We start from the raw sequence: 144,179 nt of genomic DNA, 5'->3' as shown, positions 1-144,179 counted from the left end.
GCCCAGTTCTATTTAATTCTTTCCTTTTTCTTTTTCAGGAAAACTTTAGAAATGTGTAGAAAAATGTAGAAAAATGCTAAAATTGTGAAACTAATTTTCCTAGGTTTGTTATTTTCCATAGTATTTAATAAAAATAAGTTTGTGATTTTTAGTGGAAGTAAGAAATTTTAGGGTATTTAAAGTAGTTAAAAGTCTTGGTTATAGATTTTTAGAAAATAATTGATAAGTCCTAAAATGCCCAAAATTTTTATATGAGTGTTATATAATATTTAGAAGCCTTGGGTAGAGTTTGAATTGATTTGGACCTTGTTTGATCACCAAACCCCAAAACACCCCCTGTCCTATGAACTCCTTTACTGACTCCGGAAACCCTAAGTTCCCGGAACTCCGTGAAGGCAAGTTGTATTCAAGACATAAATAATAAGTTTATGTTATCTTTGCATCCTCATGAGCATCCCATGGCATCCATTCTTATACTTATGTATGGTTATGATTAGAACGTGAAGAAGAGGTAGAAGTCCCCGAAGACAGGACACCACCACCTTCGGAATCCCAGGCCGGGAATAGTTTCTACTTCGATATCTGTGGATCCGAACCCGAATCACCCGTAAACGAAGGCAAGCCCCGGTGCATTTGCCACCTTCCTTGCTATTTTAAAATCTTTCTCACTTGATTGCTGCATTAGGTGATAGGAGTTGCTTAATAAAACCATTCCTGCATTACCTTCCTTGAATTGGATTACCTTCTTTAATCACCTGTTTTACAAAAGCTTTTTGATGCTTAGCTTTGCTTTAGAAAAACAAAAGGTTTTGTTTTTACAAAATATGATGTGGCAAAAGTGGGTGGGATGTTTTTCAAAAATAAAACTTGATGATGGATCTATCAAAGGCCTTGATGGATTCAACATCGGAAAAGATGTACCTCTGCCAGGTACCAAGCTTTGGGTTTGAAATGATTAAGCTGAGACCGGGCGGGTGACTTGCACGAGAAGAGAGTCTCGGTGTAGTGTCCCGTCTGAGTCGATTAAGGACCTTGTCGATGTAGGCTTGATGATCGAGGACCCTTTAACTGGTCACATGCCTCGTCATGGGTAAGCCTTGCCTCGGGCAGACTAAGGCCGGAATAAGATAACACGAAATGGGCGTGGAGCGGTGGCGAGAGTAGCGTGTACCCTCCGTGGCAAGAGGCTGGACGGTGGTGTAGCTGTGCTCTCGGTTTGCGTGAACCTGATCCGGTCTTAAGAACCCCGGTGGCGGGTTGACATATGCAAGGGTTAAGTGCTACATATGTCGTGTGATTGGAGATCCTCAGCTGAGTATAATCGATTCGGATCGCCGTACCTTCGCGGTTATGAAGACTTGGTCACTGCCCTACACGTAGCATTCCACTAAAGACAATGGGCTTTTGTTAAGAAATTGGCTAGTGCAGGACCAGTGATTGAACTAGGGTAGAAAGAACTCTAGTGCAGGTAATTTTACTTAACTTGACAAATAAAATTGGATTTTTAAGGATCCACTTTAGTAAGCATTTCTGCAAAACAGAGTCTTTGATTACTGAAAAGCCTTACCTTGACTCCCATATAACCAGCATACCCTTGAGAGTCTTTTCTTTAGTCGGGTAAGACTTGCTGAGTATTCCATACTCAGGGTTTATCCCTTCGTTGTTTTTAGGTGAGGAAGTAGCAGACTTTTGCTGCTTCTGTGCCAAGGTGGTTCCAAAAGAAGAAAATCAAGACTGAAGTGCGGGAGGACTCGGTCCTCCACTTAGGATCTCTTGCTTAAGAACTTCTCGGGAGGAGTTTGTGCCTCCCTGGTTTGTATAATATTACTTCTATGCACTCACTTTTAGTCTGGTCTGTAATAAAAATAACTCAAGCTTGCTTTTGAAATAAAATGTAAGATTATGTAATTCGCTTCCGCATTTCTTTATCTCCGATGTTCTGTAATGTCTGCAAGACGGGTGAGACGTTCCTGGTAAGGTAAGGAAAGATACCGAACTTGTCAAGTAGTCAGGGGCACCTACAGGGTTGTCTAAAGTCCGTTGGACAAGGACAACTGTAGGTGGGCCTAATTACTTGGGAGGTTCCGTCACAGTCTTGTACTCATCAAGCATTATCCTTGCCATGTCCAGTAGAGTTCTATTCTTTCTCTCCACTACACCATTTTGTTGAGGTGTGTAGGGAGAAGAGAACTCATGCTTGATGCCCTCATCCTCAAGAAATCCTTCGATTTAAGAATTCTTGAACTATGTCACATTGTCGCTTCTTATCTTTTTTATCCTTAATCCGAACTCATTTTGAGCCCGTCTCAAGAATCCCTTTAATCTATCTTGGGTTTGTGTTTTTTCTTGCAAAAAGAACACCCAAGTGAAGCGAGAATAATCATCCACAATAACAAGACAATACTTACTCCCGCCAATGCTTATGTAAGCGATCGAGCCGAATAGTTCTATGTGGAGTAGCTCGAGCGTCCTGTTCGTCGTCATTATGTTCTTGTGTGGATGATGAGCACCAACTTGCTTTCCTGCTTGGCATGCGCTACAAACCCTGTCTTTCTCAAAATGAACATTGGTTAGTCCCAAAATGTGCTCTCCCTTTAGAAGCTTGTGAAGATTCTTCATCTCAACATGGGCAAGTTGGTGATGTCAGAGCCAACCCATGTTAGTCTTAGCAATTAAGCAAATGTCAAGTTCAGCTTGATTAAAATCAACTAAGTATAGCTAACCCTCTGGCACTCCCTTAAAAGCTATTGAATCATCACTTCTTCTAAAGACAGTAACACATATATCTGTAAATAGACAACTGTAGCCCATTTTACATAATTGAGAAACAGAAAGCAAATTGTAGCCTAAAGAATCTACAAGAAAAACATTGGAAATAGAATGGTCAGGTGATATAGCAATTTTACCCAAGCCTTTGATCAAACCTTGATTTCCATCCCCGAATGTGATAGCTCGTTGGGGATCTTTGTTTTTCTCATAGGAGGAGAACATTTTCTTCTCCCCTGTCATGTGGTTTGTGCACCCGCTATCAATTATCAAACTTGAACCACCGTATGCATAAACCTATAAAAAAATTTTAGGCCTTTGCCTTAGGTACCCAAACAATCTTGGGTCCTTGACGTTAGAAACAAGCACCTTGGGTACCAAACACAAGTCTTTGGACTCTTGTGTTTGCCCCAACATATTTGGCAACTATTTTGCCTGATTTGTTAGTAAGCACATAGGAGGCATTAAAAGTTTTAAATGAAACGTTATGCTCATTTGTTGCAACAGGAATTTTCTTTCTAGGCACTTTAACATGAGTGGTATGCCTAAAGCTAGAAGCCACATTTTTATACATGAATGCATGGTGAGAAACATTATGAGGTTTCCTAGCATGAATATTCCTAATTTTGTGTTTGGGATAGTTTGTTGGGTATAAAATATAGCCTTCATTATCCTAAACCATGGGAGCCTTGCCCTTAACAAAATTAGATAATCTTTTAGGGGCATTAAACTTGACATTGCTCCCCTGTTGGAAACCAATGCCATCCTTAATGTCAGGGCGTCTCCTATTATAGAGCATGCTTATAGCAAATTTAAACTTTTCATTTTCAAGTTCATGCTCATTAATTTTTATAGTTAATTTAGCTATGTGATCATTTTATTGTTTAATTATAGCAAGGTGATCATCAATAGCTTCTACATTAATATCTCTACATCTAGTGCAAATAGAAACATGATCATTAGTAGATGTAGAGGGTTTGCATGCACTTAATTCCTTTATCTTAGCATTTAAAATAGCATTCTCATCTCTAAAACAGGAAATAGAATAATTACAAACATTCAATTTTTCAATCTTAGAAATTAAATTAGCATTTTCAGTTCTAAGACTAAAAATTGAATCATGGCAAATGCTAAGTGTAATACCCATTTTGTAAGAAAAGTCTAAAAAGAGAAATCATATTCCTTTATACATATATGTGTTATCTATATTCATCATTTCATGAGAACATCACATGAAAACATATAAATAAATAACAAAAGATACCCAAAAATAAATTGTGCATCATGCTGGATCTTATTTTGAGTGCATTTTGTAACAATATAAAAATGATTTGACAAGAAAAATATAAAAGTACAAAAAGGGAATTTAGAACCTAAAAGAAATTCTTGAATCTAGAAAAGAGAAGAAAATAAATATGGTGTGGATAAAAATAAGTAAATAAAAAATATATAATATATTATTCCAGCACTATAATGGACTTAAAGGTGAAACTCTTAAAAAGGTCTCAAATTCAAATTTGGAATTCAAAATAAAAAGGCGACATAATAGGAAAATGAAAATATAAAAAAAGAAAAGGTGAAATCCCACTGTTGGGCCCAAAACCACCCATTCGGCCTAATTCTCCTTTTGACCCACGTGGCCCAACTGGTCATCCCACGCACGCCGACAGCCAGGACCCACGTGCAGTCTCTCGCTTGCGCGCGCTGATGGACTGACAGGCGGGCCCGGCCAGGCAGCCGCTGCGCAGTAACACTCTCTCGCCCTTGTCCCACTGTCGCGCGGGACCACCTCGTCAGCCTTGCCCTTTGCCTCGTCGCAACGAACGCACGCACATGACGGAGCTCCGCCGTGGACTTCGGACTGATAGTTGCGTGCACCAGGACCGGACTGCGGGGCTTTAAGTACCGAGTGGCCGAAGCTCTAACCCTCTCCACCTATCGCGCCTCTGTTGACCTTGTCGTGGATCGGGTGAGAGAGAGAGAGAAGCAGAGGGACACGGGATTGGGGGCGCCGCCATGCCTTCCCGTCCATTTGCCGCCGCCTGAAGTCATAGGGGAGTCGGGAGTCTACACCGGCGAGAGCGTAGCCATCCGTGGTGCCTGCGTGCGGAATCGGCGACCGCGCGCCCCTTAATTGTTCGTCGGAGAAGGCGGAACACCGACAAGCCACCTGGTCTCGTGGTCAGCTCGCCCGCGCGCCCAATCCTTGGTAAATTCACCTCCCCCGTGTTTGCTGTTGCCAATCCTTCGTGTAGCAGGGACTAAATGGGGATCTAGTCCACCCGCCGCGCTCGGTCTACTGACTCCGGCGAGTGCACCGCCAGGCGGGGTTTCTCTCCACCGTAGTAGTGCGGTGGGGTAGAAGACGGGGCGTGGGCCGTCGATCGGGAGATCTACGACCCGGATTAAAAAAAGGGATAACGTTTCGATCCTCTGATCTGCACCGCTGATTCACAATCGGACGGATCAGCGCGGTATGTAGTAAGATGTGATCGGCACCGTCGGTTTACGATCCGGTGGTTGCTATGGTGTACCGATTCGCGTTATAATCTAGGCCGTCGGTTTAAATCCAACGGTTTGGATCAGACGATACCTCTTCGCGGCCGTAGTTTTACACCTAGGTCCCTCTGTTTCTATAGAACTAACCCGCCATCCACAGGAGCTATTCACTGTGTCTAGAAATTATTACCCCGAGACCCTTGTGTTTCCCTGTTTTAGTGCGCGCAGTCCAGAGCACATTTAAATTGGATAAATGAATTAGAAAATGAATATCTAATATATAAATAATTGCTAGAACTTGTTTATTCCATAGAAAATTCATATGAACTCCAAATTAATTCATTCCACTTTCTAAATTTTTGTAATATTATTCTCTATTAGTTAGAGTCTTTGTTTTGTCATGAAAACAGTAAGAAAAATAAATTCTCATTTAATCCTATTTTAAGCACATAAAACCTTTGGAAATTCATATCTTAAAATCCATAACCCCAAAAATAATGATTCTTGTTCCTAGGATCTTATTTTAATGTGTAGATTATTACTGTATATTTTGTTTACATGTTTGGTGTGATGTTAATTTTCTCTATATATTGTGCTTGTTTGTATTATGGCGAGTAGAAGAACCTGTGACTAAGGATCCTGGTGACCAACAGATAGAAGTAGCTGAGCAGGAGCTCATTGAAGGCAAGTTGTGCCCTTGACCACTTTTGTTACCCAATAATGTTCTTTATAATCATGTACCATGCATAGGTTTAATTTTGATGGGACCCAATAGGTCACCCTAGTCTGTTTATCCTGATTACCTTGTTTACCCCTGAATCACTTGGGTAGTTTTGCTATTGCTTTACATGGTTTTGGGATAATCTTTCATTATATCCATGTTCCAATTATTTTGTTATTCTATTTATGTTCATGTCAAGATCATTAATGTTAATTGGAACATAGAGCTCAACTTGAGAAACACGTGCCACCACAAGGGATTAATGTGATGCCCTTGGCTAATTAACTAGGAAAGCTAGTGGAAGACTACCTTACCCGAAAGGGGCAAGGGCAGTAGGGGATTGCATGCAAGGAGGTTCTCGGGTTGATTTTGCTGCGATGGCGGTCAGACGGGGGATTCTTGCAAGTGCTCTTCCCATAAACTGTAGCGGGTTTTCGAAAGCTAGTGGAACTTTATAAAGGCCTCGTAGTGGATCCCTAGCCATTCACCTCGGTAGTGTCTAAGGGTCTAGCTAACCCTGGCGACATGGGATACACGACTTGTGGGTACAGGATACAACCTCTGCAGAGTGTAAAACTGGTATACTAGCCGAGCTCATGGTCATGAGCAGCTCAGGACTCTCGCATGATTAAATTATGAAACTTAAACTCAATTTGTCATTTGCATTGCATGGGATTTGTTATTAATTTTGTTCCATTATTTATTATGGTTGGTATTTACTTACACTTAGTAACTGCTAATAAAATTTTGACCAACTTATAAAAGCAATGCTCAGCTTCAACCTTTATTTTGTTGATTAGCCTTACACATCACATGAACTCCCACCTTTGGTGAGTTCATGCCACATTATTCCCCACAACTTGTTGAGCGATGAACATGTGTGAGCTCACCCTTGCTGTCTCACACCCCCTACAGGAGAAGAACAGGTGGTTCAAGAGAAGCCACACATCGAGGAGTTCGATTCGATCTAGGTGGCGTCTCCCAGTTGACTTTCTGGCGCCAAGGATGGATTTTAGATCCTTTTATAATTATCTTTTATTTTGTAAGTCTTTCGATATGTAATAAATACTCTGATTATTGTGACATTTATCTCTATACACTCTGTTATTATATATGTTGTCTTCTTTGGCGCATGTATGAGATGCACCCGGCTTTGTCCCTTAAAACCGGGTGTGACAGAAGTGGTATCAGAGGAAATGTTGATTGTAGGACGAAACCTAGATAGAAATGGACAACACCCTTACCTACTTACCATACTCTGATTACTCTTATCTTTTCTGTTCTAAGACAAGATGTATTTCATACCTTGGAATCCTACATTTACGAACTTTTTAAGAGATAGGAGACCTAAGACAAAAAAAATTAAAACTATTTTCTCTATTAAAAAATGTTGGTTGATTGTCCTGATGATAAATGCTTGATTTGCTTCTTTGATTGATTGAAACATTATAGTTGGGCATCTTAGCATGTACCACCATAAGGTAATGTATTAGCTTTAGTGGATAACACACTAATCTACTTAGCTAATAATTCCCCCGTAGTAACATTCCTCGTAATTACTCGCCTTGTCTACAATTCTTCCTTTCTTACCCTGTGTTTCTAACCCAGATGGGCTACCCCTATAGTGTTAGAAGAGAGCACTATAGACGTGATCCTTGGTATGTCATGGTTAAGAAAGGCAAAGGCAGTATATACACTGTACTAAGGGAACCGTAGAACTCACTAGTTCCAAAGAAGAAAGATTTGAAGTTGAAATCGTAGTAACTACCGCCACCAGACTAGCGACATTCTTAGTAAATGGGAAGTTTGTTGGTGACAACATCCGTGTGGTTAGAGATTTTCCGGATGTCTTCCCAGAAGAGTTACCAGGGATGCCACCATATAGGGAAGTTGAGTTTGTCATTGATCCCTTACCTAGGACTGCCCTACTTTCAAACGGCCATACAGGATGTCCGTAGAAGAGTTAAAGGAACTAAAGAAACAGTTAACTGAGTTATAAGAGGCTGGGTACATTCGTCCGAGTTCCTCACCTTGGGGAGCACCGGTTCTGTTTGTACAGAAGAAAGATGGATCACAAAGGATGTGTGTGGATTATAGATCCCTTAATGATGTTACTATAAAGAACAAGTATCTGTTACCCCGCATTGAGGATTTATTTGATCAGATGAGAGGTGCTAGGGTATTCTCGAAGATTGATCTCCGATCAGGATACCATCAGATGAAGATTAGGCCATCGGATATTCCCAAGACGGCTTTCTCGACTCGATATGGATTATATGAGTTCACTATTATGTCATTTGGATTAACTAATGCACCAGCTTACTTTATGAATTTGATGAATAAGGTGTTTATGGAGTATTTGGACCAATTTGTCGTGGTGTTCATCGATGATATTCTTATCTATTCTAAGAGTGAAAGTGATCATGAAGACCATCTGAGATTGGTGCTACAGAAGCTACAAGATAATCAACTCTACACCAAGTTTAGCAAGTGCGAGTTTTGGATTGGTGAGGTGCCATTCCTTGGACATATCATTTCTAATGGCGAAATATCAGTGGATCCTGCTAAGGTCAAGGAGATTATGGAGTGGAGCGTACCCACTACAGTTACAGAGATTCAGAGTTTCTTAGGACTTGCAGGATATTATCAGAGATTTATTGAAGGATTTTCTAAGATCGCTAAGCCTATGACCTCGCTTATGGAGAAGGGAAGAGAGTTCAAGTGGGACGAGAAGTGCCAAGACAGCTTTGATCAATTAAAGAAGAGGTTGATGTTGCCACCGGTGTTGGTTATGCCAGATCTACAGAAGGGATTTGATATTTATTGTGATGCATGTGGCCAAGGCTTAGGATGTGTGCTCATGCAAGAAGGACATGTGATTGCCTACGCTTCTCATCAATTGCGGAAACACGAGTTGAACTACCCCACTCATGACTTAGAACTGGCAGCCGTTGTGCATGCGCTTAAGATATGGAGACATTATATCATGGGGACCAAGTGTCAAGTATACACGGATCATAAGAGTTTGAAGTACATATTCACTCAGAAGGATCTCAACCTTAGGCAACGTCGTTGGTTGGAGCTTATTAAGGATTATGATTTGGAGATTCACTATCACTCGGGCAAGGCAAATTTGGTTGCAGATGCCTTGAGTCGAAAGGAGCATGTTCATTCAGCTGTTGTTGCCCAGCTACCCGATGAGATTGTTAAGGATTTCAGGAGACTTAACCTGGGGATAGTTGCTCACACTGAAGGAGTTACTATTGATGTGGAACCTACTTTGGAGCAAGAAATCTGCAAAGGACAAATTGGTGATGCTAAAATACAAGAGATTAAGGATCTGATTACTGAAGGTCGAGGTCCGGAATTTACGGAAGATGAGCAAGGCACCATATGGTTCAAGGACAGGATATGTGTTCCTGATATTGAAAGCCTTCGTGAGACTATATTGAAGGAGGCCCATGACTCGGATTATTCTATTCATCCTGGTAACACCAAGATGTATTAGGATTTGAAGTAGAAATACTGGTGGTATGGATTGAAGAGAGATGTGGCTGCACATGTGGCTATGTGTGATGTGTGTCAAAGAGTTAAGGCTGAACACCAGAGGCCAGCTGGACTACAGCACCCACTTAAGATACCCGAGTAGAAGTGGGAAGAGATTGGTATGGATTTCATTACTGGATTGCCTCGCACCCAGAAAGGATATGATGCTATATGGGTGATTATGGATAGATTGACTAAAGTAGCTCACTTCATTCCTGTTAAGACTACTTATAAAGGTTCCCAGCTGGCAGAGTTATATATGGCTCGGATTGTGTGTTTACATGGAGTACCAAAGAAGATCGTGTCTGATCGAGGTTCACAGTTTACCTCAAGATTCTGGAGAAGCTTCCATGAGAATATGAATACAAAGTTGAATTTTAGTATAGCCTATCACCCTCAGACTGATGGACAGACTGAAAGAACTAATCAAGTATTGGAAGATATGTTGAGAGCCTGTGCCCTTCAACATGGAGGAAGTTGGGATAAAAGTCTACCTTATGCTGAGTTCTCATATAATAATAGTTATCAGGCCAGTCTGAAGATGTCACCATTCGAAGCTTTATATGGGAGGAAGTGCAGGGCTCCTCTATATTGGGATCAGACTAGAGGAAGCCAGTTCTTTGGGCCTGAACTGATTCAAGAAGCAGAAGAACAATTCCGTATAATTCAAGAGAATTTGAGGGTAGCTCAAACCAGGCAAAAGAGCTATGATGATAATAGAAGGAGACCACTGGAATTTGAGGAAGAAGATTATGTGTACCTCAAGGTGTCACCACTTCGTGGAATGAGGATGTTTAAAGCCAAAGGCAAATTGGCTCCTTGCTTTATTGGACCATTCATGATCTTTAGGCGAGTTGGGGAGATGGCATACCAACTCGAGCTACCTGCTAGTCTATCTGATGTGCATAATGTATTCCATGTGTCTCAACTTAAGAAGTGTCTCTGTGTCCCTGAGGAACAGTTACCAATGGAAGAGCTTAGTGTTCAGGGTGATTTGACTTACACGGAGTATCCCATCAAGATTCTTGATAAATTGACTCGAGTTACAAGAAATAAGGTGATAAAGATGTGCAAAGTGCAATGGAGTCACCATGGAGAAGATGAAGCTACTTGGGAGAGAGAGGAAGAGCTTCGCATAGATTTTTCCCATCTTTTCCCTCGTTCCTCCTAAATCTCGAGGACGAGATTCTTGTTAAGGGGGGTAGGATTTGTAATACCCACTTTGTAAGAAAAGTCTAAAAAGAGAAATCATATTCCTTTATACATATATGTGTTATCTATATTCATCATTTCATGAGAACATCACATGAAAACATATAAATAAATAACAAAAGATACCCAAAAATAAATTGTGCATCATGCTGGATCTTATTTTGAGTGCATTTTGTAACAATAAAAAAATGATGTGACAAGAAAAATATTAAAGTCCAAAAAGGGAATTTAGAACCTAAAAGAAATTCTTGAATCTAGAAAAGAGAAGAAAATAAATATGGTCTGGATAAAAATAAGTAAATATATAATATATAATATATTATTCCAGCACTAGAGTGTGAATTTGTATAATGGACTTAAAGGTGAAACTCTTAAAAAGGTCTCAAATTCAAATTTGGAATTCAAAATAAAAAGGAGACATAATAGGAAAATGAAAATATAAAAAAGAAAAGGTGAAATCCCACTGTTGGGCCCAAAACCACCCATTCGGCCCAATTCTCCTTTTGACCCGCGCGGCCCAACTGGTCATCCCACTCACGCCGACATTCAGGACCCATGGGCAGTCTCTCGTTCGCGCGCACTGATGGACTAACAGGTGGACCCGGTCAGGCAGCCGCTGCGCAGTAACACATCCTCGCCCTTGTCCCACTGTCGCGCGGGACCACCTCGTCAGCCCTGCCCTTTGCCTCGTCGCAACGAACGCGCGCGCATGGCGGAGCTCCGTCGTGGACTTCGGGCTGATAGTTGCATGCACCAGGACCGGACTGCGTGTTTTAAGTACCGAGTGGCCGAAGCTCTAACCCTCTCCACCTATCGTGCCTCTGTTGACCTTGTCGTGGATCGAGTGAGAGAGAGAAGCAGAGGGACGCGGGATTGGGGGCGCCCCCGTGCCTTCCCGTCCATTTGCCACCAGCCTAAAGTCATAGGGGGTCGAGAGTCTACACCGGCGAGAGCGTAGCCATTTGTGGTGCCTGCGTGCGGAATCGGCGACCGCGCGCCCGTTAATTGTTCGTCGGAGAGGGCGGAACACCGACAAGACACCTGGTCTCGTGGTCAGCTCGCCCGCGCGCCCAATCCTCGGTAAATTCACCTCCCCGTGTTCGTCGTTGCCAATCCTTCGTGTAGCAGGGACTAATTGGGGATCTAGTCCACCTGCCGCGCTCGGTCTGCTGACTCCAACGAGTGCGCCGCGGGGCGGGGTTCTCTCCGCCGTAGCAGTGCGGCAGGGTAGAAGACGCTGTGTGGGCCGTCGATCGGGAGATCTGCGGCCCGGATTAAAAAAGGGATAATGTTTTGATCCTCTGATCTGCACCGCTGATCAGCAATCGGACGGATCAGCGCGGTATGTAGTAAGATGTGATCGGCACCGTCGGTTTACGATCCGGTGGTTGTTATGGTGTACCGATTCGCGTTATAATCTAGGCCGTCGGTTTAGATCCAATGGTTTGGATCAGGCGATACCTCTTCGCGGCCGTAGTTTTACAGCTAGGCCCCTCTGTTTCTATAGAACTAACCCGCCATCCACAGGAGCTATTCACTGTGTCTAGAAATTATTACCCCGAGACCCCTGTGTTTCCCTGTTTTAGTGCGCGCAATCCAGATCACATTTAAATTGGATAAATGAATTAGAAAATGAATATTTAATATATAATTAATTGCTAGAACTTGTTTATTCCATAGAAAATTCATATGTACTCCAAATTAATTCATTCCACTTTCTAAATTTTTGTAATATTATTCTCTATTACTTAGAGTCTTTGTTTTGTCATGAAAACAGTAAGAAAAATAAATTCTCATTTAATCCTATTTTAAGCACATAAAACCTTTGGAAATTCGTATCTTAAAATCCATAACCCCAAAATTAATGATTCATGTTCCTAGGATCTTATTTTAATATGTAGATTATTACTGTATATTTTGTTTACATGTTTGGTGTGATGTTAATTTTCTCTATATACTGTGCTTGTTTGTATTGTGGCGAGTAGAAGAACCTGTGACTGAGGATCCTGGTGACCAACAGATAGAAGTAGCTGAGCAGGAGCTCATTGAAGGCAAGTTGTGCTCTTGACCACTTTTGTTACCCAATAATGTTCTTTATAATCATGTACCATGCATAGGTTTAATTTTGATGGGACCCAATAGGTCACCCTAGTCTGTTTATCCTGATTACCTTGTTTACCCCTGAATCACTTGGGTAGTTTTGCTATTGCTTTACATGGTTTTGGGATAATCTTTCATTATATCTATGTTCCAATTATTTTGTTATTCTATTTATGTTCATGTCAAGATCATTAATGTTAATTGGAACATGGAGCTTAACTTGAGAAACACGTGCCACCACAAGGGTTTAATGGGATGCCCTTGGCTAATTAACTAGGAAAGCTAGTGGAAGACTACCTTACCTGAAAGGGGCAAGGGCAGTAGGGGATTGCATGCAAGGAGGTTCTCGGGTTGATTTTGCTGCGATGGCGGTCAGACGGGGGATTCTTGGAAGTGCTCTTCCCATAAACTGTAGCGGGTTTTCGAAAGCTAGTGGAACTTTGTAAAGGCCTCGTAGTGGATCCCTAGCCATTCACCTCGGTAGTGTCTAAGGGTCTAGCTAACCCTGGCGACATGGGATACACGACTTGTGGGTATAGGATACAACCTCTGCAGAGTGTAAAACTGGTATACTAGCCGAGCTCACTGTCATGAGCAGCTCAGGACTCTCGCATGATTAAATTATGAAACTTAAACTCAATTTGTCATTTGCATTGCATGGGATTTGTTATTAATTTTGTTCCATTATTTATTATGGTTGGTATTTACTTACACTTAGTAACTGCTAATAAAATTTTGACCAACTTATAAAAGCAATGCTCAGCTTCAACCTTTATTTTGTTGATTAGCCTTACACATCACATGAACTCCCACCTTTGGTGAGTTCATGCCACATTATTCCCCACAACTTGTTGAGCGATGAACATGTGTGAGCTCACCCTTGCTGTATCACACCCCCACAGGAGAAGAACAGGTGGTTCAAGAGGAGCCACACATCGAGGAGTTCGATTCGATCTAGGTGGCGTCTCCCAGTTGACTTTCTGGCGCCAAGGATGGATTTTAGATCCTTTTATAATTATCTTTTATTTTGTAAGACTTCAGCTATGTAATAAATACTCTGATTATTGTGACACTTATTTTTATACACTTTGTTATTATATATATGTTGTCTTCTTCGGCGCATGTATGAGATGCACCCGGCTTTGTCCCTTAAAACCGTGTAACACCCACTTTGTAATTTGCTAGAAATAATACCAATAGAGAAACAATTTCTCTTCATATGAGTTTGATCTTTATGCATCATCACATGTGAACACCTCACTTATACAAATGAATAAGTAATAAAAGGATATACCATTAAAGTTTATGCATCATGCTGAGTTTTTATTTGGATGTGTATTTGTGCTTAATAAAATAAATATACCATTAATAGCATCTCAATGGATCCATAGAATTTAAAGTTTAACTTGAAAATAAAACCATGAAAATAGGGAAGAGAAAGGAATATTATTCAATACAAAATAGAATTATCATTAAAATTACTTCACCACAGTTGATATGATCAAAATAAATAATTAGCCAGTATATAAAGTGCCACAAAGTTTGAATTTGAAAAAGAAATGAAACAGAAAATAAAAAGAAAAAAAAAGAAGAAACCTTACCTGGGCCGGCGTATTCATTTTGGCCCATCTCCGAATTACCACCGCGCGGCCCACGTTGGTCTGCCTACTGCGCGCTTGGCCACTCGCTGCCAACCGGGCCCGGGTCGTCAGCCGGCTGGAAATCGCCCCGCGCGCACCAACGATGTGGTGCCACTGACCGGTGGGTCCCACGTGCAGCCTCACCGTTTCACGCCGCGCACTCATCCGTTTCGCTGTCACGCGGGCCGGCTTGTCAGCCGCTTCGTCACTGATACAACGACTCCGCGAAGACCGCGGCGTAGGTACGCAGCCGCTCCGCCGCAAAGCTCGCGGGTGGTTGACCCGACCGCCGCCCCGGGCTAGGTACAAATGAAGTCACACACCTTTCCTCCTTCCCCTCCTCATCCGCTTGCGCCGACAGCCCCTACCCTAACGCTGTAGTCCGCCGTCGAGAACACAGAGAGAGGAGTGGAGGTCTTGGGCACCGCCGACGTTGTCTACGGCCGTCACCGCCGTTCAGTACTCGTGTAAGGATTCTGGGGAAGCTTCGTGCCGTGTGGGACCTGGGCAGTCCCCACTCGCTTGGGAATTTGGCCGGGAGCGGGGGGAATTTCTCTCCGTCGCTCACGGTTCGCCGCCGACCGCATCACAACGTGGCTGGGAACTTCCGCACCGTAATCACCGGTAAGGGTCTTCTAGATCTTCTCACATACTTTGGTAGACCGTGTAGGATCGATCGGAGTTAGGATCGGGGCTCTTGGGTGTCTGCTCGGCCAACTCCGGTGATGGCGCGGCCGTGGGGAGGCTCTGCGCCGTCGTGGCTTGGTCGTGGGGTTGAAGGCGCTCGCTGGCCGTCGGATCGGTGTGGACGGCTGAGATTAGGTTAGAGAATCCCCTTCGTGGGATTCGGTCTTGTCCACTGGATCGCGATCGGGCGGTCGGGGATGGGTCTGGGGCACTTTAAATCGGCACCGTTTATTTCTAATCCAGCGCATAGCATTGCTTACCGGTTCTTATAATGCGTGGGCTAATCCTGGCGGCCGGTTTCTAATCGGACGGCTCCGGGCGGAAGATACCCTTTCGCTTTGGCATATTTGCTAAAGAGCCCCCGGGTAAACAGCAAATCAACCCGCAGTCCCTCGGGCACTATACCCTGTGTCTTAGGATTCTTACCCCGAGGCCCCTGGCATTTCCAGAAATTGAGGCCCAGTCCATAGCTCTTTAAATTCAGTTATGTAATTATAGAAATTACTTTTTAATACAAAATAATTACTAGAACTTTATAAATTCATAGAAAATTCATACTAACTCCAAATTAATCCATTCCACTTTCTAAAATTTTGTAATTTTATTCTCTAGCACTTAGTGTCTCTGTTTTAGCATGACAACAGTAAGAAAACTAATCTCACACTTAATCTTATTTAAAGCACATGAAACCTTTGAAAATCCATAACTTAAATTCTATAACTCCAAAAATTGTGATTTCTGTTCCTAGAATTTTATTTTAATGTGTAGATTATTACTGTGTATTTTGTATATATGTTTGGTGTAATGTTAATTTCTCTATATGCACTGTGCTTGTTTGTATTGCGGCGAGTAGAAGAGCCCGTGACCGAGGATCCTGGTGAGCAGCAGGTTGAAGTAGCTGAGCAGGAGCTCATTGAAGGCAAGTTGTGCCCTTGATTCACTTTTGTTACCCAATAATGTTCTTTATAATCATCTACCATGCAAAGGTTAATTTTGATGGGACCCAATAGGTCACCCTAGATTGTTTATCTCATTACCTTGTTTACCCCTGAATCACTTGGGTCGTTTGCTATTGCTTTACATGGTTTTGGGATAATCATTTATATCTATGTTCCAATTATTCTTGTTATTCTATTTATGTTCATGTCAAGTTCATTAATGTTAATTGGAACATAGAGCTTAACTTGAGAACCACGTGCCACCACAAGGGTTTATGGACGCCCTTGGCTGATTAATTAGGAAAGCTAGTGGAAGACTACCTTACCCGAAAGGGGCAAGGGCAGTAGGGGAGTTGCATGCAAGGAGGTTCTCGGGTTGATTTAGCTGCGATGGCGGTCGGACGGGGGATTCTTGCAAGTGCTCTTCCCATAAACTGTAGCGGGTTTTCGGAAGCTAGTGGAACTTTGTAAAGGCCTCGTAGTGGATCCCTAGCCATTCACCTCGGTAGTGTCTAAGGGCCTAGCTAACCCTGGCGACATGGGATACACGACTTGTGGGTAAAGGGTACAACCTCTGCAGAGTGTAAAACTGGTATACTAGCCGAGCTCACGGTCATGAGCGGCTCAGGACTCTCTGATGATTAAATTATGAAACCTAAATTCAATTTTGTCATTTGCATATGCATGGGTTTATTATTAATTTTGTTCTATTATTTTATTTAAGGTTTGGTATTTACTTACATCTAGTAATTGCTAATAAAAGTTTGACCAACATTAAAAGCAATGCTCAGCTTTAACCATTCTCTTTGATAAGCCTTACACTCCATGAGCTCCCACCTTTGGTGAGTTCATGTCACATTATTCCCCACAACTTGTTGAGTGATGATCATGTGTGAGCTCACCCTTGTTGTCTCACACCCCCCCCACAGGAGAAGAGCAGGTGGTTCAGGAGGAGCCACAAGGCGAGGAGTATGATCTGATCTAGGTGGTGTTTCTCAGTTGACATTGGCGCCGACGATCCTTAGTTCGTTTTATATTTATCTTTTACTTTGTAATAAGTCTTCCGCTATGTAATAAATACTCTGATGTTTTATGACATTTATCTATATACACTCTGTTATTATATGTGTTGTCTTCTTGGCGCATGTATGAGATGCACCTGGCTTTGTTCCTTAAAGCCGGGTGTGACAGAAGTGGTATCAGAGGAAATGTTGACTGTAGGACGAAACCTAGATAGAAATGGACATCCCTTACCTACTTACCTTACTCTAATTCATTCTATACTTATCTCATCTTGATCTTGTCTCACCTTTTGCTGTTCTACTCTGATCATTCTTACCTCCTCTATTCTAAGACAAGATGGGTTTCACACCTTGGAATCCTACCACTATGATCTTTTAAGAGATAGGGAACCCAAGACAAAATTTAAAACTATTTTCTTTATTTAAAAAAAGATTGGTTGATTGTGCTGATGATAAATGCCTGATTTGCTTCTTTGATTGATTGAATTATTATAGATGGACATCTTAGCATGTACCACCATAAGGTATTGAATTAGCTATGGTAGGTAAGATATTAATCCGCTTAGCTAATAAAATCCCCCAAAGTAACCTGATTTGTAAATACCTGCCTTGTCTACTATTCTCTTACCATATGTATCTAACTCAGATGGTCAATACCAGGCGGGGTGGTGGAATTGATTTACCACCCAATCGACACACTCGGAGGATATTTAGACAACCCCAGCCACAACCAGTAGAGATGGATCCTCCACCACCGCCTCCACCGGCAGGAGTTGACCCATTGGTTGCAGCTCAGATGAGGATGATGCAACAGATGGCGGACACTATGACAGATATGCGTGCTCAGATGCAGCAGGAACGCCAGGAGATGCGCCAAGAGCGGGAGGATATACGTCGAGAGCTGCGCCAAGAACGAGAAGAGATACGTCAGGAAAGGAGGGCGCAACAACAGCAGCTGCAACAGCAAATGCAACAGCAACAACAACAAGTACCACTGCCTCCACCACCACCACCAGTCCCACCCCGTGATAAGCATAGGGAGTTCATGAGTCATAAGCCACCTACATTCGCTAGCTCACCTGATCCACTGGACGCGGATGATTGGCTGAAGTCCGTTGAGAAGATGCTGAATATTGCACAATGTACTGACCGGGAGAAGGTTTTATATGCTTCTGGACGTCTGACAGGTCCTGCTGCTGACTGGTGGGATTCATATACTGCCGCCCACGATGCTGCTGATACTATCACTTGGGCAGAGTTCAGTACACAGTTCAGGAATTATCATATACCAGCTGGATTGATGAAGATTAAGAAGAAGGAATTTCTATCGCTGAAGCAAGGAAGCATGACAGTCAGCGAGTACCGCGACAAGTTTATCCAGTTATCCAGATATGCCCCTGATGAAGTTGCTGAAGATGAGAGGAAGCAGGAGCATTTTATTGAAGGACTTAATGGACCACTGCAGTATGCTCTAGTGGCACATACATTTCCATCATTTCAGAGGCTGCTTGATAAGGCCCTGGCTATTGAACACAAGCGTGTTCAGCTGGGAGATTTGAAGAGAAAGGCTATATCTCAAGGACAAGGAAGCAGCAGTGTTCGACCTCGCTACAGTTCACCCTAGGGTACACCAGCTCGCACTGGCGGAGGCCAGCGCCCAATTCAGCAATCACCTTTGAGGACTCCACCTCCTCGACAGGCTACCCCTACCGGCACCCCGACGAAGTTTTCAGGACAGAGTCCAGGCACTACTTGTTACAAGTGTGGGAAGACTGGTCACTATGCAAATGTCTGCCCACAGAGGATTGCTACTACTCCAGTTCAGAACAGGCAGCAAACTCCAGGATCTGGCAAGGGATATTCTATTGCCAAGGTTAATCAAGTCAGCGTTGATGCTACTCCAGATGGTGCTGACATCGTGCTTGGTATGTTTTATGTTAATGCTATTCCTGCAACCATCTTATTTGATTCTGGTGCTACACATTCATTTATGTCTGCTAGATATGCCAACACAAATGAAATACCACTGCTAAATATGAGAAAACCAATGATAGTAATTACACCTAAAGGGCCTGTTGAGGCGAATCAAATGACACGTAGATTGACATTGACCATTATGGGTAGAGAATTTGGAGCTACTGCTATAATATTAGAGTCAAGCAGTATAGATCTGATCCTTGGTATGTCATGGTTAAGAAAGGCAAAGGCCGTTATAGCATGTGGTAGAGGTACCGTAGAACTCACTACCACTAAAGGAGAAAGATTTCAAGTTAATATTGCAGTAACCTCCTCATCCATGCGTGCAATGTTCTTTATACCTGAGGAGTTTGTTGGTTACAACATCCGCGTGGTTAGAGATTTTCCGGATGTCTTTCTAGAGGAGTTACCAGGGATGCCACCTGATAGAGAAGTTGAGTTTGTTATTGATCTCTTACCTGGAACCGCCCCTATTTCTAAACGGCCATATAAGATGTCCGTAGAGGAGTTGAAGGAACTTAAAAAGCAGTTAACTGAGTTACAAGAGGCTGGGTACATTCGTCCGAGTTCCTCACCTTGGGGAGCGTCGGTTCTGTTTGTACAGAAGAAGGATGGATCACAGCGGATGTGTGTGGATTATAGATCTCTTAATGATGTCACTGTGAAGAACAAGTATCCGTTGCCCCGTATTGAGGATCTATTTGATCAGATGAGAGGTGCTAGAGTATTCTCGAAGATTGATCTCCGATCCGGTTACCATCAGATGAGGATTAGACCATCGGATATTCCCAAGACGGCTTTCTCGACTCGATATGGGTTATATGAGTTTACGGTTATGTCGTTTGGATTAACCAATGCACCAGCTTATTTTATGAACTTGATGAATAAGGTGTTTATGGAGTACTTGGATAGATTCGTCGTGGTGTTCATCGACGACATTCTTATTTATTCCCAGAGTGATAGCGATCATGAGGAACATCTGAGATTGGTGCTGCAGAAGCTACGAGATAACTAGCTATATGCCAAGTTTAGCAAGTGCGAGTTTTGGATTGGCGAGGTGCCATTTCTTGGTCATATTATTTCTAATGGAGGAATTTCAGTGGATCCTGCTAAAGTTAAGGAGATAATGGAGTGGAGAGTACCCACTACAGTTACTGAGATTCGGAGTTTCTTGGGATTAGCAGGATATTATCGGAGATTTATTGAAGGATTTTCTAAGATTGCTAAGCCTATGACTTCGCTTTTGGAGAAAGGAAGAGAATTTAAGTGGGACGAGAAGTGTCAAGACAGCTTTGATCAATTGAAGAAAAGATTGATGTCGCCACCAGTATTGGTTATGCCCGACCTACAGAAAGGATTTGATATCTATTGTGATGCATGTGGCCAAGGCTTAGGATGTGTGCTTATGCAAGAAGGACATGTGATTGCCTATGCGTCTCGTCAGTTACGGAAACATGAATTGAACTACCCCACTCATGACTTGGAATTGGCAGTCGTTGTGCATGCGCTTAAGATTTGGAGACACTATATCATGGGGACCAAGTGCCAAGTATATACGGATCATAAGAGTTTGAAGTATATATTCACTCAGAAGGATCTCAACCTTAGGCAACGCCGTTGGTTGGAGCTTATTAAGGATTATGATTTGGAGATTCACTATCACCCGGGCAAGGCAAATTTGGTTGCAGATGCCTTGAGTCGAAAGGAGCATGTTCATTCAGCTATTGTTGCCCAGCTACCTGATGAGATTGTCGAGGACTTCAGGAGACTCAACCTGGGGATAGTTGCTCATACTAAAGGAGTTACGATTGATGTGGAACCTACTTTGGAGCAAGAAATCCGCAAAGGTCAACTTGATGATGCTAAAATAAAAGAAATTAAGGATCTGATTACTGTGGGTCGAGTTCCGGAATTCACGGAAGATGAGCAAGGCACTGTTTGGTTCAAGGACAGGATATGTGTTCCTGATATTGAAAGCATTCGAGAGACTATTTTAAAGGAGGCCCATGACTCGGACTATTCTATTCATCCTGGTAGTACTAAGATGTATCAGGATTTGAAACAGAAGTATTGGTGGTATGGATTGAAAAGAGATGTAGCTGCACATGTGGCTATGTGCGATGTGTGTCAAAGAGTTAAGGCTGAACACCAGAGGCCAGCTGGATTGTTACATCCACTGAAGATACCCGAGTGGAAATGGGAAGAGATTGGTATGGATTTCATTACTGGATTGCCTCGCACCCAGAAAGGATATGATGCTATATGGGTGATTGTGGATAGATTGACTAAAGTGGCTCACTTTATTCCGGTCAAGACTACTTATAAAGGTTCTCAGCTAGCAGAGTTATATATGGCTCGGATTGTGTGTTTGCATGGAGTACCAAAGAAGATCGTGTCTGATCGAGGTTCACAGTTTACCTCAAGATTTTGGAGAAGCTTTCATGAGAATATGAGTACAAAGTTGAATTTCAGTACAGCTTATCACCCTCAGACCGATGGACAGACTGAAAGGACAAATCAAGTTTTGGAGGATATGTTGAGAGCTTGTGCCCTTCAGCATGGAGGAAGTTGGGATAAGAGTCTGCCCTATGCTGAGTTCTCGTATAATAATAGTTACCAGGCCAGTCTGAAGATGTCACCTTTTGAAGCTTTATATGGGAGGAAGTGCAGAACTCCTTTGTATTGGGATCAAACTGGAGAAAGGCAGTTCTTTGGGCCTGAACTGATTCAAGAAGCAGAAGAACAAGTCCGTATAATTCGAGAGAATTTGAGGGTGGCTCAAACCAGGCAAAAGAGTTATGCTGATAATAGAAGAAGACCACTGGAATTTGAAGAAGGAGATTATGTGTACCTCAAGGTGTCACCACTTCGTGGAATGAGGAGATTCAAAGTCAAGGGCAAATTGTCCCCTCGCTATATTGGACCATTCCTGATCTTTAGAAGAGTTGGGGAGATGGCATACCAACTTGAGTTACCTGATAGTCTATCGGATGTGCATAATGTGTTCCATGTATCTCAACTAAAGAAGTGTCTCCGTGTCCCTGAGGAACAGTTACCAATGGAAGAGCTCAGTGTTCAAGGTGATTTGACTTACACGGAGTACCCGATCAAGATTTTGGATACTTTGACTCGAGTTACGAGGAATAAGGTGATAAAGATGTGCAAAGTCCAATGGAGTCACCACGGTGAAGATGAAGCAACTTGGGAAAGAGAAGAAGAACTTCGTATAGATTTTCCCCACCTTTTCTCTAGTTCTTCTTAAATCTCGAGGACGAGATTATTTTTAAGGGGGGTAGGATTTGTAACACCCACTTTGTAATTTGCTAGAAATAATACCAATAGAGAAACAATTTCTCTTCATATGAGTTTGATCTTTATGCATCATCACATGTGAACACCTCACTTATACAAATGAATAAGTAATAAAAGGATATACCATTAAAGTTTATGTATCATGCTGAGTTTTTATTTGGATGTGCATTTGTGCTTAATAAAATAAATATACCATTAATAGCATCTCAATGGATCCATAGAATTTAAAGTTTAACTTGAAAATAAAACCATGAAAATAGGGAAGAGAAAGGAATATTATTCAATACAAATAGAATTATCATTAAAATTACTTCACCACAGTTGATATGATCAAAATAAATAATTAGCCAGTATATAAAGTGCCACAAAGTTTGAATTTGAAAAAGAAATGAAACAGAAAATAAAAAGAAAAAAAAAGAAGAAACCTTACCTGGGCCGGCGTATTCATTTTGGCCCATCTCCGAATTACCACCGCGCGGCCCACGTTGGTCTGCCTACTGCGCGCTTGGCCACTCGCTGCCAACCGGGCCCGGGTCGTCAGCCGGCTGGAAATCGCCCCGCGCGCACCAACGATGTGGTGCCACTAACCGGTGGGTCCCACATGCAGCCTCACCGTTTCACGTCGCGCACTCATCCGTTTCGCTGTCACGCGGGCCGGCTTGTCAGCCGCTTCGTCACTGATACAACGACTCCGCGAAGACCGCGGCGTAGGTACGCAGCCGCTCCGCCGCGAAGCTCGCGGGTGGTTGACCCGACCGCCGCCCCGGGCTGGGTACAAATGAAGTCGCACACCTTTCCTCCTTCCCCTCCTCATCCGCTTGCGCCGACAGCCCCTACCCTAACGCTGTAGTCCGCCGTCGAGAACACAGAGAGAGGAGTGGAGGTCTTGGGCACCGCCGACGTTGTCTACAGCCGTCACCGCCGTTCAGTACTCGTGTAAGGATTCTGGGGAAGCTTCGTGCCGTGTGGGACCTGGGCAGTCCCCACTCGCTTGGGAATTTGGCCGGGAGCGGGGGGAATTTCTCTCCGTCGCTCACGGTTCGCCGCCGACCGCATCACAACGTGGCTGGGAACTTCCGCACCGTAATCACCGGTAAGGGTCTTCTAGATCTTCTCACATACTTTGGTAGACCATGTAGGATCGATCGGAGTTAGGATCGGGGCTCTTGGGTGTCTGCTCGGCCAACTCCGGTGATGGCGCGGCCGTGGGGAGGCTCTGCGCCGTCGTGGCTTGGTCGTGGGGTTGAAGGCGCTCGCTGGCCGTCGGATCGGTGCGGACGGCTGAGATTAGGTTAGAGAATCCCCTTCGTGGGATTCGGTCTTGTCCACCGGATCGCGATCGGGCGGTCGGGGATGGGTCTGGGGCACTTTAAATCGGCACCGTTTATTTCTAATCCAGCGCATAGCATTGCTTACCGGTTCTTATAATGCGTGGGCTAATCCTGGCGGCCGGTTTCTAATCGGACGGCTCCGGGCGGAAGATACCCTTTCGCTTTGGCATATTTGCTAAAGAGCCCCCGGGTAAACAGCAAATCAACCCGCAGTCCCTCGGGCACTATACCCTGTGTCTTAGGATTCTTACCCCGAGGCCCCTGGCATTTCCAGAAATTGAGGCCCAGTCCATAGCTCTTTAAATTCAGTTATGTAATTATAGAAATTACTTTTTAATACAAAATAATTACTAGAACTTTATAAATTCATAGAAAATTCATACTAACTCCAAATTAATCCATTCCACTTTCTAAAATTTTGTAATTTTATTCTCTAGCACTTAGTGTCTCTGTTTTAGCATGACAACAGTAAGAAAATTAATCTCACACTTAATCTTATTTAAAGCACATGAAACCTTTGAAAATCCATAACTTAAATTCTATAACTCCAAAAATTGTGATTTCTGTTCCTAGAATTTTATTTTAATGTGTAGATTATTACTGTGTATTTTGTATATATGTTTGGTGTAATGTTAATTTCTCTATATGCACTGTGCTTGTTTGTATTGCGGCGAGTAGAAGAGCCCGTGACCGAGGATCCTGGTGAGCAGCAGGTTGAAGTAGCTGAGCAGGAGCTCATTGAAGGCAAGTTGTGCCCTTGATTCACTTTTGTTACCCAATAATGTTCTTTATAATCATCTACCATGCATAGGTTAATTTTGATGGGACCCAATAGGTCACCCTAGATTGTTTATCTCATTACCTTGTTTACCCCTGAATCACTTGGGTAGTTTGCTATTGCTTTACATGGTTTTGGGATAATCATTTATATCTATGTTCCAATTATTCTTGTTATTCTATTTATGTTCATGTCAAGTTCATTAATGTTAATTGGAACATAGAGCTTAACTTGAGAACCACGTGCCACCACAAGGGTTTATGGACGCCCTTGGCTGATTAATTAGGAAAGCTAGTGGAAGACTACCTTACCCGAAAGGGGCAAGGGCAGTAGGGGAGTTGCATGCAAGGAGGTTCTCGGGTTGATTTAGCTGCGATGGCGGTCGGACGGGGGATTCTTGCAAGTGCTCTTCCCATAAACTGTAGCGGGTTTTCGGAAGCTAGTGGAACTTTGTAAAGGCCTCGTAGTGGATCCATAGCCATTCACCTCGGTAGTGTCTAAGGGCCTAGCTAACCCTGGCGACATGGGATACACGACTTGTGGGTAAAGGGTACAACCTCTGCAGAGTGTAAAACTGGTATACTAGCCGAGCTCACGGTCATGAGCGGCTCAGGACTCTCTGATGATTAAATTATGAAACCTAAATTCAATTTTGTCATTTGCATATGCATGGGTTTATTATTAATTTTGTTCTATTATTTTATTTAAGGTTTGGTATTTACTTACATCTAGTAATTGCTAATAAAAGTTTGACCAACATTAAAATCAATGCTCAGCTTTAACCATTCTCTTTGATAAGCCTTACACTCCATGAGCTCCCACCTTTGGTGAGTTCATGTCACATTATTCCCCACAACTTGTTGAGCGATGATCATGTGTGAGCTCACCCTTGCTGTCTCACACCCCCCCACAGGAGAAGAGCAGGTGGTTCAGGAGGAGCCACAAGGCGAGGAGTATGATCTGATCTAGGTGGTGTTTCTCAGTTGACATTGGCGCCGATGATCCTTAGTTCGTTTTATATTTATCTTTTACTTTGTAATAAGTCTTCCGCTATGTAATAAATACTCTGATGTTTTATGACATTTATCTCTATACACTCTGTTATTATATATGTTGTCTTCTTGGCGCATGTATGAGATGCACCTGGCTTTGTTCCTTAAAGCCGGGTGTGACAAACTGGGTGTGACACTAAGCTCCTTAGATAAGTTTTCACATTTTTCTACTTCCTGAGCATAAGCATTTTTCAACTTAACAAATTTTTTGTTCTCTTTAATTAGGAAGTCCTCTTGGCTATCCAAGAGTTCATCCTTCTCATTAATTGCTTCAATTAATTCATTTAACTTTTTCTTTTGGTCCATGCTAAGGTTGGCAAAGAGAGACATTAATATATCTTCACTATCACTAGAGCTACCCTCATCACTAGATGTTGTATATTTGGGGGTGGCTCTAGATTGTACCTTCTTCTTTTTGCTGTCCTTAGCCATAAGACACTTGTGTCCGACATTGGGAAAGAGGAGGCCCTTGTTGACGACGATGTTGGCGGTGTCCTCGTCGGAGGAGGAGCCGGTGGAGCTCTCGACGGAGTCCCATTCTCGACAAATGTGGGCATCACCGCCCTTCTTCTTGTAGTACATCTTCTTCTCCTTCTTCTTCCCTTTCTTGTCATCGTCCCTGTCACTTTCACTAGAGATAGGACATTTAGCAATAAAGTAACCAGACTTACCACACCGGTAGCACACCTTCTTGGAGTGGGACTTGTAGTTCTTCCCCTCCACTACAGGAAACACATAAATTTTCGTCGGCTGGCCCACGAAAATACGGCAGTTATTTTCGTCGGCCTCTTGACCGACGAACATATGGAATATTTTCGTCGGCCAAGGGCCTGGCCCACGAAAATAACCACTATTTTCGTCGGCCTCAGTTAGGCCCACAAAAATAAAGCGATCGTGCCCCCTAAATCCCCTCCCTTGGTCGCTTGATTTGAAACCCCTTTGCCGGTCCCCCACCGTGCCGCCGCCCGCACGCCAACTTTCTTTGCAGAATGCATATGTGGAGGAAATGACTCAACGCCATGGGCCTGACTTTGACTGGATGCATTCAGACTTAGATGCCTCGGTGTTGTACCACAGTGGTGGGGGTAGAAAGCATGGCAGGTGAGGTGTTTGTGTTTGATTTGACAATTTCATTAACAAGAATGTGTCCACTTAATGGCTCAACTATGTGTATCATGCAGGTTTGCCTTTGGCACCGGCGTTGTGGAGTATAACAGGACAATAGGTCAAGGGAAGGCATCGTCTTCGGCAGGGAGTTCTCGCTCCTCCAGATCTGCTCGAGAGGCTCAGCTGGAGGAGGAGACTCGGGCAGCACAGGAGCAGGCTCGAGGAGCACAGTAGCAGGCTCGAGCAGCACAGTAGCAGGTCGGATAGCTGACGCAGTATATGGCTTCTTATTTTCAGGTAATTCGTCTATCTCATCACGTGTCATTGAATTCAAAGTATAATGTTGCGATTCTAACGTTTCATCCATTTGCAGGAAATGACTTCTCGACTTGGCCCTGATATGAACTTGCCCGCTTTTCGCCCTCCCCAGGTAACACTATCTGAACACTTCAATTCCATAGCAACTCTTTTTTTATTATCAAAAATGGCTCGCAGGCACAAGGATGGGGACAGTGGCCAGGACAAGCTCTAGAGTTGCAGCCGTTTACGCCACCACCCCAGGGATCTTAGCTAGCTCCAGCGTCGCAGCCACTGTGGACCCGTGTTGGGTGGACGCAGGCACCTCCAGGCACTTGGACGGCTCCACCACCCCAGGGATCGCAGCCAGCCCCGGGATGGGTGCCACCGGTCTCCCAGCCACCGCCGGGCTCTCAGCCACTTCAAGCGTGGATGGCACCGCCACTGCTGGGGTGGGTGCCACCACCTCAGGGGTGGCCAGCACAACACTACCCGTGGATGCATGCACAGCCTCCTCAGCACAATGGATCATAGGTGACGTTCCATGTTTAGTTTTATGCAAATAGTGACCAAACATAGCAATGTATAGGTATAGGGATAGCAAAACACAGCCTTATTTGAATGATTGATGAATTGCAGGGTTCAGTGTCACATGCTCAGGGATCGGAGGGTGCTGTCAACGTCCAAGACTACCTCATCCATGGTTCTGGAGGGAGTGGCCACCTTCCTGGTGGCGGAGGAGGGAGTGGCCAAAACTCCCACAACCCGCAGGAGTGAGACTTGTCGTGAGTGAGTTTGTTTTATGTGCACTTGTTATGGACTATGTATGGACTTTATTATGGATGTGATTGTGGTTTGAAACAATTATGGTATTGATTGTGGATGTGGATTGTGAATTATGTATTGAAAATGTTTATTGTATATGTGTATTTTGCTGGGAATTAAAAGGTGCAAAAAAATCTATTTTGGGGGATACCATGAATTTTCGTCGGCCTAGGGCTGGTCGACGAAAATAGCTCTGGGCCAGCTATTTTCGTGGGCACGTGGAAGCCGACAAAAATAAAGCGCCCTATTTTCGTCGGCCACTGTGGCCGACGAAAATACCCCGCCGGAGCACCTATTTTCGTCGGCCTTAGGGGAAGCCGACGAAAATAAGTAATTTACGTCGGTACCGACGAAAATAGTTGCATATTTTCGTCGAATTTTTTTTGGCGGCTATTTTCGTCGGCATGCCGACGAAAATAGCCTTTTTTCATCGGTTTATGCTTATTTTCGTGGGTGTTTGGCCCACGAAAATATATGTGTTTCCTGTAGTGCTCCTTTGCTTGAGGATTTGGTAGAAGCTCTTGATGATGAGCGTCATTTCCTTGTTGTCTAGCTTGGAGGTGTCGATGGGAAGCCTACTTGATGTAGACTCCTCTTTCTTCTCTTCCGTCGCTTTGAATGCGACGGGTTGCACCTCGGGTGTGGAGGTGGCACCTTGCTCCAAGTTGACAATATGTTTGGAGTCTTTGATCATAAGTTTAAAGCTCACAAACTTGTTAATTACTTCCTCGGGAGACATCTGTTTATATCTAGGGTCTCCATGGATTAGTTGCACTTGAGTGGGATTACGAAAAACAAGTGATCTAAGAATAACCTTGACCATCTCATGGTCATCCCACTTGGTGCACCTGAGGTTGCGCACTTGGTTCACCATTGTCTTGAGCCGATTATACATCGCTTGTGGCTCTTCTCCTTTGTTGAGGACGAATCTACCGAGCTCCCCCTCGATCGTCTCGCGCTTGGTGATCTTGGTCACCTTATCCCCTTCGTGCACCGTTTTGAGGACGTCCTAAATTTTTTTGGCGCTTTTTAACCCTTGAATCTTGTTATACTCCTCTTGACCCAAGGAGGCGAGGAGTATAGACGTGGCTTGGGAGTTAATGTGCCTAATTTGGGCGGCCTCGTCCGAGTCGTAATCCTTGTCCCCCACCTCTGGTACCTGCGCTCCAAATTCAACTATGTCCCATATGCTTTCGTGGAGTGAGGTTAGATGATGCCTCATTTTATCACTCCACATACAATAATCTTCACCATCAAAATATGGTGGTTTGCCTAAGGGAACAGAAAGTAATGGAGCGCACTTTGAAATACGAGGATAGCGTAGGGGCATCTTACTATACTTCTTGCGCTCATGGCGCTTAGAAGCGACGGACGACTCGGAGCTCGATGTGGAGGGTGACGAAGACTCGGTCTCGTAGTAAACCACCTTCTTCATCTTCTTGTTCTTGTCGCCTCTCCAAAAACGACTTGATGGAGGAAGAGGATTCCTCCTTGTGTTTGTTGTCGACTCCCTTGAGAGAGTCCTTCCCGAGCTTGCGGCCTTTTCGCTAGTCATAATCTCCCTCTTGGCGTGATCTCCTGACATCACTTCGAGTTGTTAGACTCTAATGAAGCACCGGGCTCTGATACTAATTGAAAGTCGCCTAGAGGGAGGGTGAATAGGCGAAACCTGAAATTTATAACTTTAAACACGCACTAAGGTCGGGGTTAGCGTTAGGATTAAATTCAAGTCGGAAAGAGAGGGAAAACAAATCAACCAAGAAATAAGGCGAGTGAACACGGTGATTTGTTTTACCGAGGTTCGGTTCCAAATAATAGTCCCTGTTGAGGAGGTCACAAAGACCGGGTCTATTTCAACCCTTTCCCCTCACTCAAACGGTCACTTAGACCGAGTGAGCCTTCTTCTTTAATCTCACAAGTCACTAAGACCCGCAAGGACCACCACACACTTGGTGTCTCTTGCCTCGCTTACAAAGCACTTGAGAATAAGAATGGGAAAAGAAGAAAGGCAATCCAAGCGACAAGAACTCGAATGAACACAAAAATATCTCTCACAAGCCACTAAGTGTTTGGAGTGAATTGTGGACTCGGAGAGGATTTGATCTTTTGTATTGTGTCTTGGAGTGAATGCTAGAGCTCTTGTATTGAATGTGATGTTCAGAAAACTTGGATGCCTGGAGTTGTGGTGGTTGGGGGTGAAAGGGAAATGTGCCCTTGGGCCATTTCTATAATGTTTTGGTGATTAAATGTCCAACACGATTGATTAAATTCTTATGTGCTAAATGAAGAGAGAAATACAAATCATATTACAAGGTATGTTTCTAGACTTAGTATATTGTTTTTGAATACTAATGTGTTTGTCTAAGTGCTAGAAATAGTGACAAAAGAAGGAGAAAAGAAAAGGGAAAGAGTTGGCTGTGTGCAGCCAACACCAGCTCAGCCTAGCACACCGGACTGTTCGGTGGTGCACCAGACAGTGTCCAGTGCCCCAGGCTGGCCGACGGTGAACCAGCTGCTCTCGAGAATCGACGGAGGTGTACGGCTAAAATTCACCGGACTGTCTGGTGAGTCATCCGCGACGAACTTGCCGCTCTCGGGAAACGGAAAAGGCGACGTGGCTATAATTCACCGGACTGTCCGGTGGTGCACCGGACTGTCCGGTGAGCCAACGATCGCCGGCGCCAACGGTCGGTCGCGCCATCTGCGGGCGACGCGTGTCTCACTCCAACGGTCGGTTGGGCACACCGGACTGTGTCCAGTGCGCCAACGTGCCCAGAGAGCAACGGTCGGCTGCGCCCGATATGGAAGGAGATCGCGCACCGGACATGAACAGTAGTTGTCCGGTGCACCACTCGACAGAAGGCAAGAATGGCCTTCCAAATCGATCTCCAACGGCTCCTAGCTGCCTTGGGGCTATAAAAGGAACCCCTAGGCGCATGGAGGAGTACACCAAAGCTTACCAGAAACATCTTAAGACATCTAGACTCTACTTTCACGCAATCGGATAATCGTTCTTGAGATTTGAGCACTATTCGAGTTGTAAACTCCTCACGCTGTGTTTGTGTGCTCACTTTGTCACTTGTGTGCGTGGTTGTGTTGCGGAATTGAGTCTTGCGTGTGTTGCTCTCCCATCCTTACTCTCGTGCTTTCTTTGTGATCTCAATTGTAATGGCGAGAGACTCCAAATTGTGGATATTCCTCGCAAATGAGAAAAATACTCTAAAGAAAAAGGCTGTGGTATTCAAGTTGATCATTGGATCGCTTGAAAGGGGTTGAGTGCAACCCTCGTCCATTGGGACGCCACAACATGGAAGTAGGCAAGTGTTACTTGGCCGAACCACGGGATAAAATCGTGTGTCTCGTGTGTTTCTTATTGTGATTGCTTTGTTCGCACGAGCGTGTTCCTTAGCCACCCGATTTCACTAACACCTTGATAATCAAGTTTGCGGCTATTTAGTGTTTAAATTTACAGGATCACCTATTTACCCCCCCCCTCTAGGTGCTCTCAATTGGTATCGGAGTCGTACTCTTCATCTAAGGGACTAACCGCCCGAAGAGATGGATCCTAAGGGAAAGGGGATGGTGGTCAACAACAAGGAGGAGTCCCTCTTCAACGAGCCAAGGGACGATAAGCCCACTGACTCAGGTTCAAGTCACAAGAAGAGGGACGGGAAGAAGATGAGGCGCATCAAGAAGATCATCTACTACGACAGCGATGCCTCCTCTTCTTCACCAAGAGACGACGACGACGACTTCTCGTCAAAGAAAAAGACGGTTAATCAAAATTATTCCTGTATTCCATATAACTCGAATGCCCATTTATTTTCAATTCCCCTTGTAAAACCTCCACACTTTGATGGAGAGGACTATTTGTTTTGGAGTCATCAAATGCGTAGTCATTTATTCTCTCTCCATCCTAGCATATGGGAACTGTAGAAAATGGGATGCATTTTGATAGCACTGATAATCCTGTGATTATTAATGAGCAAATCCATAAAAATGCCTAAGCTACTACTGTGTTGTTAGCATCTCTTTGCAGGGATGAGTATAACAAAGTAAGTGGCTTGGACAATGCCAAACAAATCTAGGATACCCGCAAGATATCATATGAGGGAAATGATGCCACTATGATCACAAAGATGGAACTAGTGGAAGGCGAGTTGGGGAGGTTCACGATGATCAGGGGAGAGGAGCCAACTCAAACCTACAACAGGCTCAAGACCCTGGTCAACAAGATCCGAAGCTACGGAAGCACAAGATGGACGGATCATGATGTCGTCTGACTCATGCTAAGGTCATTTACTGTAATTGACCCATCTTGTGAATCTTATTCGTGAAAACCCCAGGTACACCAAAATGACGCCCGAGGAGATCCTCGAAAAATTCATGAGCGGGCGCATGATAGTGAAGGAGGCTCGATACGTGGACGATGCACTAAACGGTCCACTACCAGTCTACGAGCCACAGCTCGTTGCCCTCAAAGCAACCAGCAGCAGGGAGGCGCTACCAAGCAAGGTGGCACAAGTGGAGGCTGTCGGGCTCAATGAAGATGAAATGGCGCTTATCATCAAGCATTTCAAGACCACGCTTAAAGGACGCAAGGAGTACTCCAACAAAACAAGGGGAAAGCGCTCATGCTTCAAATGCGGTAAGACTGGTCATTTCATTGCACAATGCACCAATAATGATAATGACTAGGGACAAGAAAAGAGCTGGAAGAGGGAAAAGAAAAAGAACTACAGGAAGGCGAAGGGCGAGGCACACCTTGGAAAGGAGTGGGATTCTGACTGCTCCTCATCTGACTCCGACGATGAAGGATTGGCTGCCTCGGCCTTCGACAAGTCTTCGCTCTTCCCCAACGAACGCCACACTTGCCTCATGGCCAAGGAGAAGGTACGTATTTGAGATTCCCCTAAGTACTCTTCTTCTAGTGATGAGGAATCCTCCGATGATGAAGTAGATTACTCTGGTTTATTTAAAGGTTTAGATAGAGCTAAGGTAGAGAAAATTAATGAATTGATTGATGCTCTAAATGAAAAGGATAGACTTTTAGAAAAGCAAGAGGAAATTTTGTATGAAGAACATGATAAATTTGTTAGTGTTAAAAAATCTCTTGCTCTAGAAATTAAAAGAAATGAAATTGTCGGGTACCGTAATTAGGGGTACCCCCAATGCTCCTAAGCATGGCTGGAAAACATCTTCAAAGCAGACCGTAAAGATCGATAAGCGTGGTTCAAAGTTGAAGCCTCGTCAGCCAAGGGACGCGACCACGTCTCGCCCGAGCCCGGCCTCGGGCAAGAACAGTAGTCCCGGACGAATTCATGCCTCGCCCGAGGACCTCCTCAGGCAGTGGGCACACCCCCGGCTCGGCCGAGGCCAAGCTCGACCAAACTTTGTCGTATAGCAACCTCGACCAAATCGCCTTACCAACCGACCGTATCGCATGCGCATTTAATGCGGGGATCGCCTGACACCTTATCCTGACACGCGTGCCTCAGTCGGCAAGGTCGAAATGACCGCAGTCACTTCGCCCCTTTACTGATCGTTCTGACAGGAAAACAACACTATTCACCCCGTTCCGACTACCATGCCAACCACCAGGGTAAGACTAACAATAGTAAGTCACGGCCTCTCCCGAGTTCAGCCTCGGGCGCAATAGGGAACTCCGCCTCGGCCGACCCCGGGCCTCGGCCTCAGCCCCGGCCTCGGGAGAAGGTCTCCACCTCGCCCAACCCCGGGCCTCGGCCTCAGCCCCGGCCTCGGGAGAAGGTCCCTGCCTCGCCCGACCTCAGCCTCGGCCTCAGGAGAAGTCGCCGCCTCGCCCAACCTCGGCCTCGGACCGACTACGCCACAGGGGATACATCATTACCCTACCCCTAGCTAGCTGCCTCAGGCTACGAAGGAACAAGACCAGTGTCCCATCTAAATTACTCCGGCAACATGTAATGATGGTTCCCTGCATGCGTCCATGACGTCGATTGTTCTCAACTCTCTACGAAGGCAAAGAAATGTTAGCAGGACCCAGGTCGCACCGCCAGCTGCGCTTCTACAGGGCTCAAGTACTTCTCTGCCGGCCACGTTAGCACATAGCTACACCCCCATGTACAGCTAGACCATCTCCTTGTATCTATAAAAGGGATGTCCAGGGCCTTCCCAAAGGGAGGCAAGGGAGGGAAGGAGAGAAAACGCAGAGAAGGCTAACTCAGACGGCTCACCTCAAGGGCGCACCCTCTCTCTCACACACACAACGCTTGTAACCCGTACTACGAGCACCCCGGTGCAAGATAATATAAGCCTCATCCTCCCCCTTGTGTTCCATATTGCATCAACCCATCTGGGCAGGGACACGCCGTGTCAAATTCACTGGTCGGTTGAGGGTCCTCGCGGGTCCAAAACGCCGACAGTTGGCGCGCCAGGTAGGGGTCCTGCTGCGTGTAGACAAATACTTTCCCGTTGAGTTCCAGATGGATAATCTTCAGCAACCTCTTTGGCCCGGGACGGTGCTCCGCTTTGGGAGTCTTGAGTTCATGTCCCCCGATGGCAGCTACAACATGGTACTCCTCCCCCCGCAGCACGACAACAACGACGGTCGTCGGCTCGCCCGGCGGAGGCGAACTCGATGACGACTTCCCCCGTGGTGGAAGAGGAATACCTGGGTTTGCCCCGCCACCCTCCTCGCCGGAGCAGGAGAAGACGGAGCAACCGTGGCCAGGCAGGAGGTGGCACCTCGTCGGCTGTCGGACCAGAGCGAGCCGACGATGCTGGCGCCCCTGTGGGGGACATGTCGGGTGTTGTCCTCGCACCTGAGACAACGACGGGTGTCGCTTCCTAGCAACGTGCCAACCCCAAGTGGACTAATGATGCCAGCACCCTTGCGAGGGGCTTGTTGGACATTAGTCTCGCACCTAAGATAACGACGCATTCCATCCCTGATGCGACTTCACCACCGTCCATCAACCAGGAGGTACTATCCATTTCCCATCCTGTTCCTTTTAGATTTAGCTTCGATCCACCAAGCGACCCCACTTCGGCGGGCGCTTTCACAAGGGCATATCCTGACCTTCCGGGGTACCATATGTGGTCGACTTGGGACCTGTTGACGGCCGCCTCAACCTCCGGACCCATGGGTTCCAAGGGAGAGGACGACCCCGACTTCAGTTGGGATTTCTCCGGACTCCGTGATCCCAGTGCCATGCGAGGCTTCATGTCCGCATGTGACTACTGCCTCTCCGGCTACTCTGACGATAGCCACAGCCTTGACAACGAGGGTTACGACTCAAGTCGCGAGTGTTTCCACATCGATCAGGGGGATCACGACGAAGACAACCATCTCGGCATGCCAGGAAATGACGACGCCCCTGTGCCTGCTTCTCGTGTTGAGATCCCGCGGGAGCTAGCTGTGGTCTGAGTCCCTGCGGGGGGTCAGGGCACACAGCTCGAGCAACTCGGCGAGATGCAGACCAAGCTCAACGAAGAAACGGGGCGACTTGTGCAGCTCCGACAAAACATCGAGCAGGAGTGGGCAGGGCGAGCATTCGCCGGAGGAGCGCGTTATCGGGCCCGGGACGTCTAGCACTGTATCATTGACAATGCCGAGGCAGGGCTGCCCCCGGCTTTCAACGGGGCCGGCCAGAACCTAGCTGCAGCGGCGATGCTACTTCGAACAATGCTGGAGCCATCCACCACCGAGGGGTGACGTATCCAGGGCGAACTCAAGGACCTCATGGAAAACGCCGCTGTCCGATGAGCCGAGAGCTCTGCCTCCCAAGGGCGAGGAGGCCCCTCGGATCATCATGCAGCGTCCTCTCGACGCATGTGCGATGCCTCGGTCCACACCGAGCACACAGGAGACAGGACACCTGCAGCCCGGGATCGCCTCGGCGACGAGCAACACCGCCGCGACCATCGAGCCCGCCTCGAGGAGAAGGTGCGCCGAGGCTACCACCCCAGGCGCGGGGGACGCTACGACGGTGAGGAAGATCGGAGCCCCTCGCCCGAACCGCCAGGTCCGCGAGTCTTCAGCCGGGCCATACGATGGGCGTCGTTCCCGGCCCGGTTCCGAGCCCCGACTACCATTACCAAGTACTCAGGGGAGACAAGGCCAGAGTTGTGGCTCGCGGATTACCGGCTGGCGTGCCAGTTGGGAGGGACAGGCGACGACAACCTCATCATCCGCAACCTCCCCCTTTTCCTCTCTGACGCTGCCCGGGCCTGGCTAGAGCATCTGCCTCCTGCGCAGATCTTCGGCTAGGACGACCTAGTCAAGGCCTTCACTGGAAATTTCCAAGGTACGTACATGCGCCCTCGGAACTCATGGGATCTCAGGAGCTGCCGCTAGCAGCCAGGGGAATCCCTACGAGAGTACATCCGGCGGTTTTTAAAGCAGTGCACCGAGTTACCTAACATCACCGACTTGGATGTCATCGGAGCCTTCCTCGCTGGCACCACATGCTGGGACCTGGTGAGTAAACTGGGATGCAAGACTCCCACCAAGGCGAGCAAATTGATGGACATAGCCACCAAGTTCGCCTCTGGTCAGGAGGCGGTCGAAGCCATCTTTCGGAAGGACAAGCAGCCTCAGGGAAGACAGAAGGAAGACGTCCCCGAGGCATCCGTCCAGCGTGGCACGAAGAAGAAGACTAGGAAGAAGGCGCAAGCAAAACGCGACGCCGTTGACGTGGATCTCGTCGCTGCTGCCGAACACAGGAATCCTCAGAAGCCTCCCGGAGGGGCCAACATGTTCGACAAGATGCTCAAGGAGTCGTGCCCCTATCACAGGGGTCCCGTCAAGCACACCCTTGAAGAGTGCGACATGCTCCGGCATCACTTCAATAAGGCTGGACCCTCAGCAGAAGGTGGCAAGGACCAAGGCAACAACAAGAAGGGGGCGACAAGGAAGAGGAGTTCCCGGAGGTCCACAACTGCTTCATGATCTACGACGGACAAGTGATGAATGCTTCGGCTCGACACCGCAAGCAAGAGCGCCGGGAGGTCTGCTCGGTGAAGGTAGCAATGCCAGTCTACCTAGACTAGTCCGACAAACCCATTACCTTCGACCAAGGTGACCACCCCGACTGCGTACCGAGCCCAGGAAGGTACCCGCCTGTCGTCGACCGCGTCATCGGCAACGCTAGGCTCTCCAAGGTCCTCATGGACGGAGGCAGCAGCCTCAACATCATCTATGCCGAGACCCTAGGGCTCTTAGGGGTCGATCTGTCCATGATCCGGGCCAGTGCGGCACCTTTTCACGGGATTGTCCCCGGTAAGTGCGTCCTGCCCCTTGGGCAACTTGATTTGCCCATCTGCTTTGGAACTCCCTCCAACTTCCGAAAGGAAACCCTCACTTTCGAGGTAGTTGGGTTCTGAGGGACCTATCACGCGGTGCTGGGAAGGCCGTGCTACGCCAAGTTCATGGCCATCCCCAACTACACGTACCTCAAGCTCAAGATGCCAGGCCCCAGGGGAACCATCACCGTGGGTTCCACATACCGCCACGCTTACGAGTGCGACGTGGAATGCGTGGAGTACGCCGAAGCCCTCGCCGAGTCCGAAGCCCTCATCGCCGACCTGGATTGCCTCTTCAAAGAGGCGCCCGACGCAAAGCGGCACGCCGGCAACTTCGAACCAGCTGAGGCGGTTAAGTCCGTCTCTCTCGACCCCAGCAACGATGCCAGCAAGAAAGTCAGGATCGGCTCCGCGCTCGACCCCAAATAGGAAGCAATGCTCGTCGACTTTCTCCGCGCAAACACCGAAGTTTTTGCGTGGAGTCCCTCGGACATGCCAGGCATACCAAGGGATGTCGCCGAGCACTCACTGGACATCTGATCCGGTGCCCGACCAGTAAAATGGCACCTACACCATTTTGATGAAGAAAAGCGTAGAGCCATAGGCGAGGAGGTCCACAAGCTAATGGCTGCAGGGTTCATCAAAGAGGTATTCCATCTAGAATGGTTAGCTAACCCTGTGCTTGTAAAGAAAAAAGGTGGGAAATGGAGGATGTGTGTAGACTACACTGGGTTAAATAAAGCATGTCCAAAGGTTCCCTACCCTCTGCCTCGCATCGATCAAATTGTGGACTCCACCGCTGGGTGCGAAACCCTGTCTTTCCTCGATGCCAATTCAGGCTATCACCAAATCAAGATGAAAGAATCCGACCAGCTCGCGACTTCTTTTATCACACCTTTTGGCATGTATTGTTATACTACTATGCCATTTGGCTTGAGGAATGCAGGTGCAACATACCAAAGGTGCATGAACCATGTGTTCGGAGAACACATCGGCAGAACAGTCGAGGCTTACGTCTATGACATTGTTGTCAAAACAAGGAAGGCCTCCGACCTCCTCTCCGACCTTGAGGTAACATTCAGGTGCCTAAGAGCGAAGGGCGTAAAACTCAATCCCGAGAAGTGTGTCTTCGGAGTCCCCCGAGGCATGCTCCTAGGGTTCATCGTCTCCGAACGAGGCATCGAGGCCAACCCGGAGAAAATCACGGCCATCACCAACATGGGACCCATCAAAGATTTAAAAGGAGTACAAAGGGTCATGGGATGCCTTGCAGCTCTGAGCCGCTTCATCTCGCGCCTTGGCAAGAAAGGATTGCCCTTGTACCATCTCTTAAGGAAGGCCGAGCGCTTCACTTGGACTCTCGAGGCCGAAGAAGCCCTCGGAAACTTAAAGGCACTTCTTACTAATGCGCCCATCTTGGTGCCCCCCGCTGCGGAAGAAGCCCTCTTGATTTACGTAGCCGCAACCACTCAGGTGGTCAGCGCCGCGGTCGTAGTCGAGAGATGAGAAGAGGGGCATGCACTGCTCATCCAGAGGCCGGTCTACTTCATCAGCGAGGTGCTATCCGAGACCAAAATCCGCTACCCACAAATCTAGAAGCTACTGTACACGGTGATTCTAACACAGCGAAAGCTGCGACACTACTTCGAGTCTCACCCGGTGACTGTGGTGTCATCCTTCCCCTTGGGAGAGATCATCCAGTGCCGAGAGGCCTTGGGTAGGATAGCAAAATGGGCAGTGGAACTCAAGGGGGAAACACTTTCATTTGCTCCTCGGAAGGCCATAAAATCTCAAGTCTTGGCAGACTTCCTGGCTAAATGGGTCGACACCCAATTGCCGACAGCTCCAATCCAGGCCAAACTTTGGACCATGTACTTCGATGGGTCGCTTATGAAAACCGGAGCAGGTGCTGGCTTGCTCTTCATTTCACCCCTTGGGAAACATGTGCGCTACGTGATACGCCTCCATTTTCCGGCGTCAAACAACGTGGCCGAGTACGAGGCCTTGGTTAATGGGTTGCGCATCGCCATCGAGCTAGGGGTTCGGCGTCTCGACGCCCGTGGCAACTCGCAGCTCGTTATTGACCAAGTCATGAAGAACTCTCACTACCGCGATCGGAAGATGGAGGCCTACTGCGACGAAGTTTGGCGCTTGGAAGATAAGTTCTACGGGCTGGAACTCAACCATGTTGCTCGACGGTACAACGAGACCACGGATGAACTGACTAAAATAGCCTCGGGACGAACGACGGTTCCCCCGAACGTCTTCTCCAGGGACATATATCAATCATCCGTAAAACTCAGCGTCGCACCCGAGCCCGAGTGTGGCAGAACCACCCGAATTATTCCAGCTTAAGTGCCTAAGTCACGCCTCAGGGGCCGTAACACACTTAAATCGGAATAACCCGTCAGTCCCTCAGATCTAGTCTGATAGAGCCACTTAACCAGGATCAAATTCCACAATCTCACTCGAAGGTGAGTCACAGAAGAAATACAATAAAACAGGAAACCTCAAATTAAGTACGGAGTTATTACATAAATCGGAGTTTTTGGAGTAGCAAATAAAGTTCACAAATTAAGTGCAGCGGATAATCGATGTCGTCGGTAACGAGGAAATGGGCAAGGCCTAGCCCACTACTCCTCATGCTCCTCTCCTGCCGGAGCAACATCCCACTCGACCGTCCAACCCGGTGGCAGGGTGGTAGGCCAAGTCACACCATCAACTACATCATGCATGGTACCTGCAAAAATGGTGCCACAAGCAAGGCTGAGTATACTAATACTCAGCTAGACTTAACCGGTGTGAGGAGTCTACTCCTCTACCTCTAGACTATGCAGCTGTTTGGCTGAGGGGTTTGGTTTGCCAAAAGCACTAGCTGTTTCTAAAATCAACTTTTAGCTTTTCAAATTCTACCATCATTAACTTAGCTAGACTTGCTCCTTCTAAGCATACATGGTAACAAGCAATTAGTTCAATCAACAAGTTATCTCATGTAATCCACATTTCACTTCTTACTCGATGCAGTACAAGGAATCAAGCAGTCTCATTAGCTGCGAGAAGCAGACGATTCGAATCGAGTTTTAACCTTGCAAGGTAAACCTAAACACACGGCATGTCAGGGTACTCCGACCCCACACATGACAACCGTCCCCATCGATTCCCCGTTCGCGTCCAGGCCTCACCGCCTTGGCATACAATGCTCCACTGACCCCGGCTGCCGCCGTGCAGTGACCGCACTTGTACCCACCATAGCTAGCATGGGAGACCCTGTCTCAGGTCGCATGAGGGATAAAGTCCGCGCCCGGCTTCACTCAGGTACTAGGTTTACCGGTTACCATTTTTCCCGGCATGTGCTTAGTACGTTCAAAAGCTTGACTCAGGTATCCACACATTAATCCTTAATTCATTTTTCCCGTCTCATGGACAAGGCATCCTCCCTGGATCCAAGTCCATAGACCAACATATATCCCATTATCAAGATGAGTACAATCAATTCCTGACCTCGCGCGAGTGCTAGAAAATCACTCGACTTCTACCGAGATCCTGATTAGCAAGCAGCTACTCGACCTAGCATACTAGTATTCATCTCAAAAAGGAATCCTAAGTTCATGCAACTAGAGGTTTCAAGCAACTCCTACACTTAAGTGCACATTACAGTCCTACAAGCATTAAGTGTAGTAAAGTAGCATATATTAACATGGTTATGCATAAAACCGGGGCTTGCCTTCAATTGCTGGGGCTGCGGGGAGATCCTCAATAGCAGCCTCTGAAGCCTGCTCCTGGTCCTCCTCTTGGACAGGTCCTTGCTCGGGGATGAGCACGTACTCTCCGTCGGCAAGATTACAATCTAATGAATGCAATGCGTAAGATATATGCATGATACAATATGTGCTTTAGAATTTACAACTTTTTAAAAATGTAGGGTCTTTAGAATTTAAGCAAGATAACCTTACTTATGTAAAACCTTTTAGTGGTATACTTGGTAAATTGGGTTAGTTTAATGGGATGAGGTTTATTCCTCCTTTTCTTTTCTTTTATTCCTTTTTAATGTTTTGGAGTAGGTTTGAACTACAAGTTGCTTTTATAGAATTCCAAAAATTCTGCAAAAATTACAGTGGCTTGTTACTGGTGTATGATTCTCTGTCTCAAAATTTGGGGTTCAGAAAGTGAATGGTTTTCTCTGGACAAAATTGCCAAATCTAAGGCAGAAGGGGTACTTTGAACTACAACTATTATTTAACAGTGGGTAATTCTTTAAAACTTATTTTTGCTGGCTTTTAGGTGTCATAACATGACTTGATACAAATTTCTAGTCATTAATACCTTTTAATTCTTTTCCTATGGTTTTCTTAAGGTTTCTAGCCAAAGGGGTGCTTTCTACTACCACTATGTTTGAAAAACATCAAACAACAGAGTTCTTATTTTTCTTAGCTAGTATTTTGTGCAAGAGCAATCATTCTGCAGTTTGGCTTCTTTTTGCTTAAGGGAAGGGGTGGTTTGCATTATTTAAGTCAAATGGCCTTTCTCACAAATTGCTAGCAAAAGGCATGGGTTCACTTCTTTTTCATGGATTTGTATTTTTCTCTGGTGGTTTATCTCATCATGGACTTAGCTAATTTTTAGTTGCCCATTATCTCATTATTTGAGGTTGTTTATGATTTATTGGGAAAATGCCTTATTACCACTTTGTATTTATTTTCCTTACTTAAAAAGTTAGGCTGAGGTGCTCTGTATTTTTGTAGTGGGGCTCTGGTGGTTATAAGTTCACTGGATTTTTGTTAACCACTTTGGTTATGGTTTTGCAATTTTAATAATTGATTTTCAGTCTACATAAGGCTGATTAAAGCATCTTAATTAGAAACTGGTCCTAATTAATAGTCTCTGCATTTTTCCTAGGTTCTTGGTTGCATAAGTAAACTAGGAAAAATATTACTAATCACTGTTCAACATTTTCTAATGCTTTTCTGATTTTCTCTAAGTTGTGGACAAAATGGCTTTAAATGAATAACTACATCATAATCTCTAATGCTGGGGATTCTACTATTTTTAAACAATGTCTAATTAGGGTATAAGCATCTACAAATTTTCTTAAGCTCAGTACAGAAGAAAAACTAATTTTCCTTAATTAAACAAGGTTTAGGGGGTTTTTGTTTTTAATTTTAAGCTCTAAAATTTAGAACAGAAAGCATATGGTTCACTATTTTTAAATGATAGGTCATAATATTCCAGAGCTAGCAAAATTGGTTTGACAGCTTTTCATTAAGATTTCATCAAGTTATGAATTTTCTAAGTTCTTTGGTTATTTAAAAGAATAACAGAATTGATAAAAGGGAAAAACCACTTTGCACTGGGGTCCCTGGCGGTTTTTCTAAGTTTTCCTCGCGAATCAGTCCTTAGGTTACTATTCACATGAGTCGCTGACATTACAGAAAACCCCTCGGGTTCTACAGAACCTAACCCGAGGTCCTTCTTCTACCTCAAACAGTAGCCGCGGCGAAGAAAAGGGCGGAGGGGCTTACCGGCGGCGAGACTGTTCCGGTGAAGTGGTCGAGGGCGAAGGGGAGGTCGCGGGGATCACAACGGTGTGCGGAACGTCAACGGAGATGGCCGGAGTCGGTCGGTCCACGCGCGCAGGCGGGGATGCTCGTCGGCGGCGAGGAGACCGGCCTGGTCACGGCGAGATAGATCAATCAAATGGGTCAGAGAGGTCCACGGGATGCCAGAGAAGACATGAGCGAAAGGAATTGAGCGGAGACTCACTGGATAGCTCGGTCCACGCGCGGCGGCGGAAGACCGAAGTCCGGTGAGGTTGATCTCGGGCCTCCGGTGAAGTCCGGTCGGGTCCGAGGGCTTGGCGAGCTTCACGGGCTACTGGCGGAGCTAGCCGAAGCACAGGTTGGGCTGGAGGGCGGCTGGAGTGGGCTGGCCACGGCGGCCGTAGCTCTGGCGGCAATGGCGGGCGGAAATTCGCTCGCCGGAGCTAAGGAACGGTGGCTGGCCGATGAGGGTGAGTGCGGGGCGAAGAGAGGTGCGCCCGAGGAGGCTTTATAGGCGCGGGCGGGCACGACCGAGGGCGTGGGCGCGCGGCGGACTTGACCGGACGCCGGGGCGAGCGCGCGCGCGGGTTGGGCGAGCTCTGGCGTGCCGACCAGGGTCGAACACGTGTGCCCGTGCGTTCTGCCCAAGCTCTGGCGCGTGTGGTCGCTCATCCGAGCCTGCTCTCGCCTGAGTCAGTGCACAAAACCTCTTCTCCTCCCTACAAGCTACCATTCTTGTGTGAAGGTCATAGGATTTTGCCTACTGGTTGCAGAGATATGGAGCCAGGAAATCTGGTCTGTCTCCCTGCCCAAACCCGAGGCAAATCCCAAGTTTTGTCGTGTCTAGGGCTCGCGTCCCAATGCCATCTTCTGGCACACGACAGAGGGGTTAGTTAGACACAAATTTGTCAATGGGGCCATTAGGATTCGAGTTAGGGATCAAGGTGAACATCCCTGATCTTTGGCTCAAGGTCTGAATTTCAGAATTCTGAAATTCAGAATTCCCAATGAGTCCCAACAAAAGAAGCTTGATTTGGGGGTTTTCTTGAATTATTTTGGCTAAGCTTTCTCAATCTATCTTGTTGCTTATCAAATATACTTTAACTTATATTATTGGCTCAACTCAAAATTTTAAACTTTTCATTCCCTTTTGCTTATTTTCTTGAATTTTGTTTCATGGGGTTCACTTAGGGTTCTTAATTAGGGTTGCACATTCTTATCTTTTCAAGGACTCAATTGTTTTGATCATGACACTTTTAAACATATACTTGGTGAATTCTTTGTCACTTAAGTTATTTTGATGCTCATGCTTACTTTGGTTCACAGGAAGTAATGGCTCTTGGTGTGGCTTTTTAAGAGAAACCCTAGGTGACACTGGGGTGTCACACCGAGGAGGCCTCGGTCCAGTCCGAGGTACCCTCGGCCGCCGAGGGTGAGGCCCTGCGCATCGAGATAGAGCAGAGTGGGGTCACACCAAACCTCAACTGGCGGACCCCATACCGGGAATATCTCCTCCGAGGAGAGCTGCCCCTCGACAAGGCCAAAGCTCGGCAACTGGCTCGGCGTGCCAAGTCATTCATTTTATTGGGTGATGAAAAAGAGTTGTACCACCGCAGCCCCTCAGTCATCCTCCAACGATGCATATCTGTCGCCCAAGGACAAGAGCTGTTACAGGAAATACACTCGGGGGCTTGCGGTCACCATGCAGCACCTCGAGCCCTCGTGGGAAACGCTTTCCGACAAGGTTTCTACTGGTCGACCGCAGTGGCCGATGCCATTAGGATTGTACGCTCCTGCCGAGGGTGTCAATTCTATGCAAGACAGACGCACCTGCCCGCTCAGACCCTACAGACAATACATATCACTTGGTCGTTTGCCGTATGGGGTCTGGACCTCGTCGGTCCCTTGCAGAAGGCACCCAGGGGGCTTCACGCACCTGCTGGTCGCCATCGACAAATTCTCCAAGTGGATCGAAGTCCGACCCTTAACCAGCATCGGGTCCGAGCAGGCGGTGGCGTTCTTTACAAATATCATCCATTGCTTTAGGGTCCCAAACTCCATCATCACTGATAATGGCACACAATTCACTGGGAAAAAGTTCCTAGACTTTTTGTGAAGGCCACCACATCCGTGTGGACTGGGCCGCCGTAGCTCACCCAATGACAAATGGACAGGTGGAGCGCGCCAATGGCATGATTTTGCAGGGACTAAAACTAAGGATCTACAACGACCTCAACAAGTTTGGCAAGCGGTGGATAAAAGAACTATCCTCAGTGGTTTGGAGTCTGAGGACGACGCCGAGGCGGGCCACGGGCTTCTCGCCGTTTTTCCTAGTCTATGGGGCCGAGGCCATCTTACCCACGGACTTGGAATACGGTTCCCCGAGGACAAAGGCATACGACGACCGAAACAACCAGACCAGCCGAGAGGATTCATTGGACCAGCTGGAAGAGGCTCGGGACATAGCCTTACTACACTCGGCGCGGTACCAGCAGTCTCTGCGACGCTACCACGCCCGAAGGATTCGGCCCCGAGGCTTCCAGGTGGGAGATTTGGTGCTTCGGCTACGACAAGACGCCCGAGGGCGCCACAAGCTCACTCCTCCCTGGGAAGGGCCGTTCATCATCGCCAAAATTTTGAAGCCCGAGACATACAAGCTGGCCAACGATCAAGGCAAGGTCTACAACAACGCTTGGAACATTGAACATCTACGTTGCTTTTACCCTTAAAGTGTTTCAAGTCGTTCATGTATCTCAATCCCTTTACATGTATAAATAAAAAGTCTAACTGTCAAGGGAGGATCGGCCTTGCCTCAGCAAAAACCGAACCTCCCTCGGGGGCTAGAAGGGGGGAACCCCCTCTGCGTCAAAATTTTCCTCAGAAAAGTTTTCTACCAAAACGACTTTCGTGTGTTTCGACTATATTGATAACGGAATCCTAAAAACGAGCTAGAGAGACATTGAACGGCAAGGCCGACCGAGCCGAGGGACTCCTACGCCTCTGAGATATGGATACCTCACTCATCACCTTCCGCGAAAAGTAACTCACGCTCGGACAAGTGATTCTGCTACCAAACAAGTCCTAACGCTCGAAACAAGAGGAAAGAAACGCAGCTTCATACTATAACACTAAAAATGTTTTGGCCTCAGCAGCCGCAAGAAACATACACATACTTAAAACAAATTGTTCCCTACAGGCTCAGGTGTCGGCAGGGGAGGCGCAGCACCCTCGGCGTCGTTTCCACCCTCGGCGGAATCTGGCCCGGCCTCAGACGGCGACACGGGCGGAAGGATCTCCACCTCGAAAGAGGAAGCCAACACCGCGCTTGGGCCCTCGACAGCCGCATCAAGCCTTTGGACCTCAGCTAAGGCGGCCTCCTCTTCGTCGGGTAAGCAGTAGCCCTCGCTGACCCGCTCCAAATCCACGTCGTAGTGGGAAGCGAGGACGACGAAGGCCCGCCTAACGCCGTGGTGCAGCGCCCCACGGAGTCTGCTGCGCATGTGGCTGCCCAAGGCCCGCAGGTGACTCTGGGGGGAGCTACCCGAGGGGACGTCGTTGAGGCCAAAGGTTCGGCAGAAGGCCGAGATGGCCTCGGACATGGCCATGCGGTCGGCCTCCTTCTGCTCAGCCGCCTGGGCAAGCGTCTTGCAGTTATTGACGGACTCATTTAGAGCCGTCTCGAGCCCTGAAGACAGTCGGACAATATTCTTCAGACACGAGGAGAAGAATGAAGCTAAAACAAAGTCACAAAGCAGGCAAAACATACCTTAGGCCCGGGCACGCTGCTGTGAGGTCATGGCTTGGGCGGACCAGGCAGACCCGACGACCATGGCCAGGCCCTCCGCAAGGGTCCCGGCCCGAGCGGTCGCCTCGGGTCTAGAAGGGAGGGAACCCCCTCTGCGTCAAAATTTTCCTCGGAAAAGTTTTCTGCCAAAACGACTTTCGTTCCTTTCGACTATATCGATAATGGAATCCTAAAAACGAGTGAGAGAGACCTTGAACGGCAAGGCCGACCGAGCCGAGGGACTCCTACGCCTCCGGGATACGGATACCTTACTCATCACCTTCCGCGAAAGGTAGCTCACGCTCGGATAAGTGATTCTGCTACCGACGAACAAGTCCTAATGCTCGAAATAAGAGGAAAGAAGCATAGCTTTATACTCAAGTACCCAAATGTTCAGGCCTCAGCAGCCACAGAGAACAAACACACATACTTAGGGTAACTATGGTACCTAGACTTAGGCGTCGGCAGTACCCTCGGCGGTTTTCCCGACCTGCGGCAGATGTCTTAGTACTAGAAGCAGTTACATTTTGCTCTCAGGCAAATACCGTTACATTCCCTTACAAACGGGACCTCGCCTCCATTCCCGCAGGAATGAACTACCTCCACACCAGGGGGGCTGCGAGATAACAGACTCCAAGAGGCTCACAGGCGACCACTGCACCAGCAGCAACAACGACCTCCGCCTCGGGCGACTAGACAGCAGCAACGATTGCCTCAGGGCAAACGCTACTGTGAAAAGGCCCTCGCCCCCGTCCCCCACACAGGGGGCGAGGACAAGTCGTTAAAGCCAAAGAGCCGGAGGTCCGGCCATAGGTGGCGCTGACGGTCTCGTCGGCGGAGGCAACCACTTCTGCAGTGGGAAGCCTCACCTATGGCGACCACCACCTCAGCACCGACGACAGCGACCACCTGCGCGCTGACGCTGCACCGGTGAATGGCGGCTGCCCCAGTGTGCACAAGGAGGTCCTCACTCCCGTCCTCGATATAGGAGTGAGGACAAGACCATCTGGGGGCGCGGACACCGCCCTGCGGTGTACGGCGTGTTGTGCGACCCCCCGGTGCGGCCAGCGGCGCGGGAAGGGCCGTGGATGTGGCCGACCTACGCACGGCACGACCGTCGCCCGCGCGGTGGATGGACAACCACCCCCCGACCAGGCAGCAGGTGGCAGTTTGCCTCCTCCGCAAGGCTGGTGAACGCCCTTCTCCCCCAAATGTTGGAGGAAGAAGCGGGTCACCAGCCCATGCGGAGGACCTGACCGCAACTCGGCTTGCCCTCCCCCCAGCACGGATGATGAACATCCTTGAAGCTGAGGGCAAGTGAGAGGCCACGGCCCGGCTCACTCTTCTCCCCCACAAGGCTGACGGTCATCATCCTGGGTGACCGCCTGCGGGGGACTGCAGCCGGGCTGCATGATGAAAATCCTTGAAGCCGAGCGATGACTAGAGAGCGCCAACCCCCACCAGGTCATGCTCCTCCAACAGCAGCAAGAAGAAGGCAACACTGGTGCACCCCATCTGGAGGCCCGTAAGGTGGAAGGACGCGATGAATGCGAGAAGTGCAAAGGCATGACTACTGCCCGGGAGATCGATCCCTTTTTAAAGGCAGATCTCCCCACTCGCGCCCCAAAGCATCACGGGCAAGTCTCCCCCGACGTGCTCCAGGGTTCCCACCCTACGACACGGGGGCTAGGTCCCACATGTCATACACACTAACCCGAAACACGAGGAGGGCGAACCGCCGCACACGAAGCATGCAACTACACCATGGATAAGCGCTCTCTCATCCTCACCGAAACCAGCGGTCAAAAAGGCAGACCGCCAAGCAAGAAGCGTGCAACCACACCGCGGTCGTACACCCTTTCAGCTTTGTTGCAACCGGTGGTCCAGCATGTAGACCCGGTCCCACATGTCATGTAACCAGCGCACCGGATACTACGTGCAAAGCAACCGCACCGCCACTTGCGCCAATGTTGCGTCTTCTCGGGACTACAGAACCAGTGCAACGACTCGAGGCAGCCCCGCGCATGACCCAACAGTGCCAATTAAGTGCGACGGTCACGGGTCGGTCAGCCGCAGGGATAGACGTGATGGTTGGTATGACCATAGGCAGACTGGCAGTAATTGCAGCAACGGATGGACGGAGGCAGCGGTCCAACCACCAACCAGGCCCTGGTCCCACCTATAGGCTCGCATCCTCCCCTGAAGCGGCAGGAGAGGCCTCTCCCACAGCATAAAGACGACGCACCCATGTTCCATTCCTCGAACGGCTCGCGCACGCGCAACAGATACCCCGCGAATCGCCTGTCCCGTCGCATTAACTCCCTGGCAGGGCACGCGACACCTCTGGTAGGCGAAGCGGGCGCCGTTTCGTCTCCGTCATGATGACCGCCTCAAAAAAAGGTGTGCCACATTGTTTAAATTTATATCCTTTTTTCTTTTTTCCTCTCTCTCTCTCTCTCTTGCCACAGGGATGGAGAAAGGGGATATGTCGAAAGGATCCTTCTCAGCAAAGGAAACGGGCCCCAAGCCCTCCTACCGATCAGGGGTTCGAAGGTTGCGCCCTACGGGGTTCGGCAACCGCCTCATAGCACTTGGGCTCTGAGCCCTTTACTGATCAGGGGGTCGAAGGTTGGCCCCTCGGAAGGGTTCGATAGCCGCCCCAGAGCACGCAGAGTCAGGGATGACCCTGGGTACGTCCGTTACATGTCCAAGGCTCGGGTTGTGCTCCCGAGGTACCCTAGGACATTTCCGAGACCAGCGGGAATGATTTGTAATGGAATCCCACCGGAGGGAGGCACCGAGCCCTTGGACCCTATCAAATGGGTCCGGGTCCAGCAAATCACCTACAGGTACTTTTGGAGCGCGCCTCTGGGCCACTAGCTGACGCTTATCGAACGGGGCTCGGGCGTCCGCTCGGATCACTCGATAGCAACTCACTGCAAACACCATGTTTGGCGCCCACCGAGGGTAACATGGCGCGTTCCCCCCTCCTCCTTGCGGAAAGGCGACAAAGGGGCGTACAATAAAAAGCCGAGACAGTCCTCGATCGTCCTCTTGCTCCGTGCAGAGGCTCGGAGGCTGCTCTCGCACCAGGCTACGGCCAAATTGTTGACCACGTCGACAAAACAGCTTGAAAACTCGGAGCCTGACCATGCACCCGGGCTGCGGCCAGGCCGCATGAGGGAACAACAAGGCCGACCGAGGAATCACAAGAAGAATTAAGACCTCAGAGGATTCAAACCACTCCTCCGAGGCCTCGGGGGCTACACCCGACGGGTGCACTCGCGCGCACCCATTGGAACAAAATATAACCGAGAAAAGCTAGTCCCCTTGCAAAAGATCCGGCAGAACCTCCAAGCGAGTGCCTACACTCCCTTTGAGGCTCGGGGGCTACTGTGGGGTACCCCCAATGCTCCTAAGCATGGCTGGAAAATATCTTCAAAGCAGACCGTAAAGACCGGTAAGCGTGGTTCAAAGTTGAAGCCTCGTCAGCCAAGGGACGCGACCACGTCTCGCCCGAGCCCGGCCTCAGGCAAGAACAGTAGTCCCGGACGGATTCACGCCTCGCCCGAGGACCTCCTCAGGCAGTGGGCGCACCCCCGGATCGCCCGAGGCCAAGCTCGAGCAAACTTTGTCGTACAGCAACCTCGGCCAAATCGCCTTACCAACCGACCGTATCGCATGCACATTTAATACGGGGATCGCCTGACACCTTATCCTGACACGCGCGCCTCAGTCGGCAAGGTCGAAATGACCGCAGTCACTTCGCCCCTTTACTGATCGTTCTGATAGGAAAATAGCACTATTCACTCCGTTCCGACTACCGTGCCAACCACCAGGGTAAGACTAACAATAGTAAGTCACGGCCTCTCCCGAGTTCAGCCTCGGGCGCAACAGGGAACTCTGCCTCGGCCGACCCTGGGCCTCGGCCTCAGCCCCGGCCTCGGGAGAAGGTCTCCGCCTCGCCCGACCCCGGGCCTCGGCCTCAGCCCCAGCCTCAGGAGAAGGTCCCCGCCTCGCCCGACCTCAGCCTCGGCCTCAGGAGAAGTCGCCGCCTCGCCCGACCTCGACCTCGGACCGACTATGCCACAGGGGATACATCATTACCCTACCCCTAGCTAGCTGCCTCAGGCTACGAAGGAACAAGATCGGTGTCCCATCTAAATTACTCCAGCAACAGGTAATGAAGGTTCCCTGCATGCGTCCATGACGTCGATTGTTCTCAACTCTCTACGAAGGCAAAGAAACGTCAGCAGGACCCAGGTCGCACCGCCAGCTACGCTTCTACAGGGCTCAAGTACTTCTCCGCCGGCCACGTTAGCACATAACTACACCCCCATGTACAGCTGGACCATCTCCTTGTATCTATAAAAGGGATGTCTAGGGCCTTCCCAAAGGGAGGCAAGGGAGAGAAGGAGAGAAAACGCAGAGAAGGCTAACTCAGACGGCTCACCTCAAGGGCGCACCCTCTCTCTCTCACAACGCTTGTAACCCCTACTACGAGCACCCCGGTGCAAGATAATATAAGCCTCATCCTCACCCTTGTGTTCCATCTTGCATCAACCCATCTGGGCAGGGACACGCAGCGTCAAATTCACTGGTCGGTTGAGGGTCCTCGCGGGTCCAAAACGCCGACAGAAATGCTATCCTTTGAGTTGTCTACTTGCCATGAATCTGTCTCTAGTTTAAAGAATTTAAATGATGAATTAAATGCTAAGCTAGAGGAAGCAAATGCAACTAGATCATGTGTGGAACATGTAGTTATTTGCAATAGATGCAAGGACTTTGATGTTAATACTTGTGATGAACATCTTATTTCTATTGCCAAATTAAAGAATGAGGTGGCAAGGCTTAATGCTCAACTTAATACTTGCAAAGTTGATTTTGATAAATTAAAGTTTGCTAGGGATGCCTACACTATTGGTAGACACCCCTCGATTAAGGATGGACTTGGGTTTCGAAAGGAAACCAAGAACTTAACAAGCCAAAAGGCTCCCGTTCTCAACAAGGAGAAAGGGAAGGCCCCTATGGCTAGGAGTTCCCAAAAGAATCATGCCTATATTTATGATAGGAAATATTCTAGGAATACTTATAATGATGGATGTTATGATCATGCTGCTTATTGTGATTCACATGCTATGTTTGCCTCTAGCTTTACTTTTGTTCATGGTAGAAGTAGGCCTAGAAGAAATCATGTTGTGCCTCATGTGCCTAGGAAAATGTACAATGAACCCACTACTGTTTTCATGCTTGCAACACTTCTTTTGTACTTTCATGTAATAATGAAAAAGTAGTTGCTAGAAAGTTGGGATCCAAATGCAAGGGAGATAAGACTTGTATTTGGGTTCCAAAAATTATTGTTACTAACCTTGTAGGACCCAACAAGAGTTGGGTACCTAAAACCCAAGCTTAAAATTGCCTTGCAGGTTTATGCATCCGGGGGCTCTAGCTGGATAATCGACAGCGGATGCACAAACCACATGACGGGGGAGAAGAAGATGTTCACCTCCAATGTCAAGAACAAGGATTCCTAGGATATGATCATCTTTGGAGATGGGAACCAAGGCAAGGTCAAAGGCTTGGGCAAGATTGCCATCACTAACAATCACTCAATATCAAATGTATTTCTAGTAGAGTCGCTTGGGTACAACCTTCTGTCTGTAAGTCAATTGTGTCACATGGGTTACAATTGCTTGTTTACAAACGTTGATGTATCTGTCTTTAGAAGAAGTGATAGTTCATTAGCTTTTAAGGGTGTATTATACGACAAGCTCTACTTAGTTGATTTTTCGAAAGAGAGTGCCGGTCTAGATGCATGCTTAATAGCTAAGACTAATATGGGCTGGTTGTGGCATCGCCGTCTAGCACATGTTGGGATGAAGAACCTTCATAAGCTTCTAAAGGGAGATCATGTGTTAGGACTAACCGATGTCTGTTTTGAGAAAGACAGACCCTGTGCAGCATGTCAGGCAGGGAAACAAGTGGGAAGCACACATCACGGCAAGAATGTGATGACAACATCAAGACCACTGGAGCTCCTTCACATGGATCTTTTCGGACCCGTTGCCTATCTAAGCATCGGGGGAAGTAAGTATGATCTTGTAATTGTTGATGATTTCCCGCTTCACTTGGGTGTTCTTTCTACAGGATAAGTCAGAAACCCAAGGGACCCTAAAACGCTTCTTAAGGAGAGCTCAAAATGAGTTTGAGCTTAAAGTGAAAAAGATAAGGAGTGACAATGGGACGGAGTTCAAGAATCTACAAGTTGAAGAGTTTCTTGAGGAGGAAGGCATCAAGCACGAGTTCTCCGCTCCTTACACACCACAGCAAAACGGTGTGGTAGAGAGGAAGAACAGGACACTTATCGACATGGCGAGAACGATGCTTGGAGAGTTCAAGACACCCGAGTGGTTTTGGTCGCAAGCTGTGAACACAGCCTGCCACGCCATAAACCGGCTCTATCTGCATCGCCTCCTCAAGAAGACCTCCTACGAACTTCTTACCGGTAACAAACCCAATGTCTCTTACTTTCGTGTATTTGGGAGCAAATGCTACATTCTGGTGAAGAAAGGTAGACATTCTAAATTTGCTCCCAAGGCAGTAGAAGGGTTTTTACTAGGGTATGACTCAAATACAAAGGCGTATAGGGTCTTCAACAAATCATTAGGATTAGTTGAAGTCTCTAGCGACATTGTATTTGATGAGACTAATGGCTCTCCAAGAGAGCAAGTTGATATTGATGACATAGATGAGGATGAAGTTCCGATGGCCGCAATGTGCACGATGGCGATAGGCGATGTGCGACCACATGAACTACATGAACAAGATCAACCACCTTCCTCTACAATGGTGCATCCCCAACTCAAGATGATGGACAGGTACCTCAAGAAGAGGAGCGTGATCAAGGGGGAGCACAAGAAGAACGGGCTATGGAGGAAAAAGCACCACGAGTCCCTCCCACTCAAGTCCGAGCGATGATCCAAAGACATCACCCCGTCGATCAGATTTTGGGTGACATCAGCAAGGGAGTAACTACTCGCTCACGATTAGCAAACTTTTGTGAGCATTACTTGTTTGTCTCTTCTATTGAGCCTTTCAGGGTAGAAGAGGCCTTGCAAGATCCGGACTGGGTGTTGGCCATGCAGGAAGAGCTCAACAACTTCAAGAGAAATGAAGTCTAGAGCCTAGTGCCACGTCCAAAGCAAAACGTTGTGGGAACCAAGTGGGTGTTCCGCAACAAGCAAGACGAGCATGGGGTGGTGACAAGAAATAAGGCTCGACTTGTGGCAAAAGGTTATGCCCAAGTCACAGGTTTGGATTTCGAGGGGACTTTTGCCCCTGTGGCTAGGCTAGAGTCAATTCGAATTTTGCTAGCCTATGCCACTCACCACTCTTTTACGCTGTTTCAAATGGACGTGAAGAGCGCTTTCCTCAATGGGCCAATCAAGGAGGAGGTATACGTGGAACAACCTCCTGGCTTTGAGGATGACATGTATCCCAACCATGTGTATAAGCTCTCTAAGGCGCTCTATGGACTTAAGCAATCCCCAAGAGCATGGTACGAATGCCTTAGAGATTTCTTAATTGCTAATGCTTTCAAGGTTGGGAAAGCTGATCCCACTCTTTTTACCAAGACATGTGATTGTGATCTCTTTATATGCCAAATTTATGTCGATGCTATAATATTTGGTTCTACTAACCAAAAGTCTTGTGAGGAGTTTAGCAGGGTGATGATGCAAAAATGCTCCAACGGCCGCCAGCGCAACGGTCGGCCACGCAATTCGCGGGCGACGCGTGGCCCGCGCCAACGGTCGGCAGGGGGCACCAGACAGTGTCCGGTGCGCCAACTGGCTCGGCGCTGCAACGGTCATCTGCACCAGAAAAGGAAGGAGATCTGCACCAGACTGTCTACAGTGACTGTCCGGTGGTGCACCGGACTGTCCGGTGCACCACCCGACAGAAGGCAACTTTGGCCTTCCTTGTTAGCCTCCAACGGCTCCTAGCTGCCTTGGGGCTATAAAAGGGACCCCTAGGCGCATGGAGGAGTAACCCCAAGCATTCAAGAAACATTCTAAGACTCCAAGACTCCAACTTCGCACATTTGATTCTTTGAGATAGTGACTTGAGCTCCATTTGAGTTGTGAACTCCATGGGTTGTGTTTTGAGCTCAAGTTGTGACTTGTGTGCGTGATTGTGCTGTGATTTGAGTCTTGTGTGTGTTGCTCTCCCCTCCCTTACTTCTGTGCTTCTTTTGTGATCATCATTGTAAGGGCGAGAGGCTCCAAGTTGTGGAGATTCCTCACAAATGGGAGAAAGACTAAGAAAGGAAAAATCGTGGTATTCAAGTTGATCATTGGATCACTTGAAAGGGGTTGAGTGCAACCCTCGTCCATTGGGACGCCACAACGTGGAAGTAGGCAAGTATTACTTGGCCGAACCATGGGATAAAAATCATGTGTCTCTTATGTGCTTTCTCTTTGATTGTCTATGTTCATAAGAGCTCGTTTCAAGCTACTTAGCTGTTCTAACTTTCATAACTAAAGTTTTGTGGCTATTAGTGTTGAATTTTACAAGATCACCTATTCACCCCCCTCTAGGTGCTCTCAAAGACTCCGAACCGGTTTTGGGCTGAGGCGATTAACACCGCCTGCTACTCCATCAACCGGCTCTACCTTCACCAAATCCTCAAGAAAACATCATATGAACTCCTCACCGGTAAAAAGCCCAATGTTTTATATTTTAGAGTCTTTGGTAGCAAATGCTTTATTCTTGTTAAAATAGGTAGAAAATCTAAATTTTCTCCTAAGGCTGTAGAAGGCTTTTTACTTGGTTATGACTCAAACACAAGGGCATATAGAGTCTTCAACAAATCCACTGGATTAGTTGAGGTTTCTTGTGACATTGTGTTTGATGAGACTAATGGCTCTCAAGTAGAGCAAGTTGATCTTAATGAACTAGATGATGAAGAGGCTCAAGAGGAGAACCCAAGACATTGTGTCGCACTAAGGAACATATCCATTGGGGATGTGTGTCCTAAGGAATCCGAAGAGCCTCCACAAGCACAAGATCAACCATCATCTTCCAATAAAGCATCTCCACCAACCCAAGATGAGGATCAAGCTCAAGACAATGAAGAAGAAGCTCAAGAAGATGAGCCACCTCAAGAGGAGAACAATGATCAAGGGGGAGATGACAATAATCAAGACAAGGAAGATGATCAAGAAGAACAAGGTCAAAGACCGCCACACCCAAGAGTCCACCAAGCGATACAAAGAGATCACCCCGTGAACTCCATCCTCGACGACATTCATAAGGGTGTAACAACTCGATCTCGAGTCGCTCATTTTTGTGAACATTACTCTTTTGTGTCTTCTATTGAGCCATACAGGGTGGAAGATGCATTAAGAGATTCGGATTGGGTGTTGGCAATGCAAGAGGAGCTCAACAACTTCACGAGGAATGAGGTATGGCATCTTGTTCCACGTCCTAACCAAAATGTTGTAGGAACCAAGTGGGTATTCCGCAACAAGCAAGATGAGCATGGTGTGGTGACAAGAAACAAAGCCCGACTTGTAGCCAAAGGATATTCACAAGTCGAAGGTTTAGATTTCGGTGAAACCTATGCACCCGTAGCTAGGCTTGAGTCAATTCGTATATTTCTTGCCTATGCTACTTACCATGGCTTTAAGCTTTATCAAATGGACGTGAAAAGTGCCTTCCTCAATGGACCAATCAAGGAAGAGGTCTATGTTGAGCAACCTCCCGACTTTGAAGATAGTGAGTACCCTAATCACGTTTATAAACTCTCAAAGGCGCTTTATGGGCTCAAGCAAGCCCCAAGAGTATGGTATGAATGCCTAAGAGATTTTCTTATCACTAATGGCTTCAAAGTCAGTAAAGCCGATCCTACACTCTTTACTAAAACTATTACAAATGATTTGTTTGTATGCCAATTTACGTTGATGATATCATATTTGGGTCTACTAACAAATCTACTTGTGAAGAGTTTAGTAGGATAATGATTCAGAAATTCGAGATGTCAATGATGGGGGAGTTGAAGTATTTCCTAGGATTTCAAGTCAAGCAACTCTAAGAGGGCACCTTCAGCAGCCAAACCAAGTACATTCAAGATATACTTACCAAGTTTGGAATGAAGGATGCCAAGCCCATCAAGACACCCATGGGAACTAATGGGCATCTCGACCTCGACACGGGAGGTAAATCTGTAGATCAAAAGGTATACCGGTCGATGATAGGATCTCTACTCTACTTATGTGCATCTCGACCAGATATTATGCTTTCGTATGCATGTGCGCAAGGTTCCAAGCCGATCCTAAGGAAGTTCACCTTAGGGTCGTGAAAAGAATCATGAGATATTTAGTTTATACACCTAAGTTTGGTCTTTGGTACCCCAAGGGATCCACCTTTGATTTAATAGGTTATTCAGATGTTGATTGGGTAGGATGTAAAATTGATAGAAAGAGCACATCAGGGACTTGTCAGTTTCTGGGGAGATCCCTAGTGTCTTGGGCTTCAAAGAAGCAAAATTCAGTAGCTCTTTCTACCGTCGAAGCCGAGTATATTGCCGCAGGCCATTGTTGCACACAATTGCTTTGGATGAGGCAAACCCTCAGGGACTATGGCTACAAATTGAGCAAAGTCCCTCTCCTATGTGATAATGAGAGTGCAATCCGCATGGCGAATAATCCTGTTGAACACAGCCGCACTAAGCACATAGCCATTCGATATCACTTTTTGAGGGATCACCAACAAAGGGGATATCGAGATTGCTTATGTTAGCACAAAAGAACAATTAGCTGATATCTTTACCAAACCATTAGATGAGAAAATCTTTACCAAACTTAGGAATGAGCTAAACATTCTTGATTCTCAGAACTTTGATTGATACTTTGCACACATAGCTCATTTATGTACCTTTGATCATATCTCTTTTATGTCTATGACTAATGTGTTTTCAAGTGTACTCCTATGCTAAGTCATAGATTGAAAGGGAAATGGAGTCTTCGGCGAAGACAAGGCTTCCACTCCACTCTATAGGTATTATTTACCCTTCGCCGTCACTCCACACCACTCTCCACTTTGGTATAATCTTCACTCATATTCATTTGTACCATTGAGGATAAAGTAAAAAGGGCTCTCAAAAGACTTCGTTTTTGGCGATTAATATAAAAGGGGGAGAAATATTAAGCCCAAAGCAAAAGGACCGCACCACCAATTTTTGAAAATAATGATTTATTTTTGTCTTTTCAATTGGCATCTTATGATGCAAATTTTTTAATAGACATATTTCAAAATTGGTATGTTTTCAAATTGGTTAGGATTTTTCAAATTGGTATCTACAATATTTGATCTCCTTTCAATTGGTAAAACCCTCTTGAACACTAAGAGGAGAATTTCATCAAGGGGGAGTTTTGTGTAAGTCAAAGGAAAAGCATTTGAAACAGGAGGAGAAAATTTCAAATCTTGAAAATGCTTCTTGCGAATCTTATTCATATACCTTTGACTATTTGCAAAAATACTTTGAAATTTTTTTTCCAAAAGAATTTGCAAAAACAAAACAAGTGGTGCAAATGTGGTCCAAAATGTTAAAAGAAAGAAAGCAATCCATGCATATCTATTCAAAGTATAAATTGGTTTAATTCCAAGCAACCTTTGCACTTGCCTTAGTCAAACTAGTTCAATTCTGCACTTATATATTTGCTTTGGTTTGTGTTGGCATCAATCACCAAAAAAGGGGGAGATTAAAAGGGAAATAGGGTCAAACCTTTTCCTAAATGATTTTGGTGGTTGAAATGCACAACACAAATAATTGGACTGACTAGTTTGCTCTAGATTATATATTCTACAGGTGACAAAGGTTAAACACAAACCAATAAAAGGATCTAGGTTAGGGTTCGAAAGAAAGGAGCAAAAGAAACCGAAGAGAACCCTGGTCTGGTGCACCGGACTGTCCGGTGTGCCACCAGACAGTGTCCGGTGCACCAGGGACCGTACAGGCTGAACTCTTCACCTTCGGGTTTCTGGAGAGCCGCTCTGCTATAATTCACTGGATTGTCTGGTGGGTCACCGGACTGTCCGGTGTGCCAGTGGAGCAACGGCTAACGAGCGCAACGGTCAACTCCAACGGTCGCCTGCAAAAGTGAACAGTGCGCGGACAGTTCGCGCAGAGTCAGAGCAGCGCTTGAAGGCGCACCAGATAGTGAACAGTGCCTGTCCAATGCGACACCGGACTATCCGGTGCCCCAAGATGTCAGAGCTCCAACGGTCGAAACCGTCAGAACCCCAACGGTTGGATGACGTGGCTGGCGCACCAGACAGTGTCCGGTGGCGCACCGGACTGTCCGGTGCGCCCATCGACAGACAGCCTCCCCAACGGTTGGTTTGGTGGTTGGGGCTATAAATACCCCCCAACCACCACCGCTTCAAGCATCCAAGTTTTTCAGACATCTCATTCAATACAAGAGCTAGTGCAATCAATACAAGACACAATTCAATAGAATCAAAGCCTCTCCAAGTCCCAAATCCACTCCAAACAAATAGTGACTAGAGAGAGAGAGTTTTGCTCGTGTTCTTTGAGCTCTTGTCCTTGGATCGCTTTCTTCTTCCCCATTCTTGTTCTTCAAACACTTGTAATCAAAGCAAGAGACACCAAGTTGTGGTGGTCCTTGTGAGGGGTCTAAGTGACCCGTTTGATTAAGGAGAAAGCTCACTTGGTCTAGGTGACCGTTTGAGAGAGGGAAAGGGTTGAAAGAGACCCGGTCTTTGTGACCACCTCAACGGGGACTAGGTTTGCAAGAACTGAACCTCGGTAAAACAAATCACCATGTCACTCGCTTTATTTCTTGGTTGATTTGTTTTCGTCCTCTCTTTTGGACTCGATTTTATTTCTAACGCAAACCCCGGCTTGTAGTGGTGCTTAAAGTTTGTAAATTCCAGTTTCCGCCTATTCACCCCCCTCTAGGCGACTTTCACTTTTATTGGTTTGTATTGAACCTTATGCACCTGTAATACATGAGGTCTAGAGCAAACTAGTTAGTCTATTTGTTTGTGTTGGACATTCAACCACCAAAACTAATTGTAGTAAAAGGTTAACCCTATTTCCCTTTAAGAGGCGCATCAAGAATATCATCTACTACGACAGCGACACATCCTCCTCTTCACCAAGGGACGACGACGACTCACCCACGAAAAATAAAACGGTTAATCAGAATTATTCTTTCGATTATTCTCGCATGCCGTATAATTCAAATTCTCATTTATTGTCCATTCCACTTGGTAACCCCCCACTTTGATGGAGATGATTACTCTTTTTGGAGCCATAAAATACGTAGTCATTTATTCTCTCTCCATCCTAGCTTTTGGGAAATAGTGGAAAATGGAATGCATTTTGATAGTAGTGACAATCCTGTATTTATTAACGAACAAATTCATAAGAATGCCGAGGCTACTACTGTGTTGTTAACGTCTCTATGCAGGGATGAGTACAACAAAGTCAGTGGCTTGGATAATGCCAAGCAAATATGGGATACCCTCAAGATCTCTCACGAGGGTAATGACGCCACCATGATCACAAAAATGGAACTGGTGGAAGGAGAACTGGGAAGGTTCACCATAAAACGGGGAGAGGAGCCAACCGAAACCTACAATAGGCTCAAGACCCGGGTAAACAAGATTCGAAGCCATATGGGAGCACAAGATGGACAGATCATGACATTGTTTGACTAATGCTTAGGTTATTTACTGTTATTGATCCTCATCTTTTAATCCTTATTCGTGAGAATACCAGGTACACCAAGATGACGCCCAAGAAAATACTCGGAAAATTTGTAAGCGGATGTATGATGATAAAGGAAACGAGGTACATGGATGAGATTGCAAATGGACCACTACCTATTTATGAGCCGCAACCCGTTGCTCTCAAAGCAACAACCAACAAGGAGGGGCTAACTAACATGGTAGCAGAAGTGGAGGCTACCGGGCTAAATGAGGACGAAATGATGCTTGTAATCAAGCGTTTCAAGACTGTCTTGAAGGGACGCAAAGAGTATCCCAACAAGACCAAATCCAAGGGAAAGCGCTCGTGCTTCAAACGTGGTAAGTCCGATTGTTTTATTGCACAATGTCCCGATAATGAAAATGACCAGGGACAAGAAAAGAAATGTAAGAAGGAGAAAAAAAGAACTACAGGAAGGCGAAGGGCGAGACGCACATTGGCAAAGAATGGGACTCCGACTGTTCTTCATCCGACTCCGACGATGAAGGACTAGCTGCCTCCGCCTTCGACAAGTCCTCCCTCTTCCCCAAAAAACGTCACACATGCCTCATGGCTAAAGAGAAGAAGGTACGTACACGAGAAACCCCCAAGTATACTTCTTCTAGTGATGAGAAAATCTGATGATGATGATGATGTAGATTACAGTGATCTTTTTAAGGGGTTAGATAGATCTAAGGTAGATGAAATCAATGAATTAATTGATGCCCTTAATGAGAAAGATAGGTTCCTAGAAAAACAAGAAGATATTCTTTATGAGGAACATGATAAATTCATTAATGTTCAAAAATCTCTTGCTCTAGAAACTAAGAAAAATGAACTAATCTTATGAGCTATCTTCTTGTCATGATTCTATTTCCAGTCTTAAGAATTTAAATGCTGATTTAAATATTAAGTTAGACAAAGTAAATGTTGCTAGTTCAACTGCGGAGTATGTTATTATTTGCAATAGGTGTAAAGATTTTGATATTGATGCTTGCAATACACATGTCTCTACCAATTTTAAGTTGAATAATGATGTTGCTAATCTTAGTGCTCAACTTAAAATTTGCAAAAGTGTACATTGGAACAGTTGCCAACGAATTGTCTATTATATGTTTCAAGTTATATATATGGCTGTACAAAACATTGTTTTCAGTATGGAGTAGAATTTGAAATAGAAGATGAACCGCATGGGCAGTACAGAGGTCTCATGCCTTGTTTCCTCCAGAGTCCTCTGGAGTTGTAGTAGGAGTAGCTCAATCCAAATTCCAAAAGCATTTGTTGGAAAGCATTTATTCTATTCCAAAAGCTCTCGTAGGAAACTCTTTCTGCACGAATTGGACCCTCAAGGTCCCTATGTTTTGTGGGCATCATGAAGAAACATGACTGCACCTGTGTTTGGTGGTAGATCAGTGAACCTATTCTGCTGCCTGTAGCTGTAGGTGATGTTCTCAAAACTGTTTCTTCCAGAGTAGAGTGGGCATTTGCAATCTGGGCACAGGTCCGATCTCGAGAACACGATCTGTTTCTAGCCTAAAAATGCCTAGCACATCCATCTCTACACTTGCTGCTCTGCATCCTTCCCTTGTGTTGTTGCCCTCCTCTCGTCATCACTCGTACAGCGGTGGCCATGGCCGTCGCCTTCCTCCTCCTCCCAGTCCTTGCACACGTCGAGGAAGTAGAGCGCGCAGACCAGTGCGACGCACGCCACGAACATCGGGATGGGGCCGAATAGCCAGAGGAAGACGGGGCAGGAGAAGTAGAACGCCCGCGCGCCGAGCGACCAGAAGTAGCTGCCGCGGTTGACCATGTCCGTGACGTACCCGACGGCTCGACGGCGGCGCGCCGCCTCCGCCGCCGGCACGTTCACGAGCACGCTCGCGTGGCTGTAGTACCGGATGGACTGCACGTTGAGGAGGAACGCCACCAGGAAGCAGACCAGGATCGCGAAGAACTTGGCCGACAGCGCCGGCGCGCCCGTCGCGCCCACCACCAGCGGCGCGCCCGGGAGGAGGCCGCCTTTGCTGCTGGAGGCGGCGGTGGCGCCTCCGCCGTCGCCGCTGGACATGAGGACGGCGATCAGGGAGCTCAGGGTGATGGCTGTCGACGCCAGCAGCGTGGACGCCATGATGTTGTTGCGGATCGTCTGCACCGCCAGCACCGCGTGCTTCCCGGAAGGCTCCTGCGAACTCAGCCGATCGAGGATCACATCGCTAAACCTTGTATCGGTTCTTGACTTGCATGCGTTCATGCATACGATCCGAAGTTTAAGAGCACGCGAGATACGATGCGGGGAAGAAGAAACGGATCCCAGACCCACCTCCATGATGTGACGAACCCAGATGCGGCGGTTGATGGCGTTCACGCCGATGACGGTGGTCGCCGGCTGCCGGCGGACGCGGAGGAGCAGCCACGCGTGGTACCCGGCCATCACCGCCAGCCCCAGCGGCACCAGCACGTAGTCCAGCTCTTCCTTCTTCATCCCCATGTGTCCCTCCCTCTCCGACCGATAAATGTCGCGGTCCGTGATGCGATCACACGCGACGAGACAAGGAACGGAGGAAGACGACGACGGAGAGAGAGCACTGACACTGGGTGGAAGACGGGGCCACTTCTCCTTTGTTAAATGGGCCGTCCTGGACCGACTCGCGGGCCTACGGCCCAGTCCATCGCGCCGAAATCACACTAGCCTGCAGCCTGCTTCTACTTGTAGGCTTGCTGCCTCAGCCCTTTTCTCCGCACCTTCGGCTTTTGCTCCGACGCCGGCGAGCGAGACCGAGAGGCGAGGCGAGCCACCGCGGCGGCGGTTGCAGCGATGGGGTCCATGACGATCGGTGCCAAGTACAAGACCACGATCAAGGACCCCGGCACCCCGGGCATCCTCCGCATGGTGCGTGCCACCCTCCCCTTCTCTCTCACTCCCTGCGGCTCTCTCTCCCTTCACCTTCCTCCCGACGAGTGCGCACGGTCCGCTAACAAGCTCCGGGCTGCGCAGCCTGCGCCACTGTTGCGGGTGAGGGTTTTTGGTCGGCGGTTTCTGGGGCGCGCGGCAAATTGAATCGAGGGAGCCGTGGAGACTAGCCGCTGATTGGATCGGTGGAAGTGGAGGCGCGCGCGGGTTTGTGGCCATCAGCGGTAGCAAATCCGAGCCAGGGGCACGGGGTAGCTTTGTGGGTTACCCTCCGCATCCTGGAGGTTCGGATGCTGGAGCATGAGCCAAGCTAATTTGAGTATTTTCATGTATGGATGGTCACCATTTAGTTTGCTGTTCAATATTTGCGTCTGGCTTCGTTTCCTTGCTCAGCAATATCCTGTCGGGTCCAAATATGATCGGTTCGTTGTCCTTCTAATTACAGAACGGTGATAGGTTCACCTTCACCCCTAATGATCCACGATCGGCAATGAAGTTCAATGTTGATTTCCGAACCATCAAAGGTATGCGCTCCCTTTCCTCCTTGGAAGTTTTGTTGTTATGCTGGTGATTTGGTGTACGAGCTTGTTAAGGACGCCTAATTAACTATAACACTAATTTTCACGTACCTATAACATATCTACTGCAGGGTCATTTTAAATAATTGATCACTAGGGTCAATACAACAATTTAAGCTGCGATAGAGTTTTATGCACACTGAAACAGTTGGATTTGTTGCCTGTGCTCTAGGTCACAAGTTCAATAAAGTAGAGGGTAACAAAGCAGCATTATTGAACCTTTCAAAAGAAGACAAGGTTTGAACAATTTATAGCATTTTCTCTGCCTTATTTCTAATTGTTTTCAAGGTTAGTATGAGTTGCATATTTTTTTTCTCAGGCTGGAGGCTACATATTTGAGTTTGACAATGTTGGTAACCGTGACCAATGTCGAGACTTTGTAGGTAATGTTCGTTTTGTAGTTGGTCGATGCCAACAGAACAGTTAAATATTTTCTTTGGAAGATATCTAATGATAGGCATGAAATGAAAGTAAGTGAAGTACTTAGCTGTTTCTCTCATAAACTTATCTCCTATGCAAGTCACTTGCAATATAAGAATTTGACTAGGTACCTCATTCCAGCCAGACCTAGCATTTGGCTTGCTACATAAGATAAGATAGATTACTATAACGTAACGGTGACTATTTTATAAGGAATATAATAAAATTCTGGATTAAGGGTTGTTTGCTGTGCCAAGTTCGATATGGCACCGACTCACATGAAAGCTACCATATTGTGTTTCGTGCATCTATTACCGAGTAAGATGCATCCATAACTTAATACATCCTCCTCGCAGCTAGGGTTTTAGGCAAACATCAAGGGATAGTGCCTCCTAGACCAACTGTGGCTCCTGAAAACTCAGTTGCTTCTGCTGCTCTGGAACAACTCAGTGCCGCAGAAGTGGAGAGACGGGTTAAACTGTTGCGAGAAGACAGGTAATGTGGGATTATTTGATATATACAGACTATTTCTTTTGGTCTCAGAAAAAATGAAATTCTGGTGATAGTTCACTATTACGGGCACAAATTTGACCTGCTAGAATTTGTTGAGCTCATTTACATTCTTTTGTGATTTCAGATATTTGGTTGATTAGTGATATTTAATATTTCCTTTTTGTAAAGCATGAGTTTGGTTTTCCCTATGCTATTGTAGATAGTTTTTCTTCTATCTGTTCTTCTCATATAATTCTGATGATGTTTCTACTCTGTTTTTTAATTATACCATTGATTTTAATCACTTTGATCACTGTTATTAATGTTGAGGAACATGCTACATATTTGGTTTTTGAAAGTCCATAGTTTTTTAGATAAAACAGTGCAAAAAAAATCTGCTCATACACAACAAAAGGCAAAATGTTCTTGTGTTTCTCAGTTTTGTTGATTAACATTTCCCTTTACAGCGAATTGCAGAAATTACATAAGAAGTTTGTTCTTGGAAATATTCTGCAAGAATCTGAATTTTGGGCAACAAGAAAGGTAAAACTCACATATCATGTATATTGTTACTTGATTAGTAATTTTTATCTGTTATTTTTATGTTTCTTCACCTGATTCAATATTTTCTTATGATCATTCAGAATTTACTTGATGATGAAGCAAATAAGAGATCAAAACAAAAGCCAGGTTTCAAGAGTGCACTTGTAGATATTAGGCCAACAACTGATGGTCGGGTATGTCACTGAAATACTATTGTTGTAGCTGTAGACCATAATTCTGTACCAGAGTATTGATAAGTTATGTTATTTGTTATGTTCTATTATGAAACACTGAATTTGCTAATGGCTGATGGTAGTTATTTTTTTATTTCTATGTTGAGCATTTCAGACAAACAAGGTTACTTTCCAGATCACACCTGAGATGATACATCAGGTCCACCTTTCCACTCTGCTTCTTTATCATGAACTAATACATATATACTGCTTGGTATCATCAATTTTTCTGTTGTCTCAACTGTTATAATTGCAAAATTTATATACTATGCTGTAAAATGAAAAAGTACGTCATTTTGTGGGTTATGGAGTTTCTGAACATTGTTGTTGGTAAAAGGCTTCCAAAGATTTTTTTAATCTGTATATGAATGTGTAGCAAGCCCTGTACCTTCTCTGTCTCCTTAGTAGCTTTCATGCATGATGCAGTGATCCTCTATTGAACTATTTTTATATCTTGAAATTATAGTTTTCATTGTGTGCATGTGACTTTGATGCGACCAAAGGGAATTAATGAGCAGGAACACTGAAAATTATGCTTCCACCCTAGCCAGTTAGGTTAGGCTTAGTCCATAGCTGCAAAGACCATCTTACTTGCTTTGAACCCTACCTGCGCTGGGCCCTGTTTGCTCAAGAATACTCCATTATGCCTGAGGCATATATTATTCATGGAAACAGGTGCTGAATTCTATGATTCTATATCTGATGTACTTTCAACTTGTTAACACCATATATCCTATTTTACAGATTTTTGCAGAAAAGCCTGCTGTCCGTAGAGCATATTTAGATTTTGTTCCAAAAAAGGTAAGACCTATATATGTTATCAATGTCTTAGCATGAACTGTAGAAAATTCAGTCATAAAATGTTCCTAGTGTTATTACTGTTGTTGTATGAGTCGATTCTGATTTCTCATTGTACTCCATACATTCTGCTGTATTTTGTCATAATCTTCTCGTTTCATTATATTTTCTGAGGATAGATGTCAGAAACCCGATTTTGGGAAAAATACTGTAGAGCTGAGTATCTAGTCAGGACAAAAAACACTGCAGCAGCAACAGCTGAGGCAGCTGGAGATGAGGAATTAGCTATCTTCCTGAAGAATGATGATATACTGGCCAAGGAGGCAAAGTTGAAGGTTTAGTTTTAGCAATCATTGCTATTCTAATTCATTTCTTGTTACCATGTGTTGGTACCTTTTCTTCAAGTGATTCAATTGTTGGCTGCAGATAAAACGAGTCGATCCAACATTAGACATGGAGGCAGACACTGGAGATGATTACATTCATCTTCCGGTATGATTTTTTTCTGCAATTATCTTATATTTTTAAAACAAATGTGGTCTCTAGATTTTCTCATACTGAGCATATTTGCTTGCTGTTTATAATGAAGTGCTTATCCTATGTTGAAACTACTGCTCAATCATTATGTGTTTGGACCCTCAGGACCATGGGATTCACCGTGATGGTAGCAAAGAGACAGTCGATGCTGACAGTGAGTTGGCGAGGAGGACGCTGTCTCAGGACCTGAACCGTCATGCAGCTGTTGTTCTTGAAGGGAGATCTCTTGGTAATTCTGGACCCAATCGAAGAAACTTCATGATGTCTCTTTCGTTTTCCTTAATACGATTGATTGCTCAAGCATGTTATGGTGTTAGCAGGGTGAGATGGTACCGTTCTCAGTATTATGACTTTGAGATGGTACTGTTCTCAGGACTTGCAGGGCACATCAGCATCGGAGTGAAACAATTTAAATTATTTTGTTTCCCACCCATTTGAATAATTTATTCTGGCCATAGATCTTTCATGATTATACAAATCGACTAGCCTGAACCATTGGTTTTGCAAGCTATACCTTTATAGTAATTGTTCTGTGATTTTCAGTTGTGTCTATTCTTTTTTTTTTAAGTTTGCTCAAATTCGTCTTACACGTTGCATTTCTATTTCTTCGTTTTTATTCTACCAATTATTTAGCTATCTTTAAATCTATTAAGTGATTATACTATGTTTTATTTGTCTTCTAGATGTTGAGTCAACTGATCCAAAGACTTTAGCTGAAGCCCTTGCAAGATCCAAGAAAGGTTAGAAATGGCATTATAATTCCATTGAATCCTTATTCACTGTAATATATTATGTTGTGATGAATTATTAACTGCAGAACCACCTTCTACTTCTAATGTTGATGATGATAATCATGAGAGACTAATGAAGGTGGCTAGAATGACAGAGATAGAGGATCTGCAAGCTCCACGAAGTCTTCTGTATGCACCACTTTGTATAAAGGTACAGCTTGTGCTGAACGTAATAGTAGATATATAACCAAAATAAGAAATAACATATTAATTTGTCTTCTTTTTTTCTTATTAGGATCCTAGAGAATATTTTGATTCCCAACAAGCAAATGCTCTGAGATCTCTAGGTGGCAGCAATGGTGGAAGAAAAGCCCATAGTTGCAGCTTGAGCACTGAAGAAGTGTTCCATCATTTAATGGATCAAATGTCTTCTGTTAAAGTTAATAGGCTTAACTGTCCGATTGTTCAGTCTGATATGGCTCTTAAGGTACACAATTTTGCTGGGCAATTTGGTTCTTTTATTTATTAATTTGCGTTAGTTTACTTTCAGTGTATTGAGTCATAGCTGATTTGGCACTGAATAAATTGTTGGGTTAGCAGTCAAATCAAGAGGAGTGCAGACGTAGTTTAGGATAATGGCACTTCGAATACTACAAGCAACTTGAATCTTTTTACCAGTTCGTCACCAATTATAAATCTCAAAGGTCTACCAGCACCAGGACTGCAAATATGAATGTCAGTCTCAGTCCACTAGTCAACTGGGCACAAACAGAAGCCAGTGGTAACAAGGCAGGTTACCGTTGGTGTAATCAACAGAACTAGTTAACTGTTGGATGTGTTAACGTTTAGGAAGTATCCAAGGTCCTGTTTTGCAGAGTTCCAACACCAATTTTTTTAGAGCTGGCCATCCCTAGGTCCAGCAATTCTTGGATCTATGGTCAAACTAAGGGTATTTGATTGAAATGTCGGATCATTTTACATTGAACGCCAGATGTTTATACCAGTTTACCTTTACTTCCAAGCTCTAAATCCAGCATGGGTCTTGGAGTTGGAGCTTTGGGACCCTAAATGTATCATGTAAGGGGTTGTTCAGTTAGGGGTGGATTGAGGGGGAATCCACCCCTATCCGAACAAGCCCTAAAGCTGATATCACTCCCCCCCCCCCCCCCCCCCCCCCCCCCCCCCCACACACACACACGCACAAGCACTGTGTTATTTGGTTTATTAGTATCACATTCTTAATAATATGCGTATGTATTATGTAAGGCCCATTCTTCATATTTTTGCATCTGTTCACATGATGTTGTGTTACTGCTACTGTGGCTTCTCTATCCTTAAGCTATTAAATTGCATGAGCAGGAAATCCTAACTACCTAAATGGTATGGGCCTAGGTTCTTAATGAATTAAACGAAGGGATTTCTCGTTCAAGGAGACTTAACCTCAAGAATCCTCAAGAAGGTCTCCTTGGTCAGCTGCCTCAACATACACGGGACGAGCTTATGGATGTGAGATGCTGTATTCACTACTGGTTTTGTTTATATGTGTTGTCAATGGAACTCTGTAAACTATCTATTTTCTCAGCATTGGACGGCTATCCAGGAATTGCTACGCCATTTTTGGTCATCGTATCCAATAACAAGTGCAGTACTTTATAACAAGGTATATCTCCCCCATCATTATCAGCACTGTTTCGTAACCTATGGTGTATTCAGATGGATTTCCCCCCTCAAACATGCAGGAGATTTGCATATCATTTTATTGAGAAAATATTGCAAATTAGTACAAACTTATTGATTTCACGTTATAAGTGCAAACCTAGCTGATTTATGGGACTAGAGGAAGTGTTTGTACATCCATCATGTTTCATCTGTTAGATGTTTTCAACAGCTTGCATTAAAAGAGATGTTTTCAGCTGCTTGGTTTATTTTGCATGCTGCACTGATTTGGTCAGAGAACCATCACTGAGAAATATGGAGTAGCCACACTGTACATTGTGTTCTACCGTATGTTATTCAAACTATGAGTTAGAATTCCCTAGTTCTGAAGGTTTCGTACCACAGTAGTTATGGTGCTAGTTTCAGTAGGCTAAAAAAAAGGAAGACTGTCGCAGTCTTAAAAACTTAAGATGTCAAGTAGAGAAGCTTTGAGTGCAGACCATATCATCCTTCTAGTCTTTTTTTTTGGTATATCAAATCTTTACTCTACACATACATTTTTTTTCCTAATGCGAGTTTCTTTATATGTTAATGTACTTGTTTTGAAGGTTCAAAGAGTTAAAGAAGCTATGACACAGATATATCAAAAGCTGCAGGTAAATATTTGGCAGCGCATCTGACATCTGCCCCCTCCATTCCCCGCTTGGATATGCAGAACACTCATACCTTGTCACCTAAAGCGGGGTTATACTCAAAGTACCATTGAAATTCTTTTGTGTGTTCTGTTACTTGTGGAATATGCAGCTTATAAAGGAATTGGCACAGCCTGATGTAAGACATGAAATATCTCGGCTAGTAAAGCCCATGACTCAGGTCTGTAAACATTCCTCGCACTACCTATAACAGCATTATTTGAATCCCACATTCAAAGGCGCATGCTTCCATGAATTGTTCTCCCATGGAGATGGCAGCAAACTGACCAAACCGAATGGTATGCTGTTTGCAGGCCTTGGATGCCGCCTTCAACCATGATTTGGAACAGCAGCAGAAATCGTCCAAGGCCGGAAACAGGCACAACGGGTTTTGAGCCTAGGAGATTGGTTTGACCAACACATGAAGCGAGACGGACGGACGGGCTGTGCCCGAATACACAAGAGCTGCTGCAGAATTCTTGAGGCTTGTACGATTTTGTTCTTTTCCCCCTCGCTTATTAATAGCTGCCGGAGGAGCCTGCTGTTTGCAGCCCCGGAATCTTGATCTATGCATCAATTGTTTGTAACTGACTGAATAGTGAAGACTCGCAACGCATGATGCTGCCGACGCGTTGTACTTGTACATGGCAGTAATGGCTATTCGAGATAGAACCAAAGCTTTACCATTTTGTTTTATGCGGTTCGTTCATGGCCGCCGGGCAGAATTATACACATGTATGTCATCTACAGCGTTACAAACATACCATTATATATCACAGTACCGATGACATCTGTCAGCTCCCACCCAGGAGTTGCTGTAAACTATATGGATCCCGGTGTCGTGTTTTGATTGGTTCACACGTGTCTTGCCCGCTAGTTGTTTTTAAACTATTTAAAGTCTAAATAGTTATTTTATTAAAGTCCAAAAAATCGAAACAATTCTAAAAAAAATAAAATCCTAAAATCTAATATATAAATTAGATTTTATTTATGATTTTTCCATTTTTACTTTTAAACTATGTAATTTTATGCATAAATTGTGTACTTTTTATTATTATGCTTGAGCTATGTAATTTTTAATTGTTGCTACTAATTATGTATTTTTATTTGTTTAGTTACGTAAATAGATTTATTTGAACTTCAGTAAAGCGCAATATTTCATGTCAACTAAAAATCTTTAAATAAAAAGCTGATGTGACCATGATGTAGTTGTACGCTGACAGTAAAGGTTGTACGTTGGACTCTTGCAGTAGATAAGGGCTGACAATGGTCGGTATGAACATGTAGATAGTTTAGGATTAGAACTAGCCTTATTCACTAGGGTTACATGAGATTTTGTTGTAGACTTCAGTTGTCGCTCACTCTGCTTGGTGTCCAACGTGGTTTGCTATTTTTGGGAGGCATGATAAGATTATCTCTAGCAGTAGCCTCTATATATCTTATTTATATCTATCCTTTACATATTTACCTAATAGATTTTGTTATCTATATATTTTATCTACATCTCCTATCTCTTGTCTGCTATACGATCTATATTATAAATGTATTTTTGTTAAAAAAAAATCTACCGTACGGATTTATCATATCCTCAAATATTTTATACATAATTAGGTTTATTTAATTCGTTAATTAAAGTCTATAAATAGATAGAGAAGAAGAGATGGACATGTCATTCCCCTAGGCAGTTACACTTGGCAGCATGGTTTTCGTAAAGCACGGGTCCATTGTGCCTGCAAACATAGTGAACCAAGGAAATAAAAAATAAGCACAAGCAACACAAAAAGGGGTAAAAGGATATATTAAAAAAAGAGTATAAACAACGCGAACACAGCGAATGAAAATAAAGGGTAAAATAGATATGATTAAAAATCACATATAGATTAAAAAAACAACAACACGCCCAGTGGGACTCGAACCCACAATCGCCTGATTAGAAGTCAGACGCCTTATCCATTAGGCCATGGGCGCCAACTGTTCATTTTAGTTCCTACATATATGTATTACTATACGTAACATAAACTTTCTGCAGGCGCAACAAACCACGAGCATCCACACACCACTTGAAGCTACTTGAACGCGTTTGTACTTCTCATGGATTCCTTAAACAGTCAGATACTCGTACGATTTCTATATATCTATACGTGTTCTGTTGATTAGATGTGTGTAAATATGAAGCCAACAACCAAGATTTGAACACCTTTGTTGATGCAAAATTTTATCTTAGTCTAGTACAAGGCGACGACCGTTTTATATAGTAGAGAAAAACAAAAGAAAATTGAGAAAGGTTTTATTGCAGCGCGATTATCTTTGTGGATTGGATTGGACGGGTGAGGATTCATTATTCAGCACGACAAGTGGAGGGGTGGTACGAGTTTGCAGCACCAGGCGTGGCCTTGCAGAGGCCAGCCAGCGCAACAACGGAGTCCATCACAAGAGGAGAGTCCCCAAGAATCCAGCCTCCTCTATGCATCTTGTGCTCTATCAATCAATCAATCATTCTCTGACACCACCGTACCTCTCGCAGCTCTCACACGTATAGATCCATCCAGGAGGAGTTAATAAGCTTAGCCAATGAACATGATGATGATGACAGCTCGGTGATGGAGTTTATTACACCAAAGCAACCGCAAAGGCTTACGTTACCTACGGCAGCTCAAAGCCTGCCTGAACGTGCATGCCACGACGCCACGTCACGTCATGCAAGATACACAGCCACCACGGGTCCACGACGTACGGTACGGGTACGGCTCACGCGTGCCGCGGTGAGCAGGCGGCGCCGGGCTGACGCGCAGCGGCGGCGTGCTATCTTCTTGCGCTGGTGGCTGTTGTCGACGGACGCGCCCGCCGCCGCCGGTACTCCTCGCTGTTGGACGACGGCTCCGCCACGTCGGCCGCGAAGCGCACCTTCTTCTTCCTTCTCGTCGTCGTCGTGCCACGCGGCCGGCGCCGGTCGTGGTCCGCTGCTCCGTCGTCGTCACCTTCGCCGAGGATCATGGCCCTGAGGTCCGCCTCCAGCCGGCGGTGGAGGCGGTAGGAGACGAGGATGATGCTCGTCGACACCGCGGCCACCGCCAGCAGCCCCAGGCAGCTCCCCGCGCCGCCGCTCCGCCGCTCCATCGCGCGCGATCAGCGAGGGGCCGGCCGCTGCGTACGTAACGTACCCTTCCGCTAGCTTCGACGACGATACAGATCGATCTCTCTCTCTCCTATCTGTCTCAGAGCTACTGCCCGGCTGGCGATCTATCTTAATTGGCTACCTCCTACTCCGGCGGATCAATTGGAGTTTATATAGAGAAATAGAGATCAGAAAAGGCAAACCAACGAAAAGCGTGATGGCTCCGACTCCGAGTCGTGACAGAGGGAGATTACAGCCGTTTTTAGAAGTGTGCAAGGAAACAAAAAGGCACGCTTGAATTCCACGTACGCGCGCGTGCACCAGGTTTTATTTTGCTTCCGTGGTTTCTATATACCATATAGATTATATATAGATTTTGTTTTAATAAAATATAAAAAATATGTGTGTTTCTTAGTTAAGTGGGTGTGGATTAGAGATGGCCAAACGGATCGCCCGACTCGACCCATTTTGGGCCCGGCCCGCTAGGCACGGTTAGAAAACCGGGCCGGGTCGTCTAAGCTCGCGGGCTCGGTAAGCACGAAAAAAGCGGGTCAAAACGAGTCGGTAAGCACGATTTAGTGCAAAAAACTAGGTTTGATGGGTTTAGAGGTAAACGGGTCGTGTCTGGCTAGCCCACCGTGCTTAGTTTTCTGTCCGGGCCCGGCTCGCTTATTCGTGCTGGGTCGGATCGGGCTCGTACCGGGCCAAAAAAAAACGTGCTTCGGACCGGGCTTTCGTGCTTTTTGTATATCTATAGTGTGGATGTAGAGCCGACAACCAAGGTTCAAATTCCACTTGTATATAATTTTACCTTATTTTTGCATAAAGTGGAAAGTGTGACATACGACGACCGTGGAACCCTGAAAACTAGTGAAATTGGTGCTTTATAATAGTAGAGAAGTAGTGTGTTCTCCTTTAGAGTATATATCGTCATTAACATATCCTATAACCATCTATTTCTCCACTACCACATACTTTATAATCATTAGAGATCATAGATCTCCTGGCTCTCTAATACCTTAAAACTACATCGTTTTGAGGGTTCTAGGGTTTCTCCAATGGTAGAGGAAGTTTCTCCAATATATCTCTGGTACCTTAAAACTACATCAATTTAATCGTGCTTGATGATTCAACATTAGTAGCTAGGATTTCATTAACATTTGGATGGACTAGTATCGAAACATCAACATGTATTGAGAAATATGGTTTTTGAACCATCAAAATTGGGGCATACACCCTCTTTTCCTAATGAACTATTTCTTGGGGTACCATGCTTCCCTTGATCATTTTATTTTCTCATAATACTACATATTTTGTTGCTACAAACTTAGGATGTTTGACTAGGCACTGCAATCTGAACCCTTTCTATTTCTTAGGGTAGCCAATAAAATAACAATCTGTTCTTTCATCTATTCTACTTATCCATGATTAAAGATTTTTGCTTCATCTGGATAGCCCTAAATATGCAGATAATTCATCTTGGGCTTTCTTTCAGTCCACAACTAATATGGAGTCTTAGGAATTGATTTACTAGGGACTATGTTGAGTATATGGATAGTCATTTTTAAAGCATCCATCCACAAACCTAATGGTAAATTGGAGTAACTCAACATACTCTGCACCATATTCATCAAAGTATGATTTCTTCTTTCTACTACCTCATTTTGTTAGGGCTCACCTAGTGTTAAGTCCTAGGCTACAATGCCACTTTATTGAAGGAATCTTGCAAAAGTTCATGGTACTTGTTGAAAGCATCTAGGCCCCTGGTTGGTTTTAGTGATTAATGACAACGTAATGTTATATGTGACTAACATGTGTTTTGCAGAGACAAATGGTAAGTTAGGTCGCATTACAGGTAGAAGTACTACAACAGTGAAAACAATCCCGGAGATAAGAACTTGAAGCGACGGCTAAACGACGAAACAAAAGGTGAAGGACTACGAAGTCTGAGTGTCAAGGAGTTGTGGACACTCGTGATTTAGTTAGGTCTTTTATTCTCTTTTAGCCGTACTATAAAGAGGGGTTGTCGATGAGTAGTTTGACCAAGAGAGTTCTAGTGTAGTGTTGGTGCACATTCACACTCACATATAGTGCTAGGTGTCACTCTAGAACTCACTCACAAGTTAGAACGAAAACCGATTTGAAAAACAGCTAAAAACAAGAAATATGGTTTCTGGCCTTGGGGCACCGGACTGTCCGGTGCGCCCTCTGCCAGGTGGGTCAGGCTGGCCCAAGGGAAGGCTTTCCCCGAGCAGAAAACCCGAGAGCGCCAGTTTCAGAAATGAATTTTAGTGGCGCACCGGACAGTGCACCGGACTGTCTGGTGTGCACCGGACAGTGGCTGTTCACTGTCCGGTGTGCCATCAGCCCAACAGCTAACTGTTAGAACTAGCCGTTGGAGTCGATCGTTGGCGCACGGTGGCGCACCAGTGGCGCACCAGACTGTCCGGTGCGCCCATGCGCAGAAGAGTGCTGGTAACGGCTAGTTGGTGGGTGAGTGCTATTTATACCCCCTCCACCCACCATATTCAATGACTTGCTGCCCACATTAATTCCAGCACCTTGGTAGAGCATTGCAAGCACCAAAAGCCTAGTGAGGAGATTAGAGAATCTTAATCCCGCATTTGTTCCTCATTAGCGCTAGCGAGAGCCACCTAAAGCACACACCACTTGCATTAGGCTTCTCTTGGTCAAGCAAAAGTCTATGACTTGTTACTCTTGGTGATCAGCATCACCTAGACGGCTTGGTGGCGTTGGGAGCTCGGTGATCACCGTGAAGATCTTGTTGGTGACCCGACTCAAGTTTGTAAGCGGTCTCGAGGGATCCACCGCGCCGGAGTGGCAAAGGATCATCTCGTAGTGAGCACTTGGTTCTTGCGAGGACCAAGAGGGAGCGATACCCTTGCGCGGGTGCTCCAACGAGGACTAGTGGAGAGTGCCGACTCTTCGATACCTCGGGAAAAATTGGAGGAGTCTTCTAAACCTTGCTTTACATTCCGCACTTAATTCAAGCACTTTACATTGTGTATTTGTTTAGCAAGTATTTGGAGTATTGTCTTAGCATTGTTGTATTTCTAGTATTATTATCTCAGTGCTAGTTGGTGGGGTAAAGTTGGACTCTTGCTTAGCTCTTGCTTAGGTTTTAATTAGTGTTGATTTTTAGAAAAGCCCAATTCACCCCCTCTTGGGCATCGTGATCCTTTCACTTGTCCATACCATGTATGGTGTCCATAATACTTCCCCTACGATCGCTATCTTGATCTTCAAATCATGTTGGTTCTCAACTTCTACTTAAATATGCTTAAACTGGTCTAAGGCTTATGATCTTTTTTTGATAGAGTAAATATAACCAAAACGAGATTAATCATATGTGAAGGTTATAAATGAATCATAGCCATAAAATATCCTAAATGGAAAAAGACCACAAAATATATGTATGAATGATTTCTAATATTCTTGTAATATGCTTGATTGTTTTCTTAATTTCCTTTCGACTTCTTGATTCTTTTGTGGGTTAGGGTATGGGGTTCATTTTCCCTGACGATGTTGAGTTCTATTTCTTTTCTTCAACTCATCTTCTTAAACGTTCTGATAGACTAGTGCTAGAGGAAAATTGGCAATTGACTTTGATACCATTGATAGGTCCTTAGATCCTTTTTGTTTCTTAGGAACTTACTGTTTTCCTATGTCCAGTCTATATTCTTCTCTATAGATCAGTATAGATTCATAACTTGTATAATGTAGAGGTAGAGAAGGAGGACAAAGTGGAGAGATAGTCATACCTTTAGATCTAAGGTGGACGACATCAGTAGGAGTTGCCATAGGTTCTAAAACTTAAGCGCCTATGTCCTAGTTAGTTCGCCTCATCCTCCTCACATAGTAAGGCCTTAGGGGTGCACGTCTATGGCCGACAGTGGGGTAGGAAAGTTGGTTTGTACGGGTACCATCGCTTCTAGGTTGGATGATTCCGAACACTAGAGGGTAGAGAGAGATCGAGTCTCGAGGGTGTCTATGACGGCTAGGGTTTAAGAGAGTCAATGCTTCCATGTCGTCCCCTTCCACATCTATATAGCTCCTATGATCCAAAGGACCACAAGTATAAGATAGGATCACGCCCTCGATTAGGACGCGGTTGGTTCGAAATCGCCCTAGAATCGGTCCCCTTAAAACTATGTCCGAGGACATATCCAACATTACTTGCACACAAATAATAAAATCAGGCCAAGTAACAAAAGCATATGGTAAATTCATACATTCAGCATGACGCTTCACAAGGGAGATCTTGACGCTAGGTGGGCGATTGTATCCTCAAAACATGAACTTGGCTAACCAGCGTAGAAATGACTTCTGATAGCAGGCAGATACGTGTGTGTATAAATGGAATCATGTAACTGCAGCTCAGGTGGTGATGTTCCAAGAAGCCGTTGCCAGCCGTACGTACGAGGACGATTGCAGTTGCAGGGAATATCAGGCGACAGGTTCTCATGGATCCAGCAAATCATCTGAATTACAAACAAAAACAGAATACATGCACACTGCAAGTCAAGTCAACGTAAACACGGGAGTGCTTCGTGTATTATCCAAAAAGAAGCAAATCGTCTTCCGCGCAGCATTGTGAGCCTGCCAGGCAAATCACATTGCTATTGCTCTCAACGCCGTTGTTAAACATTGGGAGGTGGCCAGATCTTCCCAAAGAGCTCCTCAACGCGGCGTGCTTGGTTCACGTACCCCTCTAGCCCTGAAGCAAGCAGTTCTTCTGCAGCTGGTCCCATGGCAGCTGACAGGCTCAGCTGGTCCCACTTCACAAGCTGCATACATCATTTACAGGAAATGAGGGGAGTCAATCAGAAATTCAGCAAAAGATGCAAGATAAAAAGTAGAGAACTGATCAGTTAGGGGGGGTTCCCTTTCCTTGGCTTTATTTTATCTTCATTAAGGTTAACACTTATCAGAGACTTCTATTTTTTTCATCAAGGCTAACAGAGAATCTCTCTCATTTGTCAATTCTGGGAACAGAAAATTCCCTTGCAGGGAATTCTACAGAAGGATTCTACAGATATTTCCAGGTCCTTCTATGCAACTCTCTGCTACCATATGGTACGGCCGGTACTGCGCAGGTTGTACTGGTGGGAAACTGGAGGGCGGGGCGTGGTGGCTCGTCGCCTGGAAGATGGTCCAGGCGCCGTGGCTGCCCGAGAGGAGAGGCTGGTAGGTGAACAAGGGGCAGGGAGCAATAATATCTTTATTACTTCTTGCCTATCTGGCAGATTACAAAAGTCCTACTTATATAGGCCTATAGCCAACTGAAATCTCCTAACAAATAGGCTGATCTAAACAGCTTGAATCTCTATCTTAACAAACTCCCCTATAGCAGACTTATCCCTTCAGGGGGCCTAGGACTCGCCATCCTTATCCCTTCTCTTGTATGTCTGCCCGACCATAACATCTCTCCCTGCCTTCAAGAACAGCTCGTCCTCGAGCTGATGATCTGGGTACTGGTCCTTGAACTTCTGCAGTGGTTCCCATGTAGCCTGCTCGGTAGTCATGCCTCCCCACTGGACGAGAACATGCCAAATGCCTCGTCGAAGACTGGCCTGTAGGACCTTGTCTGGTACTAGCAATAAGCGACCCTGTGCTGTTGGGGGCAATTGTGGAATCTCTGTTGGCGGAGTGCCGTGAAATGCCTTTAAGAGTCCCACATGAAAAACATCATGTAAACGAGCGCCGGCTGGGAGCTGAAGTCTGTAGGCTACTAACCCGACTCGTTCCAAAACTTGGAAAGGACCTGCATACTTTGGTGCCAGCTTGTTGTGTGCTTTGTCAACCAGGGAGCGCATTGGCCTATGTAGGAGTCGAAGCCAGACCCAGTCTCCTACCTCAAAAGTCACTTCCCGGTGATGGTTGTCATACCAACGCTTGGCATGCTGCTGTGCTTGAAGAAGGCGGTCCCGCACCTCTGCCAGGAAATTGTCTCGGTCTTCTAGCAGGTCTTCCACGGTTTGGGATTGCGCCGTGCCCTGTTGGTATGGTACTAGTGCCGGAGGCTCACGTCCGTATACCAATTTGAATGGTGTAGTCTGCAGCGCTGAGTGGAAGGATGTATTATAGCAATATTCCGCCCATGGAAGCCAGTCCAGCCAGGAACGAGGTCGATCTCCTGTGATGCATCGCAAGTACATAGCAATTGTGCGATTGACGACTTCCGATTGACCATCTGTTTGGGGGTGGAACGCAGTGCTTAACCGGAGTTTGCTGCCAGTCAGCTTGAATAAGTCCTTCCATAGATGGCTAGTGAAGACCGGGTCCCGATCACTCACAATAGATGAGGGAATGCCATGAAGACGAACAATTTCCGCAAAGAAGATCCTAGCAACAGAAGCTGCGGTGTAGGGGTGACTGAGTGCAATGAAATGGGCGTATTTGGAGAATCGATCCACTACTGTCAGGATCACAGATTTTCCATGAACTCGTGGCAATCCTTCAACAAAGTCCATTGAGATATCTGCCCACACCTGTGATGGAATGTCCAATGGCTGTAAGAGGCCTGCTGGGTGCAGATGCTCTGTTTTGTTGCGTTGACATGTTGTACAGGACTTAACAAACTCTCGAACTCGAGCTTTGTCCCGTGGGATATAGAAATCAGCCCTTAGTCTGGTAAGTGTTTTCTGAATCCCTTCATGGCCTGCATTATGGACTGTTTGCAGCAGCGCCGTCAAACAATCTGATGATGTTGGCACATAAATGCGTCGGCCATGGAGAATGAGACCGTCCTGCACGCGCCATGGAGGAGGTAAGGTCCCCTCTCGAATCTGGGTGCACATGGTCTGGCAGTCTGGGTCCCTAGCAGTGTCCCTTCGAAGGTCATCATAGAGGGTAAAAGTTGGCCCCGATAGAGTTGCAGAGAAAAGGGTGTCCGCATTGCGACGGGAGAGTGCATCTGCTACTGTGTTGAGGCGACCTGGCTGGTACTGGACAGAGAAATCAAACCCAAGGATTTTACTAATCCACTGGTGCTGCGGGATTGTGGAGAGTCGCTGGTCGAGGAGGAACTTGAGACTATAGTGGTCTGTCCGTATGATGAAGCAGCGTCCCCACAAATATGGCCGCCAGTGTCGTACTGCTTGTACAAGACCAATAAGCTCTCTTTCATATGCTGCTAATTTGTGGTGTCTTGCTGCAAAAGGACGACTGAAGAATGCAATGGCTCCTGTTCCTTGATGAAGGACTGCCCCAAAGCCTGTGTCGGATGCATCACAATCAACCATGAAGTCTTTGGTGAATGATGGTAGCTGGAGTACAGGTGCTTCTGTTAATGCTGTTTTGAGGGCTGCAAAAGCGGACTCGGCTGTTTCAGTCCATTTGAAGCCTTCTTTGCGCAAAAGCTGTGTAAGGGGTGCTGCTATGACTCCGAAGTTATGTATAAATTTCCTGTAGTACCCTGCGAGACCCAGAAATCCACGCAACCCTCGAACGGAGAGTGGCTGCGGCCAGGTAATGATTGCTTCTACCTTATCTGGATCCATGGCCACTCCTTGTGCTGATATTACATGTCCCAAATATGCAATGGAGCTAGCCCCAAATATGCATTTGGATCGTTTGACAAATAGGCTATTGCTCCGGAGGGTGTCCAAGACTGCTGCAACATGGCGTAAATGCTCGGTCCAAGTAGTACTAAAAATCAGTATATCATCAAAAAATACGAGCACAAACCGCCGCAGGAATGGCCCTAGGACTTCATTCATCAAGCTTTGAAATGTTGAGGGAGCATTGGACAGTCCAAATGGCATAACCAGAAATTCGAAGTGACCATGATGAGTACGGAAAGCTGTTTTCTCCACATCCTCGGGATGTACCCGTACTTGATGATACCCCGAGCGGAGGTCCAATTTGGTGAAGTAGTGTGCCCCATGGAGTTCATCTAAGAGTTCATCAACCACGGGTATTGGGTATTTATCTTTTATTGTGCAGTCATTCAAAGCTCTATAATCTATACAAAAGCGCCAAGAATTGTCTGCTCTTTTTACCAAAAGGACAGGAGCAGAAAATGCAGATGTGCTGGGTCGATTAATCCCTTGTGTGAGCATAGCTGTGCATTGTCGTTCCAATTCATCTTTCTGCAGTTGTGGATACCTGTACGGTCTAACAGCCACTGACTGCGTCCCTGTTTTTAGGTGAATCCTGTGATCACAGTGGCGGGCTGGGGGAAGTCCTTGTGGTTCTTGAAACACTGATTCAAATGACTGCAATAGTTGCTCCATCATCTGAGGGTCTGCCATCTGTAGTGAACGAGTGACTGGTTCATGGATGTCATTGCGTGGTGACCCAAGTCCCTTCCAAAAGACCCGCCGACCCCCACGCCAGAATGCCATACAGAGGTCGTCAAAGTCCCATAAGATTGGACCCAACGTACGGAGGAAATTAACCCCTAGAATGACATCGAAACTGTCCAATGCAATGGCGTAGCAGGGTATTGCGAAATGCTCGTGGCCGATGACGACTGGAATGCCCTCTGTGAATCCCTTGCAGGCCACTCTTTCGCCATTAGCGACGGTCACCTGACGGCCTGGGCTTGGTCCCATGGTGATGTCCAGTCGCTTCAATGAGGCTAGGTCGAGGAAATTGTGTGTGGAGCCTGAATCTAGCAATGCTGTCAGATGATGGCCATGTATAGAGAGCACGATCTGCATTGTGTCTTCTGTCCGGGTTCCCATAAAAGCATGGAGTGAGAGCACAGGCTCTATTGCTGCTGGGTCTTCTTCTTCGGACGACATGTCCTCATCATAATCCAAGACCTCCAGATAGAAGAGACGCTGACAACGGTGCCCCCGGACATATTGCTCATCACAATTGTAACAGAGGCCTTGCTTGCGTCGCTCGGCCATTTCCGTGGGTGTCAGGCGTTTGAATCTCTGTGTCGACTGCTGGGGGGGTTTTGAGCTGGTTAACTGCTCTGAAACTGATGTTCCCGTAGCTGCAGGGCGAGATGTGGACCGTGGCTGCCTCTGTCCTGCTGGCATGTGACCCCATGGCAAGCTCTGTGATCGGCGCTCGTATGCCCGTGCTGTTGCGAGTGCCGTATTGAGGTCTGGCGGATTGAGCAGCTCCACATCGATGCGAATCAGGTCAGGGAGTCCCGCAGTAAACAGCTGCACCTGCTGTTCTGGTGCTAGGGGAGCCACATGGCAGAGCAGCGCCATGAAGCGATCTTGGTAGTCTTCCACCGTCGTCCGAAAAGATAGCCGGGCCAACTCGCCGAGGGCATTCTGTCGGAGGGGAGGACCAAACCGCTGGTGGCACAAATTCTTGAAACGTGGCCACGACAGGGAAGGTTCCTCGCGCTCCAACAGATGGTACCATTGTTGTGCTGCGCCCGTCAGGTGGTAGGAGGCTAACCAGACCTTATCTTCTTCAACCGTGCGCTGACCGCGAAAGTATTGTTCGCATCGATTGAGCCATCCGAGCGGATCCTCTTTGCCGTCGAAGAGGGACAGTTCCAGATTGTGGAATCTTGGAATATGGGGCGGCGGCGGCGCATGGTAGTCGGTCGTGGAAGTGCGAGGGGGTGTGGTGGAGAAGGTGGGCAGCGGTGAAGGTGATGGCGGAAAGTTGATCTGGTGGATGGGGACGGAGGATGTGGCCGGGGCTACAAGGGCGGTGGTTGGCGGCGAGGTGGTTCTTGGCGGGATGCTGCCGAATCCTGGCATCCCATACGGAAAACCTGGAGGGTTGGGAACCGACGGCGTTGAAGATGAGGCCCCTTCCATTGCAGCCATCCGAGCTGTTAGGGATGACATCTGTTGCACCATCTGACGATGGAAATCCATCATCATCCGCTTCAAATCCGCCATCTCGCTGGTCTGGACGGCCGCCGGTGGAAGATCTCCGGCTTCTGTGTCCCCGATGGTGGCTGCTGGTGACACTTCTGAGCCCGGCATCTCCGATACCAGGTTGGTACGGCCGGTATTGCGCAGGTTGTACTGGTGGGAAACTGGAGGGTGGGGCGTGGTGGCTCGTCGCCTGGAAGATGGTCCAGGCGCCGTGGCTGCCCGAGAGGAGAGGCTGGTAGGTGAACAAGGGGAAGGGAGCAATAATATCTTTATTACTTCTTGCCTATCTGGCAGATTACAAAAGTCCTACTTATATAGGCCTATAGCCAACTGAAATCTCCTAACAAATAGGCTGATCTAAACAGCTTGAACCAACTGAAATCTCCTAACAAATAGGCTGATCTAAACAGCTTGAATCTCTATCTTAACAAACTCCCCTATAGCAGACTTATCCCTTCAGGGGGCCTAGGACTCGCCATCCTTATCCCTTCTCTTGTATGTCTGCCCGACCATAACACCATATCCCTCTATATCACAATATATATTTACATACAGAATCACACTTACAATAATTCCTATCGGGAACAGTTAGGTGGAGTGCTCAAAGGTGCCATTTAAGAAAAAACTAAGCAATGCATGATTACTTATCATCGTTAAGTTATTTGCAAATTAAGCGGTTCAGAACTTCGGACATGTAAATTTGGAACAAGATCCATGAGTGAACGAACCTCCTCTTCAGTGAAGTTGTACGTCTTGCCAATAGCAGGAGTCAACTTCGGGACATAGCCGTACTTCACATCGGGATCGGTGACAGATTCTTCCAGAGACTGCAATATCTTCAGTGGTGCAATGATGTAATCGATCCTACATTTGAGAAACGTTAGCTCCCATGTCAGTGCACAGGACTTGGGAATTTGTATCCATTATCCAGCAAGAACAAGTGATACAAAATTACCCCAGAAGGCTAAATACGTCCTGCTTGTTCCGTATGGCAGCGGCCATCAGCTTTGTTTTGTACCCATTCCTGTGAATATAGGCATATACTTTCTTCGCCTGGATTATAACCCACAAATATATGAAGTTATAAACTCTATCTTAGTAGCAGAAATTGTAAGTGCGCTGTCGCTCATCTCTAAGAAGTAACCCCCTTATTGATGGCTACCTTAATACTAAGGGCCATAGTTATCCACTTATAGTAGTCTTGTTAATTACTTATTTATACTGCTTTACCGTAAGAAAACTAGAATGTCAACACGTTACCTGCTGATATTAACCAAATGATGCAACGATAAAAAAAATTGACAAACACTAAAATTGGCTCAAAGACAACTAAGGGCCTGTTTGGGAGCAAAGTTTTTCAATAACGCAGTTTCACAATACTATAGAACTTGAATGCTAAAGCACAACCAAAGTATTCCAATACAACAGTTTTGCAATACCACAGTTTCACACGCGTGACGAGAAAAAACTTTGGTCTAGACCAAAGTTTTTGATACTATGGTTTTACTAGTGTATTCACAATACTATGGTTTTTAACCTTTGCCAAACACCATTCTGTATAAAATACCAAGGTATTGTCAGATACAATGGTATTGCATTGGAACTATGAAAAAACTTTGCTCCCAAACAGGCCCTAAAAAATACTTGCTGACAGTTGAGTACAACAACTTCAAATCTATTTCTTTGGTTTTTAGCTTAGTAGTCAGGCAGCAACCACAGAACTACTGTAAGTCAGTATGATGGCAGGCTTGCAGGCAGCTCCTGTTTCCAGGCATTTGATTCGTCGAATGTATTGTATAAGTATATTAATATAATCATGCAGAAATAACTAACAAATAAAAGAAGACTGAAACTAACCAAAGAAAGCCCAGCATCTTCTCCATTCTTCAAAGCTTCATCTATCTCTGGGTCACCAGAGTGATGCCTTGCCCAGTCCTGTGTAGTTTGTGGTTATAAAAAACATTATTGTTTTAGCACAGGGTCATGGTGAAAGATAGCTTCATAAATTTACCCGCAATCGGCCCACAAACATTTGTACTACAGATGCACCAGCTTGTGCTGCCGCTGCCGCTTGTGCGAAACTGAGCAAGAATGGTCAACCACAAAACAAAAGATGTATATAAGGTCCAAGTTGTTTTTCATCTTACATAAAATCGTTAAGGACTAAATTTGCACTAAAGCAGGTGCTTTGGTGCCAAACTTGTTCTTCCTGATTAACAGTAAGCCTGGACAATTATTATGCACCAGACAGACTAAATAGAGTACCACTCCATATACCAATGTAAAAGCATAATATGGTATCCAAACAGATTGCCAATAGCTTGTTTTCATGCTTCACTTTAAATAAGGGGTACTGCTAAGCCCCCAAATTACTGCAACATAAAAATGTTGCGAAGTGGGGAAAACGTCCATACAGTTCCCTGCTCTAGCCATTAAGCTATAGGATAAGGAGAAAATTATATAAAATGTTTTCCATATTACCTGTAAACAAATGTTAGATGCGTTTGAATTCCTTCAGATTCAAGCAACCTTGAGGCCTCTATGCCCTGATGATAAAAAAGTTGGAAATGAAATTTATAGAGACAGAAGGTACAACAAGCAGAACTTAGAGTAGTGCATTGCATACTTACTTGCCATGTAGCAGGAATTTTGAATAACAGGCGGTCAGTTGAGACATCATGTTGGTTGTATAGATTCAACAGTTCATGTACCTAAATATACAAAGATACGAGTTTTAAGGAAAATGTGACTGAGAAGCATAATATCCAATATCCATGCTTAGTCACAAGCATCGGCAACTAGGTCAATGATAAGAACAATCTTTGAGTGCAATTACTCAAATAGGAAATATCTTAATATGCCTGCATCGCGAAAGGGCCTCTGGCCGAGTTGGTTAGGTGGTCTGAGTAGGCAGGTAGCACTACTCAAGTCCTGGGTTCGACTCCCCATGGGAGTGAATTTTCAGGCTGTGGTTAAAAAAATCCCCTCATTTGTCCCACACCAAAGCACAGGTCTAAGGCCCTGCCTCGGTTGCGGTCGTTTTCACATGGGTTGTGGTGCCGCTGTGTATGGGTGGGGCAGGGGTTCGGGGGTTTTCTCGACCTGCGTGAGGTCTTCTTATTAATATAATGTCGTGGGGGCGGTCCTACCCTGCGGGTCGAGTTTTTCTTAATATGCCTGCATCCTCACATTGAGGTTTAGGGACAATTACTTTAAACATTAACTCGTCTTTTCTGTTAAATTGTAACATCATGACTAAAGTGTGATCTGTATGATAATGAAAATATGATTCAAAAATGTGTGGAACTAGTAAAACACAGTAATATTGATTGCCATGGTGGTCACTTTGGTCTTTTTCATGGGTGTGAATGCAACTGTTTGAATGTTGGGGCGTGAGTACGTGTGTGTGGTGTTTGTGGGGTTGTGTGGGCTTGCCCCTATTCTCTTCTTAATATAATGATGCATAGCTCTCCTACAGTTTTGAGAAAAATATATTGGTTGCTCGAAAACACAGGAGAGCTAGATGGCCCCAGCCAGGCACCAAAGCTGTCCTTCAGCCAATATAGACAACACAACACTTTGCACAGCAGGCCTTATACCATGGAAAACACAAGCAATTCCTTTTCCTAAAAAAAGCAAGCATTCCTGCGTTTCCAAATTTCCCAGGCTATTAACACCAATAAGGGCTTGTTCGGTTAGCTCTCAATCCATGTGGATTGAGTGGGATTGAGTGGGTTTAAATCCCAACTAAGTCAAACTCCTTCTTATTAGGATATGTATCTATCAGGATCAATCAGAGCCTGATTAGCAATCGATTGTAATCCCCTAGATTGGCTAGCTGCCTTGTATAGACTAGGATTACCTTCTATCTATAGCCTAGGTCTGTTTCCTTGTACAGGGAATAGCCTTCCCTACATGTACCTTCCATGCATGCCTATTGGCTATATATAACAGGCTCCCCACCCTCAATGGGTGTGTGGTGATTCAATCCATTCTTCCCCTTTCTACATGGTATCAAAGCTCTCTAGATCCTGCGCCCATCTCCCTGCTGTGCGCAGCGCCGCAGCGCCAACTCCTCCCTGCTGCGCCGCAACTCCTCCCCCCCCCTGGTCACCATGACCGACGCCACCACTCCTGCCCCCACTGTGATTGTCGCCCCCTATGCGACGATCAATGTCAAGAACCACATCCCGGTGACTCTTGAACTGGCAAAACCCAACTTCAACCAGTGGGAACCATTCTTCACCTCCCTCTGTGGAAAATTCGCTCTCCTCTCGCATATCGACGGACTGCAGGAAGCCCGTCCCACAGATCCTTCTTGGGGCATCGCCGATGCCTGCGTCCGCAGCTGGCTTCTCGGCTCGGCTGGGCCCGACGTCATCGGCCTCGCCGCGGCTCCAAACCAGACTGCGCGTGAGCTCTGGGTCGCCATCAAGCGCCTCTTCGAGGCCAACAAGGCTCCACGCGCCATCTTCCTAAGCCACGAGTTCCACTCGATGACTCAGGGCGACTCCTCCATCAATGACTATGCCCAGCGTATGAAGGCCACCGCTGACGCGCTCCGTGATGTCGGCCGCACCATCACCGACGCGGAGCTCGTCCTCAACCTCCTCCGTGGCCTCAACCCAAGTTTCGCCAGCACCGCCGACAATATTGCCGACTCCCACCCGCTGCCGGACTTCGCCACCACTCGCGAGAAGCTTGTGCTGAAGGAACTCCGCCTCGCCAATGAAGGCACGGTTGCGGCCCAGACAGCACTCCACGCCGCGTGCGGTACCAACTGCCGCACCACCCCCACCACCAACGGCGGCGGCTCCACTGCCAGTAGACAGGGCGGTCACGGCAGTGGCTCCAGCAGCGGCGGCAACCCAGGTGGTGGCGGCGGCCGCTGGAAGAAGAAGGGCAAGGGCGGCCCTCACTCTGGCGGTCCCAGGTTCCCAGCCGCCCCCTGGTACTGCTACCCCCCTTGGACCGCCGGGGTTCATCAGCAGCCCTGGCGCCCGCCGGCGCCAACCCCTGCCTGGCGCAGTCCTGGCATCCTCGGCCCCTACACTCAGGCTCAGGCGCACACTGCGCTCGCCCCTGTTCAGTCCCCCGACAACTCTGCTCCACCTATGGCAGCGCAGGGCGGTTGGGATCAGGCTGGTCTCATCGCCGCACTGAATCAGATGTCCCTCCAGGGGTCCTCCCCTTGGGTCCTCGACACTGGCGCCACAGCTCACATGTCCTCTTCGGCTGGTATACTCCTGTCCCATCTCCCCCCTCCTTCATTCGGCATCACCGTTGGCAATGGCACCACCATACCCATCACCTGTCGTGGCACATCTACACTATCCTCCCCCACCTCTACCTATCGTCTTAATAATGTTCTTGTTGCACCTGCCCTTGTGCGCAATCTTTTATCTGTTCGTCAATTCACTCGTGACAACTCTTGTTCAATTGAATTTGACGCTTATGGTTTTTCTGTCAAGGACAAACAGACGGGGCAAGTGACTCTTCGCTGCAATAGTGGTGGCGACCTCTACACCTACCCCTCCACCACAACTCCCTCCTGCAGCCTCGCCACCACGTCGTCTTTGTGGCATCATCGCCTCGGCCACCCCGGTCCCTCCAGCCTCGCCAAACTTCGAAGCATGTCGGTTATTTCCTTCAATAAAAGCTCGCCATGCCTCTGCCATGCCTGTCAACTTGGCAAGCATGTGCGCCTTCCATTTAGTCACTCGACATCTATTACTCATGCTCCGCTTGATTTACTTCACTGCGATGTATGGACATCTCCCGTGCTTAGCAATTCTGGGTTCAAGTATTACCTTATTATACTCGATGATTATTCCCATTATTGCTGGTCCTTCCCACTACGTCACAAATCTGAGGTGCACCGCCACATGATTGAATTCATTGCATACGCCCAGACCCAGTTTAGTACCACACCTAAATCCTTCCAAGCCGATAATGGGACCGAGTTTGTCAACCGCGCCACCACTTCCTTCCTTGCTAGCCACGACATCACTCTCCGCCTTTCCTGCCCCTATACCTCACCACAAAACGGCAAGGCCGAACGCATGCTCCGCACTACCAACAACACCATCCGCACCATGCTGCTCCATGCGTCCATGCCACCTCCATACTGGGCTGAAGCCCTCACAACAGCAACATACCTCCTCAATAGGCGCCCCTCCTCCTCCATACAAAACCAAATACCTTACCAGATTCTGCACGGCCTACTCCCTGATTACGCTTCCCTTCGCATCTTCGGATGCCTCTGCTATCCGAACCTCACTGCCACCTCCCCTCACAAACTCGCCCCTCGATCCACTCCTTGTGTCTTCCTCGGATACCCATCCTCTCACAAGGGCTATCGCTGCCTTGACATGTCCACTCGCCGCATCATTATCTCGCGCCATGTTATTTTTGATGAGTCTGTGTTCCCATTCTCGGCTGCACCATCGGCGGCCTCCATGCCGTCGTCACTTGATTTTCTTATGCAGGACCTCACCTCCTCGACGGCTCCTGCAAACACCCATCCGTCGCTCGCTGCCAGCAGCGAGGATGATCTCCAGGTGTTCCTGGACCCGGCCATACTCCAGCTCGGCCCCCGGGTTCACCCTGCGGGCGGGCCACAACTGGGCGCTCATGGGCCCCAAGCAGGGCAGCCGGCGGCTCCCCCGACTGATGGTCAGCGCTTCGGCAACACCTACACCCGCCGCGCCCAGCCTCCAGCAGCACCGGTCACCGCAGCGGTGGCCCCTGTGGCTGCTGCACCTTCAGCGCCAACAGCAGCTGCACCAACTTCGCCACCAACGACTCCAGCAGCTCGGCTCCTCTCTACTGCAGCGAACCGGCCTGTGACACGCTCACAGACCGGCTCCCTTCGCACTGTCCAGCGCTTCGGCTTCTCCGCCTCCGTCGCCTCGCCAATCCCGGCGAACTATCGCAGTGCCCTGGCCGATCCAAATTGGCGTGCTGCGATGGCGGACGAGTACAAGGCATTGATCGACAACGGCACTTGGCGCCTCGTACCCCGGCCGCCTGGTGCGAACATTGTCACTGGCAAGTGGCTGTTCAAACACAAGCTCCACTCCGACGGCTCCCTCGCCCGGCACAAGGCGCGCTGGGTCGTTCGTGGCTTCTCCCAGGAGGAAGGCGTCGACTACGACGAAACATTCAGCCCGGTCGTCAAGCCGGCCACGATCCGCACCGTCCTCAGCATTGCTGCGTCCCGAGACTGGCCCATCCGGCAGCTCGATGTGAAGAATGCCTTCCTCCACGGCAACCTCGAGGAGACTGTCTACTGCGAGCAGCCGAAAGGATTCGTCGACCCCGCTGCACCTAACTCTGTCTGTCTGTTGCAGAAGTCCCTGTATGGGCTTAAGCAGGCACCACGCGCTTGGAATCAGCGCTTCTCCAGCTTCATTCGCAATATTGGCTTCACCACCTCCAAAACGGATGCCTCCTTGTTCATCTACAAGAATGGAGACGCCATGGCCTACCTCCTCCTCTACGTCGACGACATCATCATCACTGCATCATCACCGGCTCTTCTCCAGCACGTCACCTCCCGCCTATCGTCGGAATTTGCCATGACGGACCTCGGGGATCTTCACCACTTCCTCGGCATCTCGGTGACACGGGACAGCAGTGGGCTGTTCCTCTCCCAGCGGCAGTACGCCGTTGATCTTCTCCAGCGCGCTGGCATGTCTGAATGCCACCCGACAGCTACTCCGGTGGATGCCCGGACCAAGTTGTCTGCCTCCGAGGGCGCTCCAGTCGCCAAACCCTCGGAGTACCGGAGCCTCGCTGGTGCTCTTCAGTACCTCACTCTGACCAGGCCGGACCTGGCCTATGCTGTCCAGCAAGTCTGCCTCTTCATGCACGACCCTCGCGAGCCGCATCTTGCGCTCATCAAGCGCATCCTGCGCTATGTCAAGGGCTCCCTGTCCGCAGGTCTGCACTTGGGTCCTGGCGCCGTTGATCAGCTCACAGCCTACTCCGATGCCGACTGGGCCGGCTGCCCCGACACGCGTCGCTCCACCTCCGGCTTCTGCGTCTACCTCGGCGACAATCTGGTGTCATGGTCGTCCAAACGTCAGACGACTGTCTCTCGCTCCAGCGCCGAAGCAGAGTACCGTGCTGTGGCCCATGCGGTTGCTGAGTGCTGCTGGCTGCGTCAGCTTCTACATGAGCTGCACATCTTCATCCCCCGTGCGACCGTGGTCTACTGTGACAATGTGAGCGCTGTGTACATGGCAGCCAACCCAGTCCATCACCGCCGCACGAAGCACATCGAAATCGACATCCACTTCGTCCGTGAGAAGGTAGCTTTGGGGCAGTTCCGTGTTCTTCATGTTCCGTCCACACACCAGTTCGCCGACATCATGACCAAGGGACTGCCCGTACAGCTCTTCACTGAATTTCGGAACAGTCTTTGCGTCCGTGATCCTCCCGCTCAGACTGCGGGCGGGTATTAGGATATGTATCTATCAGGATCAATCAGAGCCTGATTAGCAATCGATTGTAATCCCCTAGATTGGCTAGCTGCCTTGTATAGACTAGGATTACCTTCTATCTATAGCCTAGGTCTGTTTCCTTGTACAGGGAATAGCCTTCCCTACATGTACCTTCCATGCATGCCTATTGGCTATATATAACAGGCTCCCCACCCTCAATGGGTGTGTGGTGATTCAATCCATTCTTCCCCTTTCTACACTTCTTAAATTTTTCCAATCCCATCCAATCCATAGGTAACGGGATTAACCGAACAAGCCCTAAAGAGTTAGACCCCTTCTCTTCTTTAGACAAGGCTACAGAGACCCGGCACCACCAAGAGTTAAAGCGGCTCTCGGTGGTGGGTGGTGTAACACCTAGGTTGACTCTATGAAGCACAACACTCCAGCTCCAGACCTCTCTTGCAAACACACAAGAGACAAGCACATGATTGATAGATTCCATTCATTGATCACAGAGTGGGCAAGCAAGCTGATGTATAGGGGTGGTAATGGGCTCTAAGTTTTACACTATAAAATTTAAGGATCAAATCGGATTAGGATCGAACTCTATTTCTAATCGTTTTTGAACTAGAATTAATTAAGGGCTCAAACAAATTGTGAAGAAACATTTGGATTATGATCCATTACCACCCCGAGATGTACGCTTGGCCAAATGATTTGAAGTCCAACAACGATTATTAGGAGCCAACCAAATGAAGAACTTGCAACTTGCAGGAGCCCAAGTTTTCCAAATCCGCTTCCAAGATGAGAACCTAATGGATCCAATAAACATATAATTGTAGGTTGATTTACTAGAATATTGTCTAGAAGGAGAGAACTTCCAATAAAAACAATCAGGGATCTAGTCCACAAGGCTGGGCCTCTTAGGGTCGTTTCTAGGGATAGTAGTGTGTAAGTATCGGTTGTAATCACATCCCTCCCCCTGGGGTGTATAATTTTTTCAGAGGGGCCCTCTTTTTTCTTCTTAATGAAATGACGCACAGTTCTCCTGCGTGGTTCGAAAAAAAGACGTTGATTTCTTCCAGAAAGTGAGGTGTCGAACTATTGATAATCAGAGCATGCATGCAAGCAATAAAAGGGATGCAAAAAATTGGAGTCCGATGATTAAAATATGTTCAAAAGACACTCAAGAGTTAAAAATACATATTTAGAGTATCAGAATAATCGTTCTCCCAATATGGTCTCATTAATCTATCACAAATCACACCTTGTTAGGGTGCATTTGGTAGTCTAGATATTGTGTCTCGTAGGCTGTCATATGTGTTAGAGTATATTCTGTAGCCTAGACTCTAGATATTGTGTCTCATAGACTGTCATATGTATTTGTCCCATGTCATGTACTCTATATAAACCATCTAAGGGCTTAATGTAATATAATAATCCTTGGCGGCAATCCAGCTAACATGGTAGTCAAAGCCCAGATGCATTTTTTTCTCGCTTCCGCTAAACCTAGGGGTTGTTGCACCCCTCATGGCCACTGACCTCCCTAAGGGCACCCACCTCCCCTCCGGCCTCCATGCCTTTGGACACCGACGCCAACGCCCCCAAGGAGCGACTTGTCGCCATGGTCGCCGCTGCCAACAACGCAGAAGCGAAGCCCGTCGCCGCATGCTATCACGTGCTAGTTGCCCGCCAACTCATTGGTGAGGTGCAGGCGGTTGTTGCCGGTCTTGAGAAGTCCTCCGTGGCCAAAAGGTTGTTGCCATCTTCCTCAACTACGAAGACCATTACCGACTCTTGGTCATACGCGGAGACCGTCATTGCCAACCTTCACATCTAGACGATTGCGGTTCGGTACGTTCATTACCTCGCCAACATCATTCTAGACGCCTCATCGCGGACCAACTACGCCCGTTGGTGTGATCTAATGTTGCTGGCCCTTACGAGGTACGCCCTCGCTGACCACGTCGAATCCGACACCATCCTCCCCAATGATCCTGACTGGATCTAGATGGGCACTGTCATCCTCTACTAGCTCACCAACATGATCTCCTCTAATCTTTAGGAGGTCGTCTGGAAACGTGGCCGCACCACGCGATACCTGTGGCTCGGCCTCAAGAACCAGTTCTTCGATAACCGCAAGACACGTACTCTTCACCTTGATGTTGCCTTCCACAATTACAGGGTGACCTCACAGTGAGCGAGTATTGCCACAAGTTCAAAGGCATGGACGATGCTCTAGCCGATCTGGGGGCCCGTTGATGACCGAATCCTCGTCCTCAACGTCCTAAGTGGTCTAAACCAGCGCTTCTAGCAAGTCGAGGCCCTCATCTAGTGCAACTCGCCGTTCCCAAACTTCCTCAAGGTTCAGGATGTTCCCCTTCTATAGGAGATCAACCTGGACACCTCCGGTCCAGTTGCTGCTCCTACGGCGTTCTACTTCAACATCGCGACATCCGCTTCAAAGCCGTCGTGCTCCACACTGCCTCGCCCGCTCAGCACCAGGAGCAGTACCGTCAACACAACTACTCCAACTCCAGCAACAACAACCAAAAGAGGAACAACAACCATCGCAACGGTGGCCATGACAGTGGCAACAACGACAGGCATAACAACAACGGTAGCAACAATGGCAGGCATAACAACAGTAGCAACTCCGACAACACCACCGACTCTCCTGTCAGCGCCACCACCACCAACAACAAGGGGACCTCTCCTTGGCCGACGTACATCAACCCGTGGCAGGGACACATTGCCATGTACCCCCGGCTTAGTGCCTACTAGACAACAATGACTGCATTGTTCATAGACGCAATGGGCCACTACACACACTGGGGTTCGCACTCGGGCAGCAGCTATTGCACCCGCAGGAAACTCCTACACCTGCTCTTGCACCAGGTTGGTTACTGAAAGGGAATTAGGCTTACACCTAGTTCCTAAATAATTTTGGTGGTTGAATTGCCCAACATAACTAATTGGACTAACTATTTTGCTCTAGTGTGTAAATTATACAGGTGCCAAAGATTCACACTTAGCCAATAAAAAGACCAAGTATTGGGTTCAACAAAAGAGCAAAAGGGGCAACCGAAGGCACCTCTGGTCTGGCGCACCGGACTGTCCGGTGCACCACCGGACAGTGTCCGGTGCACCAGAGGACTCCAACTCAAACTCGCCACCTTCGGGAAAATCCAGAGGCGCTCCACTATAATTCACCGGACTGTCCGGTGCTCCAGGGAAAAGCGGCCTCAGGAACTCGCCAGCCTCGGGAATTTGCAACGGCTGCTCCGCTATAATTCACCGGACATGTCCGATGTACACCGGACTGTCCGGTACTCCGGTGTAACTGCGGGGCAACGGCTATTTCGGCGCCAACGGCTACCTGCAGCGCATTTATTGCGCGCCAGCACGCGCAGAAGTCAGGCACGCCCATGCTGGCGCACCGGACACTCTACAGTGCATGTCCGATGCGCCACCGGACATCCAGGCGGGCCCAGAAGTCAGAGCTCCAACGGTCGGAACCCAACGACTTTGGTGACGTGGCTGGCGCACCGGACATGTCCGGTGTGCACCGGACTGTCCGGTGCACCATACGACAGACAGCCTCCACCAACGGTCATGTTTGGTGGTTGAAGCTATAAATACCCCAACCACCCCACCATTCAAGTCATCCAAGTTTTCCACTTCTCAACCACTTACAAGAGCTAGGCATTCAATTCTAGACACACCAAAGAGATCAAATCCTCTCCAATTTCTCACAAGGCTTTAGTGATTAGCGAGAGAGATTTGTCGTGTTCTTTTAAGCTCTTGCGCTTGGATTGCTTCCTTTCTTTCTCACTTGTTCTTGTGATCAAAACTCCATTGTAATCAAGGCAAGAGGCACCAATTGTGTGGTGGCCCTTGCGGGGAAGTTTTGTTCCCGGCTTTGATTTGAGAAGAGAAACTCACTCGGTCGGAGGGACCGTTTGAGAGAGGGAAAGGGTTGAAAGAGACCCGGTCTTTGTGACCACCTCAACGGGGAGTAGGTTTGCAAGAACCGAACCTCGGTAAAACAAATCCACGTGTCACACTCCTTATTCGCTTGCGATTTGTTTTTGCGCCCTCTCTTGCGGACTCGGTTTTATTTCTAACACTAACCCGGCTTGTAGTTGTGTTTATATTTGTAAATTTCAGTTTCGCCCTATTCACCCCCCCCCCCCCTCTAGGGGGCTATCAATTGGTATCAGAGCCCGGTGCTTCATTAGAGCCTAACCGCTCGAAGTGATGTCGGGAGATCACGCCAAGAAAGAGATGGAGACCGGCGAAAAGCCCACTACAAGCCACGGGAGCACTTCATCGGAAGAGTCCCGCACCAAGAGGAAGGAGAAGAAGGACTCCTCCAAAAGGAAGGAGAAGAAATCTTCTTCACACCACAAAGAGAAGAAGGAGAAATCCTCTTCCCACAAGCCGCATCGGAGTGGGGACAAGAAAAAGAGGATGAGGAAGGTGGTCTACTACGAGACCGATTCTTCATCGGCATCCACCTCCGGCTCCGACGCGGCGTCCGTCACTTCTAAGCGCCAAGAGCGTAAGAAGTATAGTAAGATTCCCCTACGCTACCCTCGCATTTCTAAACATACACCTTTACTTTCCGTCCCATTAGGCAAACCACCAACTTTTGATGGTGAAGATTACGCTAGGTGGAGTGATTTAATGCGATTTCATCTAACCTCGCTCCACAAAAGTATATGGGATGTTGTTAAGTTTGGTGCACAGGTACCATCCGTAGGGGATGAAAACTATGATGAGGATGAAGTAGCCCAAATCGAGCACTTCAACTCCCAAGCCACAACCATACTCCTCGCCTCTCTAAGTAGAGAGGAATACAACAAGGTGCAAGGGTTGAAGAATGCGAAGGAGATTTGGGATCTACTCAAGACCGCGCACGAGGGTGATGAACTCACCAAGATCACCAAGCGGGAAACGATCGAGGGAGAGCTCGGTCGCTTCTGTATTCGCCAAGGGGAGGAGCCACAAGATATGTACAACCGGCTCAAAACCTTGGTGAACCAAGTGCGCAACCTCGGGAGCAAGAAATGGGACGACCACGAGGTGGTTAAGGTTATTCTTAGATCACTCATCTTCCTTAACCCCACTCAAGTTCAATTAATTCGTGGTAATCCTTGATACACACTAATGACTCCCGAGAAAGTTATCGGGAATTTTGTGAGCTTTGAGTATATGATCAAGGGCTCGAAGAAGATCAACGAGCTAGATGATCCCTCCACATCCGCGGCACAACCGGTCGCATTTAAGGCGACGGAGGAGAAGAAGGAGGAGCCTACACCAAGTAGACAACCAATCGACGCCTCAAAGCTCGACAACGAGGAGATGGCACTTATCATCAAAAGCTTTCGGCAAATCCTCAAGCAAAGGAGGGGGAAGGATTACAAGCCCCGCTCCAAGAAGGTTTGCTACAAGTGTGGTAAGCCCGGTCACTTTATAGCTAAATGTCCAATTTCTAGTGACAGTGACAGGGGTGATGACAAGAAGGGAAGAAGAAAGGAGAAGAGGTACTACAAGAAGAAGGACGGCGATGCCCATGTTTGTCGGGAATGGGACTCCGACGAAAGCTCGAGCGACTCCTCCGACGACGAGGACACCGCCAACATCGCCGTCACCAAGGAACTCCTCTTTCCCAACGTCGGCCACAAGTGCCTCATGGCAAAGGACGGCAAAAGGAAGAAAATTAAATCAAAATCCTCCACTAAATATGAATCTTCTAGTGATGATAATGCTAGTGATGAGGAAGATAATTTGCGTACCCTTTTTGCCAACCTTAACATGGAACAAAAGGAAAAGTTAAATGGATTAATTAGTGCCATTCATGAGAAGGATGACCTTTTGGATTCCCAAGAGGACTTCCTAATTAAGGAAAATAAAAAGCATGTTAAGGTTAAAAATGCTTATACTCTTGAAGTAGAAAAATGTGAAAAACTATCTAGTGAGCTAAGCACTTGCCATGAAACTATTAACAACCTTAGAAATGAAAATGTTAAATTAATTACTAAGGTTGATTCTCATGTTTGTAATGTTTCAACTTCCAATCCTAGAGATGACAATGTTGATTTACTTGCTAAGATTGATATATTTGAACATTTCTCTTGCTAGCCTTAAAGTTGAAAATGATAAATTGATTGCTAAGGCTAAAGATTTTGATGTTTGCAATGTTACTATTTCTAACCTTAGAAGTGAAAATGACATATTACATGCTAAGGTTATAGAGTTAAAATCTTGCAAACCCTCTACATCTATTGTTGAGCATGTTTCTATTTGTGCTAGATGTAGAGATGTTGATATTAATGCTATTCATGATCACATGTCTTTAATTAAACAACAAAATGATCATATAGCAAAATTAGATGCTAAAATTGCCGAGCATAACTTAGAAAATGAAAAATTCAAATTTGCTATAAGTATGCTCTATAGTGGGAGACACCCTGGCATTAAGGATGGCATCGGCTTCCAAAGGGGAGACAATGTCAAAATTAGTGCCCCTCCTAAGAAATTGTCAAACTTTGTTAAGGGCAAGGCTCCCATGCCTCAGGATAACGAGGGTTACATTTTATACCCTGCCGGTTATCCCGAGAGCAAAATTAGGAGAATTCATTCTAGGAAGTCTCACTCTGGCCCTAATCATGCATTTATATATAAGGGTGAGACATCTAGCTCTAGGCAACCAACCCGTGCTAAGTTGCCTAAAAGGAAAACTCCTAGTACATCAAATGAACATAGCTTTTCATTTAAAACGTTTGATGCATCATATGTTCTGACTAACAAATCCGGCAAGGTAGTTGCCAAGTTTGTTGGGGGCAAACACAAGGGGTCCAAGACTTGTGTTTGGGTACCCAAAGTTCTTGTTTCTAATGCCAAAGGACCCAAAACCGTTTGGGTACCTAAAGTCAAGAACTAAACTTGTTTTGTAGGTTTATGCATCCGGGGGCTCAAGTTGGATCATAGATAGCGGGTGCACAAACCACATGACAGGGGAGAAAAAGATGTTCTCCTCCTATGAGAAAAATCAAGATACCCAACGAGCTATCACATTCGGGGATGGAAACCAAGGTTTGGTCAAAGGATTGGGTAAAATTGCTATATCTCCTGACCATTCTATTTTCAATGTTTTTCTCGTAGATTCATTAGATTACAATTTGCTTTCCGTATCTCAATTATGCAAAATGGGCTACAACTGTCTCTTTACTGATGTAGGTGTCACTGTCTTTAGAAGAAGTGATGATTCAATAGCATTTAAGGGTGTGTTAGAGGGTCAGCTATACTTGGTAGATTTTGATAGAGCTGAACTCGACACTTGCTTAATTGCTAAGACTAACATGGGTTGGCTCTGGCACCGCCGACTAGCCCATGTTGGGATGAAGAATCTTCATAAGCTTCTAAAGGGAGAGCACATTTTAGCCAAACGAAGTATACTCAGGACATTCTAAACAAGTTTGGGATGGAGGATGCCAAGCCCATCAATACACCCATGGGAACAAATGGACATCTCGACCTCGACACGGGAGGTAAGTCCGTGGATCAAAAGGTATACCGGTCGATGATAGGTTCATTACTCTATTTATGTGCATCTCGACCGGATATTATGCTTTCCGTTTGCATGCGTGCAAGATTCCAAGCCGACCCTAAGGAAGCTCACCTTACGGCCGTAAAACGAATCTTGAGATATTTGACTTATACTCCTAAGTTTGGGCTTTGGTACCCTCGGGGATCCACATTTGATTTAATTGGTTATTCGGATGCCGACTGGGCAGGGTGTAAGATTAATAGAAAGAGCACATCGGGGACTTGCTAGTTCTTGGGAAGATCCTTGGTGTCTTGGGCTTCAAAGAAGCAAAATTCCGTAGCTCTTTCTACCGCCGAAGCCGAGTACATTGCCGCAGGTCATTGTTGCGCGCAATTACTTTGGATGAGGCAAACCCTGCGGGACTACGGTTACAAATTAACCAAAGTCCCTTTGCTATGTGATAATGAGAGTGCAATCAAGATGGCGGATAATCCCGTCGAGCATAGCCGCATTAAACACATAGCCATTCAGTATCACTTTTTAAGGGATCACCAACAAAAGGAAGATATCGAGATTTCTTACATTAATACTAAAGATCAATTAGCCGATATCTTTACCATGCCTCTTGATGAACAAACTTTTAACAAACTTAGACATAAGCTCAATATTCTTGATTCGCGCAACTTCTTTTGTTGATTTGCACACATAGCTCTTTCATATGCCTTTGATCATGTCTCTTTCCTATGCTATGACTAATGTGTTTTCAAGTCTATTTCAAACCAAGTCATAGGTATATTGAAAGGGAATTGGAGTCCTCGGCGAAGACAAAGGCTTCCACTCCGCAACTCATCCTTCGCCGTCACTCCGCGCATCTCTCCATCTTTTGGGGGGGAGTGCAAAGCAAAAGGACTTCGTCTTTGGAACAATCTTCACTCATTTATTTATGACCAAAGGGGAAGAATGTACTTCGAGGACTCTAATGATTCCGTTTTTGGCGATTCATGCCAAAGGGGGAGAAAATATGAGCCCAAAGCAAAAGGACCGCACCACCACCTTATTTTAAAACTAATGTTTTTTCAAAATTGGTATCTCTTTGTATTCAAAAGGGGGAGAAAGTAGTATTTTCAAAATTGATATCTTAAAACCCTCTTGAACACTAAGAGGAGGATTTCATTAAGGGGGAGTTTTGTTTAGTCAAAAGAAAAGCATTTGAAACAGGGGGAGAAAATTTCAAATCTTGAAAATGCTTTGCAAAATCTTATTCATTTACCTTTGACTATTTGCAAAAGAACCTTGAAAAGGATTTACAAAAGAATTTGCAAAAACAAAACATGTGGTGCAAACGTGGTCCAAAATGTTAAAAACAAAGAAACAATCCATGCATATCTTGTAAGTATTTATATTGGCTCAATTCCAAGCAATTTTTGCACTTACATTATGCAAACTAGTTCAATTATGCACTTGTATATTTGCTTTGGTTTGTGTTGACATCAATCACCAAAAAGGGGGAGATTGAAAGAGAATTAGGCTTACACCTAGTTCCTAAATAATTTTGGTGGTTGAATTGCCTAACATAACTAATTGGACTAACTAGTTTGCTCTAGTGTGTAAATTATACAGGTGCCAAAGGTTCATATTTAGCCAATAAAAAGACCAAATATTGGGTTCAACAAAAGAGCAAAAGGGGCAACCGAAGGCACCTCTGGTCTGGCGCACCGGACTGTCCGGTGCACCAGAGGACTCCAACTCAAACTCGCCACCTTCGGGAAAATCCAGAGGCGCTCCACTATAATTCACCGGACTGTCCGGTGTACACCGGACAGTGTCCGGTGCTCCAGGGAAAAGCGGCCTCAGGAACTCGCCAGCCTCGGGAATTTGCAACGGCTGCTCCGCTATAATTCACCGGACATGTCCGGTGTACACCGGACTGTCCGGTGTAACTGCGGGGCAACGGCTATTTCGGCGCCAACGGCTACCTGCAGCGTATTTATTGAGCGCCAGCACGCGCAGAAGTCAGGCACGCCCATGCTGGCGCACCGGACACTCTACAGTGCATGTCCGGTGCGCCACCGGACATCCAGGCGGGCCCAGAAGTCAGAGCTCCAACGGTCGGAACCCAACGGCTTTGGTGACGTGGCTGGCGCACCGGACATGTCCGGTGTGCACCGGACTGTCCGGTGCACCATACGACAGACAGCCTCCACCAACGGTCATGTTTGGTGGTTGAGGCTATAAATACCCCAACCACCCTACCATTCAAGTCATCCAAGTTTTCCACTTCTCAACCACTTACAAGAGCTAGGCATTCAATTCTAGACACACCAAAGAGATCAAATCCTCTCCAATTTCTCACAAGGCTTTAGTGATTAGCGAGAGAGATTTGCCGTGTTCTTTTAAGCTCTTGCGCTTGGATTGCTTCCTTTCTTTCTCACTTGTTCTTGTGATCAAAACTCCATTGTAATCAAGGCAAGAGGCACCAATTGTGTGGTGGCCCTTGCGGGGAAGTTTTGTTCCCGGCTTTGATTTGAGAAGAGAAGCTCACTCGGTCGGAGGGACCGTTTGAGAGAGGGAAAGGGTTAAAAGAGACCCGGTCTTTGTGACCACCTCAACGGGGAGTAGGTTTGCAAGAACCGAACCTCGGTAAAACAAATCCACGTGTCACACTCCTTATTCGCTTGCGATTTGTTTTTGCGCCCTCTCTTGCGGACTCGGTTTTATTTCTAACACTAACCCGACTTGTAGTTGTGTTTATATTTGTAAATTTCAGTTTCGCCCTATTCACCCCCCCTCTAGGCGACTATCAGTTACACTAGGCCGACACGAGCTGAGACCAACAGTCGCTCGCGAACACTTTCAGCACCATAGCACTACACTTGCCTCTCGACTTCGTCAATGACTAGGTAGCATACTTTGGTGCGTCACACCACACCACTCCATTAGTAATATCTCTAAACTTCGTCCTTTGAAATCTTTTGGTCCTTCATCTATCGTTGTAGGTGATGGTTCCACTCTTCCAGTTACGTCAGTAGGTGACTCGATTATTCCCGGACCATTCTACCTTAACAATATTCTCCTTGCACCTAACATTGCTCAAAGTCTCATTTCCATTTGTCGATTTACCACTGATAATTGGTGCTCTATGGAATTTGACCCGTTTTGTGTGTCTGACAAGGATCTTACAACCAGGAATGTGATCGCCAGGTCGAATAGCACCAGACCATTGTACACGGCTCGCTTGCCAGGATCTATCACCTCTAGCCACATCTCGTCGTGTGTCATGTCTTCTGTTGCTGCTATCCCTCGCGTCCTCACTACCGTTGCTGCGTCCACTTGGCACCGTTGTCTTGGTCACCTCGGCCATGATGCTCTGTCTCGTTTATCTAGTTATTCGGGTATTAATTGTTCCAACAACACATATGGGCTTTGCCATGCCTGTTAGCTAGACAAACATACTAGATTTCCCTTTTCTAGTTCATTGAGTCGTGCCACTAAACATTTTGAGTTAGTGCGTTGTGATCTTTGGACATCTCTAGTTGTGAGCATATTGGGTTTCAAATATTATTTGGTTACACTTGATGATTCTACTCATTGTTTATGGACCTTTCCCTTACGATTGAAATATGATACTTTTACCACCTTATCCAACTTTATCGCTTATGTCACGACTCAGTTCAGCAGCACCATTCAAGTCATTCAATGCAACAATGGGAAAGAGTTTGATAACTCCACCATGCAGTCTTTCCTGGCCACTAAGGGCATGATCCTTTGGATGTCCTGCCCTTACACCTCGCCACAAAAATGGAAAAGCTAAGTGTATAATTTGTACTATTAACAATGTCATCCGCTCTTTGCTGATCTAGACCAACCTTCTGCCATGCTACTGGGTTGAGAGCCTTCAAACTGGCACATATCTGTTGAATCGACTCCCAAAAACCCATACGTGTGGTCTGCCCTCACACTGTGCTTTTCGGCACAACACCATCATATGAGCACCTTTGTGTCTTTGGTTGCGCTTGCTACCACAACACCTCAGGAACAACTCCACACAAGCTTGCCCCTCGCTCCACGTAGTGCCTTTTTCTTAGTTACTCATCTAACCATACATGATATCGTTGTCTCGACCTCACTTCGAATCAACTCATTGTCTCTCAACATTTGGTGTTTGATGAGGATAGCTTCCCTCTCGTTGCATCATCCCATCGAACTAATATTAATTGAGATGAGTCCCCCATGTTCTCCCATTGGAACTCCTCTCTCTTCTACAGGTCTTCCTGACGAGTTAGCACTTGTGGCACCCGCACCTTGTGTTCTTCCTAGGTTCGTGTCGCGTGTGACCAACTTGTTTGCACTGATGATCCCTTTGGGTTTCTGCCATGTGCGGCCCTGACGTCTTCAGTCGTGCTCGTGCCACCCCGGCGACCACTCCCCGCCAGGCATGGCCCCATCACCCTCTCCCCTGACGTCTTCGGCCAAGACACCCGCAGCCCTAGTGACCACTCCCGCGCCAGGCACGGCCCTAACATCCTCTACACGGTTTAATCTCTGCACTGCTAGGGAAGAGAAGGATGCCATCCTACTCTACCAGAGCCATCGTCATCATCAACACCAGACTCCGACCTCCACATGGCGACCTCCTAAAACTTCGAAGGTATACTCCTCATTCTACGGTTTCTAGTGGCTACGGTTGCAAGCTAAGGTCATAGAAAGAACTTTTTAACCACTTTGTGTTAACAAACTATAATGCTAACAGAAGATCCATAATATTTGTGGATATGCACCAAATTCCATTCAAGCAGTGGGAACATAAAAATAAAACACCATACCCTGTGGATTATGCCCTGGGTGTCATAAGCTAACCGAGCATCTATTTCCGTCGAAACTCTCCCAGGGACTTGATGAGCCAGTTCAGCGCCAACATTTGCAAGAGCCTGCAAAAGTTCTCGGTTCAGCCCCTCAGATGCACAGAAGCCCCCACATTGCCTAGGTATCACTATCACAGTGTAACAGCGAAATCTGATGAACGTACAGACCTTGGTGAGGTAACAGGACATCCTGTCCTCAGCCTTCTCCAGTGCGTTGCACTCACCATCTGCCAGTGCAGTATCTATCGCACTCTGCAGAAAACAAAATAGCCCCAACACAAACCATGTCACTCTTGCGCTGCAGGATTAATTGAAGAGCAGAACATTCCAATCGCGACAACTCCTCACCTTGAACTTAGTGTCTGGGAGCCCAGTGATCCCAAGCAGCAGCGACGAGCTCACTGTGGCCGCCGTGGGTGCGAACCTGTGATTGTTCACGATAGCACAATGCGCCACTCGCCCACCAAATCGAATGGGACAACAAGACAGAAAAAAATACAGTATAAGGCAAGAAGACGGTTACCTCTCGAAATCATCGAACACGACGGTGTCCGGCACGATCTCGCTGAAGCCGGCGACCGCGTCGAGCTCAGTGACGACCTCTGCGCCCAAACAGAGCGAAATGGGGAGTCAGGAAGGCTGCACGTCACGAGAAGCCGCAGGACAGGACACGAGTGGGGGCCGCGGGTGGGGGGGGGGGGGGGGGGGGGTGCCGGCCAAGAGCAGTACCGCGGACCGGGGACGTGGGTGCGTTGCCAGCGGCGGCCCGCGCGGCCAGATGTGGCCTCCGTAGGCTGAAAGTCGCGGGCTTTGGCGGTCGCGAAGTCAGCCTGACCTCCTGAAACAACGACCGAGAACAGGTGAAACAGGAGTAGATGGCCAGGAGGCGGAGGCGGCGGCGGTGAGCGGCCGAACTGTGCGAGTGGGAGCTTGCTGGAGGGAAGGGGAGACGGGTAGAGAGGGTGTGGTACCTGAATGGAGGGCGGGACGAGGGAGGAGGAGGTGGGCGTGTAGATGGAGAGCGCCATGGCAGTTGGGATCGGAGCCGGTGGAATGGAAGTGAAGACTGAAGACTGCAGAGGGGGGAGAAGATTAGCGTTTAGCGATGGCAGGAACTGGATACAGTAAGAATTACGGGTTAATTTGCTCTGCAATGACCATTTTACCCTTTAGAGGTTTATTGAAGAAAAGTATCACTCCAAACAATCAAGCATGGTCTTTTTAGGTGTATATGTTTTCTCCTAAATTATATAAGTTGAATTATAATGAAAAAGTGGGAGGGTAAAATATTATTTTGAAACTACAAATAAGTTAAAATAACCTAGTATTAATTAACTTATTTAAATTTATTTGTGATCTCAAAATAATATTTTACTCTCCTACCTTTTCAACATATATACACGAGGAAAACAAATAGACCCTAAGTCCACGATGTAGCCACGCCATTATTTGGCCACCATGGAGTTTAAGGCTTTTTCTATTATGACTAGTTTGGCAATTTTATTTTTTAAAAAGATTTTCACCTTTTAAAAGGAAATTAGTTTATTTTTTCTTGTAAAAACAGGAATACCTTACTCTATTAGAGGTCATAAACTAGTCCTAAAATGTTGGCGCTAGGAAGTAGTGGGCAGGTTGGTAATTTGAACCATGCTTCTCGCTGGAGCCCGTGCGTTTTTGTCGATTCATCCATCATTCATGCCATGCGCCTAGGCTTCGATAACACCGAGGGGATAGATGAGATTGTTTGAGAGTGACATGTGCATAGTTGCACGAAAATATTTAAAAATGATTGGATAATCCGCCACTCGCTCTTGGTTTTGACTTTAATATGCAACCAAGCCGGAGTAGTGAACGCAAAACACACGTACCATCCTTCGACTGACCGTTATTTGTGTTTAATCGTACTTATAGACGTTAACATGTTTTCCTAACATGTTCAACTTTAGGCAAGATTGTTTAGATTTTAAGACGAAAGCAGATAAAGTAAAATTTAAAATACATAGAGTCTATTTAACATAATTATCATCAAACAAAAAATAATCTGATTAAAAATATTCTTTTAGAACTAGAAATTTATTATAAGAAATACTTTCTATAATAGTTAGGACATTGTGAAACTACACAAACTTTTTTAGAGTTGATAGCATAGTTTTAAATCTCTCGATTTAGCTGTCGCTATTTGTGTTTGCATACAATTTAACCGCTATATTTTACTATAGCTCCCCTATTAGTTTTTTTTATAAATGTCACTAGACATCTTAGCCTGCTATTTAAAACACTGATCAATAATCAAAGTTAAAAGATTTGACTTAGCACAAACCTGCTAATATGATATAAAAATGGAAAGAGTATTGAAAGGGAAATGAGGTTTAACTCATTTATAGATTTGTTTTGGTGCTTGATGATCATCATAGTCATCTGAGCTAATTAGTTTGCTAAGTGTTTGGTCATAAGTTTGTAACATCGACAATTATGTTTCTAAGTCAGAAAACATCTCAAATACGACCATAAAGGGATGAAACTTGGAGAAGATGAACTTATAGTAGTTCTATACTTTGGATAAGTTCTAAACACCCCTAAGAACCTATTTAATACATCTAGAGAGGTTGGAAAGCTTGTATTCGAAGTTTCACTCATTTGTAGCTAAGTTGAGCCAAAATGAGAATATTAGTTAGAGAAATCAAAATGTTCAAATTTCATGACTTAGACTAGTTGGATGGTCTCTAGATATGTTTGTCTAAGTCATTGAAGTGCCCAATAGAAAAGCCAAGTGAAATCAAATAAGAAATATCCAAGTTTGACTTTGTATGGTCTCTTTGAGGCCGTGGCACTAAAAGTCGGCTAGAGATGGAGTGAATAGACAAAACCTGAATTTTAACACTTAAAACAGAAAAACTAGAACCCAGTTAAGCGTTAGAATGAGAGGTCAAATGACTAGAGTGAGGGAGAGATGTTCTTCTTGCTAGAGTTGCTCAAATGATTACGGAATTACTTTGGGAGCAACTCAAACGATGTAGGATCAAGCGCAAGCAAGAAAACAAGAGAAAGGAGGGGAAGGGACAAATCACAAACAAGAATCAACACAACGAAAATGGGTGAATTGTTTCCCGATGTTTAGTTCCGAAGAACCTAATCCTTGTTGAGGATTCTACTAAGGACGGATCTCTTTCAACCCTTTCCCTCTCTCAAACGGTCACTTAGACCGATTGAGTGCTTCTTCTCAACCTCAAAGGACACCATGTCCCTGTTAGGATCAACACACAATCCGGTGTCTCTTGCTAGATTTACAAAGTGTGAGAATGGGGTTGAGAATAAGAAAGAGAACAATTCAGAACACCAAGCAGAAAGAGCAAAAAGAAAAGCTCTTCTAAAGTTTCTCACAAGGCGCTAGTCTTTGATGATCACTATATTAATTATGGCACTTGCAGGATCTTTGACGATGTTGCATGAAGGTGTGGATCAGCCTCTCACCGGAGAGACCTCGCCCCTCTGCTTAGCAATGGCCTTTAGCATGTACTCGATCTTCAGCTTGAACTTATTCTCCATGTTATAGTTCCACTCGGGCTAGGACACAAGGATCTAGACAGTGAATGGTGGCACGCTTCCCTTAAGGTTCGCACGTAGAACCCTCACCATCGTAGCCGCGGACGGAGGACAGGAGGGGGATCCGCAGATAGGACGCATGTCGCGACCCGAAAAGTTGGATGTTGAAGCAGCCCACGAACAATTGGCTGCCTCAGTCAGGCTTCACCCATAAGTTGAATAAGTGCCTCCATAGTTTCCAGTGGGGCGCCATGATGAGGTGTAGGGGAGCCCGAAGTCGCGCTCAAAGAAGGATGCGAGCATGACCACCTCGCCATCTCATAGCGTGGGAATGTCGCTTTCCTCCTCCAGTCGCCAACCGGAAGCAACTTCAGGGGAAGGAACCCTTTCCTCTCCAAAGCCTCAAGATAGCTCCAAGAGATCGAGCGCCAAGGGGAGGCATCCATGAGTGCAAGTGAAAGACGCCCATGCAAGCAAAGAGCACGACAACAGAAAAGGCTTCTAAGGGAAGGAAGAGGTAGAGGCTAGAGCGCAAGTAAGCAGTAACGTAATTGACCCTAGACACCTTTCCTTTCTATTTATGCATAGGTGCAGGGAGACAAGGTGGCACCTAGAGAGTGGGCCCACCGCGAATGGTGTAACATCATCCGTCGTCTCTGCTCCCAACTACCTCAGAAACTACAAACGTAACCTCGACCGTTCGGCAACTGACGTGCAGCCCCCACGAACGGTACGATGTAATGGGGGGATCGGCCGCTTCGGCTCTCCACCGCCTTAGGCCTCGAGTAGGGAAATTATTTGTCTAGCAGCTTTCTCACTACTTCGTGGAGAACTCTAGGAGAGCCGCCGCGTGGGACGCACCAACAACAGCACGACAGGTACCCACCTCATTATGCCACCCATGCACGATATGGTGGGCAGGTCATTTCGCGTCCCTTCAAGCTGCCAACACCAAGTAGGGATGGCAATTCTGCCCGCGGGCACGAATATCCGCAGGTTTCGTACCCGATGGACATGGATACGGGTAAGAAATCTTGCCCACGGGTAAGGATATGGGCAACACTTCTCACCTGCGGGTAATTGACGGATATAAAATTTCACCCGTGGGTATTACCCGTTACCCATTTAATTTACTAGCCCATCAAAATATCCCCATACCACTGCCCCACAGGCCACAACCCAGTCGATCGTGTTTGTGTACTTATGTTTGTGGATGATCGATCATGTTTGTGGACTTTGAAGTTTGAACTATGTTCCTTGCCATTATATTATGTCTGTCAAGTTGTTGATGTTCTTGGTGAAATGAACATGACCACATACTCGTATAGTATTTTCTGGCGGGTAACGAGTTACCCGATATCCGTGGATATCCTGCAGGTACGGGTCGAAAATTTTACCCGCAAGCTCTCGCGGGCACGGGTAAGCACTAGAGCCGCGGATATGTTGGCGGACGGGTAAATGGCTTACCCACACTTTACCTGACCCGCTGCCATCCCTAACACCAAGTGGCGTCATGATGGCTTCCTCTTTCACCACGCAGCCGCAACCTGAAACTGCCTCAGGCCAACCGGCCAGCCAGGTAAGAAACAAAGGTGTCACACCCAAATTTAAGGACAAATCTAGATGCATCTCAAATGTGTGTCAGGATCAAATCTCACACATATGATGACTCATGGTATAGAAATCAATGTCACAACTTTATTACTTAATAGAAGTTATGTACAAAATACCTCAATAAAATACATCATATGATGACAACGATCCTCCGCAACCATAGTTGACTGGAAGACGACAGCCTAGAACTCTCCAAACTCATCTTCATGGCAACCTTCCTCTGATGGTACATGTTCTTAACGTAGTGTGATTATAGCAAGGGCGAGCTTCTGTAAGGAAAATGGACCCCGGGCCATTTGGCTAAATGAGTTTTGGTGTTTGATGATTAACACAACCTGTGAACTAATGTGTTTGCTAGTGTTTATGTTTATAGTTCACATGATGCGAAGAGGATTGGACTAAGACATTGAGGATGCAACACCTCAAATGAAGACATAAAAAGATCTTAGAAGTCCAAGACTCAAGACCAAAGGAGCCCAAGAAAAAATACAGAAGACCTAGAAGATGGGCTATCAGCTGGCGCACCGGTGGCACAAAGTTGGCTCACCGGTGGCACACAGTTGGCTCACCGGTGGCACACAGTTGGCGCACCGGTGGCACACAGTTGGCTCACCGGTGGCACACAGTTGGCGCACAGGACAGTCAACAGAGTTTTCTGAGAGGAGGCACCGGACTGTCCGGTGTGCACCGAACAGTCACTATTCACTGTCCGGTGCACGTAACGGCTAGCTGTCACAACTAGCCGTTGGCTGCACACCGTTAGCACACAGTTGGCTCACTGGTGGCACACAGTTGGCTCACCGGTGGCACACTGTTGGCTCACCGTTGGCACACTGTTGGTGCACCGGACTGTCCGGTGTGTCAGAACTAGCTGTTGGCTGCACAACGTTGGCGCACTGTTGGCGCACCGTTGGCTCACTGTTAGCGCACTGTTGGCACACAGTTGGCGCACCGTTGGTTGACAGGACTGTCCGGTGTGTCAGAACTAGCCGTTGGCTGCATAGCGTTGGCACACTGTTGGCGCACCGTTGGCTCACTGTTGGCGCACTGTTGGCACACAGTTGGCGCACCGTTGGCTGACAGGACTGTCCGGTGTGCCACCCTTACAACAGTCTGCTTTTCAACGACTAGTTGAGTTGGGGCCTATATATACTTCACCCAATCAGCCATTTCAAGGTGTGGGAGCCCAAGGGACATACCAAGGCATATAGTAGACATTCCCAAGTGCTCTTACACCCAAGTGCTTAATAGAATCACTCGGTGATTAGCGTAGGTGCTTTGCGAAGTGCTTAGGTTAGTTAGACCGCTTCAGCACTTGCTCTAGGTGAACCCTAGATTGTTGAGTGAGTTTAGATAAACCTCACAACCCCTCGGCTCTTGCGCAGGCCGTTGTAATTGTACCGAGTGGGGCGAGAGTCTTGCGAGACCGTGACAACCGTGTTTGTGTCATGGCCGCCACCGTGTACGGAGGGAACGAGGCCCGCGACGTTTCGGTCGGAAGCTCGATAGTGGAGACGACGGGGAGCGTCCGAGAGAAGCCGGAAGCGGAGCACCACTTGCGTGTGGAGAAGGACCGCGACTCTCTACGGAGTTACTCGACCGAGGTGCTTGGCGCTCGCGTGGGCTTCCCTTTGCGTAGGGGCACCAACGAGGATTAGTCGGGACCTTGCGTGGTTCCGGATACCTCGGTAAAAATATCGGCGTCATCCACGAGAATTTGCTTCTCTACTTTGCTCTTTAAGATTCCGCATTTATATTAAGCATTTAAGTTTCAATCTTGTATTCATTCTTATATAGTGTAGATTGAAACTTAGCCACTGCGGTAGAGATAGCAACACTTAGACAAAACCTAGTTTGCACATTCTAGTTTGATTATTTGCATAGGTTTTGCTTTAGGGATTTAATTGTGGCCTAGTTTAGTGAAAGTTTTAGAAGTCCTAATTCACCCCCCTCTTAGGCGTCACCTGTTTCCTTCAATTGGTATCAGAGCCCGGTTTGGCTCATTTGAAACGCTTTAGCTTCACCGCTAAAAGAGTCGACGCTTTTTAGAGGAAGGGATGGATACTCATAGGCCACCACACTTTGACGACACTAACTTCCCATATTATAGTGCTAGAATGGCTTGTTACCTAGAGGTCGTTGATCTAGGTGTTTGGCGAGTCACTCATGACGGGATGAAACCCCCCAAGAATCCCGAGAAACCCACCACGAGTGAAGAAAAAGAAATTCATTTAAATGCTAGAGCCAAAAATTGCTTGTATGAATCTCTTAGCATGGATATTTTTAATCAAGTATTCACCTTGAAAACTGCTAATGAGATTTGGCTAAAATTGCATGAGCTCCATGACAGCACATCAAATGTCCGTGAGCAAAAACATTGCCTAGTCTTAAATGAGTATAATTCCTTTGCTATGAGAGATGATGAGCCTGTTAGAGATATGTATTCTCGTTTAAATCTAATCATCAATGAGCTCAACTCTATTGGCATAAATAAGCTAGGTGATGCAGACATTGTAAGGAAGATTATCTCCCTGCTACCGCAACGAAGATATGGGAGCATCATCACCATCCTTCACAACATGGAGGACTTGAGTACTATGACCCCGACCATTGTGATTGGGAAAATCTCAGCTTTTGAGATGTCGCGAAAAATGTGTCGGGGAGAGGAGCCAACTTCCTCAAGGCCATATGCCTTTGCATGTGATGAAAGGAAGGGTAAAAAGAAGGCTCCCACTCCAAGTTCCTCAAGTGAAGAAGAGGAAGAAGAAGAAAGTGATGATGATGAAGATAATCAACCATGCACATCATCCTCCGAGGACGAAGAAACAATCCGACGCGTCGGAAAGGTAATGGGGATGATCCGCAAGATTAATATAATGGGTGTGCCCCTGCAGGTCGAAGATATTCTCTTTAACATTGACAGGAAAAAGCAAAGAAAGAGAGGATGCTTCGCATGTGGGGAGAAGGGCCACTTCAGGGATAGCTGTCCAACTATGGCCAAACTGAGAGCACCTAGAGGGGGGTGAATAGGTGATCCTGTGAAACTTGAAACTTAATCCACAAAAACTTGATTAGGCGTTAGCACAATAATGCCAAGTGGCTTAGAGAGGAGTCTCAACAAAACACAATAACCACAAGAGATCAATCACAGAGATGGCACAGTGGTTTATCCCGTGGTTCGGCCAAGACCAACGCTTGCCTACTCCACGTTGTGGCGTCCCAACGGACGAGGGTTGCAATCAACCCCTCTCAAGCGGTCCAAAGACCCACTTGAATACCACGGTGTTTTGCTTGCTTTACTATATCCCGTTTGCGAGGAATCTCCACACTTTGGAGCCTCTCGCCCTTACACTTGAAATTCACAAAGAAGCACGGAGTAAGGGAGGGATGAGCAACACACTCAAGACAAGAAATCACAGCAACACCACGCATACAAGTCACAACAAGAGCTCACAACACGACTCAATGAGATCACAACTCAACTAGAGCTCTAATTGTTATCGCAAGGAATCAAAAGCGCGGAATCGATGTCTTAGTGCTTAGGAATGCTTGGTGTATATCCTCCATGCGCCTAGGGGTCCCTTTTATAGCCCCAAGGCAGCTAGGAGCTGTTGAGAGCAATCCAGGAAGGCAATTCTTGCCTTCTATCGTCTGGCGCACCGGACAGTCCGGTGCACCACCGGACACTGTCCGGTGCGGATTTCTTTCCTTCTTTAGCGAAGCCGACCGTTGGCGCTTTGGAGCCGTTGGCGCACCGGACACTGTCCGGTGCACACCGGACAGTCCGGTGCCCCCTTCTAGCCGTTGGCTCGGCCACGCGTCGCGCCCGGATTAAGCGGCCGACCGTTGGCCCGGCGACCGTTGGCTCACCGGACAGTCCGGTGAATTATAGCCGTACACTGTTAATTTCTTCCCGAGAGCAGCAAGTTCGCCTGAGCCAGCCTGGGTGCACCGGACACACCGCCGGACACTGTCCGGTGCACCACCGGACACTGTCCGGTGCACCCAGACTGAGCTGACTTTGGCTGAACAAAGCCAACACTCTTCCAATTCGATTTCTCTTGTTTCCAGCACTTAGACACAATACATTAGTCTCTAAAACAATGTACTAAGTCTGAGAAACATACCTTTATACTTGACTTGTACTTTGTCCACCATTTGACACTTAGGCACTTGTGTTGGACACTAAATCACCAAAACACTTAGAAATGGCCCAAGGGCACATTTCCCTTTCAATCTCCCCCTTTTTGGTGATTTATGCCAACACAACATAAAGCAAGTAGAACAAGTACAAAATCAATTCAAATAAGAACTCAAATTTTTTTTGATTCAAATTTGACATATATGGATCATTCTTTGCCACCACTTGGTTTGTTTTTGCAAATCAAACTCAATTTCCTATCTCTAAGTCAAACACACATGTTGAAACATAAAGAGAGATATTTCACGAGAAATTGATCAAGGATTCAAAAAACTCCCCCTTTTTCCCATAATTAAGCCTTCTCCCCACAAGAGACCAACTTTTGACAATAATAGGGAAGCAAGAGTATTTTGACAAACAAAAACTCTAAGTTTTCAAAATTCACAAGTGGTAGCTGATCCATTTATTGCTTTGGCCTTATTTTCTCCCCCTTTGGCATCAAGCACCAAAACGGGATCAACTTTGGCCCCTTTAACCCCATTGCCTCACCAAAAATCTTCAACTAAGAGTGAAAAGGCAATAAGAGCATAGAGATGAACTTGGAATAAGTTACTCTTTCATCGGAGTGCAGTGGAAGTCTTGCATGGTCCAAGTCCACCTTTTCCCTTTCAATTCACCTTTGAGACTAAATCAAGCAAACTCAAGCACATGGTTAGTCCCAAAGAGTCAAGTTGTAGCACATCTCCCCCTAAATTTGTGCATCACTTGCAAAGGACTTGTGAGGTCCGGGGAGTGCTTGTACAACTTGAGCACCATAAACAACAAAAATGCATAAGGAACATGATCAAAGCATGAAGCACATGTATGCTATTAATCAATCCAAGTTCCGCGAATCTAAGACATTTAGCTCACTACGCAACTTGCAAAAGGTCTGCTCATCTAAAGGCTTGGTAAAGATATCGGCTAGCTGGTTCTCGGAGCTAACATGAAACACTTCGATATCCCCCTTTTGCTGGTGGTCTCTCAAAAAGTGATGCCGGATGTCTATGTGCTTTGTGCGGCTGTGTTCAACAGGATTATCCGCCATGCGGATAGCACTCTCATTATCACATAGGAGTGGGACTTTGCTCAGATTGTAGCCAAAGTCCCTGAGGGTTTGCCTCATCCAAAGTAGTTGCGCGCAACACTGTCCTGCGGCAACGTACTCAGCCTCAGCGGTGGATAGGGCAACGGAAGTTTGTTTCTTAGAACTCCAAGACACCAGGGACCTTCCTAAGAATTGGCAATTCCCCGATGTACTCTTCCTATCGACCTTACATCCAGCATAGTCGGAGTCTGAATATCCAATCAAGTCAAAGGTAGACCCCTTTTGATACCAGATCCCGAAGCAAGGCGTAGCGACTAAATATCTAAGAATTCGCTTCACCGCCACTAAGTGACATTCCCTTGGATCGGATTGAAATCTAGCACACATGCATACGCTAAGCATAATATCCGGTCTACTAGCACATAAATAAAGTAAAGACCCTATCATTGACCGATATGCCTTTTGATCAACAGACTTACCTCCTTTGTTGAGGTCGGTGTGTCCGTCGGTTCCCATTGGAGTCTTTGCGGGCTTGGCGTCCTTCATCCCAAACCGCTTGATCAAGTCTTGTGTGTACTTCGTTTGGGAGATGAAGGTCCTGTCCTTAAGTTGCTTCACTTGGAACCCAAGGAAGTAGTTCAACTCGCCCATCATCGACATTTCGAATTTCTGCGTCATCACCCTGCTAAACTCTTCACAAGACTTTTGGTTAGTGGAGCCAAATATTATGTCATCGACATAAATTTGGCACACAAACAGATCACCATCGCAGGTCTTAGTGAAAAGAGTTGGATCGACTTTCCCAACCTTGAAAGCATTAGCAATTAAAAAGTCTCTAAGGCATTCATACCATGCTCTTGGGGCTTGCTTAAGTCCATAGAGCGCCTTAGAGAGCTTACACACGTGGTCGGGGTACCGTTCATCCTCGAAGCCAGGGGGTTGCTCCACGTACACCTCCTCCTTGATTGGCCCGTTAAGGAAAGCGCTCTTCACATCCATTTGGAACAACCTGAAAGAATGGTGAGCGGCATATGCTAGCAAAATACGAATGGACTCTAGCCTAGCCACAGGAGCAAAAGTCTCCTCAAAGTCCAAACCTGCGACTTGGGCATAACCTTTTGCCACAAGTCGTGCCTTGTTCCTTGTCACCACTCCGTGCTCGTCTTGTTTGTTGCGGAACACCCACTTGGTTCCCACAACATTTTGCTTGGGACGAGGCACCAATGTCCATACTTCATTTCTTTTGAAGTTGTTGAGCTCCTCTTGCATGGCCAACACCCAGTCCGGATCTAGCAAGGCCTCTTCTACCCTGAAAGGCTCAATAGAAGAGACAAAAGAGTAATGCTCACAAAAATTAACTAATCGAGACCGAGTAGTTACTCCCTTGCTAATATCACCCAAAATCTGGTCGACGGGATGATCCCTTTGAATCATCGCTCGGACTTGGGTTGGAGGTGCCGGTTGCGCTTCTTCCTCCATTACATGATCATCTTGTGCTCCCCCTTGATCACACGCCTCCTGTTCATCATCTTGAGTTGGGGGTTGCACCATTGTTGAGGAAGAAGGTTGATCTCGCTCATCTTGTTCCTGTGGCCGCACATCTCCAATCGCCATGTTGCGTATTGCGGCCGTTGGAATTCCTTCTTGATCTACATCATCAAAATCAACAACTTGCTCTCTTGGAGAGCCATTAGTCTCATCAAATACAACGTCGCTAGAGACTTCAACTAAACCCGATGATTTGTTGAAGACTCTATACGCCTTTGTATTTGAGTCATAACCTAACAAAAACCCTTTACGGCTTTGGGAGCAAATTTGGAATTCCTACCCTTCTTCACTAGAATGTAGCATTTACTCCCAAAAACCCGAAAATACGAAACATTGGGTTTGTTACCTGTTAGTAGCTCATATGACGTCTTCTTGAGGAGGCGATGAAGGTAGACCCTGTTGATGGCGTGGCAAGCTGTGTTCACAGCTTCTGACCAGAAGCGCTCGGGGGTCTTGAACTCTCCAAGCATCGTCCTCGCCATGTCTATAAGCGTCCTGTTCTTCCTCTCTACCACACCATTTTGCTGTGGTGTGTAGGGAGCAGAGAACTCGTGCTTGATCCCTTCCTCCTCAAGGAACTCCTCCACTTGAAGGTTCTTGAACTCGGACCCATTGTCGCTCCTTATCTTCTTCACCTTGAGCTCAAACTCGTTTTGAGCTCTCCTTAGGAAGCGCTTGAGGGTCCCTTGGGTTTCAGATTTATCCTGCAAAAAGAATACCCAAGTGAAGCGGGAAAAGTCATCAACAATAACTAGTCCATACTTACTTCCTCCTATGCTTAGATAGGCGACGGGTCTGAAGAGGTCCATATGTAGCAGCTCTAGAGGTCTTGATGTGGTCATCACATTCTTGTTGTGATGCGCTCCTCCCACTTGTTTACCTGCTTGACAAGCTGCACAAGGTCTATCTTTTTCGAAAGTAACATTGGTTAGACCTATCACGTGTTCTCCCTTTAGAAGCTTGTGAAGGTTCTTCATCCCCACATGTGCTAAGCGGCGATGCCACAGCCAGCCCATGCTAGTCTTAGCAATTAAGCATGCATCTAGACCGACCTCCTCTTTTGCAAAATCAACTAAATAAAGTTTGCCGTCTAATACACCTTTAAAAGCTAATGAACCATCACTTCTTCTAAAGACAGACACATCTACATTTATGAATAGACAATTATATCCCATATTGCATAATTGACTAACAGATAACAAATTATATCCAAGAGACTCAACTAAAAACTCGTTAGATATAGAGTGCTCGGATGAAATAGCAATTTTACCTAACCCTTTTACCTTGCCTTGATTCCCATCACCGAATATTATTGAATCTTGGGAATCCTTGTTTTTGACGTAGGAGGTGAACATCTTCTTCTCCCCCGTCATATGGTTTGTGCATCCGCTGTCGATAATCTAGCTAGAGCCCCCGGATGCATAAACCTGCAAGGCAAATTTAGGCTTGGGTCTTAGGTACCCAACTCGTGTTGGGTCCTACAAGGTTAGTACAAATATCCTTAGGGACCCAAATGCAAGTTTTGTCTCCCTTGCATTTTGACCCTAATTTTATAGCAACTATCTTCCTATCCTTTCTACAAATAGCAAAGGAAGCATTTAAAGCATGATAAATTGTAGAAGGTTCACTACTTGTTTTCCTAGAAACATGACCAACATTTCTTCTAGGCATGTGATTAAGAACATTTCTCCTCGCTAAATTTCTATCATGCACAACATGGGAACTAGAGGCAGTCATGGCATATGAGACAACTTTATTGCAATGAACATTCCTAGAATATTTCCTATCATTGTATAAGAAAGCATGGTTCTTTTGCACACTATTTGCCATAGGGCCTTCCCTTTCTCCTGGATGGAGATGGGAGCCTTATGGCTTGTTAAGTCCTTGGCTTCCCTCTTGAAGCCAAGTCCATCCTTAATTGAGGGGTGTCTACCAATCGTGTAGGCATCCCTTGCAAATTTTAGCTTGTCAAATTCATTCTTGCTAGTCTTAAGTTGGTCATTAAGATTAGCCAATTCATCATTCAATTTGGAAATTGAAACTAGGTGTTCACTACAGGCATCAATGTCAAAATATTTACACCTATTGCAAATCATAACATGTTCTACACAAGAGTTAGATTTACTAGCTATTTCTAGCTTAGCATTCAAATCATCATTTATGCTCCTTAAGCTAGAAATTGTCTCATGGCAAGAAGATAGTTCATAAGAAAGCATTTCATTTCTTTTAACTTCTAAAGCATGAGATTTTTGTGCCTCTACAAATTTGTCATGCTCTTCATATAAAAGGTCCTCTTGTTTCTCTAAAAGTCTATCCTTTTCATTTAAGGCATCAATCAATTCATTAATCTTATCTATTTTAGTTCTATCCAGTCCCTTGAACAAACTAGAGTAATCTATTTCTTCATCACTGGACTCATCATCACTAGAAGAATCATAAGTGGCATTGTTTCGAGTACATACCTTCTTCTCCTTCACCATGAGGCATGTGTGGCGCTCGTTGGGGAAGAGGGATGACTTGTTGAAGGCGGTGGCGGCGAGTCCTTCATTGTCGGAGTCGGATGACGAACAATCCGAGTCCCACTCCTTGCCAAGGTGTGCCTCGCCCTTAGCCTTTTTGTATGCCTTCTTCTTCTCCCTCTTGTTCCCCTGTTCATGGTCACTATCATTATCAGGGCAGTTAGCGATAAAATGACCAATCTTACCACACTTGAAGCATGAGCGCTTCCCCTTTGTCTTGGTCTTGCTTGGCTGCCCCTTGTGACCCTTTAGCGCCGTCTTGAAGCGCTTGATGATGAGAGCCATCTCTTCATCATTTAGCCCTGCCGCCTCAACTTGTGCCACCTTGCTAGGTAGCGCCTCCTTGCTTCTTGTTGCCTTGAGAGCAAAGGGTTGAGGCTCATTGATTGGACCATTCAATGCGTCGTCCACGTATCTCGCCTCCTTGATCATCATTCGCCCGCTCACGAACTTCCCAAGAACTTCTTCGGGCGACATCTTGGTGTACCTAGGATTTTCACGAATATTGTTCACCAGATGTGGATCAAGTACAGTAAAGGACCTTAGCATTAGGCGAACGACGTCGTGGTCCGTCCATCGCGTGCTTCCGTAGCTCCTTATTTTGTTGATGAGGGTCTTGAGCCGGTTGTATGTTTGGGTTGGCTCCTCGCCCCTTATCATTGCAAATCTCCCGGGCTCGCCCTCTACCAACTCCATCTTGGTGAGCAAGGTGACGTCGTTCCCCTCATGAGAGATCTTGAGGGTGTCCCAGATCTGCTTGGCATTGTCCAAGCCGCTCACCTTATGATACTTGTCCCTGCACAAAGAGACTAACAACACAGTAGTAGCTTGTGCATTTTTATGAATCTGTTCATTAATAAATACAGGACTATCCGAGCTATCAAATTTCATTCCATTCTCAACAATCTCCCATATACTTGGATGGAGAGAGAACAGGTGACTACACATTTTGTGACTCCAAAATCCGTAGTCCTCCCCATCAAAGTGTGGAGGTTTGCCAAGAGGGATGGAAAGCAAATGTGCATTTGAGCTATGCGGAATACGAGAGTAATCGAAAGAAAAGTTTGAATTAACCGTCTTTCTTTTGTCGTACTCGTTGTCGTCGTTGTCCTTTTGGGAAGAAGTGGACTCATCACTGTCGTCGTAGTAGACGATCTCCTTGATGCGCCTTGTCTTCTTCTTCTTCCCATCTTTGCGTTTGTGGCTCGAACCCGAGTCGGTAGGCTTGTCATCATTAGGCTCATTGACGAAGGACTCCTTCTCCTTATCATTGATCACAATCCCCTTTCCCTTAGGATCCATCTCTTCGGGCGATTAGTCCCTTTCTTGAAGAGAATGGCTCCAATACCAATTGAGAGCACCTAGGGGGGGTGAATAGGTGATCCTGTGAAACTTGAAACTTAATCCACAAAAACTTGATTAGGCGTTAGCACAATAATGCCAAGTGGCTTAGAGAGGAGTCTCAACAAAACACAATAACCACAAGAGATCAATCAAAGAGATGGCACAGTGGTTTATCCCGTGGTTTGGCCAAGACCAACGCTTACCTACTCCACGTTGTGGCGTCCCAACAGACGAGGGTTGCAATCAACCCCTCTCAAGCGGTCCAAAGACCCACTTGAATACCACAGTGTTTTGCTTGCTTTACTATATCCCGTTTGCGAGGAATCTCCACACTTTGGAGCCTCTCGCCCTTACACTTGAAATTCACAAAGAAGCACGGAGTAAGGGAGGGATGAGCAACACACTCAAGACAAGAAATCACAGCAACACCACACACACAAGTCGCAACAAGAGCTCACAACACGACTCAATGAGATCACAACTCAACTAGAGCTCTAATTGTTATCGCAAGGAATCAAAAGCGCGGAATCGATGTCTTAGTGCTTAGGAATGCTTGGTGTATCTCCTCCATGCGCCTAGGGGTCCCTTTTATAGCCCCAAGGCAGCTAGGAGCCGTTGAGAGCAATCTAGGAAGGCAATTCTTGCCTTCTGTCGCCTCGCGCACCGGACAGTCCAGTGCACCACCGGACACTGTCCGGTGCGGATTTCTTTCCTTCTTTGGCGAAGCCGACCGTTGGCGCTTTGGAGCCGTTGGCGCACCGGACACTGTCCGGTGCACACCAGACAGTCCGGTGCCCCCTTCTAGCCGTTGGCTCGGCCACGCGTCGCGCCCGGATTAAGCGGCCGACCGTTGGCCCGGCGACCGTTGGCTCACCGGACACTGTCCGGTGCACACCGGACAGTCCGGTGAATTATAGCCGTACACCGTTAATTTCTTCCCGAGAGCAGCAAGTTCGCCTGAGCCAGCCTGGCGCACCGGACACTGTCCGGTGCACCACCGGACAGTCCGGTGCACCCAGACTGAGCTGACTTTGGCTGAACAAAGCCAACACTCTTCCAATTCGATTTCTCCTGTTTCCAGCACTTAGACACAATACATTAGTCTCTAAAACAATGTACTAAATCTGAGAAACATACCTTTATACTTGACTTGTACTTTGTCCACCATTTGACACTTAGGCACTTGTGTTGGACACTAAATCACCAAAACACTTAGAAATGGCCCAAGGGCACATTTCCCTTTCACAAACCCAAAAAGGAGAGGAGCAAAGGCAAGGCGCTAACAAGTGTTAGAACTTGGGATGACTCGTCAAGTGAAGATGAACCTCCAAGGACGCGCAGCCACCGGTCCTCATCACGCTCATCACGGTCATCACACAAATGCCTTATGGCAAGAGGTAACAAAAGCATTCCATCCTCTAGTGATGAAAGTAGTAGTGATGATGAAGGTGAGGGAAAGCCCTCCGTAGATGAGCTTGCGGAAGCCGTTGAATTTTTCCAGGATGTTTGCACTAAGCAAAAAGCTCAACTTAAAACCTTGAAAAATAAGTTGATTAGCTCCCAAAATGGTTACAAAGGTTTGCTAGAAAAATTTGAAACTTTTGCAAACTTAAATAGTGAGCTGTCAACTAAAATTGAGCTATTGGAGTCTAGTGCTCCATCCACTGCTACCGATGATGGCCTTATTAAAAAGAATGAAAAATTTAAGGCTAAGTTAGCTAGCTCCCAAAATACTATTGAAAATTTGCTAGAGAAAATGGAAATTCTTAGCATACACAATGATGAGCTAACTACTAAGTGTTGGGGACTTGTTCTCAAATGCTTCGAATTAAGAACAAGGCAACACGGAAAATGTTAAGTATTAAGGTCCTTCGTCCTTCATAACGATATATCCCTTCGGGATATATAGCATCTCGGACGAAGGTTACAAAGAACATACCTTCGTAAGCATAACAATGAAGAATAAAGCATTCACATAAATCATGAAATAAACATGTAAATATTATCATAGAATTATCTCTACTTGTATTAATGAATATAAATGACTTTGAAGTACAAATGTACCTTCGGTCTTGCGGAAGGCAAAAAGTACGAATGTGATGCGAAGGCAAAAAGCAGGTTCGCGTGAACAGTACAGAGGTACTGTTCATCTATTTATAGACACAGGTCGCAGCCTGTGACAAATTACAATTATGCCCCTTGCGGAAGTTTACAACATTGACTCGGACATACATGTATAAAAAGGTCATTCTGCCTCTATGTCGGTTTAAAACGCCGAAGCTCCATGAAAAGGGACCTTCGGCCATCTCTTAGAAACGACTTTGGCCGAAGCTGCTTCTTCGTGTGAGACCTTCGGCGTACCGAAGCACGACCCCAACAGTAGCCCCTTTCGCGGTGCTAGATCGTTCTTCGTAACGAGCTTGGCCCGTGAAAAAAAACCTCTTCAGCTTCGGGAAGCCGAAGGTCCAAAAAACACCTTCCCTGAGCTCGTTGCGGAGAAACGATCCGACTTCCGAGCGCGTGCCAAGCCCACTTTGTAGAGTTACTGTTTGGTCTTTGCGGTCCACTGCACAGCGGGTATGAGTTACTGCGCGCCTGGTGTAACAGTTCCACCGCTTCGCCTTCCTACCTGCAGCACTATATAAACAAACAGGTGGGTGTGAAGTTACCACAGCATTCATTGCTATTTGCACTGTTTCGCTGCCAAAATTTTTCACCATAGCCGAAGCTTAAGTCTCAGAGCCGAACGAAGGTGCTTCTCAACGTCCGCTTCGTCAGAAAGAAGAGCTTCGGAGAAAAGAAAAAAGGAAAAAAGTTTTTTGACTTCCCAAACTTAGAATGAAATGGCGAGAATACGATCTACTGCCAAAGTTGTACGTGAGGGAGACGAAGCCGAAGGTTCAGACACTGTGCCCATCTCCGAAGCAATGCAGCGTTCCGGTCTACTGACTACAGAAGAAATGCCTGCTGCTGAAGCAGGCCCAACAACTGCCGAAGGAAAAGAAAACATTGAAGGGACTGACTCCGAAGATGACTATCACCTTGCTATGCCCAGCAAGCCCAGTCACCTGGATTTTGGGAAATCAACTGTTTCAAAAGCTGACCTTTCGAAGATGGTGAAAGCAGGTTATTTCAATGAGGACCAGAAGAAGCTACTCCGCTTCGGGGAAGAAGAAACCACCCCGAAGCCAAGGAAGGATGAGATTGTTATTTTCAAGAGTTTTTTAAAAGCTGGGCTTAGATTCCCTCTCCACGATATTGTTGCGGAGATACTAAGGAGGTTTGGTATCTACTTTCATCAATTGACTCCTAACGCCATCGTTAGGCTCAATGTTTATATCTGGGCCCTCCGAAGCCAAGCTGTGGAACCATTTGCTGACAGCTTCTGCCGAGCTCACGAATTACATTACCAAACAAAGGCCAGAAAAGATGGGCTACATGATAATTTCGGTTGCTATAATTTTGCCTACCGGAAGACAACAAAGTGTCCTGTCATCAGCTACCGAAGCAAATGGCCAGCAGGTTGGAAATCTGAGTGGTTTTATGTAAAAGTCGATGAAGACAAAGAAAAATTGGTACAAAGCCCTCTGGAGTTAATCTTCGGAGAGACAAGGCCACAATGCCGCATTGGCGACCTAAAAGGTCCCACCTGGGCTGCTCTGGGTGAATTTGAAATTATCTCAGAACATATTGGCACCAGGGATCTAGTTCAAGAGTTCTTGGCATTCAGAGTTTTCCCTACTCTAAAAGAGTGGGAGATGCCGAAGCTGGAGGGAGAGAAGAAGAAGGGGGAGCTTGTCCGGCTTCCCTATTACTTCAAGTTCAAGAAGTTCTTCAAAAAACCCTGCAAAGAATGGTTAGACACTGTTGAGGTGATGTGCAACGAAATCCTGGGGAATTACTCCAAAAAAGAGGATCAACTAATGACAGCAACCTTCGGTGCCCGACCGAAACGAAGGCTGAACCGAGTGCTTGACGCCCTAGGCTTCGAATACCCAGACTACGAACAATTGAACAAGGGCGCCGAGGGCCTCAAAAGAAAAAGAGTAGCCGAAGCTCTGATCAGGGATGAAGAAATACCAGCAAAGGAGAAGAAAGTTCTCAAGAAAAGAAAAATATCTGCTCCGAAGCGCAAATCACCCGAAGAAGAGGAGACCCCCACACCGCCTTCTACCAGCGACGTGGAGGAAATTTTAAAGGTAATGACTGAACCCATGCCTACGAAGCTAAGTCCACTAGGGCTCCAACTGACGAAGCTTTTTGAAAAGGTGGACGAGCCGGATCAACCGAAGATAAACAAACCCAAACGGCAAAGAATTATTGCGGTAACTGAGGTTATCGACAAAACTCCACCTAGGTTGTCAATTCAGAAAACGGCAGCTGCTGAAGGTAGAGCTTCGGAAGTCGCGGCTACCGAAGCTGCCACACCCGAAGATGTAAATTTAGAAACTACTCTTGAAAATATTGACAAAATTTTGACGGAAAACATTGAAGAAGCTGCCACCGTTACTGAAGAAATCCTGGCCACAGTGCCAGGGAAAGGGAAAGAAATAGTCGAAGAAACTCCGGACGACGAAGCCTATTCTTTCCAGAATCTAATTGGGCAGAAACTGACGAAGGACGAAATAGAAGAACTCAAAGACTATGCCAAATCTTGCGGCTACAAGCCAGGAGCCCTTCTATTTGGGGGTGTAGATGATGAAAAACTAGGCTGTATTCGAGACCAGACTGGAGCTAAGGTAATCTGTACTCTATCGAAGAGTATCGGTTTTCCGAAGTTAGAGACAGACATCAGCCGCTACCGACGACAACATATCGTCGGCAGCTTGTTTTATTCTAACTTCAAGGTAAACAACCTTTTTCTCTGGTTTTTATTGCCGTTAACAATGAAAATATTACTTAACATAAGTTGTTTCTGTTCAGAGCATGCTACTGAGCAAAGCTCTGAAGATGCAACAAGACTTGGAGGACAAAAAGCACGAAGCTATAATTGAAAACTTGGAAAGCAAAATAAAAGAGCAATCTGCCATCATTGAAAAGAAAGACTTCGAGCTCCAATCGACCGAAGGCTTGCTGGCTGAAACTGAGGCTAAAATATTAGAGTTAAATTCGAAGCTTATCAATCAATCAAAACAATTTGATCAGGAGAAGCTAGAACTGAATTCGAAGCTTAAAGCCGAAGCCCAGACCAGCTCAGAATTGAAGAAAGCATTAACAAGCCTTCAAGACAAATGCTTGAACTTTGGCAATAATTGTATTGGACGATTAAAGAAGATATTTTACTCTGTTGGAGCCAGCAGTGTGAAATTTAACCCTTCGGCGGAAAATTTACCCCAGGCCTTCGATCATATTGAAGCTGAAATCGAAGAGCTTGACGAAGTTATAGCCGGGCACGGCGACTTCTGTGCCTGGGTAGCTTCTCGGGGTACCGCTGCTGCATTTCTGAAGGCCGGCTGCGAACATGGAAAGGTTGTCAACAGGCCCAACTTCACCTTATCTTCATCAATCCTGGATGATATGCCCGACCTCGCCCGAAGTATCTCCAATAGATTTATAAAAATGGTATGGACAAAGGGCGGGCGAGAGAAAGCTGGAGACGAAGCCCGAAGTCATCTTGAACCAGTAAGAAATGACATTTCGTGCTTACCTTTTCCTTTGGGCTTGATTCTTATGATTCCTTGACTCATGTAGGATGACGAAGGTGAAGATGATGCCTAGGATATGTCGCCGAAGTTGTCGTCGAAGCTGAAGCTTAATGAAGACTAGCAGAAGTGTGCTTTAGAAAAACTCAGGATAATTTTGTAACAACTCTTGTAAATAGAATTAAACTGTTCTTCAAGGAACTTTGTACATACCTTGTAATATATTCTTACCCTTCGATTGAGGTGCTTTGATGTGGACGAAATCAGTTTTTTGAGCCGAAGGCGAAAAAACACCTTCCCTTCTTTTCGTACACAACGAAGCATAAAAGGCCGCTTCCTCTTTTTGCCGAAGCCTTTCCTTACATAACAAAACATAAAAGACTGCTACTCTTATCTGCCGAAGCTTTTATTTACATAACAAAACATAAAAGACTGCTACTCTTATACACAACGATTCATAAAAAACCACTTCTTCGAAACCTTTCTTTTACATAACGAATCATAACAAACCATTTATCCGAAACTTTTCTCTGTGCCGAAGCAACCATTTAGGAACACAAATGCTATGAATGAATGCTTATGCATGCAAATGCCATGATGTAATGTGCAAATGAATGTCCGAAGCGTATGTCCGAAGCCACACTCATCCATCATTTTCTTAGGAGCAAACACACGTCAGCTCTGCATTCCCTTAGGAACGACTTTGGAGCATCTTTGCCTTTTACTTAGGCAGTATCAGCGTTGACTTTTCGCTGTAAGCTCTGCATCCCCCTAGGGACGTCTTTGGAGCTTCTTCGTCTTTTACTTAGACGGTATAAGCTCTGCATTCCCTTAGGAACGACTTTGGAGCTTCTTCGCCTTTTACTTTCGGCGGAATCAGCGTTGACTTTTCGCTGTAAGCTCTGCATCCCCTTAGGGACGTCTTTGGAGCTTCTTCTCTTTTTTAGTTTCGGCACTCGATGGTGCGCTCTCAGCTTTTACATTTACATTCTTTGGGGGATTTTGCTCTTATAAAACTAAAAAGGAAATTACATACGATGGCCCCATTAAAAACCTTTCTCCCCCTTTAGAAAGGAAAAGGGTGCCATGAAAAAGAAAAGAAAAGTCAAAATTACATCGAGTTATACATAAAACCGCCGAAGCTCATCCGCATTCCAAGATCTTGGAATTTCATTGCCATCCATGTCCTTCAGTCTGTACGAACCAGGCCTTGACGAAGATGCTACTAAGAAAGGCCCTTCCCATTTCAGTTGTAATTTGCCCACTGTATCCGGATTGGCCACTCTCCGAAGCACCAAGTGTCCTGGCTCAATATTTTTTAGCCGGACCTTTCTATCTCGCCATTTAACTGTTTCAGCCTGGTACTTATTGATATTCTCCACGGCCTGAAGCCTGATCCCTTCTAAGGCATCTTTTTCCACGAGACAAGTATCTTCGGGACCTGATTCTGCCGAAGCTACCACTCTTATTGATCCAGCTTTGGCTTCTTCCGGGGTTATTGCTTCGTCACCAAATAACAACTTAAATGGGGTAAAGCCTGTAGATCTTGATGTTGTTGTGTTATGGCTCCATACCACTTTGGTAAGCTGATCTGGCCACTTTCCCCTTGGTTGATTAAAGATTAGCTTCATTATTCCTGTCATTATGATGCCGTTGGCCCTTTCAACAAGCCCATTCGACTCCGGGTGCCTGACTGACGCAAAGTGGATCTTCGTGCCAATTTGATCACAAAAATTTCTGAATTCTTCGGAGTCAAATTGTGTTCCATTATCTACAGTTATAGCCTTCGGCACTCCGAAGCGACAGACAATATTCTGCCAGAAAAATTTTTGGACAGTGGCCGAAGTTATTGTAGCTAATGGCTTCGCCTCAATCCACTTGGAAAAATATTCCACAGCAACTACAACATATTTCAGATTGCCTTGAGCCGGTGGTAATGGGCCCAGCAAATCGAGGCCCCACCTTTGCAATGGCCAGATGGGTTGTATTAGCTGTGTCAAAGACGAAGGTTGTTTTTGATCTCTTGCACATTTCTGACAACCTTCGCACTTTTGAACTAACTCAGCTGCATCCGAAGCTGCCTTCGGCCAATAAAATCCTTGACGGAACACTTTTCCAAGTAACGGCCTGGATCCGATGTGGGATCCACAAAGGCCTGCATGTATCTCCTTCATCAACTCTATACCTTCGGCTCTAGACAAGCACTTGAGCAGCGGGGCACAAACTCCATGCTTGTATAACTCCCCTTCTATAATGATATACGGACGAGCTCTTGCCTCTATTCTTTTATTATAAGCTTCGTCATCTGATAGGAATTTGCCCTGAAGGTAAGAAATTATTTCAGTTCTCCAATCTTCACTGTACACAGGAGAAATAGTAAGAACTGCTCTTTCAAGTAACTCCACTGAAGGTGCCTTTATTGTTTCGAAGAATACATCCGAAGGTAGCGGCAGCCCCTGTGCTGCAGACCTGGCTAACAAATCAGCATGTTCATTTTGCCCTCGAGGGATATTCTTAACAGAAAATCCTTCGAAGGAAGCTTCGATCCTTCGGACTGTGTCTAGGTATTTTTCAAGCTTCGGGTCTTTAGCCTTGCAACTTTTGTCAATATGACCCGAAACAATCTGAGAATCAGTTTTAAGGATCGCCCTCCTGATCCCCATCGCCTTTAGTTTCCGAAGACCCAGGAGCAAGGCTTCGTACTCAGCAATATTATTTGTGCAGCTGAAGTCCAGTCTTGCTGCATAGCAAGTTTTAACCTTGGACGGTGAAACCAAAACAGCAGCTGCTCCTGCTTCGAAGGTTCCCCAGGAGCCATCACAAAACACTGTCCATGCTTCGGCATCTTTATTCGCTTCTTCGCCCTGAGCCCCTGGCGTCCAGTCGGCAATAAAATCTGCCAATGCTTGAGACTGGATCGAGGATCTGTGCACATAATCAATGTAAAATTCATTAAGCTCCGCAGCCCATTTTCCAATTCGGCCAGTAGCTTCTTTATTTCTCATGATATCTTTCAACGGCTGCGAAGAAGGAACAATAATATTATATGCCTGAAAATAATGCCGAAGCTTCCTGGATGCCATTAGAACGGCATACAACACCTTCTCCAGTTCTGTATAATTTTTCTTTGAGACACTAAGGACCTCAGATACAAAATATACTGGGACCTGCTTCTTGATTTGTCCATCAAACTTCTCCTGCACAAGTGCCGCACTTACTGCTGAGTGCGAAGCTGCCACATACAACAACAGAGGAGCCCCTGGCATTGGTGGAGTTAATGTTGTTAGATCTATCAGGTATTGCTTGAGTTCTTCGAAAGCTTTTTGTTGAGCTGGGCCCCATTGAAAGACTTCAGCTGATTTTAGCACCTCGAAGAAGGGTAGATTTCTTTCCGCTGATCTGGATATAAATCTGTTAAGAGATGCCAGTCTTCCTGTCAATCTTTGGGCCCCCTTTCTTGTGGTTGGTGGCTCCATTCGAAGTATAGCTTCGATTTTATTTGGGTTAGCTTCAATTCCCTTTGTTGAAACCAAGCATCCAAGGAACTTACCCTTCTTTACTCCGAAGACACATTTTTCTGGATTCAGCTTCAGACCAGCTTGTCTGAAGCTGGCGAAGGTCTCCTGCAGATCAGCAATATGGTCTTCTTGCTTCGTGCTTTTTACAATAATGTCATCAACATAGGTCAACACATTTCTGCCTATCTGAGATTGGAGAACCTTCGCAGTCATCCTGCTGAAACTCCCTCCAGCATTCTTAAGCCCCTCAGGCATCCGAAGATAGCAATATGTACCACTTGGGGTTATGAAACTAGTCTTCGGCTCATCCTCCTTTTTCATCCAGATTTGATGATAGCCTGAGTAACAATCCAGGAGACTCATGAGTTCCGAAGAAGCTGCTGCATCAACTAAAGAGTCTATCCTTGGCAGCGGGAACTCATCCTTCGGACAAGCCTTGTTGAGATCTGTGAAATCAATACACATTCTCCACTTTCCATTGGCCTTCTTCACCATAACAGTGTTAGCTAGCCATTCTGGATACTTCACTTCTCTGATAACTCCTGCACTTAGGAGTCTTTTTACTTCGTTGCGAGCCCCTTCGGCCTTGTCATCAGACATTTTCCGAAGCCTCTGCTTGCGGGGTCTGAAGGATGGGTCAACATTGAGCGAATGTTCAATAACATCCCGATTCACTCCACAAAGATCATTGGCTGACCATGCAAAAACATCTTTATTGTTGAATAAAAACCTTATCAAGGTTTTCTCTTGATCTTCAGATAATTGCGAGCCCAATAGCACCTTCTGCTCTGCTATATCCTCACACAGCAGCATGGGCTTCGGCTGATCAGCCGAAGCTGCTTTTTCCCTCCTGAACTTGTACTGTTCACAAGCTTCAACTCCATCTATATTATGGATTGCCTTGGAATCAGTCCAGCTTCCTTCGGCCCTTCTGGCAGCTTCCTGACTCCCATGAATAGCAATAGGCCCTTGGTCCGAAGGTATCTTCATGCAGAGATAGGCTGGGTGAAGAATTGCTTCAAAAGCATTTAGGGTACCACGACCAATGATGGCGTTGTAGGGGTATTCCATGTCAACAATATCAAACACAATTTGCTCAGTCCTTGTGTTATTAACAAATCCGAAGGTTACCGGCATGGTAATCTTCCCGAGTGCCACAATCTGCCGCCCTCCGAAGCCACAAAGAGGGTGCGTAGCATCATGAATCTTGTCTTCAGGCTCTTGCATCTGTCTGAAGGCTTTGGCAAATATAATGTCAGCTGCACTGCCTGTGTCAACTAGGACATTGTGAACCAGAAACCCTTTGATCACACAAGAAATGACCATAGCATCATTGTGAGGATAGTCCTTGAGCTGAAGATCTTCCTGAGAGAAGGTAATTGGAATGTGAGACCATTTTGACTTAATGAAGGGTCCCTGCACTCCAACATGCTGCACCCTTCTCTGAGCCTCCTTCTTCTGCTTTTTGTTAGCTGGCTCTGAGCAAGAACCGCCTGTTATCGGGAGCACCAGCTTCGAAGCCGAAGCAGCTCCAGCTTGAGTGTTGAACGAAGCCATCAGCTCAGAAAGGTGGAAGTGAGTTGACCGGAGGTGGGCGCCAATGTTGGGGACTTGTTCTCAAATGCTTCGAATTAAGAACAAGGCAACACGGAAAATGTTAAGTATTAAGGTCCTTCGTCCTTCATAACGATATATCCCTTCGGGATATATAGCATCTCGGACGAAGGTTACAAAGAACATACCTTCGTAAGCATAACAATGAAGAATAAAGCATTCACATAAATCATGAAATAAACATGTAAATATTATCATAGAATTATCTCTACTTGTATTAATGAATATAAATGACTTTGAAGTACAAATGTACCTTCGGTCTTGCGGAAGGCAAAAAGTACGAATGTGATGCGAAGGCAAAAAGCGGGTTCGCGTGAACAGTACAGAGGTACTGTTCATCTATTTATAGACACAGGTCGCAGCCTGTGACAAATTACAATTATGCCCCTTGCGGAAGTTTACAACATTGACTCGGACATACATGTATAAAAAGGTCATTCTGCCTCTATGTCGGTTTAAAACGCCGAAGCTCCATGAAAAGGGACCTTCGGCCATCTCTTAGAAACGACTTTGGCCGAAGCTGCTTCTTCGTGTGAGACCTTCGGCGTACCGAAGCACGACCCCAACACTAAGCTAGAAAACATTGGTAGCACCCCAGTAGCATCTTTAGTTAAAATTCCTGAAATTATTAAAAAGGATGCTTCTACTTCTTGCTTTGATTTAATTAATGATACTAACCCCTACAACCAAGTTCTTGTTGAGAATATTGTTATAGAAACATGTTCGGATGAGGTTGCAAAGGAAAATGAGCAATTAAGGCGAGAAGTGGCTCGTCTTGGCAAGGCTTTGTATGACAAGAAAGGCAAAGCCAAACAAATTCGACCTCCACAGGATAACACCACTGCGGAAGTGAACAAGCCTATGGAGGGAGAAACTATGATTTGTAGGTTATGCCACAAGGAAGGCCACAAGTCTTTCCAATGCAAGACGATGATCGGGGATAAGCAAAGGCAAAAGCTCAAGCAAAAACCATCAAGCAAAATCTCCAACACCTACATCAAAAAGGTGGACAAAAAGACTGCTACACCATATTTGATCAAGAAGAAAAAGAATGGAAAGGTGATAGCAATCAAGGCCAACAAGCTGTGACACCCCAGGTGTCAGTTTCATGTTATGTCGGGAGATTTATCCCAATCTCAGATGCTAAGTGAAAATTTCTATTTCTCGCTCACGTATGTCTCTGATTGTTCAGACTATTCGTACACTTTTGATCGAATTCGAAGTTATCCAGTCTCGCAAAAGGCCGAATTCGGAGCCTGTTAAAACTTTTATTCTCGGAACAGATGCAAACTCGATAGTCAATCTCGACTTATAAATCTCGTCTGAAGCTCATTCAATCAAACTCTCGACGGCTGTTATCTGATCTGAGCCCGAGTTTAATTCCTCGAACGTTGATCTATGTCGTCTCTAATCAAATTTATCCGACTCAGCCAAATATCTCATGTCCGAACCGAGTTAAAAACCCAGTATCGGCAGCGATTTTAAATTGTCACGCTTCGCCTTCTCCGACTAAAAATCCGAAACCAATCGGTCTCAATTCATTTTGTTCCTAAATTGGCGCGAGGAATTATTTTTTCGAGCGGCGCTAAACATATCAAATTCTTCGTACGGATAATCTGTCATTCTGTCCAACCGAGCACCAGCTCGCTCTGTTTTTACACAGACGGCCTCCGCGAGAGCATTTTTATTTCGGAAAATAAATTACCGCAGCCCGATAACGTGTTTGGGCCAGCCCAACCTAGCCCATTTGGCCCACTAAGAAAACCCTAGCCCTAGTGCCTCTCTATAAATAGGGGTGCTCACTTGGTCATTTTCCACTCCCACCCCTATTTTTTTCCCAGCCGCCAACAGCCTCTCTCTCCCTCCCCACGCCATCTTCCTCCCTGGATTCCCCACGCTAGCAACAGGGAGCACGTCTCCTTCCCTCCATGGCCGGACCGCCCTCCCCCTGCTGCCGGCAGACAGCAGCTTGGCATCTTCAACCTCGGCCGCGAGCTCCCTCCTCGGCTGCTTCCAGCCCAACTCGGCGCCCTTGCTGCAGGCGAGCAGCAGCTCTCTGGATTCATGGCGCCGGTGAAGCTCGAGCAGCCAAGCTCCCAGCTATGGCGCTTGCTCCCTGCAGGGATGCAGTTCCCTTGGCCGACGCCCAGCAGAGCAGCCATGGCCGAGCTCCCTGGGAGCACGCCGGTGCCCCTGCTGTCCCCATGGTCGAAGCCTCTGCTCGGCCAGCAGACATGGCCGCCAGCCCCCGGCGAGCTCGAGTTCTTCTCCCTGGCCGCCCTGCTCCCTGTCCACGGCGCCTGGGAATTCCAACAGCAGCTCCCCCTTCTCCCTGCGCCCTCTCTCCATGGCGAGCAGCCCCCCTGCAGCGAGCTCTTTCCCCTAACCTGCTCGCGGCTAGCACCATGGAGCCGAGCTCCTTCTCTGCAGCAGCCGCTGCACCTTTCCCCTTTTTGCCACTATGGTGCGCAGCCCCGTCTCTTCCACTCAACGCAGCAGATCGGACAGCTCCTCTGCTCCTCCATTCATCGCCATCAAATATTTTTGGGGCTCGATTCGGCGCGCTGTCCATCTGCGTTGCCTCGCTGCGCACCCGCGCGCTGTGTCGTGCCATCCCGCTTTTGCAGCCATCGTTGGTGCACGCGCAGCGCCGCACCTCACTGTTGCATGTCCCGCTGCGCGCGTGCCAGGTGTTCGGCGAAATGTCTGGGTGGGGTGCTGCGCAGCGAACCGCACGCCGTGGTGCCCACCGGGTGCTTGCTGTTTTTGCGCAGCCCCGTCGTCGTCGTCGTTCACCCCGGTGAGACCACGACAATCCTTATTCGATTCCGCATCGGCGTTATTTTCATACGATTAATTGTGTATGTGTGCTGTTTTATTTTTGTTTTGTGGAGGAGAGGCACCCCATGTTTTGCGTGGAGAAGGCAAGTCGTTCAACGCTCGTAGATGTGCGGAGCTATGCACAAATCGGAATCACCATCGTCCTCACAAACACCGTTTGGGTTTGTTTATGGTGAGCCGATGCATGTCGCTCTCGATTGACTCATTTAATTATTTTGAATGGATGTGTGTAAAATGTTTCGATTATGCGCATTGGTAGGATCGCGTTTGCGATTGGAGAACAAGAGGTTAATTGGTGTGCGCGATTTGTAGTTGTCTAATTATGTTTTGGTCGATGACGTGCATGTGGTTATATGTGTGTGAAAGTATAATTGTATGAATGGACGCGTGTAGGGAAGAAAATGAAATAGAAAAGAACTCGGGTATTTTTATTTTGATAGGAAAATATGCGATGCGTTGTTTGATGCGAAAACTAAGTTACAAAATGTGGATTTTGTTTTGGGGAAATGCATCGATATGTGTTTATGTGAAAAGTGTATTTGTTTTAAGCAATGTGATGGGATTCATAATTTTAGAGGGGATATATTTATTGATGTGACGAGTAGTTTAGAGAATGCTAGTTTGCGTAGAGGATGTATCGTTGAGACATGAGTGTCGGAGTCCATTTAGATTAGTGGTCGCGCCACATTGATGGAAGTGTCTCGAGTGCACGCCATGATATGGTTGTATGCGAGACAGAGTTATGCGTATGATGAGTTTAGTAAAAATCCATCGGTGTCTCTAGTGTTAAGTTGAGATTTATTTGCGCATGGAAAGTAACATTGTGTTTAATACTTAGAACTCTTAGTCGTTAGTAGAAATTGTTTGGGCTTATGTAGAGAGGTGATGACATGCCGTAAGTAGTCATCACTTCCTCTATAATTATAAGTCGAGTCAAAATGCGGGGTACTAGTAGTACGCTAGACAAGTGATGTTCCAAATAGATAAATCGAGTGATGTGGTAGTTGTCAAGCGTGATAGAGGTTGAGTCACTTAGGTTATAAATTGATGCTCGACATGTGAGGTCTCCTAAAATATGGTGTTTTAAGTGACTGGTGCGTTGTCCAGTTTAAGTTGAGAAAATGGTTAAGAAAAACTAATTAACCTGCTCCCACCTATGTTTTTGAGTTGCGAAATCTAAAATACTTTGCTAAGTGTTATACTGGTTAACCAACTTGTTAGATGGTTTGGGTTAAGTCTGTAAACATGGTGATTTGCTTGTTGTAGTCTAGATGCGCATGGTTATGGTCGTGGGTAAAAATTAGTAGTGCTCATGTGGTGTCTAAGCTAAAACGCGAACTAGTGGATGAAACGCGTTTTGATGTACATATATGCCGAAATTGATGATTGTGGTGAATGCGTTGATTAAATGTGTATGTTAGTTCTAGCGCGCGAAGTAACTTGGATGAAAATTAGTAAGTCTACTTGTTGGTCCTAATTTGATTAATTTAACTCTAACAAATGGTAAAGTGTTAGAATAATTCAAGTCTCTAGAACACGGCAATTCTTGAATTGTATAGAAGCTGAAATGTATTGATTGCTGTTTTGGACTGCACGTACTGTTTTCGGTGTGCTGTATGTTTGATGACCCAAATTGTGTTTTCTGTAGATAGGTGCTATAGAAAAGTGGTAGATAACTTTATTATCTTGCTGGTGTTAAAATTTGACAGCCATAGGTCTGAAGGTTTAGGAGTTAGGATTTTTACAAATTCAGTAACTGAATCTGTCCAAATTCTGTACAGATTTCAGAAACTGCATTGTTTGCCTAATTTAATGTTACAATATGTTCACGGTCATTATAAGAAAGTTGTAGATGCTTTTCTGATCTTGCTTGTGTTAAAATTTCATAAACACAGGCCTGATAGTTTAAGAGTTATGAATTTTACAACTTGGTTGCTGTGTTCTGTCCACTGACAGAACAGATTTCGAAAACTGAATTGTTTGATTCAGTTCAACATAGAATCAATTCTTGGTGATTATAAATGTTATGTAGTACTTTTCCCAAGCTTTCCAAAAAGTCTTGGATCACTATTTTTGGTGGTCTGAAGCTTAAGTTATGGATGTTTAAAGTCTGAAGACTGAATCTGTCCAATTCTGGACAGCAAAGCCTTCTAGTGTATTTTATCCTTAGTTAAATATTGAATCACCTTAAGATGTTTATAAATGATATGTAGACAATTTTATTAACTTTCTAGAAAGTCTAGGATAACTTTGTTTGGATGTCTGAATCTTTTGTTGTGAATTTTTGAAGCTACAAGTCTGAATCTGTCCAAATATGGACAGAGCTGCTGTGTTTGCACAATTCGACCTTGCTAAGTGTTTAGTCAGGTTGTGATGACAATACCAAAGTTGTAGAGCACTTTTTAAGCTTTCCAGAAAGTCCTAGTTTGATATTTTTGGACTAACCATTGAAGAGTTATGATTAAAACAAGCAACTGCTGTATTGCTGTCCAAAAATTCTGCTAGTGCTCATTTGATTGTTAGTTCACCCGTTTGGCTAAAAATGTTTGGTTAGCACTTAAATAAATGTAGACTTGCCATGACTAAGCTTAATAATGCACGTGTGTCTTGTTTTGTATGTTTCTTGCTCTAGTTGATTATGATATAAGAGTTCCGTAGTTAGTGATGCCTATGTCGTATTCAAGCTTACGTTGTCTTGGTTGGACTTGTGTGGTCGGTGATGTTTTTGCGCGATTAATAGGAGAACTAATAAAAAGTCGTATCCAAATAAATAAAATGTGTGTGTACTTGTCATATCGTATTTGTGTTACGTAAATAAATAAAATGTGGTCGTCTTGTTAACGGTGTTAATGATGAACGCCGATAACATACGAATAGCTAGCGCTTGCGTATAGTCGTTGCGGTGTCTTACAATTAAATGTGAGTTTGCTGCCATGTATTTATATAGCTTGTGATATTTTTTATTGTATTCATACATATGCATCCTGCATCTCATTTAGGAACGAGAGGTGACGATCGTGCAAGTGATGTGGTACCAACCACAAGATGCAGTCGGTGGACGACCCAAGGAAGGATGGACTTAACCAGTGGATGCTCGCCAAGCGAGTACCTCCCCAGCAAACACTACCTAAGTGTTAAAAAGGCAAGCCCCGGTTTTATGCATAACCGTTATATATGCTATTTTACTGCACTTAATGTTTGTAGGCTTGTACTGTGCACTTAAGTGTAGGAGTTGAATGAAACCCTAGTTGCATGAACTCAGGATTCCCTTTGAGATGGATACTAGTATGCTAGGTCGAGTAGCTGCTTTGCTAATTAGGGATCTCGGTAGAAGTCGAGTGATTTTTCTAGCACTCGCGCGAGGTCAGGAAATTGGTTGTATCCACTTTCTTATCATAATGAGATTGGTTGGTGAACAACAATCCATGGGGATTGGTTGTTCACGGGATAAAAATTGGAATAAGGATTAAGGTGTGGTACCGTGTGTCAAGCGTTTGAACGTACTAAACACATACCGAGAAATATGGTAAATCGGTAAGCCTAGTACCTGAGTGAACCTGCCCGCAGACATATCCCCTCACGCGACCTGAGACGAGGTCTCCCATTCCGGTTATGGTGGGTACAAGTGCGGTCACTGCACGACGGCCAGTCGGGGTCAGTGAGGCATTGTACGCCAAGGCGGTGAGCCCTGATCTGTTGCCAGGGAATCGATGGGGACGGTTGATGTGTGTGGGGACGGAGTGCCCCTGCATGTCGTGTGTTTAGGTTTACCTTGCAAGGATAAAAACTCGATTCGAATCGTCTGCTTCTCGCAGCTAATGAGACTGCTTGATCCATGCTGCTACATTGAGTAACAAGTGGAAATGAGGTGACTGGCAAAAGATGTTGATTGATATAATGTTTGATACCATGTATGAATAGCTAGGTACTCATCTAGTTTAAAAAGGATCTTACTAAAACTTGAAAAGCTAAAACTTGATTTTAAACTCAGCTAGTGCTTTTGGCAAACCAAACCCCTCAGCCAAACAGCTGCATGTCTAGAGGTAGAGGAGTAGACTCCTCACACCGGGTAAGTCTAGCTGAGTATTAGTATACTCAGCCTTGCTTGTGGCATAATTTTTGCAGGTACTCCTTAGGATGATTTGTTGATGGTGTGACTTGGCATTCATCCCAGCCACCGGGGTAGACGGCCGAGTGGGTTATTGCTTCCGCAGGAGAGGACCAGGAGGAGTAGCGTGGCCAGGCTTCGCCATGTTACTCGGTTTTCTTCGTTAGTTATTTCCGCTGCATTAAAATTTATGGTTATTATTTCTGAAACTCCGATAATGTAATCACTAATGATACTTATTAAATTGTGGTATTATGTTTTATTGTATTTCTCTGTGCCTCACCTTCGAGTGAGCTAGTGGTATTTGAAAGGGAATTAGGCTTACACCTAGTTCCTAAATAATTTTGGTGGTTGAATTGCCCAACACAAATCTTTGGACTAACTAGTTTGCTCAAGTGTATAGATTATACAGGTGTAAAAGGTTCACACTCAGTCAATAAAAAGACCAAGTTTTGGATTCAATAAAGGAGCAAAGGGGCAACCGAAGGCACCCCTGGTCTGGCGCACCGGACTGTCCGGTGTGCCACCGGACAGTGAACAGTACCTGTCCGGTGCACCAAGGGACTCAGACTCCAACTCTTCGCCTTCGGGATTTCTCGGAAGCCGGCGCGCTATAATTCACCGGACTGTCCGGTGTGCACCGGACATGTCCGGTGCTCCAAGGAAGCGCGGTCTCCGGAACTCGCCAGCCTCGGGTTCGCGTGGCAGCCGCTCCGCTAAAATTCACCGGACTGTCCGGTGTGCACCGGACTGTCCGGTGTACCAGCGGAGCAACGGCTCTCTTCGGCGCCAACGGCTCCCTGCGGTGCATTTAATGCGCGCGCAGCGCGCGCAGACGTCAGACATGCCCATACCGGTGCACCGGACATCAAACAGTACATGTCCGGTGTGCACCGGACACCCAGGAGGGCCCACAAGTCAGAAGCTCCAACGGTCAGAATCCAACGGCAGTGATGACGTGGCAGGGGCACCGGACTGTCCGGTGTGCACCGGACTGTCCGGTGCGCCATCGAGCAGACGCCTCCAGCCAACGGTCAAGTTTGGTGGTTGAGGCTATAAATACCCCAACCACCCCACCATTCATTGCATCCAAGTTTTCCACTTCTCAACTACTACAAGAGCTCTAGCATTCAATTCTAGACACACTAAAGAGATCAAATCCTCTCCAATTCCACACAAAGCCCTAGTGACTAGTGAGAGTGATTTGCCGTGTTCATTTGAGCTCTTGCGCTTGGATTGCTTCTTTTCTTTCTCACTTGTTCTTGAGATCACAACTTCATTGTAATCAAGGCAAGAGGCACCAATTGTGTGGTGGCCCTTGCGGGGAAGTTTTGTTCCCGGCTTTGATTTGAGAAGAGAAGCTCACTCGGTCCGAGGGACCGTTTGAGAGAGGGAAGGGTTGAAAGAGACCCGGCCTTTGTGGCCTCCTCAACGGGGAGTAGGTTTGAGAGAACCGAACCTCGGTAAAACAAATCCGTGTGTCACACTTCATTATTTGCTCGCGATTTGTTTTGCGCCCTCTCTCGCGGACTCGTTTATATTTCTAACGCTAACCCGGCTTGTAGTTGTGTTTATATTTGTAAATTTCAGTTTCGCCCTATTCACCCCCCCTCTAGGCGACTATCAATTGGTATCAAAGCCCGGTGCTTCATTAGAGCCTAACCGCTCGAAGTGATGTCGGGAGATCACGCCAAGAAGGAGATGGAGACCGGCGAAAAGCCCACTACAAGCCAAGGGAGCACTTCATCGGAAGAGTCCCGCACCAAAAGGAGGGAGAAGAAGAAGAGCTCCTCCAACAAAGGGAAGGAGAAGAAATCTTCTTCTCACCACAAAGAGAAGAAGGAAAAATCTTCTTCCCACAAGCCGCATCGGAAAGGGGACAAGCACAAGAGGATGAGGAAGGTGGTCTACTACGAGACCGACACTTCATCAACATCGACCTCCGACTCCGATGCGCCCTCCGTCACTTCTAAGCGCCAAGAGCGCAAGAAGTATAGTAAGATCCCCCTACGCTACCCTCGCATTTCCAAACATACACCTTTACTTTCCGTCCCACTAGGCAAACCACCAACTTTTGATGGTGAAGATTACGCTAGGTGGAGCGATTTAATGCGATTTCATCTAATCTCGCTCCACAAAAGCATATGGGATGTTGTTGAGTTTGGTGCGCAGGTACCATCCGTAGGGGATGAGAACTATGATGAGGATGAGGTAGCCCAAATCGAGCACTTCAACTCTCAAGCGACAACGATACTCCTCGCCTCTTTAAGTAGAGAAGAGTATAACAAAGTGCAAGGGTTGAAGAGCGCCAAGGAGATTTGGGATGTGCTCAAAACTGCGCACGAAGGAGATGAGCTCACCAAGATCACCAAGCGGGAAACGATCGAGGGGGAGCTCGGTCGGTTCCGGCTTCACAAAGGGGAGGAGCCACAACACATGTACAACCGGCTCAAGACTTTGGTAAACCAAGTGCGCAACCTCGGGAGCAAGAAGTGGGACGACCACGAAGTGGTAAATGTTATTTTAAGATCTCTCATTTTTCTAAATCCCACTCAAGTTCAATTGATTCGTGGTAATCCTAGATATACTAAAATGACCCCCGAGGAAGTTATCGGGCATTTTGTAAGTTTTGAGTGCATGATAGAAGGCTCGAGGAAAATCAACGAGCTTGGCGACCCATCCGAAGCTCAACCCGTTGCATTCAAGGCGACGGAAGAAAAGAAGGAGGAGTCTACACCAAGTAGACAACCAATAGACGCCTCCAAGCTCGACAATGAGGAAATGGCGCTCGTCATCAAGAGCTTCCGCCAAATCCTCAAGCAAAGGAGTGGGAAGGACTACAAGTCCCGCTCCAAGAAGGTTTGCTACAAGTGTGGTAAGCCCGGTCATTTTATTGCTAAATGTCCTATATCTAGTGACAGTGACCGAGGCGACGACAAGAAGGGGAGAAGAAAGGAGAAGAAAAGGTATTACAAAAGGAAGGGCGGCGATGCCCATGTTTGTCGGGAATGGGATTCCGACGAAAGCTCAAGCGACTCCTCCGACGACGAGGACGCCGCCAACATCGCCGTCACCAAGGGACTTCTCTTCCCAACGTCGGCCACAAGTGCCTCATGGCAAAGGACGGCAAAAAGAAGAAGGTTAAATCCAACTCCTCCACTAAATATGAATCGTCTAGTGATGATAATGCTAGTGATGAGGAGGATAATTTGCGTATTCTCTTTGCCAATCTTAACATGGAGCAAAAAGAAAAATTGAATGAATTAGTTAGTGCTATTCATGAAAAGGATGACCTTTTGGACTCCCAAGAGGATTGTCTAATTAAAGAAAACAAGAAACATGTTAAGGTTAAAAAGGCTTATGCTCTAGAAGTAGAAAAATGTGAAAAATTGTCTAGTGAGCTAAGCACATGCCGTGAGATGATTGACAACCTTAGAAATGAAAATGCTAGTTTAAATGCTAAGGTTGATTCACATGTTTGTAATGTTTCAATTCCCAATTCTAGAGATAATAATGATGATTTGCTTGCTAGGATTGAAGAATTAAACATTTCTCTTGCTAGCCTTAAATTAGAAAATGAAAATTTGATTGCTAAGGCTAAAGATTTTGATGTTTGCAAAATTACAATTGCCGATCTTAGAGATAAGAATGATATACTTCGTGCTAAGATTGTTGAACTTAATTCTTGCAAACCATCTACATCTACCATTGAGCATGTCACTATTTGTACTAGATGTAGAAATGTTGATATTGATGCTATTCATGATCATATGGCTTTAATTAAACAACAAAATGATCATATAGCAAAATTAGATGCTAAAATTGCCGAGCATAACTTAGAAAATGAAAAATTTAAATTTGCTAGAAGTATGCTCTATAATGGGAGACGCCCTGGCATCAAGGATGGGATTGGCTTCCAAAGGGGAGACAATGTCAAACTTAATGCCCCTCCAAAGAACTTATCTAACTTTGTTAAGGGCAAGGCTCCCATGCCTCAGGATAACGAGGGTTACATTTTGTACCCTGCCGGCTATCCTGAGAGCAAAATTAGAAAGATTCATTCTAGGAAGTCTCACTCTGGCCCTAATCATGCTTATATGTATAAGGGTGAGACATCTAGCTCTAGGCAACCAACCCGTGCCAAGTTGCCTAAGAAGAAAATTCCAAATGCATCAAATGAACATAGTCTTTCATTTAAAACTTTTGATGCATCCTATGTTTTGACTAACAAATCCGGCAAGGTCGTTGCCAAGTTTGTTGGGGGCAAACACAAGGGGTCAAAGACTTGTGTTTGGGTACCCAAAGTTCTTGTGTCTAATGCCAAAGGACCCAAAACCGTTTGGGTACCTAAAGTCAAGAACTAAAATTGTTTTGTAGGTTTATGCATCCGGGGGCTCAAGTTGGATACTCGACAGCGGGTGCACAAACCATATGACTGGGGAGAAAAGAATGTTCTCCTCATATGAGAAAAACCAAGATCCCCAACGAGCTATCACATTCGGGGATGGAAATCAAGGTTTGGTCAAAGGACTTGGTAAAATTGCTATATCTCCTGACCATTCTATTTCCAATGTTTTTCTTGTAGATTCTTTAGATTACAACTTGCTTTCTGTTTCTCAATTATGTCAAATGGGCTACAACTGTCTTTTTACTGATGTAGGTGTCACTGTCTTTAGAAGAAGTGATGATTCATTAGCATTTAAGGGTGTGTTAGAGGGTCAGCTATACTTAGTAGATTTTGATAGAGCTGAGCTCGACACATGCTTAATTGCTAAGACTAACATGGGTTGGCTCTGGCACCGCCGACTAGCCCATGTTGGGATGAAGAATCTTCATAAGCTTCTAAAGGGAGAGCACATTTTAGGATTAACAAATGTTCATTTTGAGAAAGACAGGATTTGTAGCGCATGCCAGGCAGGGAAGCAAGTTGGAGTCCATCATCCACACAAGAACATCATGACGACCGACAGGCCGCTTGAGCTACTCCACATGGATCTATTCGGCCCAATTGCTTACATAAGCATTGGCGGGAGTAAGTATTGTCTTGTAATTGTGGATGATTATTCTCGCTTCACTTGGGTATTCTTTTTACAGGAAAAATCTCAAACCCAAGAGACTTTAAAGGGATTCTTGAGACGGGCTCAAAATGAGTTCGGCTTAAGGATCAAGAAAATAAGAAGCGACAACGGGACGGAGTTCAAGAACTCTCAAATCGAAGGCTTTCTTGAGGAGGAGGGCATCAAGCATGAGTTCTCCTCTCCCTACACGCCACAACAAAATGGTGTAGTGGAGAGGAAGAATCGAACTCTATTGGACATGGCAAGAACCATGCTTGATGAGTACAAGACACCGGACCGGTTTTGGGCCGAAGCGGTCAACACTGCCTGCTACGCCATCAACCGGTTATATCTTCACCGAATCCTCAAGAAGACATCGTATGAGCTCCTAACCGGTAAAAAGCCCAACATTTCATATTTTAAAGTTTTTGGTAGCAAATGCTTTATTCTTGTTAAAAGAGGTAGAAAATCTAAATTTGCTCCTAAAACTGTAGAAGGCTTTTTACTTGGTTATGACTCAAACACAAGGGCATATAGGGTCTTTAACAAGTCCACTGGACTAATTGAAGTCTCATGTGACGTTGTGTTTGATGAAACTAACGGCTCTCAAGTAGAGCAAGTTGATCTTGATGAGATAGGTAATGAAGAGGCTCCATGCATAGCGCTAAGGAACATGTCCATTGGGGATGTGTGTCCTAAGGAATCCGAAGAGCCTCCAAATGCACAAGATCAACCATCCTCCTCCACGCAAGCATCTCCACCAACTCAAAATGAGGATGAGGCTCAAGTTGATGAAGGGCAAAATCAAGAAGATGAGCCACCTCAAGATAATGGCAATGATCAAGGGGGAGATGAAAATAATCAAGAAAAGGAGGATGAGGAAGAACCAAGGCCGCCACACCCAAGAGTCCACCAAGCAATCCAACGAGATCACCCCGTCGACACCATCCTCGGCGATATTCATAAGGGGGTTACCACTAGATCTCGTGTTGCTCATTTTTGTGAACATTACTCTTTTGTTTCCTCTATTGAGCCACACAGGATAGAGGAAGCACTTCAAGATTCGGATTGGGTGGTGGCGATGCAGGAGGAGCTCAACAACTTCACTAGGAATGAGGTATGGCATTTAGTTCCACGTCCTAATCAAAATGTTGTAGGAACCAAATGGGTCTTCCGCAACAAGCAAGACGAGCATGGTGTGGTGACAAGGAACAAAGCTCGACTTGTGGCCAAAGGATACTCCCAAGTCGAAGGTTTGGATTTCGGTGAAACCTATGCACCCGTAGCTAGGCTTGAATCAATTCGCATATTATTAGCCTATGCTACTTACCATGGCTTTAAGCTTTATCAAATGGACGTGAAAAGTGCCTTCCTCAATGGAGCAATCAAGGAAGAGGTCTATGTTGAGCAACCTCCCGGCTTTGAAGACAGTAAGTATCCTAACCATGTTTATAGGCTCTCTAAGGCGCTTTATGGGCTCAAGCAAGCCCCAAGAGCATGGTATGAATGCCTAAGAGATTTCCTTATTACTAATGGCTTCAAAGTCGGCAAGGCCGATCCTACCCTCTTTACTAAAACTCTTGAAAATGACTTGTTTGTATGCCAAATTTATGTTGATGATATTATATTTGGGTCTACTAACGAGTCTACATGTGAAGAGTTTAGTAGGATCATGACACAGAAATTCGAGATGTCGATGATGGGGGAGTTGAAGTATTTTCTAGGATTCCAAGTCAAGCAACTCCAAGAGGGCACCTTCATTAGCCAAACGAAGTACACTCAAGACATACTAACCAAGTTTGGGATGAAGGATGCCAAACCCATCAAGACACCCATGGGAACTAATGGGCATCTCGACTTCGACACGGGAGGTAAGTCCGTGGATCAAAAGGTATACCGGTCGATGATTGGTTCATTGCTTTATTTATGTGCATCTCGACCGGACATTATGCTTTCCGTTTGCATGTGTGCAAGATTCCAATCCGACCCTAAGGAATCCCACCTTACGGTCGTAAA

At 46.2% G+C, this 144,179-nt stretch overlaps 4 protein-coding genes and 1 non-coding gene across 6 annotated transcripts; 1 reads left to right on the top strand and 4 right to left on the bottom strand.

Moving 5' to 3' along the window:
* Positions 1-61,280: 61,280 nt before the first annotated feature.
* LOC103653081 (uncharacterized) lies at positions 61,281-62,804 on the bottom strand. The gene is made up of 2 exons (XM_008680046.4): positions 62,511-62,804; positions 61,281-62,372 (listed from the first exon to the last, which is right to left on the bottom strand). Exons 1-2 carry the CDS (start codon positions 62,676-62,678, stop codon positions 61,749-61,751), a joined length of 792 nt encoding a protein of 263 aa, XP_008678268.1. The 5' UTR covers positions 62,679-62,804; the 3' UTR covers positions 61,281-61,748.
* A 134-nt stretch (positions 62,805-62,938) lies between these two features.
* LOC100193949 (uncharacterized) lies at positions 62,939-70,561 on the top strand. 2 transcript variants are annotated; one of them, NR_158552.1, is made up of 20 exons: positions 62,939-63,080; positions 63,547-63,625; positions 63,852-63,916; positions 63,999-64,062; positions 64,456-64,594; positions 65,059-65,134; positions 65,236-65,328; positions 65,483-65,527; positions 66,112-66,168; positions 66,345-66,500; positions 66,592-66,657; positions 66,808-66,931; positions 67,386-67,442; positions 67,520-67,644; positions 67,729-67,920; positions 68,793-68,939; positions 69,016-69,093; positions 69,698-69,745; positions 69,894-69,962; positions 70,096-70,561. NR_158552.1 is itself a non-coding variant. In NM_001317236.1 (20 exons), exons 1-20 carry the CDS (start codon positions 63,006-63,008, stop codon positions 70,174-70,176), a joined length of 1,803 nt encoding a protein of 600 aa, NP_001304165.1. In that variant the 5' UTR covers positions 62,939-63,005; the 3' UTR covers positions 70,177-70,464. The 2 variants fall into 2 exon arrangements, 1 of the variants encoding a protein (NP_001304165.1); NM_001317236.1 differs by having other exon boundaries at positions 68,826-68,939; positions 70,096-70,464.
* Positions 70,562-71,676: 1,115 nt separating this feature from the next.
* TRNAR-UCU (transfer RNA arginine (anticodon UCU)) lies at positions 71,677-71,749 on the bottom strand. The gene has a single exon. It is a non-coding gene; the product is annotated as a tRNA-Arg (tRNA).
* A 599-nt stretch (positions 71,750-72,348) lies between these two features.
* On the bottom strand, positions 72,349-73,043 carry LOC100277984 (uncharacterized). The gene has a single exon (NM_001151411.2). It carries the CDS (start codon positions 72,896-72,898, stop codon positions 72,584-72,586), a length of 315 nt encoding a protein of 104 aa, NP_001144883.1. The 5' UTR covers positions 72,899-73,043; the 3' UTR covers positions 72,349-72,583.
* Positions 73,044-77,267: 4,224 nt separating this feature from the next.
* On the bottom strand, positions 77,268-104,625 carry LOC100192890 (Aldolase superfamily protein). Its single transcript, NM_001138078.1, has 13 exons — positions 104,559-104,625; positions 104,317-104,425; positions 104,111-104,189; positions 103,936-104,011; positions 103,756-103,839; positions 103,549-103,653; positions 85,354-85,434; positions 85,205-85,269; positions 84,735-84,804; positions 84,581-84,658; positions 83,679-83,776; positions 83,452-83,587; positions 77,268-77,704 (listed from the first exon to the last, which is right to left on the bottom strand). Exons 1-13 carry the CDS (start codon positions 104,613-104,615, stop codon positions 77,558-77,560), a joined length of 1,185 nt encoding a protein of 394 aa, NP_001131550.1. The 5' UTR covers positions 104,616-104,625; the 3' UTR covers positions 77,268-77,557.
* Between the last annotated feature and the right edge of the window lie 39,554 nt (positions 104,626-144,179).

Source organism: Zea mays, chromosome 4 (assembly GCF_902167145.1).
Source record: "Zea mays cultivar B73 chromosome 4, Zm-B73-REFERENCE-NAM-5.0, whole genome shotgun sequence".
In the NCBI taxonomy this organism is placed as follows: Eukaryota; Viridiplantae; Streptophyta; class Magnoliopsida; order Poales; family Poaceae; genus Zea; species Zea mays.
Note: the sequence above shows the minus strand (reverse complement) of the source record. Positions and strands in the feature narration are given on the sequence as shown.

Bases quoted from the DNA above. Each gene is read 5' to 3' on its own strand.
- LOC103653081 (XM_008680046.4), bottom strand. From the start codon at position 62,678: ATGGGGATGAAGAAGGAAGAGCTGGACTACGTGCTGGTGCCGCTGGGG. The intron at 62,373-62,510 runs GTGGGTCTGGGA...CTGAGTTCGCAG, and splicing joins GGGTTCGTCACATCATGGAG to GAGCCTTCCGGGAAGCACGC.
- LOC100193949 (NM_001317236.1), top strand. From the start codon at position 63,006: ATGGGGTCCATGACGATCGGTGCCAAGTACAAGACCACGATCAAGGAC. The intron at 65,135-65,235 runs GTAAAACTCACA...ATGATCATTCAG, and splicing joins AATTTTGGGCAACAAGAAAG to AATTTACTTGATGATGAAGC. The intron at 69,094-69,697 runs GTATATCTCCCC...CTTGTTTTGAAG, and splicing joins GTGCAGTACTTTATAACAAG to GTTCAAAGAGTTAAAGAAGC.
- LOC100277984 (NM_001151411.2), bottom strand. From the start codon at position 72,898: ATGGAGCGGCGGAGCGGCGGCGCGGGGAGCTGCCTGGGGCTGCTGGCG.
- LOC100192890 (NM_001138078.1), bottom strand. From the start codon at position 104,615: ATGGCGCTCTCCATCTACACGCCCACCTCCTCCTCCCTCGTCCCGCCC. The intron at 104,426-104,558 runs GTACCACACCCT...TCGTTGTTTCAG, and splicing joins TCGTCCCGCCCTCCATTCAG to GAGGTCAGGCTGACTTCGCG. The intron at 85,435-103,548 runs GTATGGTGTTTT...TTGTATATTTAG, and splicing joins CCCAGGGCATAATCCACAGG to GTACATGAACTGTTGAATCT.